The sequence below is a fragment of the Carlito syrichta genome, unplaced genomic scaffold (assembly GCF_000164805.1).
Source record: "Carlito syrichta isolate Samal-C Ts95f unplaced genomic scaffold, Tarsius_syrichta-2.0.1 Scaffold314363, whole genome shotgun sequence".
Classification (NCBI taxonomy): Eukaryota; Metazoa; Chordata; class Mammalia; order Primates; family Tarsiidae; genus Carlito; species Carlito syrichta.
This window is the reverse complement of record NW_007258459.1, coordinates 161,509-305,687: the sequence shown is the minus strand read 5'-3', so window position 1 is coordinate 305,687 and position 144,179 is coordinate 161,509.

Sequence of the window (144,179 nt, the reverse complement as noted above, 5' to 3'; positions counted from 1 at the left end):
CAGCCTGCCTTGAGAGGACAGTAACCTGCCAGTGAGGAAGCCAAACTCAGGTGACCTCCCAGATATTCCTTTTTTTCCTTCTCATCTCCTACCTGCATTCTACTACCCAAGCTCAACCTGAAACCAATAGGGCCAGGGAAACTTGTTGTAGCCCATAGAAGCCAACCTCCTGTAGCAAATAGCAGGGTGGAGCAGAGTGGAGAGTGGCGGGGACAGAAGATATCCAGCCCAGAAGCTTTATAGTGACATAGTTAAAATCTAGTGGGCTGAAGTTGCTGCTGCCAATTATTTTCTAGCTGTAAAATCTTAGAAAAAAACCACCTAATTGCTTTACATCTTCAAGTTTACTCCCCTGTAAAATGAGGATAAGAACAGTATATATGTCATAGAGTTGTCAGAATAAATGAAATCCATATAACGTACTCAATACCGCATCTGGCATACAGTGCTTAGTTATATGCTCAATAAATTTTAGCCATTACTTGAAATATAAGCAGGATGATAACGTGCTTAGATCTGTTTTGAAAAGCTAAGCAGTTTTCCATGTTACAATATAGATTCACAAAGATTGGCATAAAATTACACGTAAATTTTCCATAAAACTTCACGCCTAGGCACACACACTTATCATATGGCCCTGGTGAGTGAATCAATTGGGAGACATACTGGAAAGAGCAGTGGTAAGGACTGATGTGGGGTTGCTGGACTGGATGGGAACACCGTGAACTAAGAGAAAAACATAAGGAGGCTGTTCTTCCCACATCTTTCTTTCATATACTCTTTTTGTGCCCTGGAGACGTATCATTCACCCTGCTTCTCTATCATCTACGTTTGGGTATAACAGCCTCTTTCCCATTCAATTCCTAGATTATCCAACATGAATAAACCAAAAGTGGTTTCTCTTGAGGCTCTCTGTTATTTATAGTCTTTGTTATTGTTGTTTGACTTCTGATTTCTCTGTAAAGGGCCTTTTTTTTTCTTTTTGTTCGGGATTTCTCTGGCATCAAAGGCTCATTAGACTTTTTGTATACCGTGCCTTGTTTATCCCTCATCACAACTTTATAAGGAAGGCAATCTGATCCACATTTTATTCATGAATAAAAAGAGTCCCAGAAAAGTTAATAAGATTAGATGTACCTCTGAATAGATGAGGTGTTCAACTTCATTCACCTAGGTAATAACAGTATAGTTATATAGGTTATGTATCTCATTTGCTATTCTCTCTCATGATTAATTTGTTAAACACTTAAATGCCAGACACTCTGCTAGGTAAAGAGATAACTAAGGCCTTTTCCCTATCCATGATGAGCACACAACTTATACCTGGTGGTGTCATCCCTACTAGAAACAAAAAGTGTGGTGAGAGAAATTAATTTGATCTGAAAATGGGATTAAAATAAAATATATTGTTGCCTTCCCTCCAAATATGAACAGGAAAACCTGCATATTTGACATGCTTCTAACTTCCAAGTATTAAGTATCAACATCTACCAGCAGAGATGTAGGATGAAAAAGTTTGGAGATCCAATGTACAACACGAGGACTAGATAACAAAATTTTACTGTATTAGGAATTTTTGTTAAGTAACGAGTTTTAGCTGCTCTTGTCATGCACAAAAAGTAACCATGTGAGATGGTAGATATGTTAATCTCCTTCACTAAGTAACCGTTTTACTGCCTATATATATCCCATGCCATCATGTTGTAAACTTCAAATATATACAGTATAATTATTTTTTAAAAAATCTCAGTATAGGCCGGGTGCACTGGCTCAAGCCTGTAATCCCAGCACTTTGGGAGGCCGAGGTGAGGGAATTGGCCTGAACCCATAGGCTCAAGAACAGCCTGGGAAACTTGGCAAGACCTCATCTCTACAATAAATCAAAAAATTACCTGAGCTTAGTAACATGCACCTGTGGTTTCGACTACTTGGAAGGCTGAGGTGGAAGGATCGCCTGAGCCCAGCAGGTCGACGCTGGGGTGACTGCGAGTGTGCCACTGCACTCCAGCCTGGGCGATAGAGTGAGACTACAACTCAAAAAAAATCTCAGTATCAACCCCAGACTCAGGATACCCATGGAAGGAGGAGATGCATACACAATTTGGTTGAGCAGCTGCATGATGCTGCTGATCTTGAGTTGTATCACTCAATTTAAGAATTGAGATAGGGATTTTTTTGTTGTTGCAAATGAGGTCTGGAATGAAACAGGTGTCTGAATTTGACTTTCCCATGAATGGATCCACATGACATACGAGGCTAAAACTCACTTCCCACAAAGGGACTTAGCCTCCTTTAATGTTGCCCTTTGGAGTCTGCTGGAGTCGGGAGAAGCTATGGTAAGAATTTTTATTTCAAATGGTATACATTCTGTGTGCATTGTCATTGAGGTTTAAAACCTCTTTCTTTGGTCAGTGGAGGAGCAGGGAGGTCCATGTCTGAAATATTGCATTGCTTTCCTCATCTAATTCATTCGATCCTTTAATTTCTACCTTTTTAGCTTTCCTAGCTGACCCAGTAGTTGCCCAAAGAAACTTGTCATTGCTGCCATTGCAGCTTCTATGAAGAAGGATGTCTCTATGCAACCTAGCTAATGACTCCACTATATACTTAGTGCTACAGGGAATCCATTTAACTTCCTCCACAGAAGGGATGGTCTCTTATGTATAAAATACAGTGTTTTTTTCCTTTAGTTTTGTACACTTGAAAAGGAGGAGTGACCTTCTCCACTTCTTTGCCTAACAAACATCTCTTGTCACTTGAGATGCAGCTCAGAGACAGTACCATCTCTGAGAATTTTTTTTATTCTGTTCATCCTGCAAAGTTTATTTCTGTATTTTTATCTCTTTTTTGTAGCATTGACTTATTATCTATCTGTTTACTTTTCCCCACTGCACTCTCAAGGGCATTTCATTCATTTTTGCATCTCCAAGACATAGCACAGTATTGGTAGTTGGTGGGTATCCAGTAACTGTTTATTGGATGAACTGTTTATTGGATGAATGGTTTCTTCAAACCACTGAGTAGTAGAAAACAGGGAATCATTGCTAGGGAACATTATGACAGTATTCTAAAAAGATAAGCCAAGAAGTGGGATGTAGGATGAATTTGTGAGAGGAAAAGTAGGAATCATGAGAGTCAGATGGAAGGGTTTTTAACTGGGTTAAAAACTGGCAAAACAGTAATAAAGAGATAAAAATGAATAATTTTTTGGAGATACAATTTGAGCGTTCATTTGAAAGGTGAAGTTGAGGTAGCCATCAGTCAGACATTCCAAGCCTGGGCCAATGGAGAAAAGGTGACTCTACTGATAAGACAGGTTAGTTGAGAAGGGAATCTTGGGAGAAAATGTGAATTTGGTTTGATCCATGTTGATTTTGAATTAAAGAACAGGTTTCTGTCTTAATGAGAGGAAGAGGAAATAATGAGTTTGCATACCTACTGGGTATTGCTGCCATTTTTTGTTAACTATTTTGTATGACAGTTATTGTTACCCTCCTTTTGAGGGTGTTCAAAGTCAATTTTGGTGAGATAAAGGTCATAAAAAAACATAATTAAAACTCAGGGCTCCCAGGGTCAAAAACCTGGATTTTTCTATTCTACCACAATATCCTTCTAAGCTGAATCAGTCACTTCCCTGTTCAGTATCCAAACTCTTCCTTTTTTGTTTCCAGTGCTTTTTCTCACATTTTCTCTTATTTAACATTCTTTTCCTTTTTCTTTGAACCTCAATAAACTGCATTTGTCTTTTATAGGCCCTGTGAATTGAAGAAGGCTTTCCATAATTGTTTCTTGCCCTCCCATATTCAACTCTGGACTCCTTCACTGTTTAGTATCTTGATTTATTTAATTTGTTAAGGTGTGGTCATGAATATTATTATTGTAAAGTCTAACATAAGCCCTCCAAACACCCAATATCTGAATAGAATGGAAGCAATCAATGCTAGTAGTGAAAAACGTTCAAATTTGCACATTTGTATTCTTTGTCCAAAGCAGGGGTCTGTCATTTCCTCACAGAAAAAAAAAAAAAAAAAGCTTTGAATGTCCTAGTGGTAGCATAATTACTTTCATCCCTGCTCTCTGCTAATTGCTTTCGAAGATCTCTGTTACATCCTGCATTTCATATCACTGTTGGGTTTTACTGACCTCTATTAGAAAGCTAGCCTGATATATACAATTCTATTACCTTGAGATCTTTGCCTATGCTGCCTCTACACTTTTGGGGGAGGCAGTGATTGACTCCATGAATATGGAGCTGTCTGGAGGACCCTGGAGTTTCATAGTCTATCAAGAAAAGATAAAACCAAGTGACAAACACCAGAACCTTCTGCTCTTGACTCCTTGGTTAAAAGACAAATTATGTGTATGGGTTGCTATGGTGAAGGAGCCATGGACTGTGATAGAATTTGGAAAAAATATTTTGGCATTCAGAACAATAATAAATACTTGGGAAATTTGCTCTCCCCGGTTTTGTGTCTAGATATCAAAAGTCAAACCAGTCTACTCAGTTCTGTGAAGTCACAAATTCTTTGCTGTGTAGTTCTCAACCATGACTCTTGGGGAAAGGATTCTTTGTACTGTGGTACCATGCTGTGATTTGGCCTGCACCTCTGGAATACTGCTGTGTCCGTCGTCTGTGCTGAATAAGCACTGATGGGTTACTACCCCCACTTAATGACATTTGTTTCATGTCCTGTTGCTTGGACAAGTAGACAACAACCCCTTAGCTGTAATGGCTAATGCATCTTTGACTTCTGCAACACCCCCTGCAGACAAACCAAAACAAAAAGCCTGCCATTTATTGGGCATTTGCAGCACACATTTTTAACTTAAAATCTCCCATCAATTCTATGAGTTAGTTACCATTATCATTCCATTTTATCAGTGAGGGCACTCAGACACAAAGAAGTATATGTCCCCAGGAAGGTACAACTAGTGAAGACACAAACACAAAGAAATATATGTCCCCAGGAAGGTACAACTAGTGAAGACCTGAGCCAGGCTGGAACCCAGTTCAACTGACTTCAGAGGTGAGACTTGTGATTGATGTGCCATAAATGCAGAGACTGGCTGAGCACCAGGCAGTATAGACCTCTATATTTTTTATGTGTTATCTTTTCCTTCAGTACTTAGCAATGCTTATTAACCTTTCACTGTGGACTCTTTCTGAAATAAAGCTGACCTTATTTATGTTAGAATACTGCGATCCTAAATTTTTTCCTAAGACTCACACTAATATTTGCTCAATTATTCTAATTTAATTGATTTATTTCTTCAGGACAAAGGGAACACTTGGGATCTTTGTGCCAAGTGTGCAAAGGGTTAGAGTGTTTTTGCTTCTTTGCTTTTTTCTTCCCCGCTGTCTTTTTTTTTTGAATTGGAGTCTCACTCTGTCCCCCATACTGAAGTGCAGTGGCCGCTCCTGGCCACCACAGCCTCGATCTGCTGGGCTCCAGCAATCCTTCCACCTCAGCCTTCCAAGTAGCTGGAACTACAGGCATGCGCTACCACGCCCGGCTGATTTTTGATTTATTGTAGAGATGAGGTCTCGCCAAGTCTTTCATTCTGACTATGGTCCTTCCTTGGTTTCAACTAATGGCAAGTTCACAAAACCTAGCAATGCTTAGTGAAGGAATGGAAATTTCTTGGCAAAATACATCTCTAGTATTAAAATCCACATAGTGACTGGCAAGGATTATTCTCTAAAATGAATTCTGTCTTTAGAACATTTTAGTTTATTTTAAATCACAAACATTAATTAAGTACCTGTTATGCCAAAGGTAATTGCAGTGAGGGATACCAAGCTGAGTGAACTGATCCTTGCCTTGAAGAATGTTTTGGTGCAGTACAGTGGTTCTCAAAACTTATGTGGTTCTTCAAAAACCTAGACGGCTTATAAAACACAGATTGCTAACCCCCATTTCTAGAAGTTTTGATTCGAGGTCTATGAAAGGGTAAACTAAGGCAAGGTAGGCTGGTGCTGTGGGAATAATGTAAGATTGCAACAGAGAGGAAAGTGGAAGGAAGTAAAGTTTATTGTTCACCGTTTACAGGTGGAAAGGGGGCTGGCACTCAGGTGAGTGTGGCGTGGAAGTCTGGAAACTAAGTGTATTCAGGGCCTTTAAAGCAAAGGGGACTTAGACCTGGAAGAGGTCTGGGCCAAAAGGAATGTCCAGAGTTGTATTCTTTGGTTTCCGTAGTAGTCACATGAAGCTTGTATCTTGACCTTGCCAGGCATCAACGTCTCGTGATCTCAGGTGGTAGGCTGGAGGTTGTCACGGTCATATGATAACAGTATACCAATAAACATGCCTCCAGGTGGTGAGCTGGAAGTCATCATGGGCAGACAATAACAAAGTATCAATATGAATGCCTAAAAGATAGATTGTTAGCAAGACTGGACATGCTTAAGGGGTTGTTCTGTGTAATCACCAGTTTCTAAAACTAAAGTATTTTTCTTGTTAATGATTATAGGGTAAAAGAACTTGTGGACCGTGTAAGCTGTGCAGCAAGGGAATGTCAAGGGGTGAAGCAAAATGACTGTGCTGATTCAAAATGGCTGCATTATATCCTAAATTTCTAGGGTTCCCCCATTTCAGTCTATAATTTAAATTTCTAACATGTTATCAGGTGATGCTAATGCTGCTCTTCCCGGACTACATTTTGAGGGCCACTTATCTACTGGGAGAAGTCAATTCTCACATCTGAGCCAGTATGACCAAGAGGCACAGAATGCTAAAGCCATTCTTGAGTGAAAGGATAGTCTTACTAAAAGACTATGGTAGTCATGTGATTCACTTTTGTGAAAATCACTAATAGACTGTAGTTCAAAACTTTTTGAATATCCTTTGAAATATGTTAAGTATGTGTATCAACATGAAAATATATACTACAGGCAATAATATGCCAAAGTATAACATCTACAGAATATTTATGTATTGTACTAGTCTTCCTGGCTTCAAGTGAGGGTTTAAGCCAACTGATCTTTAAATAGTGTGAAAACTTTGTTGACAAATCATGTTCAATATTTTAGGACACATTAAAAATGATCTTGGCTGGTATCTGCCTGAGTTGAAAACTTGATCATTTGAAACAGCCCCAAGTTTTTAATCACTTGAGAATACCTGCCTGTGAAGTATTTTGGACAGAGCCAAACCTATCACGGACAGTAGATTTCAAGGAAAGAAAACTAACGAGCTAGAGCCTGACTGTGTCATGTGGTTCTCCTCAACAATGTCATTTTTCCCCTTATTGCTTTGTTTAAAAGCTTCATTGGTTGAATTTGGACTGATTTCGCTTGTTGTTCAGTATTAATGTTAAACACATGTAAAGCACCTGGACCAATTCTAGCTACATATTTGACATCACACATATGTTCTGTGTCTGAAAGGTGTGAGTTGAAGACCTAAGAGAAGCATATAAGATACATACTTCCATTCTAAGTTTCATTAAAAGCATTCATAATGTTTAAACATTTTTTCCTTGTTTTTGTAAGTCTCTGGTTTCCTGGTACATAATAGTTCATTTTACTTTTCTTTTCCCTAAGAGGGAATAGAAGATTTTTGTTAATCTCAAGTATCTGGTATTCAGTTTTCTTTTATAGTTTTTTTCCTATCTTATCAAAGCTTCTGAACACCTTATGTTAAAATAGACGTCTTATTTTATTTATATATATTTTTTCTTTTTCTTTCTTTTCTTTTTTCTTTTTTTTGAGATGAGGGTCTTGCTATGTTTCCTAGGTTGGTCTTGAACTCCTGGCTATGTTTCCTAGGTTGGTCTTGAACTCAAGTGATCCTCCTGCTTCAGTCTCCCAAAGCACTGGGATTACAGGCATGAGCCACCATGTCTGATCTAAAATAGTTTTATATTTTAATGTTGTTCTCATTAAATTGATGGAGTACTTACACTCACAGCTTAGAACAGAATGGCAGGATAGTTACCTGCATTTGTCTGTATTTTACTGTGGATATCAAGAAAAATAACCTACAAAGGATTTTTTTTTTTTTTGAAAAATTGAATTTCCATTTTTTTCCTACCTTGTCTAAAGAACATAACGAATGAGACCTTCACACTCTTCCTCATTATTGGTTTTGTTACTGCTGAGGAACCTTGAACTTGGGCAAGTAAAAACCACAGTTGAACTCAATCCATTCAACAACAGACGTTGTACTTTGTATGACATTGAGAAACTGTTTCTGGAAGATTTATGTACATCTATCAGAAGGTTCTGCTCTATCACCTTTGCAGCATTGTTAGGAATTGATGAACTGAGAGGGAGAAGGTGAGGGAGAGCCACAGCCTTCTCAAATTAGGAAAACATATATTTACATATTAAAGAAGTAAAGAGAACTTCAAACAGGGTAAGTGTGAAATATATCAAGTCTGTGGGTAAATATCCCTCCTGAACAAACACATACACAATTTAATTACACTGTCATAAATGTAACATAGATTATTTTACAATAATATATTTTAGTTCTTATCACTGTCAGGTTCTTTCTCTGGTATGATGTGAACTTCAGTGCCTTTCCATGGCACAATACCAGTTATTATTTTTGGAATTCTAAACTCATTGATGCATTGAAGTCTTTTAAATGTGTCATTATGCTTCTTGAGTTTGTGTGTCAATTTGATAATGACCCAGTGATTAAACAAAGTCATCATAAAGAGACAAAGATAAGAAACCATTTTCACTAAATGGAAGTATTTATGCCATTACCTCTCTATAAAAGAGATTACAAATAGTAGACAAAGGGGCACACCTGTGAATTATAACATAAAGAATTTCTGTTTTGATAAGTTACATCAGTTGACATTTGTCATCTCTATTTGTCAAGATAGATTTTTAAATTTTTTTGCGTTAAAAACTAGAAGAAAAGCCTTTTGCTGTTTTTGAAGTAATCTGTTCTATTTGTAGACAGCTGCTACTGATTGTTTCTTTGCATGTCCATTGAGTTTTTATTTCATATTGGCTTCAAATTTAGTTTTTTTATAGCAATTTTTCATTTCATTTAGACACATTAAAAAGTGTATGTAGTCTTTTGAATTTTTTATCATTAAATGACATTTGCTTGCTTTGCTTTTTTTTTTTCATATAAAGCCATCTGTTTAGTAAACATGGAAAATTGATTGATATGAAACCCAAAAAGTTCATAATGACAACTAAATAACAGATGACAGATTAGATAAGAACAAGTCATTAAGTTGGCCTATAAAAGGACAGCCATCTGTACCACTGAAACAATCTTTCTATTGATGACAGTAATAATTTTCTGAGTCCATGACAGCTAAGAATTTGTAGAATAAAATGGAAAGCTTATAAATTGAGAAGTGGAACTTAATTTTGGGTAATTAGTGTAACTATTTTCTCCCAGTGTTACATGACAAGTGAATGGAGATTGTAACACAATCCTTTGAGAACAAATAACCATTTATTCTGTGTGTATGTGTGTGTTTCATCTGACACACAAAATGACTAATTTACGAGTATTGTGTTTGGATGAATTTTTTTTTTTTTTTTTTGAGTTGGAATCTCACTCTGTCACCCAGACTGGAATGCAGTGACCGCTCTCGGCCACCGCAGCCTCGACCTGCTGGGCTCTGGCGATCCTTCTGCCTCAGCCTTCCAAGGAGCCGGAAATACAGGTGTGTGCTACCACACCCAGCTAATTTTTTTATTTATTGTAGAGATGAGGTCTCACCAAGTTGCCCAGGTGGGTCTCGAACCTGCGGGCTCAGGCAATCCATTCACCTCAGCCTCCCAAGGCGCAGGATTACAGGCTGATCCATCAAGCCCAGATAGATGAATTTTTAACAAATGTAGAGAGTCTAAATGATTGTGGATTAAAAGGATTTATACTTTCAGATTCTTTAAAGTACTAGTTTACAGATAACTCATTGATAATTAAACATAAATTTATTGGAGACGTTTAAGAATAAACAACTACAGAATCAGTGCTGTCATCAAAGTTGAGTCCAATTTTATGTTCACTAACAAAATACCAAAGAATAGCAAGAATAAAGTGTACAGCTAATTCTCTTAAGATAATGTTATACATTTAGTGGAGTTAAGCAGAATCAGCAAGCAGGTATAAATAGTTGGATCTAGTTAATTTGAGAGAGCCCATATCTTCTGACATTTAAAAACCAGATTGAATTAGTTGGTTTTAATATAGATTGTTTTTCAATCATCTCTCAACAAAGAGCTAATCTTCTCGATAACACTAAATGCTTTGAATCTTTGCTTTTTTAACATGTATAATTATTAGAATTAAATTTGGTAAAAGTACTTAAATGGTATTGAATTCTTGTTCTGATAACTATTCTTTTTTCTTTTTCTTTTTTTGAGTTGGAGTCTCATTCTGTCGCCCAGACTGGAATGGCACACCCTCAGCCACCACAGCCTCAACCTGCTGGGCTCAGGTGATCCTTCCACCTCAGCCTCCCAAGTAGCTGGAACTACAGGTGTATGCCACCACATCCAACTTTTTTTTTTGAGTTGGAGTCTCACTCTGTCACCCAGACTGGAGTGCAGTGGCCGCTCTCAGCCACCGCAACCTCAACCTGTTGGGCTCCGGCGATCCTTCCGCCTCAGCCTTCCACGTAGCTGGAACTACAGGCGCGCGCTACCATGCCTGGCTAATTTTTTGATGTATTGTAGAGATGAGGTCGTTCTCGCCTGCCCAGGCGGGTCTCGAACCCACGGGCTCAGGCAATCCACTCACCTCAGCCTCCCAAAGGTGCGGGATTACAGGCTGAGCCACCGAGTCTGGCCAACTTTTTTTTTTTTATTGTATAGATGAGGTCTCGCCAAGTTACCCAGGCTGTTCTTGAACCCCTAGACTCAGGCAATCCTCTCTTGTCTCCGCCTCCCAAAGTGCTGGGATTACAGGCATGAGCCACCATGCCCAGCCCTTGATAAATATTTTAAATCTGTTTCATCACATCTTATGTGGCAACATTCATGGATGCTTATACTGAAATCAGGTGGGCTAGAGCTTTGTGAAGAAATATCCTATATCAGAACCTGAGAAGATATTAAAACCGAGTCTGTAACTTAACAGGGTATAGGAAGTTTATGCCTTTGATTCTTATGCCTTGGATTTTTATCATTTTTATGGATGTAGCAGGCCACACCTATGTGACTGGGAAAAATTTAGAGCAAGAATACAGAGAAGAAAATTAGCCACAGGTAAGTCTACCTTTGACAGATAATGACTAATACCATTTTAATGCGCATACTCTTTTACTATGCATTTATGTATGCTTTGAACTTAAAATGACAATTGTGTTTAATATTTGGTATCTGCTTCTTTTCTACTTAATATGTTGTAAGCATGTCACGTTTCTATTCATAACATAGTGGTCCATTACTAATTCTTTATTGTGGGGCATTTAGATTTCCAGCCTATCATCAAGGTAGAAAAATCCTAGTACATAAATCTCTGGCCATCTCTCTTTGTTTCCTTAAAGTTCCAAGAAGTAGAATAGCTACCATAAATGTATTAAAATGTATTAAGGCTTTTTCTGCATGTTACTGAATTTTTTTCCAAAAGAGCTATTAGTACACCATTAATGTATGGATGTCCATTTCTTTGTACACTTCTTATGATTTTTTTTAAAAACTGCAATTTCAATAGTAAAATGACATCTCATTTTAATTTTGTTTAGAGAGATTGCCTTTTTAAAATTTTTCAGCCTCTCAAATCTTCTTCTTCCATGAATTGCCCATTTGTTTCTTTGCCCACCTTATTTTTAAAGAGTTGGATTTATTTAATATTATTATTAATTTATAACTTTTTAATAGTAAAGCTCTGTATTTGCATAGCTGTTTACAAAACAAAAAGATCACTTCTTTTTTGTTTGATTAAGACTACTATGCTGAGCAAATATTCACACTTAATATGTTGTGTAAATTGATTAGAAAAAGAAGAGTAATTCAGATTTAGACTCACCAGTACAAGGGGGTATAGGAAACAGAAGCATCTGACACTGATGGTTAGGTTCTATGTGCTCTGAGGGGAGGTAAAAAGTTCTCTTTGGCAATTTTCAGGCTTAAGACATTTCAGTAGACCCTCTACTAGGTCAAGCACTTAACTTACAGTATACTTTGAATAGTTCACAATAATATCCAAGCAGTTAAGCTTTTACTGACCAGGACTGGGCATCTGAAATAAAACGAGAACCAACATCCCAGTTTATTTAATGTTTAGGGGCTAATGGAGAGGGTCAGTAGTGAAGGAGGGTTTGAATTTTCATCATCGTTCAGAAGTACTGGTAAAGTCTCTGAAGAAGGAGTCATAGTGAAAGAATAATAAGAGCATCTTGAAAGTTATTCAGGAAGAATTATTTTGAATTTATCTTGTTAAACTGTTGAAATAAATGGTAAGAACTGGCCTCTAAACAAATCAAAGTTGTTTAACTGAAAATGAAGGCTCTCTGGTGAGCCACCTGTTGTGTTTTATGGAATTAATCTCCAAGAGTGGTGTGAGTGCAGTACTGAATCTCCTTCACCGAAGTTGCAGAGCCATTCTGCTAGGTAAGAACTCCCTTATTTTTCAGCATCTGACAAAACTGGGTAAGTAGGACTCTAAGAAGAAATGCTTTTAGGCTGGGTGCCATGATTTGAGCCTGTAATCCCAGGGACTCTGGAGGCTGAGGTGGGAGGTTCACTTATGACCAGTAGTTCAAGGTTGCAGTGAGCTATGATTGTGACAATGTACTCCAGTCTGGGTAACAGAATGAGACTCTATCTCTACAAAAAAAATTAAAAAACAAAGAAATACTTTTAGAAAAAGCATAGCCCTTTGTATTAAATAAGAGTTAATATGCATATGCTGCTTAAAGCAAGATGTGAAAGAACAAAACATAGTTAAGTGGGTACCTATGATATCTTTTTTGAGTTGGAATCTTACTCTGTCACCCAGGCTGGAGTGCAGTGGCACGCTCACCGCCACCCCAGCATTGACTTGTTGGGCTCACGCAATCTGCTGGGCTCACGCGATCCTTCCACCTCAGCCTTCCTAATAGCCAGAACTACAGGCACATACTACCATGCCCGGCTAATTTTTTGATTTTTTTATTGTAGAGATGAGGTCTCACCAAGTTGCCCAGGCTGTTCTTGAACTGTGGGCTCAGGCAATCTGCTCACCTTGGCCTTCCAAAGTGCTGAGATTCCAGGCTTAAGCCATTGCGCCCAGCCATGGTATTTCTTTCAATTTTGACATATGTTGGATGGTAAATTCTTAATTTTATATTCTTTGTAAATCTTTTACCTTTAAAGACTTTGTTTTAGGCTCACCACTAACAGATTTAGTGTTTTAAATCTCTCAGCATATTTTTTTCCTGCATTATCCAAACTTATTGTTGCCTCATATTTAAGTTGTTTCTCTTAGCTCTTATGCAGCTTCAGGTAACAGAATTTATTTATTTTCTCTTCACTTAGCATTTATTGAATACTTCTATAGGCAAGATACTCTCCTAAGTGCTTAAAATACAAACTGAGAGCCATGATCCTTGATCTCCAATAGCAATTACTCCAGCGGATAAGACAATCACCTAGAGAGGTAATTACAATACAAGGCAAGAAGTCAAATGATAAAAGTTGCACAGGATATTAGGAAGCAATAAGGAGGGACAAATTTATCAAGGAAGGCTCTTTTTAGTTTAATTTTAATTTCAGAGTTGTGGGGTACAAGTGAGGGTTTGCAACATAAGTAGGATGCATGCAGGTGAAGTTTGGGCTACTAGCTGGCCCTCTCTCCCCTGGTGGTGAACCAGGTACCCACTGTGATACCACGTGTCCCCCTCTCCTCTCCCTCCCTCCTCTAGCCATGTCCTGCAACTGCCAATCCCACCCTTGTGCTAAGGTGACTTCTTAGAGTCAGGGCTACCTAGTGAAATCTTAGAGAGCATAGAGGTTAGCCAGATCTAGGTCTGAGAGGTAAAGAAAATGTATGGTTTCTGCAGGGATCTGTAAGTGATTTTGTCATGTTAGGAAATAAAATGTGAGAAGGGAATGACAAAGATGACTGATCAGTTTTCTTGCCAACTGTGGGCACTAGACTATTAGATTCGCTAGATCGTCTAATAACCCAGGAAGAATAGTAAATAGTATGAAGATTAAATGGGAGTGGTCATCTTGCTTTGTTTACCACATCATGTTTTTCTCAGCTTATTATGGCAATATCAATTAGCTCATCCATTGCTTTTATAAGCAGTGATAGCAAATTTTTATGATGTAATTTTGAAGGATCACAGGTGATAAAAATGACTTCTCCATACCCTCTATTTCCCCGATCCTGCCCTTTACTACCTACCCGTATTGCATATACCATTAGACAAAATTCTAAATCGAAGCAGGAAAATGCCACCTTCTTTTCTGCATATACAGTTAGACCAGATCTCTCTTCTACTATGCTCAGCCTCTGCAGAACTCAAAGCATTGCTCTCCTGTGAGATAAGGAGCTTGTATCAAAATGTAATTCAGTGTGTTGCTTCCTTCATTGAGAAAGTATTATGAAAAATAAATGTTACTTGAACTAAACAATGTGCCCAGTAATGTAGTTGATTTGCATTCTGGATCAGGTTCCTTGCATGACTTTCCTATTGCTGTGTAATAAATTACCCCAAATTTAGTGATGTTAAAATAATACACATTTATTATCTCATAGTTTATGTGGGTCAGAAGTTCAGACATGGGTCAAGATGGGTTTTTGTTTCAGAGTCTTACCAAGCTGCAATCCAGCTTTCAGTTGGGACTGTGTTCTCATCAGCAGCTTGACTGGGAAGGGATCTACCTCCAAGCTCCCTCAGGCTGATTATAAAATTTATTTTTTTGTGGCTACAGGTGTCAAAGCCAACAAGGGAGAAAGACTCTAAAGTGAGTTTGCTAGCAATATGAAGTCTTACATAACAAAGTAATCACGGAAGTAACATTCTATTATCTTAGCATATTCTTTTGTTTAGAAGCAAGTCACAGGTCCTGTGTATTCTCAACACGAGGGAATTTTACACAAGGACATAAATACCAGGAGGCAGTATCATGGGGTTACCTGTTCATCACATTTCTTATCTTTTCTCAGGCCAAGAAAAAAAGAAAAAAAAAATATATATATATAAGTTGTGGAGTGGCACTATTCCTCAGTCATACTTTAAGTAGCACTCTTGATAGACTACAGGAGAGAGGAGGAGGAGTTCCTTTTCCTTTCATCTTCCTTGACCAAGAACACAAAGATGACACTAACTTTTGGAGTGCACAGATGCTTAAGTATGTCTTATTTATCCTATATAGTGGTTTTAAAAAAATTGTGACATCATGTAAAATTTTGGAGATAATATTTAGAATTTTCTATCTGTGGTTACATTAAAAAATATATAAAACTAGCAATTTGGGACTCTACCTTTGTACATGGCAAAAATTGACTAGGGCTTAGTAGTTGAACCCTATTTTTTTTGATGGGGCACATGCTTTGCTACCATCTCTACTGCTCAGAAATTAAGTACACACATGCACTGAAACCAGACCTGCTCTGCTCACTGACTATACCTACCCTGACTTCTTTAGGCATCTGACCATTCCCCAGAACTACCTGTTCTCCAGTCCCAACTGACATTATTATTTTTACTGTGGTCTCTGATCCTTTCATCCCTGATGTAGGTATGAGAGTGTGTACTGTAATAATCTATTAATTTTATTTCTACTGAACATAGTCATACAGACCAATTTTCTCCTGCTGTTTTATCAGAATAATGGTTTCTGTGCCTTAATTTTAGCTGTTCCAGACAGGTAGATGAAAGAATGAATCATGGAATTGTAGGTACTTGAGACAATAGCTGTCAAAACCAGGGTCTTACCCTTATAAGGCTGACAGTCTAAGGAGGGATCATGTAACATTCGATATAAACATGACAATAATATCTGATTCGTAGTAAGTTACCTTATGCATTCAGCAGCTAGACTGGCTTCCTAATATTTGTTTTACTTTAAATTTTTTGGAAAATATTGTCCAAGTTGTGATAAAATTTAAACGGAAACATTGATCTTTGAATTGCTTTTTCTTAAGAAAGTGTGTTTGCTGAAGTCTTTAGTTTATTAACAGTTTATTCTAGAAGACATTTATATTTTTGAAGTCTAGTACCCCGCACATAAAGAGTTAGACTTATAATAAATATCTTGGAATGAGGTTGCTTGGAAGTTATATACTTAAAAATAGATATTAAACCCCTTAATTGTAGGAATCGGTCTGTTTTTTTAATCTCTTAAGCATAATGGCAAGCATTCCAGAATATATTTGGAAATCCAAATTGGTTCTATCTGTCCATGTAGTAAGCATTAAGATATTAATTGCTTTTATGTAGTATACTATTTATCTGTCTATCCCACAAAATCTGTAAACAACCTGAGATCATGAAGCCTGATCAGTACCTAGAATAGTTTGGCAATTAATAACTTGTGAGCTGAATTCAGAAATTGGTGTGTTTTGAATTAGCTTCCAACATTTAAAAATTGAGATTTGTGCATACAAGTTTTAATTTGATTTTTTCTCTTTAAATAATAGAAAGTGAATAATGCTTTACTAATTATTTTAGTAAAACACAGCACTAGTTTGTTTATTCCTTATGTACCTGGAGTCTCCTGTGGTCACGTAGGCTGGCCAAGGGATGACATAGGCTGATCTAGGCTGGAATAACTTAGCTCTTTTCCGAATAGTTCTTATCTTCTATCAGGCTATCCCAGGCATGTTCTCATGCTGGTGGCAGAGTGGGAAAGCATGAAGTGAAATACACAAGGGGTTTTTAAGCTTCTTCCCGAGTCCACTTGCTAATATCACATTGGTCAAATCAATTTACATGGCTAAGCCAAGCATCTAAGAGTGAGGCAGAATGCACAGTAGGGAGACACTGCAAAATTACATGATGCCATTTTTGCCGTCTGCCACATATGCTGTAGTCTAGTGCCCATGACTTATTTCCAAGTTCCTGGTATAGTATACTCACATAAGTATGTGTCTTCCTTTGTGTTTTTTAGAATTAGGAAACTAATTCCTTTCAAAGAATGAAAGTGACAGATAACTGGCAGTCCCTTTTCCTTTAGTGGTTTTAATTTTGTTCCATATGTAAACTTTTCTGTGTGGAAAAAAAAGAAAATTCCAACCTGTGTTCCTATGAAATCCTTGGTTTTATATAGACTCTATCAAAAAATTGACACCATTATATGTGAAAAGCTTTCAAAATTATTGGAAATATAATGTATAAAGGTGTTTATTGTTTTGTTGTAAGGTAGAAATACTAGCAAAATAAAATGTATAAAGCAATAGTAATTAACAGCTTAACCTATAGATGCTCCTTGGTTAAGTAATTGTTTTTTTCATTTGTTTATTCATCCATTTATTTGTTGAGCAAACATTTGTCAACCCTTAGGTGTGGTTAAAGAATTATAAATAAGCACAGTTTTTCTTGGTGTGGATGCTGTCCTTGCAGGATTATTCATTTTGCTAATTTACTCTGATTTTCTTTTTTTAAATGAAAGGATAGTTAGGTTTCTGATAAATAACACAAAAGTGTATACAAAAAGACAGTGGTGGTCTGAAAACAGGATTAAATGTTTTCAATTTTGCTTCAAACAGGAAAATCATCTTGGGGCTATAGAATGAATTTTACTTCTTAAGACACGTTTTTCTGTACCTACAGCCGTTTGCATCTACAATAACTGTTGATGTGAAAGTGCTACAGTTTCTGTTTTAGTAAATTGCATGAGTAATCGTCCCCCCAGCACTTGCTAAGTTGATGCCTCCTTTTTTAATGGCTATAATATATTTGTAAACATGTTTTTTAACTTACTTGAAAACATGTTGGTTCCATCTCATTTATTTGCAGACAACTTACTGTCTGTTGAATCTTCGGCTTCTTTTTTTCTAATGACTCCTTTGAAATATTATTTTAATGAACCTATGAAACACATCATTGTATTCCTTATATTGTGGTTGGACTACTAATGAGACTCATCCATTAAGTAAATGGCTTTGTAGGCAATGCAAATGTAATAAATAAAGTTAGTCTGTTCTTCTTTACTACTTTTCTGCTGATGGGCATGCCACATGCTGAGAAGGTAATGTTTCATGACCAAAACAGTTCAGTTGGTAGGCAGATTGGTAATCTTTGCATTAAAAAAAAAAAAAAAGTGAAGAACATCATAAAAATAGATTTCCAACTCTATTTTTTATCAAATCATAAGATAATGTATTTCCAGTACAGACATTATAGTTCCAGATGATATGCCTTATAGGAAAAAATTAAGTATTCATATGATCCATAGGGAAAAAATAATGCTTCTTTGTAAATAAGGGAATAAAGAAAAAGGTCTATTTAAAATAATACGTTTTCTAAGAAAGCAACATCCACAAAATGAATTGCATCAAAAAGCTAAACTCAGGCCCTTTCATTTTGACCTCATTATGGACTTTGATTTTCTGCCATATGAAAAGGAGATATAGGTTTCAAAAATGATCTCACACGTCTTGTTTCTATGGAACTTAGTTGGAACTACCAATTTCACCTTGGAATCTTGTTTCTTCATTGTTTGTGGCAAAATATTTGAAGTGTTTACCCCTCAACATCCAATTGAAAATAGCTATAATTACTATTACTATTATTTTCACTTTTATAATTGAGTGGTTTTATAGGCTTATGATTTCAGATTAAAGAAAACAACAAGACATCCTTACCATGTGGTTATTTCTCCACTGTTATTTTGGGTAGCAAAGCCTGGCTGGACTGGTAGAATTTCTAGGTCTTCACAACTGTAAAGGGCACCGGCCTCTCTAAGAATAAAAATGTTTAATTGATGGACATTTTCTGAGACATTAGAGAAGGAGTCATTGTGGATTTGGGCACAAAGACAAATGTTAGTAGGGAACAGGTTCTGCTTCCCTAGCCAGGACATTCTCCATTGCTTTATACTGAGTGCCCTTGGGATTGATTTGGTATGAAACATAAAAGGAAATATAAAATGAAATGTGAAAGGAAGAAGAGATAAAATCAAGCTTTGTACAGCAACAAAGCTGAAAAACTATTCTCAGTTTTGGGAGTGTTTTTCTTAACAAGAAATTGCCTGTGTACCTTCAAGTAACAAATGTTCACTTTAAAATATAAATTAATAGAATGTATCTGTGTGCATATGTGTATTTTAATATGTGTAAAATAGCATGACGTAGTTTTCAAAAAGGTATATTTTCTTTCTTAAAGGACATAAAATGACGGTAGGCTTTACCATTGGTGTCATTTAAGATTCAATAAATTATTGTAGTTTAGGAATTTACCACTTTGTTCCTATTTAAAGGCCAGTAATAGGGCTGGGTGCAGGGGCTCAACCCTGTCATCCCAGCACTTTGGGAGGCCAAGGTGAGGGGATTGCCTGAGCCCATAATTTTGAGAACAGCCTGGGCAACTTGGTGAGATCTCATCTCTACAATAAATCAAAAAATTATCAGGGTGTGGTAGTACACACCTGTAGTTCCAGCTACTTGGAAGGCTGAGGTGGAAGGATTACCTGAGCCCAATAGGTCAACGCTGGGGTGGCCATGAGTGTGCTCCAGCCTGGGTGATGGAGTGAGACTCCAACTCAAAAAAAAAAAAAAAAAAGTCTGTTATGGAAGGTAAAAATGGTGTTTCTGTCTTGACACAGCAGTCTACTTTTGTGATCTTGATAAAGAAACAATACCCTTTTTTAGTCTCATGCTTGATTTGATAAATCATTCTAGGTTTTTGTTCTAGTCGACAACTGGTTTTCCATCTTCCTTGTGTCACTGAAATTGCATGATTTATTTGTACTCTGTGAGCTTGAAAAGCAAAGAGAGTGTCCACACGAGTCCAAACCACTAAGGATACTTAGTTCTCCTTCTAGTTGAAGAACGTTGTGATTGTATCGATATTTATAAATAGCCAGAACTGGTAAAGAAGCATAGTGTTGGCCATAAGATTCCCTGACAGTAAGCCATGGACCAGGAAGGAGCAGTAGTTCTCATGCCATCTCTAAATGATGAGTTACAACTGTGTGGTATACTCATTGTGAGGCCATGCCCTGCTTCAGCAGGCAAGAGTACCATGATCTTGGGGATAGCTGTCATGAACATAGACCGGATTCTGGTAACAGGAGTATCACATATATTTCTGTTGTACACACTTAGTAATTTGTTCATTGCCAACATGATACAAATAGTTTAAAAATTTTGAAGTATAGGGGAAAAGGATTAGGATATTCTTGAACTTAAATAAAGTATAACATTTTAATAAAGTTTATTTAAATGCAATTTATCATATGCCAAAGGAAATTTCCTAATGACATTGTTTTTAAGTAATGTCTAGATTTTGCTTTGAAATAGTTTTGCAAGTGGTGGTGGAGGTATAAATGATTCATTATATCATTGTCTTTGTATTTGAAAATTGTTATGATAAAAAAATCTTAAAATGGAGAGTTTTTGATATCTTGACTAATAAAATTCTTTGAAGTGGGTGATGGACTGATTTGATATCAGTTTCCAAAGAACATTGGAATGTAGTTTTAATGTGGCTTATTTTTCAATTAGGAAAAAAAAAGTCTTGAAAGGTACTTATAAATCTAACTTTATTAACTTTCCTGACAAATGATAAAAGTCAACACATTTTCTTCTAACAAGTTTAGAGAAATCTCTAAAATCAGGCCTTTTGCTATTTCTGTACTTTCTCCTCACTTTTCCTCCTCCAATATTTGCCTTTTATGGCCTCAAGAAATCACATAACCTGAAATAATTTCTAGCATGCAAACACATTGCCAAAGATATGGACTCATAGAATTTGTTCTCAGTGCTGACACTAGTGACTTTTCTCAATCTGTTTCTGACATGAAGCAAGAATCTTCAGTTGAAATAGGAAGAGAAGAGATGCAAGTTACAAATATTTCTATGCATTAGCTGTTTAATGTTCACTCTTCTGGATTGCTATTCATATTATCTTTGTTGAACACATTTCAGTCTGCTCACTAAGTTTTTGCTAGTTGTCACTAATCAAACAAACAAAAACATCTATGTTGAAAATAGTAAAATTGTAAATGCAGAATAATAGTGAACGGAGAAAGTGCTAGCTGTTTCCAATAAAATGCCTCCCAGAAGTAAAAGACAGAAAATATACTTCACTGAGGACCTCTTCAAAATGATGATTAATTACTTTTTAAAGAAATTATTCTAGAGATATGCTAAGCTGTTCAACAGTAATTTAAAGTTGGCAACCTGTTAACAGTTCCCCGTCTGCTCCACTGAGGTCAGCCAGCTTCTGTTGGATAACTGTAATCGTAGAGTTTGAAAGCAAAATGCAAAATGCCATCCTTAAAATTGGAGCTGTCATATTAAATTATGTCACATTTGATGACAGGTCACAAGAGAAAGTGATACTTGATTTTATAAACACGAGCCACCAAAATTATGCTCAATGGAATTCTGGTTGTCCTCCATTGTTAGGATAGAAATTTTTTCTATCAAAAATTAACTAGAGCATTTATTTATTTATTTATTTTGAGTTGGAGTCTCACTCCGTCACCCAGGCTGGAGTGCAGTGACTTGCTCATGGCCACCCTAGCATTGACCTGCTGGGCTCTGGTGATCCTTCTGCCTCAGCCTTCCAAGTAGCTGGAACTATAGGCATGTGCCACCACACCCAGCTAATTTTTTTTTAATATTGTAGAGTGGAGGTCTCGCCAAGTTTCCTGGGCTGGTCTTGAACCTGCAGGCTCAGGCAATCCACCTGCCTCAGCCTTTCAAAGTACTGGGATTACAGGCTGAGCCACTGAGCCCAGCCCAGTCTAGAGCTTTTAAAGGAGAAGTTAAAACAAAAAAGGAAAGTTTTTCTATTGTTGTGGGTAGTTCTATACACAGTGATTAGAATATGGGTGGGGAAAAGAGGTGTTCTACTATTGCTAATGATATTAGTCTCACTAATTTTAAATTGCAGCCTAGACTAGTACTTAAAAAGTAAAATACTATTAATTGGGCTACAGAGTATTATGACAAAGGGTGGTGAAAAATTTGGGGTGGTATTAGTATTAAGTTTTGGGGAACATGGGGAAATGGTATTGAGAACACAATGCCTTGCCTTTCTCCATGATGCCTCCATAGACTTGTCTCAGGTGAAATTTAATCAAACAATGAAATGAATAGCTATGAGCTGTAGTTATACAGCTGTACCTCTTCCTTTTGACTGCCTACTGCCTCCCTTTAGTTCTAAGTTAGAGACTTTTAGGGGACATTTTAATCAGCCTTATGATGAGATCAGTCCATTGCCTTATTCCTATTCCTCTGCCCTACCCCATCGCAACCCCCATTCTCCATGCTTACAGAATTGCAGGCAACTTTCAGAATCTCAATCGATTCTATTAAGTAAAAATCTCCTCTGAAATACTAGTATTGGTCTACTACGCACCCTCATACCTAACAATTAATGTTGAGTTATTCTGTATTTTTTTCAGTATATTGAGTTACATTTTGAAGGATTGTATAGAAGGTATAATTCATTACACAAACTAGAATATGAAAAAATATAACTTAATTTCTGGAACTTAATTTCTATTTCAAATACCCATTCTATCAGTTTGGTGGGAGGAAATACTAGTGATTTTAGAAATTCCACTTTCCTTTGTCCTGGGATTTGTACATGTTCTAGGCATGGGACAGCATGCCATCTGGTTCACAATGTTATCTGTCCACTATGGCATCCAAGGAGGCTCTCACTGTCCTCCAGGGTCCTTTCTGCAGTCTGTGGCAGTCACTGTGGGTCCACATGTTGCTGCTGTCTATATAGCTTCTGGGTCAGGAGTTCTCTGTCTGTCTGGCACTTGGCTCTTGATCTTGCTTTTGTTGCATGTTGTGGTATCAAGAAGCTTAGGTAGAAAAATGAAATGTATACAATCCTGAAAGGAAAAGCCCAAAGGAAGACCCTTCTCCTAGGGGTCTCCCTGGTGAAAGAAAGAACAGGACTCTGTAATTCTTGGATCTTCAAAACAATCTGAGGTTTTAGCTGTCTTTCTGGCTTGGCCCAGGGGTTGGGGAGGAATGTCTTCATTGTTCCTCCTTCCCCTCTGTGCTTCTGTTTCCAGCTCAGGTTCAGGGAGTGGTTGCAGTAAGAAGAAACTGTGTTCTTCATCACATTTTCTTGTATTTTGTTTTTGTTTTTTTGAAGGAGTAACTAAATTTATTTCCTCGAATCCCAGTTATTGGTACACAAAAGGCAGCTAGACCATTTCGCTTGGCTGTCTGTTTTGTCACATTCCTCTTCAGAGGTAATGAACACAGAGTGGTGCCTTATAAAGGGTGGGAAAAATAAGAATAGAGGAATTCCTGGGGGTAACGACTATCAGTTGTTATTGCAAACAAACCTCAATATCCTGTTATTTTTTATTTAGAGGTGAGGATAGCAGTTTTGTCTTGATGTAAAAAGACAATATAGCAGAGTTTACTCTGCATAAAAGTCTATCAATATGGACTTGAATTTAGGATCTACTAATTATTACTAAGTAATGTAACTTCTATGTCAAATTTAGCTAGTCAATAGAATGATGATAAATTTTTTAGGAAGATTGGAAGAGGGATCTTTTATGACAGAACTTGCTTAAAATGCAAACAAATGTGAGCATACCTCTAATTTTTCCTTGAATACCTTTTAATTTCTAACCACTCTATAATTCTGAACTTTCAATACTTCCAGACTACAAGGTCTGACAGGTTCTTGAATTCATCCTGGAAAAAGTACTACATTCCTCATTGTTGAATATCACTACAGTCACCTTTGAAGTACTCCCCTTGGGACGCTATGCACCAATTCCAGTGCTTAGTTAATATACCAAAGCAATTTTGGAATTCTTTTTCTGGAATGGCCATCAGGGCTGTCGTCGTATTACCCTTGATGTCCTGAATGTCATCAAAATGTCATCCTTCCAATATGTTCTTTATCTTCAGGTAAAGAAAAAAGTCATGGAGTGCCAGATCAGGTGAGTAGGGAGGGTGTTCCAATACAGTTATCTGTTTACTGGTTGAAAACTCCCTCACAGACAGTGCTGTGTGAGCTGGTGCATTATCATGATGCAAGAGCTCCTTCAAGATCATCTTTGCATACATCTTTCTCATGCCAAAATTATCAGTTAAGATTTTCCCATTTCTCTTTCCATGTTTTTTTTGTCTGTTAAGCTTCCCACAGTCAGTCGATGATTTTGACACACAGTTCAACAAATTGTTGCAATGTTTTTGTCAATTCTGCTTGTTACTAGCCATCCTGACCTCTCTTCATCAGTGATGCATTCTCTTTTTTCAGAAAAATATGTCAATTCATTTGTACACTGCCGTTTTCTTCATGACATTATCCTCATTAACTTGGCCTAACATGTCCCTGATTTCACTTCTACTCTTGCCAAGTTTAACAAGAAATTAATGTTTGTTTGTTGCTCTAATTCAAACTCTGACATTCTTGTGACGACAGCTCTGATGGCCATTCCAGAAAAAGAGTTCCAAAATTGTTTTGACAGATGGACTAGGTGCTGGCATTGGTGCATAACTTCCTAAGGGGAATACTTTGAAGATGACTGCAGTGATATTTAGCAATTAGGTATGTAGTACCTTTTCTGGGATGAGTTCACAAACTTAATTGTCAGGTCTTGTATATTTTTCCTTTCTTTGAGTCTTGGTTAAATTTTTGATTCCTCTTTCAAATCCCAACTTATTAGGTTTAATGTTCTCCTCTGACTATATTCTGTGTTGATTTTAGGTCTTAATGCTTTAGAGAAGAGGGCAACTCATAGTTTTATAAAATTATGTAAGTCATCTTGCTGTTGATCAGAAAACAAGAATACTCAATCTGTTTTTTAAAAACTTCACAATAATGTGAATGTATTTAATGCCACAGAACTGTATATTTAAAAAAATGATTAAAATGGTAAATTTTATGTTACATGTGTTTTACCACAACAAATTCTTTAAAAATCAGCATTTTTAAAAATCAGCATTCAGTGTCCAAACACAAATTGTTCATAATCCCAAGAAGAGAATCCCAGGCACTCTGTTATATCTGCCAGATTAAGAGGCCCGGCAGTCTATTCAGTATCTTTCAACTCATTTTTAGTGATCAGCCACCTACTGAGCTATGCAAAGAGCTCTCTCTGCTCTTTTATACTTATGCAGTTGTTCATTCAATAACTGCTATGACCCATGCCTAGGGTACTGACCCAGGTGTTATGAGCATTTACTTGGTAGCCTTACACACAGACTTTGCCTACCTCTCCCTAAAATACCCATGAAGCCACAGGAGAAAAAGAAAAACTCACTGTAACACCCATAATCAAGACGGAAGTCAACCTAACTCTAGAATTTGGGAAATATTGATATTATAAAGCAGAGAAACTGCATGGAGACATCTTCTCAGAGATAAGCACATAGCATTTCCTACTTTCAATCTATGAAAGAGATGTCAAGAGACAAAATGGGAAAAGTAATACATGGTGTGTTCCTTTCAAGGCATAAATCCCAATAGAATATATTAAATAATTTTTTTTTTTTTTTTGAGTTGGAATCTTACTCCATCGCCCAGGGTGGAGTGCAGTGGCATGCTCATGACCACCCCAGCATCGACCTGCTGGGTTCTGGCAATCCTGCCGCCTCAGCCTTCCAAGTAGTCGGAACTACAGGCACGTGCTACCATGCCCAGCTAATTTTTTTTTATTTATTGTAGAGATGAAGTCTCACCAAGTTGCCTGAGCTGGTCTTGAACCCATGGGCTCGGCCAATTCACTCGCTTCAGTCTCCCAAAGTGCTGGGATTACAGGCTTAGTCATCAAGCCTGGCCAAGATTTTTTTTTACAAGTAATTATGATTTATGATAGAAAGTGTTTTTCCATTCAATATTGCCTTTGTCTCTATCAGGGTTCTGCTGAGTTCATGTATCTATGGGGTTAAAATACAGTGCGGCCATTGCTTTACTAAACTCTGGTATGGCGGTGTGCTCTTTGAGCTATGGCTGCCGCCTTGTTTCCTAAGCTTTGGTCCCCCTCTCTACCTTGGGGAAGTAAATAGCCTCTCTCTCTCTTTAATTTACTTTCTAAATAAGCTATATTTTCCAATCTAAAAAAAAAAATACAGTGCTGTATTTAAACAGATTTTGATTTCTCCATTTTAAAACTATACTTTTATTTTGTCTTTTAAAGTGATAAATAAATGCAGCATCTTATTGGCAACAAAACAAAAGGCTTAACATAGAGTTCCCTTAAGACCAAAAGTACTATGTGGACATAACTCGTTTTAAACAACACTCCATGATAGAATAAAAACAAATATAGTCACCTAGCAGTATACTCAGGGGTTTGGTTCCAGGTTCCCTTCATATAATAAAATCCACTCATATTCAAGTCCTGCAGTCAGCTCTGAGTATCCCACAGATATGAAAAGTTAGCTGGCTGTATTTGGGGGGTTTTGCATTTCCCACTACTGTATTTTCTCTTCTTTCTTTTTTTTTTTTTGAGCTGGAGTCTCACTCTGTTGCCCAGACTGGAGTGCAGTGGTCGCTCCCAGCCACCGCAGCCTCGACCTGCTGGGCTCCGGCGATCCTTCCGCCTCAGTCTTCCAAGTAGTCGGAACTACAGGCATGAGCTACCATGCCTGGCTGATTTTTTGATTTATTGTAGAGATGAGGTCTTGCCAAGTTGCCCAGGTGGGTTTTGAACCTGCGGGCTCAGGCAATTCACTCACCTCGGCCTCCCAAAGCGCTGGGATTACCGGCTGAGCCACCGAGCCCAGCCTGTATTTTCAATCCATGTTTGGTTGAAAAAAATTATCATATAAGTGGACCCTAGTGATTCAAACATCTGTTGTTCAAGGGCCAACTGTATACTTTCTCACTAACTGACTTATCATCCTGCAACCTGTCATCTTGCATAATTTGCTTAAAATGTTCTCAAATGATTTCATATTTCATCTTTGTAAACAGGTAGTCAACTATTTGAAGTTATTATCCTCCCCTCCTTGGTTTGTATCTCTTAAAGCAGCTAATAGAGTCTTTTGCATCTAAAGGGCATGGATAGTTGAAGGGCTACAATGGATTACCAGTGTCTAATTTTAATATTTATTTGCTAATTTTAATAGTAAGAACATAATGAATGCTTATTGATTTTTAGAAAGAGTTACCAAGAAAGAAAGCTACATATTCTTCTTCTACCTTTCTGTTTGTATAAATATGCAACTTCACCTGCAACTTCAATTGCAGGTCTCTTCTCACTTGGAATTTATTTCCTAGAGTTGTTAGTAATGATTTAAAATTACTTAAGACTATTAGATTAAAATATAGCAATTATATAACTGTTTCTGTAATAAGATCCCTAGTGCCTTAATTGCTAATGTAAGAACAACTGAGTTCAGAGAACAAAACTTAAAAAAAAATTAAGCACCCCCAAAAAGATTTTGAGACAGAAGAACCTGTGCCAGAGCATAAATTGACATGTTTGCACTGAAAATCAAACCAGAGGTGTCAAAACCCATCTGTTTAGTCAGGGCTTCCTGTGAGTGATTGGCAACTTTCAGAATCTCCTCTTTTGGAAAAAGAAAAAATTATACTTTTTTTTTTTAAGTTTCAAAGCCTTCTATAGTTCAGGGGAACATTAAGAATGAACATGAATAACCACAAGGTAAGAACATGACCTGTGGATGATTTACATGTGGGGCCTGGGAACAACAGGGCTTGAGTCAGTTTCTGTGTGCACATCTGTTCCGAAGCACAATGTAGTTAATTTCAGTCACTCTTGTTTTGATTCACAGCTGTTACAAAGTAGGGATTCCACTTTTGTCGTGTTGGCTACAAATATTTCCTTCTGGCAGATGGGGTTCTTCTTTCTGAGGAAGGAAATAAAATTCAAGAGGGTAAATAAGAGTAAGTAAGAAGCTTGGGTAAACTGATGGTTGTGAGTTCCTCTGACATGTACTTGAGGTCTTGAGAGGCAATTGTCAACAGAAAGGCTGTGTGTGCTGAGCAACTGTGAGCATGGAATTCCAAGAAGTTGCTGGTGCCTGATAAGTTAATTTTCTTATCTTCTATGTGTGTTAGATGAGAATTGGAAATAAACACATTACTTTTAGACATTTCCCTTCGTTTACAGTTATGAATCAGAAATATAGCACATTGGCTCAAAAATGAATCACTCTTTTAAAATAAATAAGTAAATTAATAGATACTAAGATTTGGGGGAGCTAGATTACTTTTGAATCCTTGGATCCAAATCCAGAAAGAAAAATTGACATCCAAAGAAAATATTTGAAAGTCAAAGAGCAGAAATCACTCATGTTGTATATAAACACACATGTACATATACACACTCATATATCATAGCAATATATACATACATCTATCATAATAAAAATATATGAGTACATGTGTTCATAAGCACATATATAACAGAAATAGTAAGTGTGAAGATTGATAAGTGGCCTGCAATGGACTTAGGGTGTAGGAGAATATGTGATCTACATTTTCTTTACAAGCTGTATGCCTGATACTATCTTCTGTTGGTTCTTGCCATTAACCTGTCTGAAAGGCAAGCATTCTTATCTCTTCTGTAGAAACTGAGGTCACCCAGCTAATAAGTAGTGTGCTGAGGTTTGAGGCAGGCCCACACATACCCGACTTTCCCCTTTCTGCTTTCATTCTGAGGGAAGGCTAGCTTTGCCATTGGTGTTTTATGTACCAGTTATGTACTCTAAATAAATAAGCTCATTCCTTATCACAGTGCCACCAATGAGTGTCATGGTTTTCTGTATTTACTGGAGCTGTTGAGATATGTCACATCATGAAGAAGTAGACCCCAGGTGCATATCTTTCCTGGGCACCATCTTAGGGGTCTAGTAATTGGAAATCTTTGTGTAGTTATCTTTGATTTTTAAACTCATTTTTGGAAAGCAGCATGTGATAAAGGAGTTTGCTACTGATTTCAAGTTAAGAAATAATCTGGCATTAATACTTTGGATGTAAAATATTGGGATCTCTAAATATTTTGATGGTTTATAAGATAGAGTTTTTGTGGTATAGACTTTCGTGGAATATCAAGCACATGTGGTTTATCATATAGTCTTATCAGGCAAGTTTTCAGGTTAGTAGCAATTAATGGGAAAGCTATAGTTTTGAAGTGGAAAGTGATGAAATTTGGGCAATTTCCTATGATTAATCTTATTGATACAGAATATATTTATTTCTTTGTGGAAGCTTCTCTAGAAAAGTCATTGTATTCTGCCCCCACTGTATCTCAGGCATGATACTTCTCTTAAGTGTGAAAAAAGTGTGAAAAATAACTGTAATTTGAAAAACTGTCTTACTAATGGAACTCAGATGTTTGATATTTCAGACTGGCGGAAATACCTGCGCTTGACAGTATTGTGTGGTTATGCATTCCGGGCTACACCTCAGTGCCCTTACAAAATACTCCCTGAGTTTGATTGTACTCAATGATCAGCAATGCAAACTGTTTTCTTTATGGAGTCTTCAGACATTCCAGTCTCCCACAGTCCTTTCTCTGACATCTCTGGATTCTTTGGAAATTCCAACTGAGCCTGTATGTCAGTGGTTTCCCATGGAAGCCTTTAGTGTATCTGTCTCATTCCAGTGCTCTCTCTCGGTATCACAAACAGGTTTATCAAAGCAATTTACTGTGGTGGGGATGTGTACAATGTATCACTAGTAACTTGTCCACTAAGAAGGTAGCCTCTGGAGGATATAGCAGTTTGTAGTATTTTTTGGTAGTTTTGTGGTATTGCTATGTAAGTTGTGCTTACTTGTATACGTTATGACAAAATGTTGTGTTCTTTTAGAAGGATGATTGTATCGTTAAGCATTACTTTAGGTTAGAAATTTGTGTACTGCCAGGTGCGGTGGCTCAGTCTGTAATCCCAGCACTTTGGGAGGCCGAGACAAGAGGATTGCCTGAGCCCAGGGATTCGAGACTAGCCTGGGCAACTTGGTGAGACTTCATCTCTGCAATAAATCAAAAAATAAGCCGGGCATGGTTGCGCACGTCTGTGGTTCCAGCTAGTTGAAAGACTGAGGCGGAAGCATTGCCTAAGCCCAGTAGGTTGAAGCTGAAGTGGTCGTGAGTGAGACTCCAACTCAAAAAAACAAAAAAACAAAAAATGTGTCTACCAAGAATTATTCAAGTATTGTCTCATTTAAACCTTGGAGTTGAGGAGACTGAGGCAGAACACGTGCTCACACAAATACAAAGTAGTGAAACCATAAAACCCAGTCTTTCAAATTCCAGAAGGAGGCCTTTAACCACTGATTAACTATTTTAATTTCCTGATATACCTTCATCTCTTCTTAGTAAGTTAAAAAAATAATAAAAATGCACGTGTTGTTATTTTTTCTACTTTTTGATGAAAAAGTACTTGTTTTGTAATGTATAATGGCATAACTTATTACATTAAGAAGAGAACAATTGTCTCAATTGTGAACCTAACACAAGAATAAATGTTGCTGAGCTTAGCTCCATCTTGTAGAGAAGTAAAACTGTAATGCATCAGTAGTGAATTTTTGTCAACATTTTAGTTTATGTATGGTTGTGGCAAGTACAAACCCATATATATAAATGAAATGTCTGTCCACTTGTTTTACTTTCTGTCTGTGTCTCTAAGCATAACAGATGAACTCACCAAAGTGACAATGAAAATTTCCTTTCTGGAAATTTCCTTTCGAATTCTATCTGAATTTCTAACTTATGTATGTTATTTTCTGATTCACCACCATCCAAGAGAACTTTCTGTCGTGAAGGAAATATTCTGCATTGTTCTGTCTATTATACCAGTAGCCCCGTGTGATCTTGGATACCAAGGAACTGAGTTTCTAATTTTAGTTAACTTTAGTTAATTTAAATGTGAGTAACCATGTGTAGCTGGTGGTTACCATGTTGGATAGCACAGATCTAATCGATTTTGACAGCTGAGGTGATTCTTGAGCACCAAATGTTATAAATGGGACCTTGAAAATTGTAAGAAAACTTTAAAAGCTATTTTCAAGTGTGATAGAACAAAGAAGATGTTCTTTAACAGTTGACTTTTAACCAATATTTTCATAGGCGTTCAAGAGACTGACAGCCTTTAATCTCTTTTATAACTAACGAACAGCCAAAATGGTGCTTACCTGTCTGAGAATTCCTCTGGGTCAGGGTTTTGGGCAGGTCGTGAATGATTCATTTGCTTCTGAATCAGCCAAATGTGAGCACTTTGTATTTGCCACATTAAGAGAGAAGTGGCAACGCAGTCAGCCAGGAAATGGCCCAGACTTGGTTCAGCTTTTCAGAGTACATACGAATGCACAGCTTGCTGCTGATGTAAAGCATGTGGGGAAAGCCCATGGAGGATTATTTCTCTTTCATGATTGAATGCGGGTACTTGGTAGTATGTGGAAAAACAGTCTCTTGCTTGTACAGGCCAACAGCTGCTGTTATCTGAAAAGTAATCATTATGATAGAAGGCACATATTTTTCATGTTTTCTGTCAGATCTGTCAGAATATGTTCTGTGTTGCAATATGCATGTTTCATCTGAAAAAAAATGTAATCGGTGGTTTAACATATTGAAAAATAAGTTCTTTGCCAGAACTAGGAGCACACCATCTTTTAAAAAAACTTCCATGGTGGCACTGCCTAATAGAAATATAACATAAGTCAAAATGTAATTATTAAATTTTCTAGTAACCACATTAAAAATATAGAAAGAAACAGGTAAAATTAATTTTAACATGGTTTATTCAGTCCAATATATCTAGTATATTTTGATATGCAGTCAGTATAAAAATGAATGAGCTATTATATGTTTTTTGTTCTCTAATGAGTTTTTAAAATCCAGGAGCTTTCAGCTCACGATTTGGGCTAATCATATATCAAGTGCTCAGTGATGACATGTGGTAGATGGTCGTCACCCTGTTGAACAGCGCACACTCTAGATGCTTATTCAGGGTTTAGTGAACCATGTTTGAACCTATGAGAGTGGTTTGCCAAAGGTAAATGAGGAATTATCAAATTCCCAACAGAGATCATCAGTTTATCCACTGTTGCCTGGTGTCTGAAACATTGATCAAGAGGGAAAACATGGGGCCATTTGTAAGAATATACTTATATCTAAAAATTTCTCTAGACACTTCTGATGTAATTCAAGTTTATTTTACATTGTGACAACATCTGAAGTTGTATTTTAAAATCTAAGTTTTTAGAAGTTTTGCCAGTGTTTTCTCTATTCAAACATATAACCATAAAATTATCTCTTGTGAACTACTTTATTGTTTCCTTTACATAGCAGAGATTCTGTGAATACCTTTGTTTTATTCTTATAAAACAAAACAACTTTAACCCAATTAACTTCAACTAGTACTTTAAATTGTCATTTTAATACAATTTTACTTCATTGTCACATAATTTTGTCCATTAAATCCAGGTTTTAAGACAGGCAGGTTTTGTGTGGGCATACTTCATGGGACTGTTCTCTGTTGCTGATAGAAAAGGAATTTTTAAAAAGATTTCTTTCCTTACATACTGTAACCACACAGTTTCTTGAATGCAGGCAGAAAAAATAATACATACAGGTTCTATCTATGTTAACCACAACCACAAATAGTTGGTTTAATCAATATGTAGTTTTTGTTAGTAAGATAGAGATATGAGTTGATATTCAGGAGGAATTTACTGGCTGTTATGGATTATGTGAACATTTTTACATAAAGTAGGGTCTCTAGAGACTCTATTCTGTTATTAGATATTTGAGTCCCAAATTTGCTCAAATCTCTCTGAACCTTATTTGCCTTGAGTATAAATAATATAACCAACCTTGCACAGAGTGGGGATGCAGTAACTGTTAGTCAGATGGGTGGACGCTGTGACCAAGTCATTGCACACACTCAAAATTGGTTCAGTGTATGTATAATTATACAATTGTATATACAGAATTAGTATGATAGAAAATACTATCTATAGGAATGTATATATTTAAGTACATAATTATATAGAAAATTAAGTATATGTATTACAAGTATTATTATATTTTTTCTTTTAAAATTTTCTATCATTTGGAGAAATTTCATAACAAATACAAAAGCTTTTAACAGTTAAATTGGTTTGAAATAATAGAACCAAAGTTCAAATATACCTCTTAAGGTACAATATCCTAGCTGTTTCAGCAATATTCCGCCTTAAATGTGAAGTTGTCATAGAAATCAACTGTATCCACTTCTTGAGCTCCATTAGAAGCAAGAGATCTATGGTTTCTTTGGGAAATAACTGAATGGTTTCATATTGCAAATGATACCTTTGTTTCCCCCTTGACTCATGGGAGAGCAAAGTACAATTAAATTGATTTTAAATCACATTTAGCATTATGTATTGATTAGATACAAGTGCTTTGAAGCAAATGTCACATTGTTCAGCTCCAAAAAGCATCTGCATTGGATAACAGAAGCAATATAAGCTTTCATTTCTGTTAAGTAATTCAGCCAATGTTATAAGTCATGAGAGTGAGATACACGTGGCTGGTAAATGGCTCCCAAACCTTGTTATTGAAATGCAGCCTTCAATTCAGTTTATTAGCTTGTACTTTGTTCTCATTTATATTTTATTACCTTGAAATACAGTCATAGGATCCTGGAAATGGAGTTTTCTTTAAATAAATTGTTCCTAAAGTTTTTAAAGTCTTTCGTTAAGTGATGTCTAGGAGCAGACACAATGTCGGCCAAGCCAAGTTTTGAGATAAGGGAGGGTCAAAATGTTCCTCTAAGTTGGCTGTGATAGCATCTCTATGTCTCTAACTTTATTTCTGTCATCTCTGTTTCTGGAGAGCAAATTCCTGGCTGTGTTAGGGGTGGGGGGAGTCAAGAGATGGCTTGGAGGTGTAGAAGTTGGATACATGTAAGTCTCGTATTGTTTAAAACAGTTCCCAAAATCATTGCCTTTTCACATCTGGGGATAGAATGATAGCACTGAGAAGGAAAGTCACCCAGTGAGTAACTTGGTCATCACTCCCAGCCTTTTGGGGGTTCACAAAGGCTCTGCTGCGTACATGAGGTTCTGAAGTAGTGTGATTGTTAACAGTGGTTCCCAGCTCCTGCAGCCACCTGGAGGGGAGAACGATCCAGCTGTTGAGCTAGTTGGTCCTTGGCATCTTTATCAGTTTCTGTTAAAATATGTCCATGTAACACCCAGATTATTTTTCATTCATAATCAATTTCTTTCTCAGTTGATACCATGTGCTCAAATCTCCCTCCTTGAAAATACTCTAGTCTCCTTTACTAGGCCAGGGGCTCAGTCATCTTGGGTAGGTTGAAAAGACAGTACTGCTTGGTATTTAGGGCACAGATGTGGCAGCCAGGCTGTCTGAATTAAAATAATGGCTTTACAATTTGGTAGCTTTGAGATTGTAGGCATTTAGTTAGCATTAATTAAAGATATCTGGTGATACTTGTCAAGTTGGCATTCCCCTTGTTGGACCCACCCTACATTTTTTGTGTCCACAGTATATAGAACTGGTGAGGGAGGGACAGGCATTCAGAACAATTATGCCTTAATGATGTGGGAGTATAATGAGATCCAGATCTTAAGGCTTTCTTCCTGAAAGAGCCAGTAGGATATATTTCTATATTAAGGAATTATGAGTGAGAAGAAGCCACCAAGCCCTGCCATCCCAGGGCAGGCATGGGGCCTAGAGTTAGAGATTGCCTAAAATTCGATTCTCTGTCATCTAAAATATGAATAAGCCACAGTTCCTGCCCCCAAGGTGCTTGATGTCTGGTGAATAAGACAGATGTGAAAATAGGCAGTTATAATATAATATAATATAATATAATATAATATAATATAATATAATATAATATAATATAATATAATATAATATAATATAATATAATATGTAAAGACTGGTGACTCACCTGAGCCTCTCCCCACATCCAAACCTAAATGAAATGTAGTACTAAAGAACAGAGAAAGGGAAGGGTACCTGTGTCCATGCATGGCAAGAATGAGATAGAAAGCAGGAAGGAACTCTAAAACACGAAAGACAAGTAGGTGCTAGCTAAGCTGATGTGAGTGAGGAAGCGCATACCAGGCAGAGTGAATGAATGAATGTGCAAAGGCATAGAGATAAGAGCACTTCATGAAATCTGCCATGCCTGGAGCATAGTCTTAGGTGAGGAGAGGAGTGGCAGTAGGTGAGTTGGCTTTAAGATCATACAGGGCCAGCCAGGCACGGTGGCTCATGCCTGTAATCCAGCACTTTGGAAGGCCAAGGAAAGAGGATTGCCTGAGCCCACGGATTCAACTTGGTGAGACCTTGCCAGGCGTGGTGGTACATGCCTGTAGTTCTATCTACTCGGAAGGCTGAGGTGGAAGGATTGCCTGAGCCCAGCAAGTTGAGGCTGTTGTGGCTGTGAGCACGCCACTGCACTCCAGCCTGGGGGACAGAGTGAGACTCTAACAACAACAACAAAAAGATTATAATATAGGGTCTTCAAATACACATTAAGATATTCAGAGGGTTTAGAATGGCAATAGGAAGCCTTGGGAAAGTTTGAAAACAGAGAGTTTGTGGTCACATTTCTAGCTTCTAGTTTCTGCTTTAAAATATGTACAACATTGTCTTTCTGTTTTCCAAGGCACTCAGGACTGTGATGTTCCTTTAGCTTCTTGAGCTTAAAGTCATATATAATCTACTCCTGGCATTAGGTAGCAAGATGTAATTGTAACAGGTGTAAATAAGATTTTGCAATCCAGCTCTGTGGACAACCAAACTGAGATTGATGCGTTTTCAATCTTTTACTTCTGTAAAGAACACAGCAGGGAACAACCTTGTACATACATCTTTTAGGCACTTGTCCAATTATTTCCTTAGGATAAATTTCTAGAAATGGGTTTGGTGTTTTAGGGCTTTTGATGTGTATGGTCCCAGAATGATTTGTATGCCTGCAATCATGGTAGATAAACAGGTGCTAAGTTGTGTGATAGTGCTGAAAGCACAGACGTAGAGATGTAGTGTGCAGTGAGCAGTTGTGTCTTGATGGGCGCACATGCCTAATTTTTCTGTTGGACTTCTTTATGCCTGTGGATGTTTCCTGTGGTTGCAATAAGACTCTACCGGATGAGTACCTAAGACTGACGGGGTGTTTGTCTATAATGACAAGTGCTTGACTGTAGCAGCAAATGATGAGCGGCCCTAGGGAGACATCACCACCCACTTGAGAGAGATCCATGAAGGGTTTATGACCCGTTTGAATCCTGATCGAGCATCGTAGTCTTGACCCTCCGGGAACCAATTGTCTGGAATACTTGCTCTGTCAGTCTGAGTGATGTGCTTAGAATCCTGGGAGCCCGATTGTTTGTAAAACACAGGGTGAATTATCAAGACGACCTAGAGATTGGAAATATTTCATTGCCATATTTCACAACCATGTTCACTAAATGTATTGATGAGATTATCAAAGCCAACATCTAATAGGTTATATTACAACATTCAGCTAGAAGTTATTATTTGAAAATATAGGGCAATAAATTTTTTAATAGTGATGATCCCAAATAAAATGGTTTTGTAAGCCTTTCCCCTATGTCCCATCTACAGTACAGACATTTACTTACCGTATACGATGCAAATATTTTTAAAAGTTCTGTAGAAATATAAATGCACATATAATATGTTGTTTGCTAGTAGTTATAAAGTGCATGTCCGTTTGCTCTTCTGAGTTTCTTAAGCTGTGTGTGGAGATCCTGGGGTTGTCAGAGAAGGTGACACAGAGAAGCAAAGAGAGAAGAGCAAGCAAACAGGGCTGGCCAACTTTGTTCTTGCTCCTCTTTGCTCAGAGTCCTTGATTTATGTTAAGGTCTTTTCCAGGGGCAGTTTTCCCACCCAGGTCACAGTCTTAAAAAGATTTTTTGATCTTAATTGATCAGTGTGCTGGTTGCTCTTTCTGCCACTCTCTCCTACGTCTCTGTTTCTGATCTTTCCTGCTTTACTCTGTGTCCAGTTTCTGCCCTTTTCTGCCCTACAGACTACATTGCTCATGCTCCCTTATAGTTACATTGGATCTAGGGCTGACTAACATAGTGCCTCTGAAGAATATCAGAGGAGTGTAGCAGAAGGAAATTGGGGTTCTCCTTCTTGCTTCTTCCCTGATTGAGTGGGCATTGCAGTTGGCAAGGGTAGTCTCTCTTCCATGCTTTATCCTCACTGAGCTCTGGTATCACCATAGCCTCCCTTGTCCTTTGAGGCCTAGGGATGCCACAGCTTCCTGCCGTTGCTCCTCTCTGAATGCAGGAAAGGTAGGAATGCGGAAGGAATAGCAATAGAATGCCAAGGGTCTGTGCTTTCAACTGCTGATTACTCATTTGAACTCTCTCCATGTCAAAACCCATCTACTATGTTTCAGTTTGTTTCACAGTTAAAAAGAAAGAAAGGCCTGCTTGCTCTGGGTAGCTGGGCTAGGATCATGGTGATAGGTTACAGTAGAGCACTCTTATAGTTAGTGATCAGTATCCTTTTTGCTTTTCTGTTTGCTCATGAAGAAGATCTCGTTGGAATCCTCTAGTGATGGTGCAGATTGCCAAGAGCCTTTAGTGAGGAACAAGGTATTTTCTACATACAAGGGAGGCTGTTCTTGGCTGCTTTTAAAAGCTAATGGCTAGAATTCTCAGCTAGAGAACAGTGGTTACAAAAGCGTCATTAAATGTTAAAATGGTTAGCTAAACTGCAAAAAAGTAGGAAAACTCCTGTTTAAGTAGGTGAGAGGAAATATCAATATTGCTCATTGAACAGTCTATTCTTCTAATTTGAAAAGAACAACTATTTGTCATGGTTCTCGTCCTTGAGCTGGCAGTTACCTAATTAAATGCATATGAAATTCAAAAGGCTTTACTAAGGGACAGTAATTTTCCTGGGTTGTTTTTAAAGTTGCTAGGATGAAAGAATTACGTTGAGCAGATAATGGATGGATTCTTCTATTGTGTATTGAGGTCCTGATTCGACTAATCATGCCATGGTTATTCATCAGTGTGTTACCTTATAATTTGAAATTAAAGGCACCATTTTCATTTATTGCTGACTCCAAGGATAATGGCTGGTTCCAATTTTTGAAGACTGTGACCTAGGTGGGAAAACTGACCCTGGAAAAGACCACAACATAAATCAAGACAGGGTTTGGCTTGGAATAGGACGCTGTTCACAGATGGGCACAAACTGATTATTGGTGGCCCTTTATGTAGACTACTATGTTGGGTGAATGGAATGGGAAGTTTTCATATCTGTACTCAGTAGCCAGGGTAATTTTGTTTTGATCTTAAGTGATCAGTGTGCTGGTTGCTCTGTGTGCCATGCTCACCTGCATCTCTGTCTTTGCTCTTTCCTGCTTTACTCTGTGTCCAGTTTCTGCCGCTTTCTGCCCTATAGACTATGTTGCCCGTGCTTCCTTACAGTTGCATTGGTTCTGGGTTGACTAACATGGTGCCTTGGCAGAAAATCAGGGGAGTGGAGCAGAAGGAAGTTGGGGTTCTCTTTCTTGCCTCTTCCCTGATTGAGTGGGCATTGCAGTTGACAAGGGTAGTCCCTCCTCCACACTCCAGCCCTCACTGAGCTCTGGTATCTCCATAGCCTCCCTCTGTCCTTTGAGGCCTAGGGATGTCATGGCTTCCTACTATTGATCCTCTCTGAATGCTCACACCTCCCTTGTTGTTTCATTCCCCTGACAGCCCATCTGTTAACAATCCTTTTGTTAGAGTGTCTTCATCTGAACCCTCTGAGTTGCATTTGGTTTCCACTGGGTCTCTAATAGAGGTCATTTAGTCAGGACATCAGAGGCTATCCCTAGTCATTCAGGACAAACAGCATGTTCTATTTATCTATTCTGTTTTTAATATCACTTAATACTGTTACTTTAAAATACCTGGTAGTAGCTATCTTTTGTAAGATTCTACTTTGTTCCACAGTGACAATATAAGAGTTGACTGATTTGTGGATATCACATTCATTTATAATCTTAAATATTTATTCAGCATCTGCCATATGCAAGACTTTTCCTAGATCAGGGTTGGCAACTACAGCCCTGGGCCAAATCTTGTCCTCTGGGCAACTTTGGTTAAACAAAAAAAAAGTTTTGTTGGAACACAGCTATGCCCATTTATTTACTTATTTATGTGCATGGCTTCTCTTGCCCCACAATGTCAGAGTTAAGTAGTGGCAGTACAGATTGTATGACCTGCAAAGCCTAAAATATTTACTATCTGACACTTCACTGTAAAAGGTGGCAGGCCCCTGGACTAGATCCAGGAATCTGTTGGTAAATAAAGTGGGCATTGGCCATCATCTACTAGGGACACAGCAGTGAACAAGACACCCTCAAGCCCTTTCTCTTGTGGAGTACATGTTCTTGTAGGAGATAAAGAAGGCAATGAAGAAAATAAGATATAAAACATACATTGTGTTATAGAGGGGCAAATTCTAGAGAGAAAAATCGGGGAGGAGCACAGGAAGTGTTGCAGTTGGATGATGCATTGACAGGTGTGTATGAGATAAAACTCCATGAGGAGGGGACGTGTACTTTCATTTTCCCAGTATTCACTTCCTATGTCTGCCACCTCTTGTCTCCTTTGATTTATATAGTTATCAGTCGCAGGTTCTGCCAAATTTAAGTCTGGAATATAAGAGTGTTATTTTTCGATTACTGGAGTCCACCAGCAATAGAAAGCTGAGGGAACGCATGACCTTGCAAAGCTCTTCCTCCAGAAAGCATTTTTCACATTTCTCTTCTTCCACAAAGGGGAGACATGGGTCGCAGCACAGGAAAACATAATACTCCAACTTCATCCCTCCGTCAATTCTATGGAGGCAGAGTGTTCATCTTTTAAATATTGTACATAGTAATTGCTATGTACTGTAGAATAGGGTGGGGAGGTAGATATGAGTGTGATTAAGACATTGGTGAATTTATTGCTAGCTTATGGTCAAATTTTTATAGGTTTTGTGTTAAGTGATAGGAAGTGTCCTTACTAGATCATATTTTGCATCACTTTCCCCTCTGAATATAAAGTTATTTTATAAGCCTCCCATCACAAGGCTGATGATTACACACATTTGGAAACATTTCAAGAATAATTGTATAGTCCAAAATGTAAGTACATTCAATAAAAATGTAACATAACATGATTATCCTGTAAAGCAAATCTTCTTCCTGGTCCCCTCTGCTAGAGTAAATGCCCTGCTTGCAAAGGAAAGGACATTGATTCAGTTGTATTCTGAAGTGTTCATTGTAGTTTGACTCTGTATTATCAATTCCCTTTTGCCTTGGTTTATTATGTTTGAAATTTTGTTTCTACTTGGTTTGTTATGTTGGAAATTTGACTTCATATCTGCATCTTTATTTAATTCACCCAAATCTATTAGATTCAAAGTAGAAATTATTCCTGGTAACAGATTTCATTGAGAGATGTAAGAGTTAAAAAAGAAAAACCCAACTCTCAAGGCATTTCTATATGCTAGATTATTGCTTGCTAGATTTCATTATTTACATTTCTAAAAAATAAATTTTAAACAAAACACTTTCATTGAAGGAAAAATGTATTTAAGATATTTCAAGTATTAGAGTATGCTTACATATGTGTAAGGAAACTATTTAAAATATATTAAACTACATCTATCCGGGCTTGGTGGCTCAGCCTGTAATCCCGTGCTTTGGGAGACTGAGGTGAGTGGATTGCCCGCGTGGGCAACTTGGCGAGACCTCATCTCTTCAGTAAATAAAAAAATTAGCCAGGCGTGATAGCGCGCACCTGTAGTTCCAGCTACTTGGAAAGCTGAGGCAGAAGGACCACCGGAGGCCAGCAGGTCGAGGCTGTGGTGGCTGGGAGCGACCACTGCACTCCAGTCTGGGTGACAGAGTGAGACTCCAACTCAAAAAAAACAAAAAACAAAACAAAAAACCAAACTACATCTAAATCTTACTGTGGATTATTTAATTTGCCAAAACTTTCTAAACTCAATATGAGGCTTAAGGGGTTTAATAATAACAATTTAATTTGGAATCTTCCTTGCCTTCTAAAAATCCTCTGGCACTTAACAGAATACAATAAAACATAACTGTAAGATATGTAGTATGCCTTTGTATTTCTACATTTGCAGAGTGTGTTTTTCTTCCTTTAATCATCTGTAAAATACATATGTGAATAATATGAAAACACTTCAGTTTGCTACAACACTTTTTTTTCTTGTATGAAGTATTGACCTGTTCTCTGGTAAATATTAAGAATAAATTTAAAGGAAATATTAACAGTGCAAACAGTTAAGTCACCTTTATATGACCTTTAGAGTCAGTTTACAAATGTTTAGAATGCTCATGATCATTGACTGACTTCACTGATGATTTGTATTCTAAGAAATGAAAAAAAAAAAATCCTTTGACCCTCAAAGAAATTTGAATGCATTGAAGGTACCGGCGTAGTAACTATGTTTGCCAAATTTTAAAAAAAGGGTGCACCAAGATATCATTAGGCAAGTAATATGAGAAGAGGGTTAAAAGTTATTACCTTAACGGAAGTGAGAAGCTAAAGAGTAAAATAATGAATCATTCTCAAGTAATTCAATCAAGCCATATAGTGGACACATTTGTTCCTTTTCTGCCTTTTGTTTGTAACTGTTTAGCAGAGTCCCTTTAGGAAGGGAAATGTGACATACTTCAGCTTCTTTATCCCTTTACAAGCAGAGCAGCTCTGTTGTCAGTTGCTGGTGACTGGAATTCTTGAGAGGTAGTCTGGGTAGTCATTAAGAATAGGGGACTCCAGGCTGAGCTCGGTGGCTCAAGCCTGTAATGCCAGCACTTTGGGAGGCCGAGGTGAGGGGATTGCCTGAGTCCACGGGTTCGAGAACTGCCTGGGCAACTTGGTGAGACCTCATCTCCACAAGAAATAAAAAAATTAGCCAGGCACGGTAGCTCATTCCTGTAGTTCTGGCTACTTGGAAAACTGAGGTGGAAGGATTGCCTGAACCCAGCAGGTCAATGCTGGGGTGGCCGTGAGCATGCCACTGCACTCCAGCCTGAGCGGTGGAGTAAGACTCAAACTCAAACAAACAAATGAACAACAACAACAAAAAATAGGGGACTCTGGAGTACAAATCCAGGGCTGTCCCTTTCCAACAGGAGACTTTGGGCAAGTTCCTTAACCTCTCTGTGACTCACAAGTTTGTTATTTCTAAGTGCTGAGTTTACTTGTATCTGAATGCCTGGTATATCCTAATACAACCAGCTATTTATTATCAGCTTTATCATCACTGTTGCTGTTGTTAGTAAGATTTTATTTATTTATCAACAAATGATTCTATGGCTCAAATCAAGATTGAAAAACACTACCCTGTACTGACATTTCTGGTAAGCATGGGAAATTATTCCCTTTCACTTTGTTCAGCCCTTCTCATTAGCCAGGGGGATTTTTAACCACCCTTCTAGCATTTGCTAATCTTCCTTATCAGGCAGGGATCCCTTCCAGCGAGAGTTTAATATCCTTTTGTTTCAAGGTTAATAGGGTTAACTGTCTACCTGTGGCAAGTGATACAGGTTTTCTAGATACGATAGAGATGGAATGTTTCCAATTAAAAAAAAATAATTTAAAGACGAATTGAGCAAATGTAAAGAAAACAGACACCAAGTGATACTGCAGGAGGCACAAGGTTGTAACCAAAACCATGAAGAGGACTGAAGTTGGACAACTGTTTCACATGAGCTCAGTTTCTTCCTGTGAGGTCTGGAAACCTCAGTATGCCCTGGCCTTGCTTCTCGCCTGTAGTGTGATGTCATGTCATACACCAGGTCATGTGATCTCTCTGTGCTTTGTTTTCCAGGTTCTGTTGGATCATTGGTTCACAGTGGTCTCTGTAACAAGATTACATGTGAAAGTGTCTCGCCCTCAGGATGGACTCAGTATTACCCAATAGCAATCTATTAGCTCTAAAATTCTCATTCTCTCTTTATTATCTATGTGGTTAGTAAAGTGAAAATAATGGGAAAAGTTAGTTAAGCAACCAGATGCTTGACATTATGTAGATATGGTCATTTAATATGTACCTTATGAACATAAAACGATTACCAGTGATGTCCTGGGGGCCCTGCGTCCCCGAGGGAGGAGATGCCTTAGGAAAAGTAGGAAAAAGATAAGGAGGCTTAACAACTTAGTTTTAAGACATTTGATATATTTTGACTCTTTGTAAGATTTTGGGTGGGTGTTGGAGGTAGGAGAAAGGGCAGAGGGGAATGTTCTCCTTCTGTCCAAAAAAATGTTAAATCCATACCTAAATATTGACTCTTAAATTTCCTATATGTCTTTGATGCCAGTCTTCTATACAGCTTTTATGTTCCTTTTATCCAATATTTGTTCCTTTTATCCAATATTTGACACGCTTAGGGAGCATTCTAGTTAAACATTTAATTCCTTTCATAATTTAGAAGGTCAGAATTTAGGATTTTTTTCTCTGATCATATTCTGTAGTTGTTGCAGTTCCTGTCTTTCTAGTGTGATAATCAAGGGGACAAAAATAGCACGTCCCGTTTTACCTTCTTCTTTATCAACTATAATGACAATTTCTCAGATTATAGTGTTGTGACTGCCCGTGTGATCATATGATTTTATGTATTAATCTTTTCCTAGTTTAACAGTGCAAGTGCCAGCTTCAAAGAAAGAAAGCTGGCGACAGCCTGGATGGGGTACTAGAAGTGACATATCAGGAACTGTAGAAGCTGAATTCTTGTCCACTTGTTTACTAGTTGAGTGATTTTGTAAAAGTCAGTGCATCTCTCTGGACCTTAGAGTTCTTGTTAATAAAGCAAAATAATTGGGTAATGTAATGTCTGAGTTGCCTTCAAGATCAAAACTTGATGATTCCATTGTGCCTGTTGGTTCAGACTTTAATTGACTGTAATAATCAATCTTTCCCTCTGACCCTTGCTAAGTTAATGTAATGTCACATGTGGTGAAAGCACCTTAACACTGTAGGCATGTGATGTATTTTAACTATTTATGATACTAATGTGATAAACTGTTACTAAAAGTAAACAGAAGTTTCAGCTCTAATACGCCCCAGGATCTCTTGAAATACAAAGACCAGAATGTCCACACATTGAGTGAGCAACATAATTGCCCAAATAAGCATAATTAAAATAAGATATTAGGCCCATAGTATTTCTGTGGGCTATACCTGGACAAATGTGTTTCTGAAAAATGCCATGGGAAATTCTGCTGTGGAATCAGTATTGAGAGGCATGAATGAAACCTAATACCCAACATGATAATATTAAGAGGTGAGGCCTTTTAGGAAGTAAGTTATGAGGGCTCTTCCCTCATGAGTGGAATGAGTGCTCCTATAAAATAGGTTGAAGAGAGCTGCTGTCCTGTGAGGACATAGCAAGAGGGTGCCATCTTGAAACAGAGTGCAAGCTGTCAGCAGACTCTGAAGCTGCTGGCACCTGTTAGACTTCCCAGTCTCCAGAACTGTGAGAAATAGATTTTAATTATTTATGAATCATCCAATTTAAGGTAATTTTTTATAGCAGCCAGAATGGACTGAGACAGAAATCTTTACAGACAGAGAGAGAGAGAGAGAGAGAGAGAGAGAGAGAGAGAAGAGAGAGGTAGGAAGTCCTTGGGTTTCAGTAGTTCTTCTACAGGTTTTGGAGTTCCTCTTTCTCTTATTGGTTCTGTGATCTTGCACAGGCTACATAATCTCTCATGCCTGATTCCTCATCTCTAAAGTGGGGAAAACCTTTCAGGTTACTATAAGAATTAAATGAGATAGTGCCTGTCCTTTGCAAGGTGGGCACCACATAGTAAATGCTATTGTAACTGTTGAGGTTGGGAAAACCTACCCAAAGGAAAGAATGAAGCATTTTGGGGTATCCCTGATCACACAGATAATGAGTTGTTCAGAGAGCTTTTACTATGTTCTTCATTCTTACCAGAATTTGTAGCTCTGTCTTTATTCTGGCTGTATCAATTGGTTTAGTGTATAATTGAACGTGTTTTATTTAATAAATTAGTTAAATGGTGATCATTATGATTTGGGTTTCATTTGAGTCCTTGAGGCAATATTTGCTGATATAAAAATATTGGGTAATTTTAAAGAATTATCAGAAAGATTAAAATATTAATATGTTCTTCTCTTTCAAATTTATATCTCCCTAATTGTAATTATCCATCTTCCCTTTTATGTTACTTGTAATTTTAAACAAATTATAACATAAGTTTTATAGAAATCTTTTTTTTTTTACTTGATTGGATGTTTTTAGGTCAGTAACTTCATCATTTTTAAAAAGATTTATGTGAATGTCTGAAATTGATATCAGGAAGGTAATTGCTACCCAATTTGAATGTAACATTCGGCGAATACAGTCTTTCTCCCATTATAGTGATTGAACAAGGATTAATATTTGAATTTAAAACAGAGTAAAAGACATTATTTTAGGTGATACACCTGTTAAAATGCTTCTTTATTAGCTATAATTTATGACTTAATTAAAATCCTAATTTTTTTTATTCCCTAGTTTGCCATTTTTATCACTTTTTGTTGCATCTTTTGGGTTTACTTATAGCATATAAACCTGATTTTGAGATTTTTGTCCTGAAAATATTTTCTTAATTACCTCTTAGTCATGATAACACTGCCACCATCCTGCCCCACCTCTCTGCCTATTCTCTTAGAATCTTATACAGGAATAAACAAAATTAAAATGAAGAGGAAGCTTAAAGTTGTGATTGTTTTTATCTCTATATAGTAATACATAAGCATGAAAACGCTTGGATGATTTTATGTGAATTTAAAAAGTTTATTTTGAGACTGGGCACGGTGGCTCTAGCCTGTAATCCCCGCACTTTGGGAAGTTGAGGCAAAAGGATTGCCTGAATTCAGGGGTTTGAGACCAGTCTGGGCAACTTGGTGAGACCTTATCTCTACAATAAATAAAAAATTAGCCAGACTCGGTGGCACACACCTAAAGTTCCAGCCACTTGGAAGGCTGAGGTGGAAGAATTGTCTGAGCCCAGCAGGTCAAGGCTGTGGTGGCCATGAGCATGCCTCTGTGTTTCAACCTGGGTGATAGAGTGAGTCTCCAACTCAAAAAAATAAAAATAAAAAGTTTATTTTAAATGGTATAACTTAAAATATGGCCTGGGTGGTTCATACATAAATTCACTTTAGAAGAATTTTGTGTGGGAGAAATTCAGATATAAATTGTCATTCTACGGAGCACTTTAAACTTTTGAGGTAACCCTCAGGGCCCACAGTGACTTGATGTGTGTGTGCGTGAATTGCTATGGTGCACACTCTTAGTGGATTACCAAAAGTAATTCCCTGTTTTACTTCCTAATGGGGTCCTGTCTTGTGTAGGCATCTACCCCGCTACCATGCAATTAAAAAAAGATGATTCCAGGCTGAGAATGGTGGCTCACACCTGTAATCCCAGCACTTTGAGAGGCCAAGGTGGGAGGATTGCTTGAGCCCAGGAGTTTGAGACCAGTCTGGGTAACATAGTGAAACTTCATTTCTGTAAAACAAATAAAATTAGCCAGACATGGTGGTATGCACCTTTAGTCTCAGCTACTTCAGAGGCTGAGGTAGCAGGATCCCTTGAGTCCAGGAGATTGAGGCTGCAGTGAGCCATGATTATGTCACTGCATTCAAGCCTGGGTGACAGAGTGAGACCCCAACTCAAAAAGAAAAAAGAAAGGTGATTACATCCTCAAAATTAGGGGTCCATCCTGGCACGAAAAGACCAAATGTCAGCAACACAAAACAAGTATGGTAATATGGTATTTACGGTGCAATCACTACTAGAGAGAAACAGCTTTCCATTGTATCTCTAGAAGCTTCCACAATGATCGTTTTGTTTATGTGATCTTATTGTGGCTGTGCTGCTGTTTGAGTTGGGCTGTTTGCTTTTCTCGCTGTGGACTTTTATGTGGTTCACAAGACAAATTTCTGTTATCTTCCTGTAAACATAGTTCTGTACATTCCAGAAAATCTGATGCACTTCTTTGGTACCATCTTAATGTTAAGCACCATGTCTGCCTGTTTACTGGCAGCCAGCTATCCTAATCTATATACCGCTCCATCATCTATTCTGCTCAGTGTTTTTTTTTCCCCTTAAAAACATCACCCTGTCAGAATGTATACTCAGTGGCAGCAAAAATCAATTTTACATATTGATCAAAATTTGCCAGCACATCCTTTGAAGGTTTACAACATACCAGTTTGCTCTGCCATACTAGTTAAAAACCCCTGACCAACCGCTGTAGAGTGAAGGTGGTGGGTGGGTAGATGAGTAAATGTGCAAATGAATGAATTAGTTTTACAAAGAAAATTCAAAGAGATTTTGGTAGGCTGAATAATAGCCTCCAAATATGTTCTTGTCATAATTTTTGGAAAATATGAATGTTGCCTTACTTGGCAAAACCGTCTCTGCAGATGTGATTAGGTGAAGGATCTTGAGATGGGGAGATTATTCTGGATTGTTTGAGTGGGCACAGTGTGTTCATAAGGATTTCGTGAGAGAGAGGCAGGAGGAGTCAGAGTCAGAGGGCAGGCCATGTGACAACAGAGGCAGAGACTGGAGTGATGCTCTTTGTAGATGGGATAAGGGACTGCAACCAAAAAAATATAGCTGAAAAAGACATGGAAATGGATTCTCCCTTCAGACCCTCCAGAAAAAAAACAGCCTGGTCAATAGCTTGAATTTAGCTCAGTGAAACTGACTTCAGACTTCTGGCTTCCAGAATTGTAAGACAATACATTCGTTTTATTTTTAGCCACTAATTTTATGGTAACTTGTTACAGCAGCAGTAGGAGACTAATACAGAGATTCAGAAACACTTTAAATGTGAATTAATGAGTGCTGATGTCAAACTCAACTGCAGTTCTGCTGACTCGGAGTCAAATTCTCTTTCCCTCGCATCCCATGGTGAGGATGCCAGTAATTGTGGTCTTGACCCTTCTGATGAAGTTTATGTGCTGTGACAAGGCCCAAAGGAACAGGGACTTGGATAGAATTTGCTTGACCTAGTTCTCTGTTTTCTTTTGTTTTGTTTTGTTTTTAAACAACTGGATTCTCCCTGTAAAGGAGCATTTTTTTTCACCCTCTAGATATTTTCTTTGCAACTTTTCCCATCATTTATTTTCTTTGATTTCTATTTCACTCTTGATTCAGTGTTACTTCTTTCCTAGAAGATAAATAAAGCTATCAGAAATTGAGTTTGACTTTCCTTTTACTAGTTCTTTCTTTTGACTTCCAAAGAAAAAGGCTTATTGTGATTTTTTTGCTCCTTAATGTGATTTTTGTGTGCTTATTTTCAAACTTTCTCATGTCCAGAAAGTCTTACACTTCTTTATCACTGTAGTATTTACGATGGTATGTTGAGTCTTTTTAGATACCCAGAATGGGATATTGGGCTCATACCTCCCAGGGCTAGTGTCGTGTAGCACCTGTGAAGTTTTGACAGACTCTCCTACTTATTAGTTGTCATTGTTACTCTGATTTGTTAATGGTCAGTGTGTGTGCATATATATACAGAGGGTGCCAAAAAATGTATAGAAAGGAAAAAACTGTATTAAAATGGTAATACTCAATATATACCAATAATAAAAGATTAATATAAGCCACATTTGACTTCTGCAATTACAAGTGGTATTCAAAGTGGTTGCAATCAGTGTCCAGACTCTTCCAATTACGGCAAACTAAAAGCAATGCACAGATAACATCTCTTCAAACACGTAACATTTTTTTAAATACCTCCAGGGTATATGTGTGTGTGTGTGTGTGTGTGTGTGTGTGTGTGTGTGTGTGTGTGTGTGTGTGTGTGTGTATTATGTCTATTAGCAGCACTTTCATGAGATTCTACCCAACACAAAAACTGCATGTTAATAACTTTGCTGTAGTTAACTATTGCAATATTTTATGAGATCTGGGGAGTGAATAGTAAGCAGCAGAAAAATTTGATGAGGAGCAGAGGAATTCTAACAGATCATTTGGTCATTTTGATATTTACTTCTGTTCTCATCTATCATTTACAAAGATTGCAATGGTCAGTCCAGGATAAATCGAATCCTCAGGAAAATTTAGTTATGTATGCTTTCCTATAGGGATTAATTTTCAAGTCCTTAACTAGCCTTTATTTTGTGGGTCTTCATACATATCTACAAGAAAAAAAGGACTATAAACTGATACAAGCTGTTTGATTTTTAAAAATATAATTTTGAGTAACAATTTGAACCCGAGAGCCTCCCTGGTGGTCTAGTGGTTAGGATTCGGTGCTCTCTCTCACAGTTTGTGCCTGAGAATGTAAGAATATATATTGTCCACTTAAAATTGACACCCAGCTAGGACGGTATACTTTGCCCTACAATTTGTTATTATTAGATTTCTGTACATCTATGGTTTATACACTTTATCATGAACAAGAATCATTTGGAATTACTTGTAAATATTAGTTCTTGAATCCCTTTCCCCAGAGATTTTGTTTCAATTAAGAACGAACTCCAGAATCGCTTTTTAGCAAGCTCTATGGGTAATTTAAACATCTTCAAGTCACATAACTTTACTGTATATAATTCATCAATAATCAAAATATTGAGTGGATGCTATGAAATTATTTTAGAAAATTCCTTAAAGTCTTTTCAGAAAAATAGTTGTTGGAACCATGGTTTGCCATACATAAAACATGCTGTACTAAGTCACAGAACACTTTTGAAAAAGACTTAATCTGTTTTGAGTGAGCCTATGGCAATTGTAAGGTTCTGGATTTCACTCAAATTTGTTGCAATGCAAATGGCATCCTTTAGATATGGCTGTAATGCATTTAGCTCAATGACAAGGAAACTGGCAGATATTTCCATAAGACATACTGACTGAGAAATAGTGCTTGCTACCAGTAGCTTGATCTGCATGCATTTAGGATTTAATAGTTTGTATTTTTTGCTTATTCACTTGTCCTAAATGCTTAATGAATAGGCTCTAAGGCTTTAATTTTCAACCAATCCTAAGTTTATTACTAAAGTTTATCAAGCAATAAACACACTATTGCACTTATACTGTCATGTTTTTATAAAGCAGTTTATAAAAAGGTGACATCTGGCAAAGAGGCAGATCTATAAAAATCATGCTGGTGGATGTAGTGTCATTTTTTCTGCCATACACCCAGAAAGAGTAATATTATTTTGACACACACATACATCCCACTGTCAAGTTTCTATTTTTATAGTTAGCTTACTGCACATATCCTTAAGCTATACAAAACCTTTGGGCTAATGCAAAAAGTGACATTTCTGCATATTTATTACAATGCTATTTTAGAGGTTGACTTTGCCTGATAGGATTTTTCTAAGAACAATGTCATATGCATGACAGTAGACATTTCTGAGAACAATACTATTGTGCAGTTAGTCAGGAAAGGTCAATAAGCAAGGACAAGTCATAAATAGTTTAATTTAATATGGCATGATTATTCCACAATATTAGCTAGACTTGGGGGAGAAAAAATGGTAACATAGCTCTGATAAGCAATTCTATAAGTAGTCAGGATGTGAACTAAAATTTTACTAAACATGTTCTGCCCTGTGAGCTAGCACCTTCATGCCTATGTTTATAATCAAGAGAAATGAATGCATTTGTCCACCAAAAAGATGTACATGAATATTCATAACAGCTTTATGCATAAAAGCCCCAAGTTGGAAACCCAAATGCCCCATGAATGGCGGAATGGATAATTGTAGTATACTTATAAAATGGAATACTTCACAGCAGTCAAAACATACAATCCACTGCCCTGCACAGCAACAGTAATGACTCACAGACAGAATGTTGAATGGAAGAAACTGGACACTGAAGATTATATATGATATGTTTTCCTACACATGAACTTCAAGAACTGACAAAATGAATCTATGACAGTGGAAGTTAGAATAGTAGTTGCCTATGTGGGTGGAGGTGTGGTGGGGGAAGTCTATTGAGGGTACTCTCTGGAAAGAGGCAGAGGGCGCTTCTGGGGAGATGGAAACGTGTTGTGGTTACGTGTATGCATACATTTGAAAATGCAGAGTGGTACACTTAAGATTAGCCCACTTTACTATATAATCTAGCTGTCTATTGCAGTGTATCAAACCACTGGAAAACAGAAGAGCTGAAAACAGTTTATTGTTATTATTACTATTATTATATCTCCCAGTGTTATGGGTCAGAGAGTCTGACAAGGCATTAGGCTGAGTTGCTTACTGCCATTCATTAACGTCTGGAGCCTCAGCTGCAATGATTCGAAGGCTGGAGGTTAGGTGGGCATCTGTCTCTCTTTCTTTCCACATAGCTGTCTTGGACTTCCACATAACATGGTAGCTTCAGGTGGTCAGGCTTCCTACACTGGCACAATTCAGGCTTTACGAGCTAGCATTTCAAGAGAAATGCCAGTTTCTTAAATCCGGACACAGTAAGTTTTGCTGAATTCTCTTGATGAAACTACTCAGCAGGCCCACCGTACTCAAGCATAAGAAACAGACTCCCCACCTCTCAATGTAAGGAATTTTAAAGATTTTATGGCAGTTTTTATTCTGCCACATCTTATGTATGCTATATCTCAATTTCAGAGTTTTTAAAAGTTCAAATCAACCTCATTACTTTCAAAACTTTCTTCTGTATTGGAGGCTATTGTAAAATTTGAGTCTAGTTCTGAAAAACACAAACAACAAAAGAAACTCTCCATTTGAAATCACAGTTTCTGTCACATCATACTTCTCCATTTCCTTTTGAGGTTAAAAATTCTATGACTTTTTCTTATTTTATTTGAAGTTTCTAGGCTTTGAGTTTTACTTTATCCAGGCTTGGGTGAACTTAGACTTTTATTTAATCATTCACGGCCTAGAGTTAACTGTCAGATCGAAGGCAGATAAGGCTTCTGATACTACTGAAATCCTTGCTCCTTTTGATTTATGGATAATGAATTTGCCCTCTGTAGTCAGAGTCTGAATTTTTTTCAAAAAGAAACTCTATATCTCTTATTAATCATCTATCAGAAATATGTTGCCCAACAGGACTCTGTAAAGATCCTTATTAGGAGACAAGAGCAGGACAACTGTATTTATGCAGTGAGACTTTATATGAGATTGACGGGAAATGTTTATTCAAGCTAAATAAAGTCGGCATGAAAGGCAAGCCTTTTAAACTATTCGGCTTCATTTGAACATGACACTGATGTAGACAGCTTGGGAAAGCAATGTGTGCACACAAAAGCTGCATTATCAAACATATCAAAAGATTTCAATGCCAGTGCACCAAATATCTCTAGCAGAGATAATTACTGCACACTTGCCTGGCATAATTTGGGCCAAGAGCGGCACTTGAGCCTGATCTTTAAACAACATCATACATCTCATTTGAAGAAGTTTCTGGGGCCATATCTCAATTTTGTGCCAGTAACTTCAAAGTCCATTTTTACAGTCAAGATTAGAAAGATCTAACCTCATCCTCTCAGATTTTCTTTTTAATTAATTGCAAAACGCTATCCTTTTGGTCCCCCCAGGAGACCTGAAAGGATTTATGCAGTCATTCCATATCACCATATTTTCAAGACTCTGCTTTCATTTGTCACTTAAAGAGCTTTGCGGTATATAAAGCCGTCAACCCAGCATCACGGCAGTATCACTTCGTCAAAAGAGAGTTGTTTGCACTTTACGTGACAACCTATTTGTATAAAGTGCTGGAGTTTGAACTAAATATACCACATGAAGTCTAAGTTATAGGTGACAGAATCTTGTTGGTAGCTCTAGTTATTTGCTGGCTCACATTCCTCCCCTTTCAGCCTGCTAACTAAGCCTCCATAGTCTGCTAATTTGACTATTTTTAAGAGATTCTTTAATGTAGACAACATAAATGTTGTTGCTTGATCTACTTCAGAAGGCACCTAATTTTAAAGAGCCGGGTTTTGACGTATTAATTTAGTCTTCTGATCCCTGACTCCTGAATACAGAATGTTTATAAAAGGGTAAACCAAGGAAGGTGCTAATGTACGTGTCTGTATATGTATTTATATTACATGTGATGTTTAAAGCGTGTGCATAAGTGTGTGAATGATACACACCTGTGAGTCAATGAGTGTGAGAAAACTATCACTTAGGAATTAATTGGCTGCATTCTAATCAATGTCCTTCCACTCCCAAGCATTATGACTTTGGGGGAAAATAAGCTTATTTGAGTCTGTTTCTTCATCTGTAATTTGGGGGAAATCAATCCAACCTGCACTGGGTTATTGTTATATCCAGGGTCTCATGTGTGTCATCATGAACACCAATAAATCAAAGTGTTCTTATTACTATCACAATTAACACATTTTCTCTGCAATGAATTGAGTGGAGTATTTGTGAAAGGTTTTATTTAGTTATTTTTAAACATTTTCAAGAATTAGTTGTTCATATTCAAATTGTTAGCAAATCAAAATTAAAGTGTGTGTGTGTGGGGGGGTACCTACTCCATGTGGATATTCTTCAGCATAAACTAGGTCTTCCCAGAGGCAGTGTTTTCATCATATGTATCAAAGGTTGGAGGTAGGGCAGCACTAGCAGCTTAGATCTTACCCAACAGCCTTTTCAAAATGCAGAACCCCGGGTCCATCCCAGATGGATTAAATCAGAACCTGCATTCCAATCTTTATTTGTTTTCATGCTAAAGTTTGCAAAGCACTTTTCTGGTGGAATGATCACCGTTTTTTGAGGCAGTTCTAATGGAGTTCTCTAAATAATTTTAACCGCAACATAAATAAGAAATGAATTTTGTGCCATTTTCCAGTATAGGGGAGCATACATACTCCTAAACATGTAATTAAAACAAAAGTTTCCGGCTGGGCTTGGTGGTTCAGCCTGTAATCCCAGTACTTTGGGAGGCCGAGGTGATAGGATTGCCTGAGCCCATGGGTTCGAGAACAGCCCATAGAACTTGATGAGACCTGTCTCTACAATAAATCAAAAATTAGCTGGGCATGATAGCATGTGCCTATAGTTCCAGCTACTTAGAAGGCTGAGGCAGAAGAATCGCCTGAGACCAGCAGGTCGACGCTGGGGTGGCTATGAGCGTGCCACTGCACTCCAGCCTGGGAGACAGAGTAAGACTCCAACTCAAAAAAAAAAAAAGTTTCGCCAAACAGTATTACACTTGCTGTATGCTAAGTACTCAGATATTTTTTATTATATTTCAATTTAAAACCTGCTAGTCATGGCCTACTAAATTGATTTTATAGCACGGTTTCTAAGGAACTGTTGTACCGCGTTACCTTGGGCAAGTCATATTTTCCTTCTTAGGTCTTGATTTTCTCAAATGTAAAAAACCTGTAGGTTGGACCAATCGATTTCAAATGTCTCTCAGCTTGAACAGCCTGAGATGTTCTATGAAATGTGAAAAATCCACCCCTACCACATTGAAGAAAGGGCATGTTTATTGGTTATTGTATGTTTTGTTTTATTGAGAAGGCCTGAAGGAACACATACAAACAATGCCTCACAAACCACAGCTTTTGCAGAATAAAAGCTTACAGTGCTGAGTGGTAGACAACACTGAGTGAGCAATTATGTGTGGGTCCTAATGTGTCATTATTTAAAACAAACAGCTGTAAACTGTTTAAAATGTACGTACTTCGTTAGTATATAACTAAAACATAATGAGCTAAATCCTTTCCTGCCTAATACACAGTCAGAATATTAAGCAGTTTCACATTTGAAAAAAAAAAGTAACTATACAGTGGAGTAACCAGACAACTTCTTGACCAGTAATCAGAATTCACGTCACCAATTATAGGCAAAAGGACATTTATGTGTTTTCTGATGTGACACCCTGAGAGACACAACATGACCAATATGGTACGCAGGTCAGGAATATATCGCATGAATCTAATCTCAAGGATCCATCAGAGAAACCCCAAATGAGAAACAGTTCTATTTTTTTAAAAAAACCAAAACCCACTTATGTGTGTGGGGTAGGTGATGGGGATGTATTATTAGAAAGAACGAAAGAGAAAGACAAAGTAATGTTTGAGATTAAAGGAGACTAAAAAGACATTAACACTAAATACAGTCCTACACTGGATTATATTGGAGGGGGGAAGGTGCCATAAGGGATGTCATTGGGTTAATTGACAAAATTGAGAAACAGAAGACAGTGGTATAGACATATTTTTACCAACCCATCTAATAGTCGGCTGCTTCCCTTGCAACCAAATAGGAGAGGCAGAGAGCTGGGAGAAGAGTTTTATTCTGATACCATGGAATCAGGGAACGAGTAGGAATATACACCCAGAAAACAAGCTTGCTCCCTGATAGTACAACTTAGAATTTATACTCCATATCCCCTCACATACCCCTAAGGCTAAATTAACAAAGGCATGACTCAAGAACTCCTAATCCCTCCACCAACCTCCAAGACTGAATTAACAAGGCTTACAGGCAGCTTCAGCATGACTCAAGATCTAATCGTGATGATAGTTCCTTAAGGGTTGATGGGAAGTTACAACAATCAAAGAAGCTACCTTGATATATTTAGATAAACAACTTCGAACCAGACACGAGGAACTCCCATTCCAAGAGCCTTGGCCTGTAACAATAGTATTGTACCAATGTTACCATGAAGTTGGTAACTGTACTGTAGTATCAATAAAAAGATAATAGCAACTTTTCTTTTCTTTCTTTTTTTTTCCGAGTTGGAGTCTCATTCTGTCTCTTAGGCTGGAGTGCAGTGGCACACTCACGGCAACCCTAGCCTTGACCTGCTGGGTTCCTGAGATCCTACTGCCTCAGCCTTCCAAGTAGCCGGAACTACAGGCGCTGTGCTACCATGCCTGGCCTTAATTTTTTATTTATTGTAGCGACAAGGTCTTGCCAAGTTGCCTGGGCTGGTTTTGAAACAGCGATCTACTTGCCTCAGTCTCCCAAAGTGCTGGGATTACAGACTGAGCCACCAAGCCTGGCTAACTTTTATTTTCAAATGGGGCAGGAAAAAAACCATCTGTATAGAGATAAAGAGCTAGCAAGAGAGTGTGCTAGATGATAATCAAATGGGAAAAATATTAACAATTGATGAATCTGAGGTGTACGCAGATGTTCTTTGTTCTAGTCTAATTCTTGGACCATGCAGATAAATTTGAAATTAATTTCAAAATAAAAATTTTTTAAATGAGCCCTTTTTTCCATTTCTCTTTTCTCATCAGTGTCCTTGTGTGTTTCAGGGACACCTGGGGGTTGTGCCCTGTAAGGATACCCACTACTACTCATTCATGATTGGTTTTTTTGTTTTGTTTTGTTTTTTTTGAGTTGGAGTCTCACTCTGTCTGTCGCCCAGACTGGAGTACAGTGGCCGCTCCCGACCACCACAGCCTCGACCTGCTGGGCTCCGGCGATTCTTCCACCTCAGCCTTCCAAGTAGCTGGAACTACAGGCGTGTGCTACCACGCCTAGCTAATTTATTTATTTATTTATTGTAGAGATGAGGTCTTGCCAAGTTGCCCAGGCGGATCTCGAACCCGCAGGCTCAGGCAATCCACTCACCTCAGCCTCCCAAAGGCGCGGGATTACGGGCTGAGTCACCGAGCCCAGTTCATTCATTCATGATTGTTATAATGTTTGGTTGCTTAGGGTTTCTGCCCTGCATGCACTCACATTCCTTAGAATTATAAGACTGTGGTGACCCTCCCTGTAATAGAACGAGTCACTGACTCCATGGTTGTATTCACAGTTAGCAAAATAGATTGCTATTCATTTTTATGATCAATGGTTAAAGTTAGAAATATAATTATATTAATCTTGTAACCATAACTGGTAAGCTCTCTTGTTTTGTTATACCCATTGGCTAATGATGTATCACAATGAATGTTTTACTTTGTAGTAAGCTCCACTAATTCCTTTGCTTAGAGTTACTGATACATGAAAATTACAGGTTCCTGGTAATGGGTGCCAAAAATATGCAGACAATGAATGTTACATTGATGAAATACAATTATAATTGAAATCTTCTAGAATGCATTGTAAGTCTTGTAGTTTGATATTAATCAATATCAAACCTCAGGGCTTATACTTACATAAATACAGACTACAAAATCTAAGGAGCTGAGCTGGCCTTGGTATCTTTACTGGTTTGTCTCTCTGAATTCTGAATTCTTTCTTCCGAGTTCCCTGCCCCTCGACTCTTTTTTTTTTTTTTTTTTTTTTTGAGTTGGAGTCTCACTCTGTCGCCCAGACTGGAGTGCAGTGGCAGCTCCCGGCCACCGCAGCCTCGACCCGCTGGGCTCTGGCAATCCTTCCACCTCAGCCTTGCGAGTAGCCGGAATTTCAGGCATGCACTACCACGCCCAACTGATTTTTGGTTTATTGTAGAGATGAGGTCTTGCCAAGTTGCCCAGGCGGGTCTCGAACCCGCGTGCTCAGGCAATCCACTCACCTCAGTCTCCCAAAGGCGCGGGATTACAGGCTGAGCCACCGAGCCCGGCTGCCCCTTGACTCTTAGTGGCGTTGCGAGAACAACCGTGTGTTCCACGGACTATTGCATCAGAGCCTCCAATATTCTCCAATAACTCAGATATTCCCCAATAGCCATTAGCTTCCTCAGAAGCTGACAGGAGAGGCCTGGATGTTTACCTTCTGCCCCTGGAGGGGAGTGGCGAGGCAGCGAATTTACGTTTGATTGGCTGGCACTCTGGTTCTGTTTGTTTTTCTCATTTGACCTTAGACTTTCCTTGACTTCCACCCAGTTCTTGTCATGCTTCTTGTCCCAGGTAATTCAACTCTCACTCCTTTTGCCACCAGTGTCTTTGATTCCCTTTTGACCTTGAAGATCACCTAGCATCCTCTGAAAAACACTGTAGGATAGAGATGCAGATATCGCGGATGTTTGGATGTACCAGGGAGTCAAGAGCCTTTAAATAACAGATCTTGGGCTCTGTGAAAACTTGAGATCTATGAAATACCCTTTAAAAAAATGCTTGCTTTGACCTCCATTTCCCAAGGTGGGATGGTGTTGGAGAGGTAAATAAACACTGCTTTTGTTTGTTTGCTTTCTTGCTGGCCTACTCTGCCCCCATGACTGGATTCCAGAGCTGTAGGTGCTCAGTAATTGTTAATTATTTTGCACAGATGTGTCCTTGCCCTCAAGGAATTGCAGTCTTTTTGAGGAAACAAGGCACTTGAATGTGAAACCAAGTGAAAGTGTGTGTGATTAAGTATATTTTTTAAAATTAAGGTAATATATAGTAGGATTGTGGGGAAGCAAGAGACCATTGTGGCTGAAGGCGTGACTTGAGTTAATGGAAGAGGTCGGAGAGCACCGAGGATGTGTCTGCCAGGGTCTATATGAAGAACTACCTAATGGCTCTATATTGAAATAAAAAAACAAAGGAAACAGGAAAAGTAGCAAGCAACTGAGGCACAGAATCTCAGGCGGTTTGTGAAAAATCAGATCTTTAAGTCTGATGAGGGCAGTGGAGAGGAGGAAAGCTAAAACCCTTGTACCTCAGAATTTCACCAAAAGCTTCAATTTAGATTTTGCATATTATTTCCAGTACAGGAGACATACAGAAAAACTTTAATGGGGATGCAAAAAGCCCTCTGTCATACCGCTTGAAAATCTTCCAGCTATGTGCTTTGAATTTTTTAAAAAAATTAGTTCTGTCATTATCTTGTGACTATCATAATTATTCTGCAATTTGTTTTGTAGTGTGTTATGTTAAAATAGACCACACTTTTTGGATCTGTAGTTCTTTCATTCTTTCTTTTAATATGCCAGGAACCTCAAAAGTAGAAATGAAGGACTCATGTCCTCCCAGAGGCTCTGTCCAGTCCCACCCACCCTTGTAAGAACATCTTACAGAGCAATTGATCCATCTGGTGAAGTTGATTCCCCTCTCCCTGCCATCTCCCTCATCCCCCAAGATAAATGGTTCCAAACCTTCCACTGCAAGCAAAGTTGGTGTTTAGTTTATTGGTAATTAATTGCTAGCACTTCCCTGACAGAACATAATGGAACTACAGAGCAATCACTTAGAAAGGGAAACAACTGTCAATTATCACTCTAATGAATCCTGTTTACCAGAGGTGACGGCGCTAAGGCTCCCAGCAGCCTGTCTGGTGCACAACCTTCTGTGCATAGAAAGTGGGTATCTTAAAAACTCAATTTTTGCATTGTGTGTGTGATTTGTGAGATAGTCATTCTCAAGGCCAGGTTTTAAAGTGGCCTCAGCTGTGGGTAACAGTATATAATTTTGGAACTATTCTCATAGCTAGTGACTAACTTCTTTCTGTTAATATTTGAATAGGGATAAATAGAAGTAAACATTCCTAGCATTAAAAAGTTTAAATAGTATAGTTTTGGAGATAAGTTATAGAGATGATTATAGCAGTGATATGATAGGTAACATTTATTGAATCATAGGTAACACTGGTACTATGTTGAAAATGTCATATGCATCAACTCCATTCTCAAAATAATCCTATATTAAAACAGTTTGCAGAAAGGCAAATTAATGCTTTTGTACAAATAAAAATTAAACACCTATCAAGATTTTATTCAACTCATTAATCCATAAGGGATTCAATATGATGTTAGAATCAGTCCCAGAAATGTTTGAGAAGTATATATACATAGGCATGCAAAAAGGATAATGTCCTCCTGGTCCATAACAGCCCGTATTAATTATTCTCTTTTAGAGTTGTAAATTAGACCCTGTAAACAGAAAGTCAAGTCCAACAACAGAAACACTAAAATGAAGGAATACAGTAAGCTCTATTGCCTATTTCCAGGTTTCAGATGACTTTTCTATAAGGTAGTTAGCACTATAATTTACACATGACAAATGGAGGCTTTGTGAGGTAAAGTAACTTACCCAAGGTCACAGTCCGAGATGAAGCTGAAACTGACTAAAGTCTGAATCCTTATACGGTGACACTGTGGTGATGAACAACATGAGCTCAGTAAACATATGGGTTTGTGTTCAAATCCCAAGCATCTTGGGCAAGGTGACTTCTGTCCTTTGTTTTTCTTCATCTGTGAAGTAGTATTGCTAATAGTGTCTACCTCAAAATGGCATTGTGAGGATTCAGTGAGTTGAGACATGAAAGCACTGTGTACAATAATAACCTCATAGTGATCCCTCAGTAAATGTTGGCTACTCTTATCATTATTAGTAATAATCATCATAATACATGTGTGTGCTGAGCCCGCATGTGTCTTGAAAATCGCAGTGCCCCCACCTTCTCTACCTTGGTCATGGTTGCCTTGAGAGTCTGGCACAGACACCATGAGCTCTAGGAATCATCATTGCAGGGGACTAGCTCTGTCCCAATCTTTATCCAGGATCATGACTGGTTTCAGCTGACCCCAGGAATAGATTGGTAGTATAATATTTAAGAAAGTACCTCTATTCCTGGGAATAAAACAAGAACAATGCAATACAGCGCATAAAATATTTACCCTTGCTATTTTATATCCTGCAAGACTTTAAAGATACACAATACATAGATCCATGATACTTGTACCAGGTGTCATTTTCAAAGCATACTGGTAGTCTATATAAGTGTCACACAACACATTGTAGATTTTTTTTGATGGAAAAATTCAAGCACAGTATTCAATCTTTCCTCAAGCTCATGTTCCTCTATATCCACGAGAATGGATATTTAAATGTTCAAGACTTTTTGTGTGGATATTATCTCGCTGTCTTTCTTTGGGCAAATGCAGTATTACAAGCATTTCTATGAATCTTGTCTGTTGGAATTAAGGAGTGCTGAACTACAAAAATCTGGTGAATTTACTGACTTTTCTAATAAGACTTCTCTGTACATGGTAAGCAAGTTTAAAGTTTTTGAGTAGATGCTTTACAAGAGAGACAGTTCTAAACTACCTCCTTATTTGTGAGGCGAGAACCTTCCTGAAGTCAGCATGTCTGCATTTAGTTGCTCAGGTGTATCAACAATTTCTCTTTATGATCTCATCTTTGTTGTGTAGGGAAGAAGGACATATTCATGTTAAAGTGGGTCATAGGTTCTTGATCTGGAAGTCTTAATGACACATAACAATAACTAACTTTGCCTTCACAGGATTTGTGTTAGACCTTTTGCCTAATTACAGAAGAAGTACAGCATACAGGTCTTATTTTTATAGTTAGGGTGAAGGAAAATACTCTCATTAGGTATCCTCCATGATTTTCTTGTCATTATTAATAATACAAACAATATATCTATACTTGTTGAGTGCTGACAAGCACCAAGTATATTTTAAAATGTGCCAAATGTCTTGTTTTCCTTCGACATATTCCCTTAAATTCATAAAATAATGTAATGAGTTTGTTTTTTGTATTATATTTAGAATTATTGCCTCACAAACTCTCTTGCCATACTGCAAACAGCACAAAGAAACTAATTTTAAGTTTTCACATATATTGTTGTGAGGAATGATTGTGGAGATTCACTATCAAAGGGTTGAACTGCTGCTCCTGAAGGAGATGAAGTGAACAGAAAGAAAAAAAATTTGGGAAACTTCTCAATCTAGAAGTTCAACAGGCATACTAATGATATCTTAGTAATTTGTGTCAGGATTCCCCAAAATATTTTACAATTTCTCTCCTTTCTGGAAAGACTACAAGCTGGGTTATAGCCTTGACTCCCTCAAAGCAAATTTATTTTTTATTTTACTTTTAGTTTCCTCAAGCAAAATGGAACTAAGTCATAAGTGAAATACTGTGGAATATATTGACTTAGGGGAGATTTGCTTTTAATTTTAACTTCTTTGGAAGTTCTGTTGATGTAAATATTCTTTATTATAGCTTGCTCAGCTCCATGTACTGTAGTTTTAATCAAAAGTCAAACTAAGTCAAGAGAAGAATCTGGAGTTAATGAAATTCTCCTCCCTATGTGTGTCTGTTCTGCTTCATAATAGTGGTATGTCTTAAACTTTTACATTTTAAAATCTCTCATGAAGATATACCATAGTACTAAATGTAGGTTCTCTTTAGAAAGTAGTAGAATTATGTTTTAATTTTATAGTCATTGACTGAATTTGCTTTTCCAAAAAATTTTAAAATTAGTTGTCATGATCTTTGTAAACATTCAGAATTAAGGTAGACTGTAAGGAAAGCGGTCTCATTAAATTTAATAAAGTTCAATAAAAATTCTAAATTTAAAAACTGTCTTCATAAAACAGTATGTTATCGCCAAAGCATTAAATAGTGCATTGGAGTTTAAAATTATTAAAAATTGCTAAGTATCCATTTAGTATAAGATTTATTTTATGATTGCAGATACCTCCAAAACAAATTGACAGTCTATTGCAATGCATTTTGAGATGTAAAAGCACCATTAATTACTGTTAATGGTACTTCTCTAATGTATGTAAATACATCATCTGTACCAAAGCTCTTGGCAGTTGTTTCTTACTTCTTCCTAGACAGTTTAAAGATCTTAATTTATTAATATTCACAACAAGTAGAAAGATAAACACATTATTTTGAAACACTTGATGAATGGAGATTGGAGACACACAGTGTTTGGGCTGCATCAACAGCTGAGAGTAGATATTAGCTTGTTGGCAATAACTCATTGCCCTACATGAAACAGAACCCGGAAGAGAGAAGAAGAATTTAAAGTAATATTATTGAGAGTCTCTGGAAGTACTTTATTTCAAGGTACCTTAGATTTGAAAATTTTGGTTTTATCCTATACCTATTCCGTGATTCGTCCCCAGCATGTTTAAACTCAGTCTATGCTCTTGCCCTGGGAAGCATTATTTTTGATTCACTTTACTGAAAATGATTGACAAGGGCTTTTTCAGTAATACACTGAGAGAGCAGTGTTTCCTATTTATTATGTCCTTTCATCTCTGCCTGAGCTAGAATAGTCATGCTTCTGTTTTAGCAGGTTCCATGTTGTAACAGTAAAAAAGAGAGAATTATCTGTGTTTTCTTGCAAATGCAAACCCCATCCCAAATCCAAACAAAGTGAAGGTCTTATAGACTCATAGGTGGTAGGATTTTCACCAATTTAGATATAAAAAGTGACAACTGGCAGAATTGATCTATCAACATTTGGATCCTTCTAAAAAAATTCCATAGGCTGGATAGTAGGAAAGAAAAACAAATGTTTGTACTAAAATTATTTTTGATATTTTATTTTTACAGTAGCTAGATTCAGAGATTTTTTTTTTCTTTAACTTTAGCATTCTTTGATGGAGACATGTACAATTAGTTTAGCCTGGTTGCTTAATAAAGTTAAAGATCTTGAGTATTGATGAAAATGTCAGAGCTAGCTTCTAATTTAGCATTGCCCGATTTAGCAAATAATACAAGGGCCCAGCTAAATTTGAGTTTCAGATAAACAGTAAAAATATTTTTAGAATAAGTATGCCCCATGCAATATTTGGCACATACTGATACCAAAAGTTTTTTGTTATTTATCTGAAGTTTAACTGCTCATCCTATGCTTCATCTGAGAAATTCTATTCTATTTTATGATGATAAAAGAGTAATGCTTTTTGTAAATATGTAAACTTATACACTTATCTATAAAATGAGAGTATCAAAGTAGCAGTGATCTCCATGATTGTTGGGAGGATTAAACACATCGATACCAGTAAACCTTCTAGAACAGTTTTTGACATCTGGTAAGTGCTGTGGAAGCATAAACTTTCGTTCCTGAGGTGGTGGCCATTTGTTCCAGTGATATAGATCCTTTTTTTTTTGGCAGGAGTCCTGCTTATACAGATCTGCTAAAAGTAAAGGAATCTTCCTGATGAAATTGGCAGCAATTGTAGATTCATTTGTCAAAATACAGGCTCACTCCAGTGACCCCTTGACTGAAACACTTAAAAATTTAATGTGCTAATGTGTGTTGCAAAACATTGAAAAGAACCACAAAAATTAACTTTTGCTTTTCAGAGGGAGGCATATTTATTAGTATGATGTGATAGTCATGCTCTGGATGTGGAGTGCTTAAAGTAAAGAAGTAGAGGGATAAAGGAGACAGGCAAGAGCCAAAATGCAGGTCACAATGAGTAGTTATCAAAATGAAAGTAAGCTATGTGAGGATACAAGAATTCCCATCACACTAGTTGGAAACTCACCATGATGTTGGTGGGTGTCTTAAAAGTAAGATCAGCCAGTATTTCTGCCCTTAAATCTGCTATCCTCTAAGAAGTGCTAAGTACTGGGCACACCCACCTCCAATCGCTTTCCCAAGAGCTGTGTGTACAAGTCAGAGTAGGCTGGGTTATAATGCAATAACAAGTAATATGAAAATTGCAGTGACTTGACTAATTTTGATCAATTTCTCATTCTTACAAAGCCCACAGTGGTTCCTGGCAATCCTCCCGGGCAGCTCTCCTCCAATGGGTGGTTCAGGATTTTTGTCTATTGTTGTCTTATGGCACCTATATCTCAAGGTTTCAGCATTTGGGATGAGAAGCATGGACAATCATATACGGACTGTGAAGTGGCATTGCCACTGTTCACTGCCTGTGAGTCAGAACTGGTCATGTGGCCCTGTCCAACTGCAAAGAGGCTCTGGAACATAACCTTCCATGTGTCCAGAATGAGAGATGGACCAGAACCATTAGTGAGCGCTGGTTTGTCATACTGGTTTACATTGCTGAGAAACTGTGTTGCTCTCTTCCAAAAAACCCAGAAGCAGCTTCAGAATTTCTCTTCACTGTGCTGCAGGCAGTAGTTGGCAATTAAGGCTGGCAAGAAAACTGAAATCCATTAGCCTTCTCTGAAAACTAAAACCGATTAGCCATCCTGCACCCCTCTTGTAAGCTGGTAAAAATGCCTATGGCATTCCTATGGCAGTAGAAATTTGAATGTTATGCTTAGTGAGTGGTATTTTAGACATGAATGGAAAAAGATTCTTCTGATAAGTCTCTATTACAAACTAATTTTTTTTTTGAAGTTGTCATTACTCCGGGCTCTGTTTGCTTTGGGAGAAGGCAGTTTCCAGGTTTGCCAATTATCAGTCTTGATGACAATATTGTAACAAAGTATCTCCAATTTGCCTGAAATTTAAGTCCTCCCTAGCTTTATGCCTATGGATAAAAATATTAAAGGTTTTTTCTTCTTTTTTTAAAATAACTGTGATGAAGAAGGAAGAAACTTATTAACAAAGCTTGCAATAAATACTGAAAATTGTTTTTTGATCCTAGTGTAAGGCTGATGGCATCAAAGCTGTTTCCACCTCAAGGCAATCTTGTCTGCGATACCTTAAAGTACTACTTGATGAGAATTTCAGATCATCACCCATTTCAGCCTCTCCATTTCAGTTTGGTTTTCAATCAGATGGAATTTTCTGGTGACACTTTCTACCAATTAACTTTGATGAAGGAACTCAGCCTCAGAATATTCTCAAGTCAGGGGTGTGAGTTAGATGTCAGTGAGGATGACTCTTGGAAGACTGGAGAATAGTGAAGAAAACCTTTGAAATGGGAAGTCACATTTCAGAATTCTGCAATGTGGTTGCTCATATTGTTATTGATAAAACAAATTTGTTACTTTATTTTCTTCTGAATAGCTATTTAGTTCAAGACATCTTAGGCACTGTAATGATCACTAAAATTGTAGTAGAGGTATTTTCTAAAATAAAAAGTGAGGCATGAAGAAAGAGAAAATATGGTAACATATATAAACAAGTACTTAGTTGTGTTTTTCAGGATGTTTTCTGAGAACCTAAGACAGGAGAAATCACTCAGGGTTGGAATAGGCCTGTTGAAGGAGAGAGTAAAGAAAAAAATCAGTGAGTTTTCTGTTGATTAAATATGCTAGGAGAAGAGCCAAGAAGAGCATCCCACACTGAAGTTATACACATTTGGTCACAAGCTGTATTTCTTGCTTCTCTAGTAAATACCAAATTTCCTTGAATGCTTAGTGATTAAAAAAAAAAAAAAAAAAGCCGGGCTCGGTGGCTCAGCCTGTAATCCTGCACCTTTGGGAGGCTGAGGTGAGTGAATTGCCTGAGCCCGCGGGTTAGAGACCCGCCTGGGCAGCGAGACCTCATCTCTACAATAAATCAAAAAATCAGCCGGGCGTGGTAGCGCGTGCCTGTAGTTCCAGCTACTCGGAAGGCTGAGGCGGAAGGATCGCCGGAGCCCAGCAGGTCGAGGCTGCGGTGGCTGGGAGCGGCCACTGCACTCCAATCTGGGAGACAGAGTGAGACTCCAACTCAAAAAAAAAAGAAAAAAAAAAAAAGAATGACCAGTACCTTCAAAAAGAAAAACACAAAAACAGCATAATTTAATTCCCAGAGCATATTGATTCAAAGTGGCCTTCAGTTAATTTCTAATTGGAACCTCCTGATACTTCTTTTAAAAAACAATTAAAATAGAGGGAAAAAATATTAGTCTGACATTGAATCATAAACACTTTAAAAACAGTTAGTCAATGTGGGCATTTAATTATCTCCTGAGAGCCAACATTTAAAAAAATAAGATTACTCTTACAGCTTTTAATTGACAGGCTGTATATTTAGCATTTAATGTAAGTTTTTAAAACTACAGAAGTAATATGTGGATGTGTTTTCATTGTTTGAGCATCAAACACTACAGAAAAATAAGAATAATCCATCCCTCTATACCCTGCTTCCTACTTCTTAGTCCTTCTCCTCTAACTAGACGAAATAGCTGTTAAAAGTTAGGTGTGAATCTTTGTTAGCTATCTTATGTGTTTATTTTACTGTATTCAATTAAAGAACATCAGAAAAATACTTAGATTCTAAGGCAAGTTACATATGAGCCTCCTGCAGCAAGGGTGAACACCCTCACCAGGAAGGTTGTAGGGTGTCTCAAAAGGGAGAACTAGGGAAGAAGTACTAGAAGGTTTTGGGAGTGTGAACCATTCACAAAATGACCCTATTAGTAGTAGTTATTGGTCAGAATTTGTCAACTAGGCAGTTTCAGGAACAGAGTTTATGAGTGTGAGCTGAGCACATGAGGCTGAAAGGGCTTGTGATTAAAAAGTCTAGGTTTAGTCAGACATCATAACTTGGTTAGGTACAGCTTATATGTTTCATAAGTCATAGTGCAGGTTTGAAAGTTATGGTTGATATTTCTATTCTCAAGTAATTTGTATGTATGTAAGACTCTGGTGAAACATACTAACTCTACTGTACATTTGCAGTTTTTCTTCTTGTCCTTATAAAGCAATGCCATATGTCACAAAATTATTTTTCTATTTAAAACACTGTTTTATGTGTTGATCATAAAGCTATAGAGTTTCAGATTAATGCTTTTAGATAACATTTTTGTTTTAGAATAAATAAGAGAAAACCACTTCAGTTGTTTGAATGAATGGACAAATGCATTTCCTTAGAAGGGAGAAGTCCAAATGGGATCTAAGAAACTAGCAGACTCTAGAATGGGTTTGGGAGAGATAATTTGGGTACTTGAAAGATGAGCTATCTCATCTCTACAATAAATCAAAAATTAGCCGGGTATGGTATCGTGTGCCTATAGTTCCAGCTACTTGGAAGACTGAGGCGGAAGGATCTCCTGAGCCCAGCAGGTCGACGCTGGGGTGGCCGTGAGCATACCACTGCACTCCAGCCTGGGCGACAGAGTGAGATTTCAACTACAAAAAAAAGAAAGATGATAAGATGATCTAGCTGCTTTCTAGAGAAGAGTTTGGAACCAGGGAAATTTGCGAGACTATTATAATAGAGGTTAGAAAGTAGGGGGGCGGGGGCTGGATCTAGGACTGATGGAGCAAAGTATACACATTTGAGAGTTGTCCATAAGTACAGCAGCAGGACTTTGATACTCTTATTACACTGATGAGGAATGGGGGGAATCAGGTTCCCAAAATGTGTATTTCTAGCTTGTACAAGTGAATCAATAGTAGCTGGAACAATGCCAAAGACCTGGAAATGACTGGGTTTTGTTGGAGTAGGTGGGCAGTAGGCAGGGAGTCCATCATCAGAATGAAATAATATCCTTTTTTAAATTCTATGACTAAAAATGGATAAAACATCATTCTATATTCTATGTCACCTTATACTATCACAACTATGAAAGGGCATCTAGGCAGTATCATTCTCATCTTACAGAAGAAAAAAAAGCCTAACTGAATGCTTAAGTGACTTAGAGTTGCAAGACTGTTAGGTGACAATTCTTCATTAGAACTTGAGGGGTTTTTTTTTTTTGAGATGGAGTCTTACTCTGTCATCCAGGCTGGAGTGCAGTGGCATACTCAAGGCCACAGCAGCCTCAACCTGCTGGGTTCAGGCAATCCTTCTGCCTCAGCCTTCCAAGCAGCTGGAACTACAGGCATGTGCCATCACATCCTGCTAAGAACTTGAGTCTTTTGACTTCAATTCTACCCACATTCTTTCTTCCTTTGCTTCTTCTCAAGCGAAACTGTGATGTTCTCTCATAATTGTTCAGTTATTCTTCTCCTTTGTCTTAAATTCTCTTCTATGATAAAATCTTATGAGATCACAGTGAAAAAAAACCACTTGTTTAAAAACAAAGGTAAAAACCAAGGGACTTCCACTTCTGGGAGGTTGAAATATGCTTAGAAGTAGATTTTGTTCTTTCTCTTTCTCAGGACAATGAAAAATCCTGGATGTTATATATAAGACAAGCCTGAAAAGATTCTGAAAGTTGGAGAGAAGAAGTTCTACCAGCTACAGACCTGGAAACACAAGAAACAATATAATAATGAATTCCTTTGATGCTATTTTTGCCTTAGATATCCTAGCCTTGGAATTAAAGAAGCTGGCAACCTTTGACTGCCAAGGGGCACAGGCAAAAAAAAAAAAGGTTACAGCAAAAAGCCTGCTCGCTGTAGCTGGAGGACTAGGAAAGGGGCAGTCTAGCAGTACAGAAAACTTTTAGATAACATCTCCTCTACTCCAGCCTAACACTGCACACACTCACATCATCAACCTGTGGTCACCCCTAGCAACAAAGGCCAAGTGGAAATCTCAACTTCTACTTTGGATGTAATGAGATACTCCAGCTTCCCTGTCAGGTTAGTATTTAAGAAAGCCAAGTTAGGGACTCAGGACTTTCATATCCATTGGGTGGTAATAAATTCACGTGGAGGCTGCATTTCTACCTTTACTGATAGTAAAGTGTCCTTTTCCTCCTCATAGGGATTATATCAGAAGAGACATATTGGAGAGCCAGGACTTTCTCCACTGCCCAACATTAAGGAGACCAACTTTTCCAGATAGGTGGAAGTGGCACTATATTTTTAAGTACTGAAATAAAAGTATCAACCCAGAATTTTTTGTTTTTTTTTTTTGAAGCAGGTCTCGCTGTCACCCTGTCTGGAGTGCATTGGTACAATCATAGCTCACTGTAACCTCAAATTCCTGAGCTCAAGAGATCCTCCTGCCTCAGCCTCTGGAGTAGCTAGGACTGCAAAGGCTTGCCACCACGCCTGGCTAAACCAAAATTCTATATCTAGTGAAAATGTCCTTCATGAATGAAGAAGAAATCAAGACCTTCTCAGATGAGAAAAGCTATTCATTTATTAATTTTTGAAGCTATACTTTCCAATATCAAAAAGAAAAAAAGAAAACTGTAGACTAGTATCTCTCATAAATATAGATGTCAAAAATTCGTAAGAAAATGTTAGCAGGCTTTGTTAAACTCTGGTGTGTCCACATGGCTCTTTGAGCTATGGATGCCATGTTCCCCAGCTTTGTTCTTCTCCTCTACCTCAGAGAGGTGAATCTTCTCTCTCTCTTGCTCCACAATTTACTTTCTAATAAATTATATTTTCCAGGAGGGAGGGGGAAAATAAATAAATTAAATCTTCCAATCTAACTTCTATGGAATTCTTTGCATCTTTTACGTGGCACCAAATCATACACCCCCACCTGGTCTGACCTAACATTTTGACCCGGATGGGATTCTGGTACCTATTATTTTTTCTCACTCTCTCTTACTCTTCTCTTTTCCAACCCGAGTCTGTCTCTATGGAGAGAGACAAGGTGCTTTGATCCCTTTTCAAGCTTGGCCCAAATAAACTCTCTACTTATATTTAAAAAAAAAAAAGAAAGAAAATGTTAGCAAAGAATTCAGCAATTTATGAAAAGAACTATACACATGACCAAATGGGTCTTATTTGAAAGTCAAACAATTGAATCTACCACGTCAACCTTAAATAATAAGAATCAGATAATATGATTAAGTATAGAGTTTATTCCAGTACAAAGTTTGAGGATAGTCACCTGGAAACATTCCAAATGAATGGAGTCAGCATTCCAAAGTGGAGAAGTCAAGGTTACAAATATACACAGGAACAGAGAGTTCTAGCAGGATTACAACATTTTTCATACAAGACCCGTGTATATGCCACAGTGGTTTAATTGGCTACAGATTGCTACATTCCAAGAAAGGTGACTTTATTACTCTATGAGAAGGGGCAGTGATATGGGAGTGGAGGGTCTTACCTCTAGTTCTACTTGTTCTTTCTAATTGTACGCAGAAAAAAAGGCAGAAGTTGTAGCTGTATGCGTGTGACTCAGGCTGCATGTCCACATTCCTCAAAAACTCAGGATAATTTAACAGCTTGAAGTCTGAATTATTTTAAGTTTGAATGATTTAATTTCACACACGTTAATAGGGTAAGAATGAAAAATCACAAAATCACATCAATTCATGCAGAAAAAGCGTTACACAATATTCAACACCCATTTATGATTTAAAAAAAGAAAACTAGGAAAAGAAGGGAATTTCTTTAACTTGATAGAGACCATCTGCAAAAATCCTACAGGTAACATCATACTTAATGGTGAAACTGAATGCTTACTCATTAAGACTGAGAAAAAAATCAAAGATGTTCACTCTTACCAGGGTATTCAACACAGTGTTGGGAGATCTAATACTTCTGTGATGTATTTGGCCTCTGCTCCTGCTTCTTGTTACACAGCTCCTAAAAGCCTAAAACTCTACGAATCTCCAGAGTGATAAAAGTATCTTTTGTATACTAATGAGTTGACTAGTGGCTGGGGCCCCTGGTAACCTCAAGATGGGAGCTGGCAGCTGAGTGCCATGGGGAACCAACCATGTGGTATGAGGATCTGAACTTTCAAGTTCCTGCCATCCTGACTCTAGGGAAGGGAGGAAGGTTGAAGATCAAGTTGATCATCAATAGCTAATGATGTAATCAATTATTTGTACATAATGAAACCTCCACATACACCCAAAAGTACAGGATTTGGAGACATTCCAGACTGCTGAACACATCAAATGATGGTTCCTGAAGAGTGGTGTACCCAGAGGGAGCTCCTTCCCAGAACGGGAAGTGGTGTGCCCCTTCCCACATACCTAACTCTGCGCATCTCTTCCACCAAGTTGTTAATTTGTATAAGTCAGGTATTTCACTGAGTTCTGAGAGCCACTCTAAGAAATTATCAAACCCAGGAAGGGGGTTGTATGAACGCTGATTTATTGCAGGTCAGTCAGAACCACATATACCCTGGGGTGTACAACTGTAATGTAAAGTGGGGCAGTCTAATGGAACTGAGCCTTTAACCTGTGGAATCTGACAGTATCTCCAGGTAGGTGTCAGAGTTGAATTGAGTTAGAGGATAGCAGTTAGTGTCTGCTGCAGAATCTGGTATCAGAAGTGTTGTGTTGAGTAGTGTGTGAGAGTAAGAAAAATGCTTTGATTTTTCATCCCCCCCCGTATAATTTCTAGTATTTCTAATACTTTCATTATTGATCTTGCCAGCACAATACAGCAAGTCAAAGGAAATAAAAGGCATACAGATTAGAGAGGAAGAAGTAAAACTACCCATATTTGCAGCTATCTTGCTTGCAAGTAATACATAGAAAACTTGAAGGAATTTTTGTGTGTGTGTGTGTGTTGGAGTCTCACTCTGTTGCCCAGACTGGAGTGCAGTGGCATGCTCTCGACCACCGCAGCCTTGACCTGCTGGGCTCCGGCGATCCTTCTGCCTCAGCCTTCCAAGTAGCTGGAACTACAGGCGCGCTATCATGCCCAGCTAATTTTTTTTATTTATTGTAGAGATGAGGTCTCACCAAGTTGCCCAGGCGGGTCACGAACCCGCGGGCTCAGGCGATTCACTCACCTCGGCCTCCCAAAGTGCAGGATTACAGGCTGAGCCACCAAGCCCAGTCCCGAGGAATCTTTAAAAAAAAATCCTAGAAATAGCTGATGTGTTCAGCAAGGCCGCAGGATATAAGATCAGCATGCAGAAATCAACTATATTTCTTTATACTAGCGATGGACACATGGATACCAAATTAAAAACACAGTGCCTTTAGTGAACACTCAAAAAAAAATTATAAGATGTAAATCTATCAAGACACATACGAAACTTGTATGCTGAAAATTACAAAATGCTAATGAAAGGAAGCAAAGGCAATCTAGATAAATGGAGAGAGAGACTGTTTTCACAGGTTGGAAAACTCATCAAAGTACAGATATCAATTCTACCCAAATCAATATCCAGTTTTTATGTAATTCCTATCAAAATACCTGCAAAATTTTTTAAAAAATATAGACAAGATCATTCTTTAAATATAAAATTTAACTTTCTTTAAATATAAAATTTATATTTAAAGGTATAAGAACTACAATAACTGAAACTGTTTTGAAAAAGAGTAAGGTGGTAGGAATCAGTCTATCTAATTGCAAGGCTTATTGTGTACTTATAGTAATTATGACTATGTGTCATTGACAGAGATATAGATACATAGATAAATGCAACAGAATAGAAAACTCAAAAGTAGACCTATACAAATATGCCTAGGTAGCTTTTTAAAACAAAAGTACAAAAAAAGTTCAGTAGAGAAAGAGTAGCCTTTTCAACAAATGGTTCAGTTAGACATTTATAGGAAAAATACGATCTTAACCTAAACCTCATACCTTGCACAAACCTAACTCAAAATGGATCACAGATTTAAATATAAAACTTTAGAACTTTTAGAAAATGATGTAGGGAAAAAGTATTTTGGAATCTATGTCTAGGCAAAGAGTTGTTAGACTTGACATCAAAAGCATGAGCCATAAAAGAAAAAGTTGATGAATTTGAGTTTTTGAAAATCAAAAATTTTTGGTCTGTGAAAGACCCTGTTAAAAGACTAAAAGATCAAACTATAGACTGAAAGAAATTATTTGAAAATTATGTATCCAACAAAGAACTAGCATTTTTAATGAACTCTGAAATAACAACAGAAAAAGACAACCCAGTTAAAAAAAATGAGCAAAAGATATGGACAACCGTTTCACCAAATAAATACATAAAAAAGATGTTCTATATCATTAGCAATAAGGAAAATGCTAATTAAAACCATAATGAAATTTCACTGCACATCTATCAGAATGGCTAATGTACTAATAATGACAACACTAAATGCTGGTGAGGATGTGGGGAAAATGGATCACATGATCCATTTTGAATTGATTTTTGTGCAAGTTGTGAGATTTTGGTAGTTTCTTCTCCTCTTCCTCTTTCTCCTCCCCCTCCCCCTCCTCCTCTCCTCCTTCCTGTGTATTTCCAATTTCTTAGCACCATTCTTTGTAAAAACTATCTTTTTTTACTGAATTGTTTTTGTACCTTTGCTGGTAAGAATGTAAGGTGATAGTCGCTCTGGGAAAAAACTTAGTAGTTTCTTAAAAACTAAACATACAACTGTCATGCAACCTGCTATACTATGGATATTTGTCCCCCCAAACCTCATGTTGAAATTTGATCCCCTGTGTTGGAGGTGGGGCCTAATGGAAGGTTGTCTGGGTCATGAGGGCGGACCCCTCATGAATGGCTTGGTGCTGTCCTGGTGGTAATGCATTTCACTGTATTAGTTCCCACAAACGTTCCACCAAGAGCTGGTGGTAAAAAGAGACTGATGCCCTCTGCCTTTTTCCTGCTGCTTCTCTCGCTGTGTGATCTGTACACACTGGCTTCTCTTTACCTTCCACCAGGAGTGGAAGCTTCCTGAGACTCTCATCAAAAGTAGATGTTGGAGCCGGGCTCGGTGGCTCAGTCTGTAACCCCGCGCGTCTTTGGGAGGCTGAGGTGAGTGGATTGCCTGAGCTCGCGGGTTCGAGACCCGCCTGGGCAGCGAGACCTCATCTCTGCAATAAATCAAAAAATCGGCCGGGCGTGGTAGTGCATGCCTGTAATTTCGGCTACTCGGAAGGCTGAGGCGGAAGGATCGCCGGAGCACAGCAGGTTGAGGCTGCAGTGGCCGGGAGTGGCCACTGCACTCCAGTCTGGGCGACAGAGTGAGACTCCAACTCAAAAAAAAAAAAAAAAAAAAAGTAGATGTTGGCACATTGCTTCTTGTGCAGCCTGCAGAACAGTGATCCAAATGAATTTCTTTTCTTGTAAATTCACCAGCCTCAGGTGTGTATGTGTGTGTGTGTGTGTGTGTGTGTGTGTGTGTGTGTGTGTTTGAGAGATGGAGTCTCACTGTATTGCCTAGACTGGAGTACAGTGGCACAATCGTAGATCACTGCAGCCTTGAACTCCTAGGCTCAAGCAATCCTCCCACTTCAGCCTCATAAGTAGCTGAGACCATAGGCTTGTGATACTGTGCCTGGCTGCTCACATATTCTTTTATAGCATTGCAAATAAACTAAGACACAACCTAGCATTCACAATCATGAGCATTTATCCCAGGAAGATGAAAAATTAGAACTATAAAAGACTCTAAAATGAATGTTCATAGCAGCTTTATTCATAATAATCAAAAATAAGAAGCAACCCAGATGTCCTTCAGTAGCTGAATAGTTAAATGAGCTGTGGTGCATTCATACTATAGAGACTATGAGAATGAACTGTTACTACACACAACTTAAGTCATCTCCAGAGAGTTTTGGTGAGTGAAAAAAAGCCAATTTCAAAAGGTTACATGTTGTATGATTCCATGTATTTAACATTCTTAAATTGACAAAAGTATAGAAATGGAGAACCGATCAGTGGTTGGTAGTGGTTTAGGATGGGTAGGGGAGCTAGGGCAGGGGTGGAAGGGAAATGAGTGTGGCTAGATGGGGCAACATCAGGGATCTGTGTGCTAATAGAAATGTTTTGTATATTGGGGTGAAAACAATTTAACTGAGGCTGTAAGTTCACTTTTGTAATTGTTATTTTAGACATACCATATGATTGTACTCACTGTGCATGCATGCCTGTTAGTGTTTAGAAATTAACAGTGTGGTATAATGAAATGGGATCAGTATTCTGGTCCAAATTCTGCTGCCACCTAACTTGTGACCTTGGTTACCTTCTTCACATTTGCTGAAACTTTGACTCCTCTGGAGGGCTCTTGAATGATTCATCTCAGAGGTCTCTTCCAGCTGTAGAATTTGATGATTTCATGTTTCAATGCATCAAATGCATTTCAGCATCTCAAAAGTACACTTGGACATGCAAGAGCGTGTCTGTTATGTTATTTATCTTATTTCACCAAAATTGTTCTGCATGGTCTATTTTAATGCAGGGAACTTACCAGCATTTCTTTTCAACAGTGATGAAGGCTAAGACTCCAAATTCTTTCCCTTGCGGCTTTTAAAGTATTGTAGATTCCCTTTTGGGCTCCTGAAGAAATGATGTTGTGTTGCTCATGGAAAGGTGTTGAAAAGAACTCATAACAAATCTTGGTTCAAAGGGAATTTATGGTTTCAGAGTAGAACATATTACTGAGATTGCTTTTTAAAATGTAATTTGCAGTACTTTTACCTTCTAGTGACTTCTGTGGCACCTCCTAAGGCATAGTTAACATTCTGAACTAATATTGTTTTTAAGATTTTGGTTTGCCTTCCATGGTAATGGATCTTAGATCAAAATAGGACGTAATTCATGTAAAACTTCATTGGTGTGACTTGGAAGCCCTATTTCTGAACTTTTAAGTACATTTTGTGAACCCTTAAATCCCCCATTATTCTTTATCTAGATTGGTTCTGTTTAGTGAACACTGTTGATTTTCCCTAAATCCTTGGGGGGAACAGACTGAGAGCTACACTTTCTCAAGATTAAACAAGGGATTGCTTCATTTCCTAGTCCAACTAGCAGGTGAATTTTAGTCTCTTCCCCTCTGTCCTACAATATCTGGAAGAAAACATATAGTTAGGTGAGCTTCAGATCTATTCCTGACCTCCTTCCCCATTAACAGACATTTATTAAACATTGCTGTCTGGAAAGGTCGATAAAGTATATGCTTAGTCTCCTTTCATGAGGCCAGTGACTTTTAAGGCATAACTAGAATCTTAATCCTCTTCTCTTCTTGGTTAGCTCCCATGTTTTCTCCTTAGCTTTTATAGTTTGTAAGTTCTGTAATCTTTGACTTGAGCTTTTTTGGTAAAGTGCAAATTAGATATGAGTAATCTGTTACTATGGGTATAGAAACCCCAATCGTCAGAATTTTCAAAGTCAAAATTTCTCTTTTCATCATTAGAATTATGACCTAATATCATAGACAACAGTTTTCTCATACAAATGTAATCTTGGGAAAATAATAACTATAAACTAAGGTGTATATCATGCTATATTTGAACATCATCTCTAGATTACTTATGTTTTCAAAGGCATTTTTATGCTTTGAAAGCTGTGGGTTTAATGTACTATATGTATTGGCATCAAGGGACCCAAAATGAAATATCAGTTTGATTTAGGGTTGCTATGGAGAATGTTTTAGTGTTTCTATTCAATAGTTTATAATATATTTATGCATACTTATACATATATACTTCAGCAGATTTCTAGTTTGGGGAATGTTTTTTAATTGACTATCAGAATTTAATAATAGCCATTTGAAATAGAGTCAATAAACAAAAAATGCACATTTCAATTTCACTTTATGACTATGGAAGTTCTCTTTTAAAAGAGCTGCACACTTTTTTCTTCATAGAAAGCTTTTCTTGATGTTTTCTGATTTGTCTACTGACACCAATCAGCATTCATTCTTTGATTTCCTGTCTTCATTAGTTGGTATTTATAATTGCTCGGGTATGGGGTATCTTGGCCAGCAATTTAATTACATCTAATTATCAAGTCACAGATAAAATAATCTTACTGTTTCACACTGTTTTGTTGTAAGAATGATATGCCCCTATACTGACTTCTAAGGCTTCCTTAGAACAGGATTTACTATACAGATTTGCCTATAAAAGTTAAAAAAAAAAAAAAAGACTTCAAGAGAAGTAGATGGCAACTAGCATCCAAGTTAGGGTAACACTACTGATTTTTTTCTTGGCTCCTTAATTTTTATTCCTGAAGGGAAATTCCCACTTGTTGAAGATCCAGCTTCATGCCTGGCAAGGTGCTAATCAGGAGATGACATTCTACTACAGTGTCATATGCATCTTGGTATATACTTTTTATTTCTAATTAAATGTCTCACATCAACCTTATAGAAGAAATTTTTTTTCACCCATAGGGTTTTTAATATTTTGTTTTGATGGCCACGGTTTTTGTTTTATTGTGTATATTGTAGCTAGTGTTCTCATTGCTAGCAATTTCCACCTGAGTCCTAATTTGATCTAAATAATGGTTCACCTGGCATGGTACCTTCAGGTGATGGCTGTCATGTCTAGCTGAATATTAGTATCACTAGTATCACTGGTGTTTGCATTTGTTTCCTATTTGCTGTAATAAATTTACCACAAACTTGGCTTGAAACAACAGAAATGTATTGTCTCACAGTCCTGGAGGCCAGAAATCTGAAATCAAGGTGTGGGCAGGGCCGACTCTCTCTTAAAGTTCTAGGGGAGAATCTTTCCCTGCCTCATCCAGCTTCTAGTGACTCCTGACATTCCTAGGCTTTTGGCACCCTGGCTCCAGTTTTTGCCTCTGTCTTCACATGACTTTTCCCTGTATGTCTCTTTAAACCTTCTCCTCCTTTGTCTTATAAAAAACACCAGTCAAAAACATAAGGCCTACTCTAAATACAGGTTGATTTCACCCTGAAATCTTTAATTATATCTTCAAAGACCCTAGGATCAAGTAAAAGCTGATTCAAACCAGGAAGCGTGAGATGAGGCCACCTGATTTTCACAGGTGCTTCAGCCCTTATGCTTCTCTCTGCTCCTCCAGTGCCCAACAACCACCTGGACCAGACTGCTAGAAGTCAGGAGTTCTTGGCACAGAAACTTTTGCACAGGGTCCCACCTCTGCATCTACTCTGCCTTTCTCTCTCTGCTTTTGTGTTAGAACTCTGTTTCTATCAGTCATGCTGTTTCATTTCTAATGTGTTCCAACTTCCAAACAGGTCCTTGGAACAGGAGGATGCATTTGGAGACTCAGTGTCTACAGGCTTTGAAACTGGAAAGAGGTGGTTTCATTTCCCTTCCCATACCTTCTCTTGCTAGGTCTGAGACCCAAGGGAGTCATTTGGTGTCTGAAATTGGTGTCTGTGTCTTGTGAAAACTAGAGATACTCTACTTCCAAGCTTCATGTGGCTGTGGGCAGGATTCAGTTCCTCCAGAGTTGTTGGACTGTGGGCCTCAGTCCCTTGCTACATGGGGCTCTCCATAGGGCCACCTGCTTTATCTGATGAAGGCAGCGAGAATAGCCAGAGAGAAAGTGAGGAAGATGGAGAACACAAATCACATTGTTTGTTAAAAGGAAGATCTTGGACCCTTCCCACCCTCACAGAGAGAGAGGATGTGGTGTGAATAGCAGGAGGTGGTGGGCTCATTAGCAGCCATTTTAAAAGCTATCAAGCACAGTACTCTCCCCGCAAACCCATCTCATTATTTTTCTTTGGAGTATCTCCTAGTATGTCTAGCTTGGGGTGTATGCTGATCTTCTGAACACAGGGGGGCCGGATGTCAGATTGCAATACTGAAGCTAGAGAGGTTAAAGAGTTGGCTTGGGAAGCCACACAGAGCATCAGTAACAGTATTGTGATAAGAACCACAATCAGCTGAGATCCTGGTGGGTCATTATATCCTGAATTATTTTGCTACATGATTACACATGAACTATAGAGCTTCAGAAATAAACCACTATAGTAGGCCAGAAGGGAACAATATGAGCAGTCATTTAGAATGTGCTGCTGCAGAGAGAATAGCTAAATGACAGTTCTTTGAAACTGCTTTACTAAACTATAGTTTGTATATCCGCTGTGACTGCTCCTTACAGCAAGCCGTAGCAGCTGTACTCTCATCTCTTCTTCTAAATACCCGGTTCTGAAACCACCATTTCAGGAGGATATTCTTAGGAGAACACGGAACATCATTTCTGGGCATTTCCATTTCTACATAATTAGAATAGAAAGACTTTCAAGTCGGCTTCAGGTTTTAGCTTGTTATATAAATAAGTTCACAGGAATCTCAAATGCTTTACAGAAATCTGACAGCAACTATAAAAGGCTTTTGAACATTTTTGTTGCCAAAGTCCCAGGGATTGCTGGAATCTTAAATAGCCTGTTTTAAGCTCCAATTCAGAAGCTTTTTGTCATGTTTAATAATGTGGTGAATAATTCCTTTTCTGTTAGTCGTTTTCTCTTTTATAATCCACAAGGATCTTTGAGCCATGGAATGGATATTTTCTGGAGCTATAAATTAAAGGTCTTTTCGATCCCAAACTTAAAATGGCCTTTTAATGTACCACTTCTGTAAATCCATTTATCTAGGTCTAAAGATTCATTAAAATACATTTAAATGAAAGTATTATATAGGTATATGTCCAATTCAAAGAGTGATCATTTTGAAATGAGAGAGCCATGGAAGATAGATATTCCTGTGTACAGTAGGAAATTTTGCAGGAAGAAAATTATTTTTTATTGGTAAGGGATATCAAATATTAGCACTATCTTCCCTTTCTTCTTTCTTCCCATTTTTTAAAAAGCATAAGATAAGTAAGAAGTTTTGCCCATTGGGTTATCGATAGTGTTTATAAGAACTGCGAACTTAGAGGAAAAAAAAATTACATCTTACACTATCATCTAAGTAGAATTTAGTCTTTCTTTCAAGTATGAATGTAGGCAAAAGACCACATTACCATTGTCAGACCTTGTTACTTTTCCACCAAATATCCCAAAATATCATTGTGCTTATTTATTTGGTATTTTGGTAGCTATTTAATAACAGTAAAGTAGTATGCCATTGGGTCTCATTATTTACTGCCTTAATGAAGCACATATTAGCACATTACAAATATATTTTAAAGTATTTTGGTGGCTATATTTCAGTATAATTTGTATTCTTATATGATATTACTTTTTTATTAAAAATTATTATACTTAGAAGCAGTACATAGGTTTCCTTTGGTGGCCAAATGTGTCCCAGTAAACATATACACCCCCACACACATTGTGCTAGAACCAAGAGAACATAGAATGATTAAGGATTCCTGGCAGTCATTGAACAAGTACTGGATAACAATCACTTTAAATACATGGTGACATTCAATCGTTCCACCAACACTGTGAGGTAGAGGTCATTATCATTCTCATTTTACAGATGCTGGGTCAGATTTAGAGGGCATGGCAACCAGCCTCTCAGATGGCTTCTAATGATCCTCACCTTTTAATATTCCCCCCCTTGTGAAGTCTCCTCCAACATGGCATTACGTTATCTCTTTGACGTTTTGAGGCAAGGTCTTAAAAGTCTATTTGCACCGGGCTCAGTGGCTCAGCCTGTAATCCCACGCTTTGGGAGGCCGAGGTAAGTGAATTGCCTGAGCCCATGGTTCAAGACCCGCCTGGACAACTTGGCAAGACCTCATCTCTACAATAAATAAAAAAAAAAATTAGCTGGGCATGGTAGTGCACACCTGTAGTTCTAGCTACTTGGAAGGTTGAGACGGAAGGATTGCTGGAGTCCAGCAGGTTGAGGCTGTGGTGGCCATGAGCATACCATTGCACTCTAGCCTGGGTGACAGAGTGAGACTCCAACTCAAAAAAAAAAAAAAAAGCCTATTTACTTTGGGGGAAGCCAGTCACCTTTTGTGAGAACACTTGAGCAGCCCCTTGGAGATCTTCATGTGACAATAAATGAGGTCTTCTTCCAAAAGCCAGCACCAACTTCCCAGCCTTGTAAGTGAACTTGAAGTGGATCCTTCAGGCCCCAGACAAGTCTGCAGATTATTCTTGACCTGATAGCATTTTGACTCCAACTTTCTAGAGAACTTGAGCCAAAACCACTCAGCTAAGCTGCTTCCAAACATCCTGTCCCACAGAACCTGTGTGAGAGAATAATTGTTTATGGTTGTTTTAAGACACTGAGTTTTGCCAGGTGTGCAGGGGGTGGGAGTGTAATTTGATATGTATCCATAGATAACTAACTGATACAGAGGGCTTACATATCTAGTAAATGAAAGAGGCTGCATGGGAACCCAGCTGTTGGTGATGATGTGTGTTTTTTCCCTCAGTTTAGCTGGACAAGGAGAATCTGAGAACCCTGCATTCCTTTTTCTTCCTCCTCCTCTAACTCCTTTTCTCCTCCTTTTTCTTCTCTCTCTTACACACCATATGCATATGGCACTTGACAATTGATGAAGTGGTGGGCCATCTATTTCCTCACTTGATCCTCTTGAATTCTTAAATAAAATAAAGAGTGTAACAAAATATCAGGTAAAATTTATAAAGCACTTAATATGTGTCCTAAACGCTCTTCTAAGTATTAAACGCAATCCTAATAAACAATCAAATGTAATAGTCTCAGCAGCCTAATGCCACAGGGAGTAGATAGAAATTTCATTTGGTCTCCACAATAACCTTGTCAGATAGTAGGGAGGTGACCATTTTACAGATGATTTGACTGAGTTCAGTGTTAAAGGGACTTGCTAAAGCAATGTGGTTTTTCTGTGTCAGGAGCAAAAGTAGGACCTGCTATTTCTGATACCAATTAATCTATCCTGTTGATATAAAAGTATTAAAAGATATAAGAAGAGTCATTAGGCTAATTTGTACAGCCTTATTTTCAGTAATGCGTTTTCTACTTGTGTAAATATGAAAATATCTGAGACCTTAAATTTTTTTTGGAAGAGTATGTGTGAAAGCCATTTTATATTTGAATTTAGACTCCCAAATTGGAGGAAAGCAATGTGCATGGGATGGGAAATTGATCGCTGGATTATCCCTTGACCTTTCAGTAACATTAGAATGAATGAAAACTGTATAAAATGATATATCTCTACAGTGTTCTAAGCCCATTGATATAAAAACATAATTTAAATAGCAAACACTGGCTTTCCCTGTTGCTCTACTGTCTGATTTTTAAATAACAATTTCATTATGGTTGCTACAGTAGACTTGGCTGCTAGTTAGAAGGAAAATTCAGCGTCAACTCATATAAAAATATGTTTCAACTTGTAAATATCACTTTGAGAGAAAAATTGGGTTCTGTAAGAATTAAGAATTATTGTAAACTACTTAACTGATATGCACTAGTATTGAAAATGTCCTTTATAAGTGCTTCATTTAAAAATTCAATTCCACTCAATAAAATTTGCATACTACCAAGGGACTTAGAAAAGAGAAAGATACATTAAAAATAATAACAAAAAATACATTTGAGGAAAAAAATATTTGCAACTCATATTGCATTCATAGAGTTAATTACCCTAATTTATTCAAAGCTTAAAAATAAGAAAGTAATCAGTGATCCAACAGAAAAATAGCCAAAGAATGTTGAGGCATATTATGTTTTCCAAAAAGTGGCCACACCATATTTCAAGTTTCATGTATTATTTCAGAATCTTACCAAGTGCCACCAAGAGGTAGAGTCTATTTTCCCTTTTTTCCTCCTGAACCTGTGTTGAACTTTGTGACTACCTCTATAAACATGCCCACTCCCCCTCCTCCTTCCTTCTTTTCTCTCTTCCTCTTCCCCTCTGGTCACCTTTCCCATCACCTTTCCTCTGCTGGGGTGCTTTTCCTTGGAATCCAATAATCCTGTTGTGAGGGAAGCCTAACCATGTGGAGAGGCTAGCTATGAGGTGTATGAGTTTTAGCTAATAGAAAATAATAATTTTTGGCAAGCCCCTTGGGTCCCCTTCCCCTGTGGGAGCTTTTCTATCCTTTCAATAAAATCCTGCTTTCTAAAAAAACAAAAAAGAAAGAAAATAATAATTTGAATGTTTCTAACATAAAGAAAAGACAGCCAGGCATTGTGGCCCACATCACTAATCCTAGCACTTTCGGAGCTCAAGACAAGAGGATTGTTTGAGACCAGCCTGGGCAGCATAGCAAGACTTCAACTCTACAAAAAGAAAAAAATTAGCCAAGCGTGGTGGCACCCACTTGTAGTTCCAGCAACTCAGGAGGCTGAGGCTGAAGGATTGCCCAAGGCCAGGAGACTGAAGCTGCGGTGAGCCATGACTGTGGCACTACACTCCAACCTGGGTGACAGAGAGACCCTCATTCAAAAAGAAAAGGAAAAAGAAAAGAAAAAACAAAGATGTAAAGTGATGGATGTTGCAATTGCAAATTGTATTATCACATATATCCCCAAAATATGTACATTTATTATGTATTTATATAATTTTTTAAAAAAATCAATTCTAGCTGACAACCCCAGCAAGATCTTGGTTGGCAGCCCGCCCCAATTACAAGACGTTCTCAATCCTATTTTAATACCTTCTAACTGGATAAGTCAAGCCCACCCAAGATAAACTCCTAAAATTAAACTCAGCTGATTCGGGACTTTAAGTACAGCTGCAGAATCTTTTCACAGCAGCATCTAGATAAGTGATTAATTGAATAACTGAGGACTGTAGTTGGGTGTAGGCAAATTGATACATGAAAAATCCATCACAGGCTTTATGAAAATTATGAAAATGTCATAATTTATAAACATGCCTTTCATGATTTTATATATTTCTCTCATTCTATAATGTAACTCAAAAGTATACTTTTAAAAATGGATGACAGACCACTGGAGTTCATAGGGTATAAACCTATTTATGGCATTGTTTGTGATATCTTTCTTGAGTTAATTTCCCTTTAAATATTGGCAAATTTTAGTTTATTTTTCAAAAATCTTACACATGTGCTTGGTGGAGTGAAAATTATTATTTTTCAAAGAGTTAATAACTATAATGAAAAAATATAGAATAAATATGTACCTAGGTTGAATAAGTCTTTAATTTTTAAAAAATGCAACCAGGAACATTTTGGAGATCTGGGTACTTATAGACATTTTGTTTAAAAGGAAATGAAGAGGGAGAATATTTGAATAAGATTACTAAGTTAGATACCAGACTGATAAATACCCACAGGGCAAGAAAACCATACCTTTTATGCTATCTTTTGTTCTAGGCAAATATCCACATGTTACCCAGTAACTTTATAGTAGCTGTACAATAATCAAAGGATACATAGCAAAGTCAAATTTAGTTCTCTAAGAGAATGTACCTACATTCTCTTAGAGAACTAAATAATCCTGGGTGGACTTGTTAGACAATATCCTTGAATAATATTCAAAGGACATACCAACTATACTGCTACCACCACCATCATTGCCTTATTTCCAAGTTTTTGATTTTTTTTCTTAACCAGGGGCTTATTAACTTTGTGTTATAAAAGTTGCCACAGTGAAATTCTTACAAAAGCCCATGTGTTATCTCAGAAACATAATATTTTAAAATCTCTTACAGGAATGTCTCTTAATTCCTTCTTCAAATTACTCTGAAAAATGGGTGTAAAAATAGCAAAGAAAATGAGAAAAATAGGCCAGATGCTGTGGCTCAAGCCTGTAATTCCAGCATTTTGGGAGGCCGAGGTGAGGGAATTGCTTGAGCCCATGAGTTCAAGAACAGCCTGGACAACTTGGCGAGACCTCATCTCTACAATAAATCAAGAAATTAGCTGAATTTAGTAGCACGCGCCTGTAGGTTCAGTTACTTGAAAGGCTGAGGTGGAAGGATTACCTGAGCCCAGCAGGTGGACACTGGAGGGTGACTGTGAGCCTGCTACTGCACTCCAGCCTGGGCAACAGAGTGAGACTCCAACTCAAAAAAAAAAAGAAAAGAAAATGAGAAAAATAAATTATAAAATTTTAGCTATTCATGTAAGTATCAGTACCATAATTTTAAAAATATAATTGCAGTCTCTGAATAGTGAAAACTGATGGTAAATCTAACAGAATTGTAGTTATTTTGTAGATGACTTGCCTTGTAAATACAGTTGTGTGATAGATTCCGGTATTAACCCAATAGAGAAATTTGAAATTAGACCCTGTCTGCTAACAATCTCAATTCTGCTGCTGTCACATATGCATGGAACTGTATTCAGTGAGGATATTCTGGTTTCATTAACATTTGGTCTAATTTCTACCTGAACATCTACTTCTCATTTGTCTTTGCATTTACTATTTGCCAATGTCACTGATTGAATTGTTAAAGTTCTTAAATGTAAGTGACATCCATTTTCAAGAAATAAGTGTTTCGTTCATGAAGGGTATTTTTAGGTTTATGGTAAATTTGTTCTCATTTTTAGTTTGCTCTTCAGAAAAATAGTGTAATATATCCTGTTCTTCTTTATTCTTATAGAATATTTTCTACTAAACCTATCTTTTTATGATTCTGAAATGCCAGCTTCAGTTTTTTTATTAATTCATACTGACCCTGTGCAGAGCTGTCTATCTCAACTTAATGGCTATTTATAATATATGGATGGCATTCCCCTGCCATTAATGTTTAATGAATTGGCTCCTGATCCAATAGAGTCTAATAAAGGTAATCACTGGAATACATTGTCTTCCTGCAGTGCCCTAGAAACTTTTTTATTTTCCCTATTGTATACCTTTGGCCCATAGTCTCCTTTTTTTGTCTCTTCCAGGGCACTCTGCTCAACCTCTTTTTCATTATTTAGTCCAATTGTGTACATTTTTACACTTAATTTTTTCTAGGTCAGGATGACACTCTTCTGGTGAAAACTTTAAAAAGTACCAGCCTACATGATAATGGAAAAAGAAAGAACCTTTTAAATAGTGGCGGCATGGAAACTTATTTACTTGTAAATAGACATTTTTTTTTTTTTAAATCCAGGATTCTTCTCATAAGTCACACTTCTAGCAGATCAGTCCTTTTTTGTACTCTAAATTTGAGATGTGTTAAAAACAAAATTTGGATTCTGGACTTAGTGGTGGTAGATGCCTGACTTTCTGAATACACTAAAAAGCATTGAATTTCACACTTTAAAACATTTTTATGGTTATGTGTAAAAGCATATATCTATTAATATATTAATATGCAGATCTTTTATGATAAATTATATATTAACATATTTTATACAATTTTTATATCATATATATAGCATATACAAAATGTTAGAACTGGATGAGTTGAGAGAGCAAAGCTGAGCATTTCCTGATGCTACCCATACTCATGCACACATATCCATACAAATATTCTCTGTTATTCACTCTCCTAAATCAGTTCTTTCCATACTTCTCATGAATAGAATTTTAGCTTCCTTATGAAATCTGTCTAATTTGTCCACTTCTTTCTTACTGAGGAATATAAACAGAAGCCGGTATTTACACCAGTGTATATGTTCCTAAGTCTTCCTTCATTCAGGATGGCTTGATCCTGAGGGAATGTGGCTCTTGTCATCTATTGCCTCTAAAGAGCCAGCTAGCTACCTTTTAGTCTTTCAAATTCAAACTCTATTCTTGTAACTGCACTTACTTCAAACTGTTTGTTTTATCCATCTTGAACATCTGTATACCTAAAGCCATGGACTATTGATATCTTAGCAGCCATAAGAAACTTTCTAGCTGCCTGAAATAGGGGTTTCTGGGTCCCACCTTCAGAGACCATCTTAAGTAATTTTTTAAAGGTATGCTTTTTAAAATAAAACATTAAAATACTTTACTTTTTAGAACAGTTTTAGATTTTTAGAGAAATTGAGCAGATAGTTAAGATACTTCTCCTATCATTTTTCTTCCCCACTACCTCCCTGTCCCCCACACTTTCTCCTATTATTAACATCTGGCATTAGTGTAATATGTTTATTACTTAATGAACCAATATTGACACATTTTTATTAACTGAAGTTCATAGTTTGCATTAAAGTTCACTTTTCACATTTTACATTTCTATGGATTTTTACAAATGTATATTGTCCTTTATCCACCATTACATATAGAATCATACTATAGGGCATTACATTACCCTAAAAATTCTTGTTGAACTCTTGGTAACCACTGATCTTTTTTATTGTCTCTCTAGTTTTGCATTTTCCAGAATTATATAGTTGGAATCACACAGTATCAAGTTTTTCAGATAGTTTTCTGGAAGTGAAAGAAATGCAATATGCATTTAAGATTCTTCCATTACTTTTTATAGTTCTTTTTAAAAAAATCATGGACTAGTATTTCGTTGTATGAATGTGTCACAGTTTGTCTATACATTCACACATTGACTGACAGTTTATTATATATAAAGTTTCTATAAACTTCCCTGGATAGGTTTTTGTGTGGACATAAATTTTCAACTCAGTTGGGTAAATGTTTAGGAGCTTGATTATTGAATTCTATGGTAAGACTATGTTTAGCTTTATAAGAAACTACAAAACTGTTTTCCAAAGTAGCTATACCATTTTACATTTCCACCAACAATAAATGAGAGCTCCTATCATTCTGCTTCTTTACCGATATTTGGTATTATCATTTTTTTCAATTGAGCCTTCCTAATAGGTGTGTAGTAGTATCTCATTGTTTTAATTTGTAGTTCCCTAATGATAAATGATGAAAAGCATCTTTTCCTATACTTATTTGACATTTGTATGTCTTCTTTGATGAGGTATCTTTTCAGATCTTTTGCCTATTTTTTAACAGGGCTGTTTGTTTTCTTATTGCTGAGTTTTAAGAATTCTTTGTATATTTTGGATATAAAGTTATGTCAGGTTTGTGTACTGTAAATATATTCTAACTCTCTGAAGCTTGTTGTTTCATTCTCTTCACAGTATCTTTTGTAGAACTGAAATTATAAATTTTAATATAATCCAATTTATAAATTTTTTTCATGGATCTTTATTTTTTGGTGTTGTATCTATAAACTCATTGCTAAACTCAAGTCTAGAATTTTTTCTATGCTATGGTCTAGAAGTTTTATGGTTTTGCATTTTAAATTTAGTTCTATGATTTATTTTGAGTTAATTTTTGTGAAAGTTGTAAAGTCTCTGTCTAGATTTTTTCTTGGCATATGGATGGCCAGTGGTTCTTGAATTATTTGTTGAAAAGAATCTTCTTTCTCTATTGAATTGCCTTTGCTCCTTTGTCCAAGATAAATTGCCTACATTGTATTGGTCTATTCTGGATTCCCTCTTCAGTTCCATTGATTTATTGTTCTATTCTGTCACCACTACCATGCTGTCTTGATTACTATAGCTTATAGCAAGTCTTGAAGTTGAGTAATATCACTCCTCCAACTTTGTTTTTCAATATCATGTTGGCTATTCTGGATCTTGTGCCTTTCTATATAAACTTTAGAATCTGCTTATTGATATTCACAGAATAACTTACTGGTATTTTTGCTTAAACTGCATTGAATCTGTAGCAAGTTGGAAAGAACTGACATCTTAACAGTGTTTGGTCTTCCTATCCACGAACATGGACTATCTATTTATCTATTTAGATCTTTTATTTTTTAAGAATTTAAAAATGTTTTTCATATAGGTTGTGAACATTTTGTTATATTTATACCTATGTGTTTTCTTTTTAATGCTAATATAAATAACACTGTATTTTTAATTTCAAGTTTTATTTGCCAATATATTGGAAAGAAATAGACTTTTAAAATATTAGCTTTTATCCTACAACTTTGTTATAATTTCTTATTCTAGAAAATATTTCGTCAATTCTTTGGATTTTCTACATAGTCAGCCATGTCATTTGAGAGCAAAGACAGCTTTCTTCCCAATCTATTAATTTTATTTCCTTTTCTTATCTTACTGCTTAGCTAGGACTTCCAGTACAATGTGAAGAGGAGTGTTAAGAGGGGACAGTCTTGCCTTGCTCCCGGTTTTATTAGTTTCCTGTGGCGGCTATATCAAATTACCACAAACTAGCAGCTTAAAACAGTAAGGAACCTCATCCTAGGTGAACTAACTCAGGAACAGAAAATCAACACCATGTGTTCTCATTTATAAGTGGGTGCTAAACCAAGGATCCACAGATACATAGAGAATTGTTTAATGAACATGGGAGACTTAGAAGAGGGAGGAAGGGAAAGGGGCAGAGGGACAAAAAAATTTCCAGTCAGATACAATGTGCACAGACAGGATGGAGGGTACACGTAAAGCCCAGACCAAAAACTATTTGTACCCCTTAAAACTATTGAAATTGAAAAAGATAGAAAAAAATAAATCTGTTCTTTCACAGTTCTGGAAGCCAGAAGTCCAAAATCAAGGTGTCACCGGGGTCACATTCCTACTGAAGCTGTAGGGGAAAATCCATTTCTTGTCTTTTTGAGCTTCTGGTGACTCCATGCATTTCTTGGATTGTGAATGTGACACTTCAGTCTTGGTCTCCCTTGTCACACTGGCTTCTCTGTGAGTCTGTGTTATTTTCTCATTGTTTCTTTCTTATATTTGTGATGGCATTTTGCACCCATTTAGCTAATCCGGGGTAACCTTATCTCAAAATCCTTAACATAAGTATAACTGCAAAGATCCTTCTTTCAAATAAGGTAACATTTACATGCTTCAAGAGTTGAAACTTGATATCTTTGGGTGGCCATTAGTCAACCTACTACATTAATCTTAAGAAGATAGTTCCTCTCTATTAAGTACAATGTTATATTAACTGTAGTTTTTTTTTTTTAATTAACTTGGAAGTTCCATCTATTTTTAGTTTGCTGAGTGCTTTAAATTATGAATGAGTGTGGGATTTTGTCAAATGCTTTTCTGTATCTGTTGATATATGATTTTTCTTCTCTGGCCAGTTTATATGATGGATTACATTAATTCACTTTTGAACATTCAACTGGCTTGGGGATGGACATGGAATAATTCCTACTCAGTTGTGGTATATAATTAATTTTCTACATTGTTGAATTATATTTGATATTTGTTGAGGATTTTTACACTTGTGTTCATGAGAAATATTATTTTCTAGTTTTCCTTTCTTGTAATGTGTTTTGCAAAGGCCTTCATTCTGGTTTTGGTATAGAATAATGCTGATATCACAGGATGCGTTAGGAAGTGTTCCCTTTGTTTCACTTATCTGAAGTAGACTATAGAGAATTGGTATGGTTTCTTCCTTAAATGTTTGGTAGAATTTATCAGACTATTTGGGTCTGGTGTTTTCTCTTTTGGAAAGTTAGTATTTTTTCATTTAACTTTTAAAATAGATACAGACTTTGATGAGGTCCCACTTGTCTATCTTATCTCTCATGGCATGGGCTTCTGGGATTTTGATCAGGAATTGGTTGCTTATTCCAATTCCTGCGTTTTCTAAGATTCTTACAGTTTTAGGTTTTATGTTTAGATCTTTGATCTATTTAGAGTTGATTTTTGTGTATGGTGATAGGTAGGGATCCTGTTTCATTCTTCTGCAGGTGGTCAGCCAGTTTTTTCAGCACCATTTACCGAATAGGTTCTTCTCTCCCCCCAGGGTTGTTGTTGGAGGCTTTGTCGAAGATGAGTTGGTTGAGAAATCAAGGTTTTGCTTTCGGAATCTCTATCCTGTTCGTTGGTCTATATGCCTGTTCTTGTACCAATATCACACTGTTTTGATTATTGTAGCCTTATAATAAAGTTTAAAGTCATCAAACTGAAAAGCTTCTGTAAAGCAAAAGAAACATTAAGAGAGTGGGGAGGTAGCCTACAGAATGGGAAAAAAATATTTGCCAACAGCATATCTGACAAAGGCCTAACATCCAGAATCTACAAGGAACTCAAATGAGCTGAGAGGAAAAAAAATAACAGAGCTATTAAAATAGTGGGCAAATGATATGAATAGGCACTTCTCAAAAGAAGACAGATACATGAAAAAATGCTCAGCCTCATTAATCATCAAAGAAATGCAAATTAAAAGCACACTGAGATACCACCTCACTCCAGTTGGGATGCCTATCATTAATAACTCAAAAAACAACAGATGCTGAAGAGGATGCAGAGAAAAGAGAATGCTTCCACAGTGTTGGTGGGAGTGTAAATTAGTATGGCCTCTGTGGAAAACAGTGTGGCAATTTCTAAAAGATCTAAAAATTGACCTTCCATATGACCCAGCAATTCCGCTTTGAGGAATATGCCCAAAGGAACTCAAATAATTCTACAAAAAAGATACCTGCACATGCATGTTTGTTGCAGCTCTATTCACAATAGCAAAAACATGGAACCAACTGTGCTGCCCATTGAAAGTGGACTGGAAAAAAATGTGGTACATGTACATGATGGAATTATATGTAGCCATAAAGAAGGTCAAATTATGGACTTTCCAGCAACTTGGATGGATTTAGAGTCTATCATACTCAGTGATCTATCACAGAAACAAAGAACTGAGTATCACATGTTCTCACTCGTAAGTGGATCCTAAACATTTATCATAATACTATAATAAAAGGATTGGCAGCCGAGTACGATGGCTGAGGCCTGTAGCCCCAGCACTTTGGGAGGCTGAGGTGAGAGGATTGCCTGAGCCCAGGGGTTCAAGACCAACTTGGTGAGACCTCTTCTCTACAATGTATTAAAAAAAAAAAATTAACCCAGCATGGTAGCATATGCCTGTAGTTACAGCTACTTGGAAGTCTGAGGTAGCATGAGCCCAGCGGACTGATGCTGGGGTAGCCGTGAGCATGCCACTATACTCCAGCCTGGGCAACAGAGTGAGACTCTGACTCAAAAAAAAAAAAAAAAAAAGGTTGGGGGTGATTAGCAGTAGTGGGACACTGCGCAGTGGGGGATGGGGGTAAGGGCACATAACATCATTAAGGGTACCTGATCCCAAACCAGGTCAAGTGAAGATAAATGGGAGGCCAAAATTTCACCTGTACAATGACCACTTATGTACCTAATCCTGAATTGTACCTTGCATCTTTAAAATTTTTTTTAAAAATAGGCCAGTCTTGGTGGTTCAGCCTGTAATCTCAGCACTTTGGGAGGCCGAGGTGAGTGAACTGCCTGAGCCCCCGGGTTCAAGACCAGCCCGGGCAACTTGACAAAACCTCGTCTCTACAATCAATGAAAAATTAGCCGCGTATGGTAGCGTACACCTGTAGTTCCAGCTACTTGGAAGCCTGAGGCAGAAGGATCGTGGGAGACCAGCAGGTTGAAGCTAGGGTGGCGGTGAACATGCCACTGCACTCCAGCCTGGATGACAGAGTGAGACTACAACTCAAAAAAAAAAAAAAAAAATCAGCCACATGTGGTAGTACACGTCTGTAGTCCCAGCTACTTGAAAGGCTGAGGCAGAAGGATCACTGGAGCCCAGCAGGTTGATGCTAGGGTGACTGTGAGTGTGCTACTGCACTCCACCCTGGGCGACAGAGTGAGACTCCAACTCAAAAAACCAATAGGGCAACTCCTTCATGTCCCCTTCCACTGTGGGAGCTCTTCTGTCCTCTTATTAAATCCTGCTTTCTCACAAAAATACTACTACTACTGCTACTAGTAATAATAATAATAAAATAGATACAGGCTTATTCGGATTACTTATTTCTTTTTGTGTAAGTTTTGATAGCTTGTTTCTTTTAAAAAATTGGTTCAGTTAATCTAAGTTACCAAATTTGAGGTCACAGAGTTGTTCATAATATTTCTTCAATATCTATTTAACGTCCATGAAACCAGTATTGATGACCCGCTCTTTCATTTCTAATATTAGTAATGAATATCATCTCTCTTCTTTTCCAGGTTAGCCTGACTAGAGATGTATCAGTTTTACTGATTGTTTTAAATAATCAGCCTTTGGTTTTGTTAATTTTCTCTGATTGATTTTCTGTTTTCAATTTAATTGATTTCTTCTCTAATCTTTATTACTTCTTCTGATTGCTCTAAGTTTGAGTTTTTCTTTTTTTATCTGGTTTTCAAAGGTTGAAGTTTAGATGATTGGTTTTAAATCTTTCTTCTCTGATGTATGCATTTAATGCATTAAATTTCCTCCTAGGCGTTATTTTCCCTGCATTCCACAAATTTTGATAAGTTCTATTTTTATTTTTATTAAAGATACCTAAAAAATTCTCTTTAAGAAATTTATTTTAGCATGCCTTACTATTTTTTATTCAAAACCAGAAATAATGTCTCAGGTGACAGGAACTGAGATTATTAAGCTTTTGGTATGAGGTTTTGTGTTGATCTAGCTAAGAGCTGGACTGTGTTTAATGCTTGCTGTAGCTATAATTGCCAGATACTTCTATTTCCATGTGTTTTGCTTATTTGTTTGTTTCCTTTGTTGTCTTTGGGCTTCCCTAATAATTCATTCTTAAATAGAGTGTGTGTCTTCCAGCTCTCAATTGTAATCTACTGTTACAGAAAAAAACTCTTTATGTGGTGATGAGGTGATGAGTAGGATAAATATCTTATAATACGATTACACCTCAGTTTTATTAATGCACCTGAGTCCCTGGGCTGTGATTTTCTGAAGTGTTTCTTAACTCTTTTTTTGTTTCCTGACATTGGACAGGAAGGCTAAAGGGAACTTTGACTAATTGTCCTTTGCCCTTTCTCCAAATCAGTCTAGTAAAATAGTTTCCCTAGGAGGGGAGGTATTTCTTATGGCGAGCAATCTGGGAAACTTTCAAAATGATTACTTTTTCCCTCCCCTGAGGGGATTTTTCTTTAACCATCACAATGAGAACATCATGGGCTTCCTGGAAATAAAACACACAAAAGTGTAGATTATCTCTAAGACTGGGTCCCCAAGAGTTTTAACACTCAAGCTAGTCCACACTGAACCTCCAACAATTCGTCAAAATTACCATACATGTGTTTCTATTAGTTACTAGGTTCATTTTCTTTTGCTTCACGTAAATGGATCTTGACTGTGATTCTTTATATTCACCTGTTATTCCAGATTTGGGATAGAGTTGTGACCTCAGTCCTCTGATGGATCTGAGAAAAGTCATTGATTTTTTCAGTTGGTTCCCTTTTTTCTTTTCTTTTTCATTTTTTCAAAAAATTTATTATTAATTTATTTTAGAGGTGTGGGGCACATGTGAGGATTTGCTACATAATTAAATTGTGTCAAAGCAACATTTGGGCTTCTAGTGAGCCCTTTCCCCTCTTAGTAGTAGACATGGTAGCAAAGGGGTGGTTGTGTATCCCTTATCCCCCTTCCCTCCCTTCCTCGTTTATCAGTGCCCTGTGTCTGTTGTTCCTGCCTTTGTGCCCATAGTGCCCACTTATGAATTAGAACATGTGATAGTCAGTTGTTTTGTTTTTGTTTTTGGTGATAGGTCACTTAGAATGATGGTCTCCTGCTGCATTCATGTTATTGCAGAAGACATGATTTTGTTCTTTATGACTACATACTTTTCCATTGTGTATAAGTACCACATTTTATTTATCCATTCCGCTTTTGATGGGCACCTGGTTTGGATCCATGTTTTTTATATTGTGAATTGGGCTGCAATAAACAAATGTGTGGAGGTGTCTTTTTGATAGAGTGATTTATGTTTCTCTGGGTATATTCCCAGTAGTGGAATTGCTGGGTCCCACGGTAGCTAAATTTTTAGTTCTTTGAGAAATCACCACACTGCTTTCCACAAAGGTTGAATAAACTACCTTATATTTCCACCAACAATGTAGAAATGTCCCGTCTTCTCTGCAGCCTTGTTCTTTGCCCACTTTTTAATGGGTGTCGTATTTTTTTTTTTCTCCTTGTCAACTGATTTGAGTTCCTTATAGATCCTTGATGTTAGGCCTTTGTCAAATGCAGAACTTGAAAATATTTTCCCCCATTCTGTAGGCTGCCTTTTTCTTTTCTTTCTTTTTTTTTTTTTCCTTAGAAACTGATGTTTATTTTCTGCCAAGCTTATCTCCATGTTGCTTAAGAGCCTGTGGAAGAACAGTCTTTATTTTCTTTATGGTTTCCTTTGCGGTGCAAAAACTTTTTTGCTTGATAAAGTAACCCCTGTCAATTTTAATTTTTGCTACATTTGCTTGTGAGAACTTGGCCATGAATCAATTGTCTACTCTAGTGTCCAGGAGGGTGTTCCCTGTTTTCTTCTAGGATTCTTATAGTTTGAATTTCCTCATTTAAGTTCTTGATCCATTTTGAGTTAATTTTTGTGTATGGTGATAGGTAGGGATCCAGTTTCATTCTTCTCCATGTGATTAGCCAGTTTTTCCTTTACCATTTGCTAAATATTGTTTCCTTCCTCCAATGTTTGTTTTTGTCAGCTTTGCTGAAGAAAAGTTGATTGACAGTCCATGGTTTTATTTCCACATTCTCTGTCCTGTTCAATTGGTCTATGCATCTCTTTTTGTACCAGTACCATGCTGTCTTGATTACTGCAGCCTTGTAGTCAACTTTAAAGTCTAGAGTGTGGATACTTCCAGCTTTTTTCTTTTTGCTGAGGGTTGCTTTAGCTATCTGGGCTATTTTTGAATCCCATATGAACTTGAATATTGTCTTTTCTACCTCTGTGAAAAATGATGACTGTAGTTTGTTGGGGATTGAGTTGAAGCTGTTGCTTGCTTTGGATAGAATGACCGTATTGACAGTATTCGTTCTTGTAATTCATGACCATGGGATATTCTTCCATTTGGTTGTCTTGAATTTATTTTAGCAGTGTTTGTGGTTCTCATTGTAAAGATCTTTCACCTATTTGATTAGATGAATGCTGCAGTATTTTATTAACTTTCTTGTGGCAACTGAGAATGAGACTGTTTTTTATTTGGCTCTCAATTCTTGTTGTTGGTGTATAGAAATGCAACTGATTTTTGAACACTGATTTTGAATCCCAAGATTTTACCAAAGTTGTTTACCAGTTCAAGGAGGTTTATGACAGACTCTCTAGGGGTTTCTAAGTATAGAATTATATCATCTGTAAAGAGGAATAATTTAACTTTCTCTTTTCCTATTTGAAAACCACTAATTTATTTATCCTGCCCGAATGCATGGCTAGAACTTCTAGTACTATGTTAAATAGAAGGATGAGGATGGGCATCATGTCTTGTTCCAGTTCTTAGTGGGAATGCTTCCAGCTTTTTCCTGTTAAGTATGATGTTGACTGCAGGTTTGTCATAGATAGCTCTTACTATTTTGAAGAATGTTCCTTCTATTCCTGAGTATTTGAGGGTTTTTAACAAAAAAAGATGTAGGATTTCATCAAATCTTTACATAATTATGTGGTTCTTGGTTTTACACCTATTTATGTATTATATTACATTTATTAATTTGCCTGTTTTGAACAAGACTTGCATCTTGGGGATGAAGCCCACCTGGCCATGATGGATGGCTTTTGTAATGTGCAGTTGGATGCCATTTGCTAAAATCTTGTTACAATTTTTGGCTCTATACTCATCAGGGATATTGGCCTGAAGTTTTCTTTCTTGGTGGGTTTTTGTCATTTTGTAATATTGGGATGATATCAGCTTCGTAGAATGAGTTAGGGGGAATTCCTTCCTTCTTGATTGTTTGGAATACTTTCAAAAGGATTGGTATCAACTCTTCCTTGTACATCTTATAGAAATCATCTGGCCCAGGGCTTTTTTTGATGGGGAGATTTCTTACAACTACGTCAATTTCTTGACTTATTATTGGTCTGTTTAGAGTTTCTATTTCTTCCTTTTTTGATTCTGGGAGGGGATGCTGGGAATCTAGAGGAATTCATTTCCTCTAGATTTTCTAGCTTACCCACATACAGATGTTCATACTAATCTCTAATAATTTTTTGTATTTCTTCACAGTCAGTTGTAACAATGCCTTTTTCATTTCTAATTGTGTTTATTCGAATTTTACCTCACTCCCTTTTTTTTGTTAATCTGACCAGGGTTCTGTTAACCTTATTTATCCTTTCAAAGAATCAGCTTTTCATCTTGTTGATCCTCTGTATGATGTTTTTGGTTTTTTTTTGGTTCTCTATTTCATTTAGCTATGTTTTATTTGGATGATTTCTACTGTTCTGTTTATTCTGGAATTGGATTGCTTTTGTTTTTGTAGCTCTTTTATATGCAACGTTAGACTGTTTACTTGAGATCTCTCTGTTTTCTTGATATGTGCATGCATATCTCTCAGCATCATTTTCATGTTATTCCAGAGGTTTTGGTATGTTGTGTCTTAGTTTTTTTTTTTTTGGTCCTAGGAATCTTTTCAATTCTGTCTTGATTTCTGTATTAACCCAAAAGTCATTCAGAAACATGTTGTTTATTTTCCATGCATTTGCATGTTTTGAGGAGTTCTTGTTGGTAATGATGTTTATATTCTACTGTGTTCTGAAAAGATGCTTCATATGATTTTGATTTTTTGAAATTTGTTCATGCTTGATTTATGTCTGAGTATGTGGTCTATCTTGGAGTATGTTCCATAAGCAAATAAGCAGAATGTGTATTCTGTGGCTGTTGAGTGAAGCATTCTGTGATGTCTATAGGTCCAACTGGTCAAATGTTGAGTTAAAGTTCTGGATTTCCTTGTTAGTTTTTTGCCTTGATGATCTGTCTAAGGCTGTCAGTGGAGTATTAAAGTCTGCAACCATAATTGTATGGCCGTCACCTAGGGGTAGTTGGGAAGCAGCTGTCTCATTAGTGGGGAGTTGGCATTGTTTTCCTCAGTCCCCAGGTGGGTGGGGCTGCAGCCAAAGCTGTGCTGTGGGCAGAGGTGTCCCATCTCTTAGTTCCTGCCCTGCTTTGTGGGAAGGCTATTTCAATGATGCCTCCCTGAGGGCAGGTCATGTCTGCAACTCTTATCTAGTGCCACACAGATGCTGGAACCAGAGAAACATTGCCAAAGTGGGTGTGTCACCCTTGCTGGGTGCCATAGATGGAGGGAGGGGGAAGCACCCACATGGCACCGACTACCGCCACAGAGTGCTTCCTCCACAGCCCCTTCATGGGGGATGGTTGGCATTTGCTGCTCTAGGGCTTTCTGGGAACTGAGGTTCCCTGGGTCCACATGGATTCCACTGCTGCCTCTGTCCTTATTCAGGGCAGCTCTCTGTGCCTGATTGATGCACAAGGGCTATGGGGGGAGGGCCTGGGCTGCCCTGTCTCTTGGCTGGGACTTGCCAGAAGGGTGTAGGGAAAAAAAAGCTGAAAAAACTGGTGCTTTCACTCACCCCTTCCTTCTCCAAGTGTGCTCTCCCAGTCTTGTAACGAGATGGCTTCTAGGGGTGTCATGGGCTTGTAACTGTCTGTCCTCCACATCCCCAAATGACTGTCCAATAAACCTCAGTTTGGGTTTTCAGGCTGACCCTCAAAGCCCTAATTCTCCTCCACGTAGGTTTCTTTGTTGTGAGTGGTGATTATGCGATGTCTTTAGTTGGCTACCTTGGCTTCCCCTCAACTTTTTTTCTTATTTTTGTGAACTTTTATCTTGCTGTGAGTGATAGCTTCCACCTTTTATATATATATGTCCATCCCTAAGAAATGTTTATGCAAGTGGTTGATAGTGAAAACCTGATTCAGAAATTGAGACAATATAAAAATTAACATTTAAAAATTTTCTCACTACTTTCTTCTGTACTACCAGGACTTCAGCAGGTAATTAATGTCACTAAGTTTTTTGTTTTTTTTAAAGTAAACAAAAATGCTAGTGGTGTACCTTTGAAATAGGAATTTAAAAAATATTTTGTGATTCACCTGTTCAGTTGTTCCATAAACACTGTTGAGATATCTCCAGTGCCCAAGGCAGGTTTTTCTCACCAGTTTTATGTTGTAGACTCTCAAATGTGGATGGGTTCTGAATAAGTAACCTGATACTTTTTGCACCTTCAGTTTCCTTTCAGCTTTGAGAAAAATACTTGTGTGAATGCCTGGTCTTTTCACAAAATAAGCGAAGTCTTTTAGACTTCATCTGCTCAACTTCTTTCATTTCTAAAAGAGGACATTGGAGTAAAAAAAAAAAAAACTATTATTGAACCTACTGCTTAAACCTACCCTGTTGGTCAGCTGGGAGGAGAGCAATAATTACTACATTGTTCATTAATTTGTAGAAACTGACTTAATTTTATACTCATAAAATGATGTCTAATTTCAAAACTGTAGATTTCAGGGTCTTGTTTATGATAACCTTAGTGCTGATGTTGAGAGACCATATGAGAAGATAGGATGTCAGTTTAGTTTTGATAACTGATTGTCCTTCATATGCACCTTGACTTTCTGTAATCCTATAGGACAAACTCAATCTTCTTTTCCTAAGTATGCATTTATTGATTACACATTATGTGCCAACAACTATTTGACAGTGACCAAAACAACATCTGTGAATGCAAAGAGGTTTCTGTTTAATTGACACAAGATGAGTGTTGACTGTCAACTTACCACAAGATCACCAGGAAAACCTGTGATCAAACAAAGCTACATTTTTAGACCTACTACAATGAGGGAATATACCACTATCCTACATTGACAGAATCTGAGTTGTTTCTCAAAATGAAGAAATTAGGAAAGCACATTTCTGGAGTTTAGGCTTGGTCTGGGTGACTTTAAGGTGAGTGCTGCAAGAGAACTGATTAGAATTGGGTAAAAGTTTAAGACAAAGTAGCCTTGTGTTGGTGGCACAGAGAAGTGAGGATTTTAAAATAAGTCCTGATGAATAAACTGATCACTCTGTTAAGTAAACTATTTTAGTTGATTCGTAGATTTTTTTGTTCCAGAAGAAAGTATTTCCCAGAGTAGGTAGCTAAGGTATTTTTGCTTGCTGTCAGTAATAATGAACATAGCAATAAAGATATGCCTAGTTCAGAATTTTTACAAAGGCACAAAAATTTGTTTTAGTTATCACAGGTAAATGAACTTGAATTCTTAAAGCATAGCCATAAAGAGGATTTACATGAAAGTCAAAAATCCTTACCCTATTAAATGAAGGAAAAGGAACTTTGTCTTCCTTGCTAGTGTCTTTTTAAAATATATATATTTATATAAATGTGGAGATTTTTCTTTTGTTATTTTAACATAATTCTGTTTGAGAATGCAAATTAAAATGGAATCTTTTCCTAAAGCAAAGTTATAGAACTTCCTGTTGCAGTTGGAATTATTAGGGCTAACTTTGCTGACGTGAGTGTTTTCACTGAAATCTTCAGTACATAGGTTGTGCTGTTCCAAACTGAGCCATCCCTACTGCCTGGGCACAAAGGCCATGGCTGTCTCTTAAAGAGTTGTTTGTAGTGGACCTAAACAGACTAAAATTTCTATACTCGTTCTAGTGGACTCCAAGAGACTGTCTGTTCTTTATTTTTTAATGAATTTGTCTTTTCTCATTTTCTTTGCAATAGCTGTGCTACTGCCTTGAATTTGGAAACTTGTCTTGTTGTTGTCATTGTTGTCATGGAATTTTTTTTGTTATAGATATATTTTTGTCATTATACCATTGTAAGCATAGCTTATGACCAATATTCTTAAATGTGCAAAGGGAAATGTAACATTTAAATTGATATATCCACATAATAAATGTGAACCTTTCATCCCATATATAAGATACATTTTTAGGCAAGTACTCTTCATTTCTCAAATATTTGTGGAGTAACTGATATGTAGATGGTGATATATATTCCAGGTACTAGGGTTTTGGCGTTGGGTATTTAGTGGTAAACGGAATTGAACTAATGCCTGTCTTCAAGAAGTTTATGATCTTAGTGAGATAGAGAGATGTTAAACCAGAATGAGACACATAAGTTTAGTATTAGAACTCTGGTAAGTGATATGAAAGAGAGTTATCCGGTGTTTTAAAATCATATAGCCATTTATAAAGAGATGAATTGAGAGAAGAAGGAAGGAGAGTGGAGGGCGCAGAAGGTAACAAGACAGAGTGGTCTAAGTAGAGAAAACAGGTGTCTGAGAACTCTATGAAGGAACTAGAGTTTAAAAACTTACCAGTACTACCAAAATGTAATTTGCCATAAATTGTGTTCTTTAAATTGTCTTTTTAAAATATTGCTTATTTTAATAAAGGTTAGATACATGCTCTTAGTATTTAATCTATACAAGGATTAAATACTTTGGTTAATTTTTTATTATGTTTTAGATCATTACTCTTTTCCTGATTATAAATCTTTGTGAAATCTCTTTCAGCATGTCCTTCAGCAAGACGAGCTCTCATTTACATACTTGCCAACAGAAATAGTGCTTTCACATTAAATAAGCAAACCTAAAACTTAGGAAGTACCATTATTTTAATTGCTGACTATTTACTGTCATTTTGTTTATTGACAGTGACTAGAATCACACCAGCGGTATAATCATCATAAAGAATAGTGGGGCTTTTCTTTTAAACAGAAGAATTACACTTCTTATTTAATGAAATTTCTTCTAAAAGAGAATTGGATATTAATTCAGAGAAATATGAAGTGTTTATTTTCCCCTGTGCTTATACAGAACATTAGAGAAATCCCTAAATCTCTAAATCTTCATTTTCCAACTAACTGAAAGACAGTGATAAAATTACCTGTCTAAGCAAATTATTTCTTACCATAGATGTTCTCTTTACATAAATCTCGCGTTTTGAGTATAATGTTATAAGAAACCAAGTCTGATATGTGCAGTTTTTACTTAATTGATTGTTTATCTTGTTAGAGAAATAGTGAGCAGATTAGTGTCTGAATTCAGATGGAATTGTTAGCCACAGGTTAATTTGATAGTACCTCCAAGGCCCAATTCAAGGGGGTCACTTGATTTACTATTGTTGTCTGTCCTCTGCTTTTGTTAGTGGCAGATGAATGGAGCTATAGAATTTCATTCTCAAAATCACTGTATCTATTTGTGTAGGATTGTTGTGAGGATTTAAGGAAACAATACACATAAAGTATTTAGTGCTACAACTGGAGTTTGGTAACTGCTCAGAAAATGTTAACAATTACTGTGGACAGCAATTCAGAATGTGTATGGAACCTACATATTACTGTCTGCTCTTTTATACACTCACAGATTTGTTTGAGTATCAGCTCTGTACTAGGCATTATGCTGTGTTGAGACAGCACAAATGAATGATAAATATCTTCATAACATGGAAAAGAAGGATCAATACCTGCAACAAAATGCCTAGTGTAGGGCTCTTATGATGTGGTGAAGTAAATGTCATTGTAATAGGGAGCAGATGCAACTGTAAAATGAGTACCATTTGATCTTGATATTTACTGAGCATTAGATAATGCATAGGGACCTGCATTCTTTGTGTGTGTGTGTTGGAGTCTCACTCCGTGGCCCAGGCAGTGGCACACTCATGGCCACCCAGCATCGACATGCTGGGCTCCGGCAATTCTTTTACCTCAGCCTTCCAAGTAGCCGGAACTACAGGCATGTGCTACCATGCCCAGCTAATTGTTGTAAAGATGAGGTCTCGCCAAGTTGCCTAGGCTGGTCTCAAATCTGCAGGCTCAGGGAATCCACTCGCCTTGGCCTCCCAAAGTGCTGAGATTATAGGCTGAGCCCGGCCTGGATTCTTTTTTAATTGAGGTAAAATTTGCATATATAATTTACAATCTTTACAACATTTAAGTATACAGTTAAGTGGCAATAACTACACATGTATTCTTCTTTTTTCACCTTAGGAACTTGGATTCTAACGTCAAGAAGTGAAATTATTTTTAGTTTATTTCTGATTTCCAGTTCAGGTAATTTCTAACTTCTTAGTGAACAAGTTCATCATCAGAGAGGCAAATAGGGAATAATATAAACTAAAATTTTACTTTCTTGTCTTTCTTTTCATCTGTGCTAATAAGCTGTCAGTGACCTCAAAGGTAGGCAGCAGAAAGTAGCCCCGAACAGCAAAAGGCTACTATTATCATTCTATAGATTCTTGGTAATAAATAACCGGAAGAAAATCTCTCAGGTCAAGCCTAAGTCCTGTTTTGCTGATTTGGGTAGAAGGCTCAGCTTTGTTTAGTTTGAGGCTTTTGAAAGTTGCTTTTCAATGCCCTTTCTATGTCCTATTGAAAGAAGATCATCATTAGTATAGTCTACTGTGTACCATGGCTTAATGGCAAGATTTGAATTTCTCTGGAAGGATAAAATCCTTTCCAGTGTTTCTCTGCTTGGTTCTTTGTGGATTCTGTCTGTTTCCACCATTACCTTCTTCTTTCCTATCTCTCTTCCACACTTGGAAATGGCCAAAGCTGAACTAATCTCTGAAGTTGAATATAGAGCTCTGCTTTGAATCATGGCCCATTTTAATTTGAGGGTTTTTTCTACCTCATTTTTGCTGGAAAATCCTTCCATTTGGCTTTTAATAGGGGTCATTCTGTGAACAATATTTCATAACCAGTTACAGACTTCAAAGTGTCGCATTTGAATGATAATTTATAGTTCAATTGCTTTTATACTTTCACATCCATTATGAATTCTGCTGCCTGTTCCCTGAAAGAGAAACTACTTCCCTATCCCCATATTGCAGGTGAGGTCACTGAGGCAAATGCCTAGGCTAGCAAACATGTGGAATCTGTTTCAAGAAGATAGATCCATCTCACTGCACAAGTAACAGAAACTCAAAGTCACTTTAATCAAATAGGGATTTTATATTAAGGATGCAGGTCTGTCTCACTGCAACAGAAAACACTGTGCACAGCAGGACCTCACAAGGAAAGGCAGGCAAGGACTACAGCTGTGGTCCAAGTCTTTGCTTTGTTCTCCTTTTTCTCTATTTGCAGGCTTCTCTTCTGGGGCCACACGTACCTGTGCAGTATGTCTCCTAGACCACTGAGTCTCTATCACCTGAGCCCACTGCATCAACAGAGGCAAATTCATCACTTGAATTCTAATTCCAAGTTGTCTAGACTGAGAGAATCTGATTGGCTGGCCCAATTTGGGGTTGCATGCACACCCTTGATCATTTCAGTTCTGGGTGTGTATAGGGCCTGGTCATTTTCAGTGAAGGGTGTGGGCCCGAATAGTCATTTAAAAGAATCTTTTAACCAACCCATACATTTATAACTTATTACAAGATCAGAGCATATTCATCCATAAATGTGTGATACCTCATTTTTTATGACTTGGAATAACAATTTTTAAATATATTAGTCATTTTCCCCCTCAAAGTTCCCATAATGCTTTGTGGATTTCCTTCTTAAACTCTTATTTTGTTTTAATGTTTCTGCCTGTTTCTTTGACTAGACTATGAACTTCATGAGGACAATGACCCTGTGTTATTCGGTCTTCAGATTCTTAATGCTTGGCACAGTGTTAGTATGTTTTAAGTGCTTGATGAGTACTGGTTGAATGGAGAGATAGATAAAAGATTGTCTGTATAAAAAGATATTTCTTTGTGCTACCATATTTGTAAAATCTGTATTTAAACCTACATTTAAGTTTAAAACTAAAAGGTAACTTAGATAAAAATATCTGCCTAAAGTGATAAGCACAAGCACTTTCATACTGTCAGAAAGCACTAACCCATAATGCAGTCATAACTCAGTAGGAAAACTCCAAAATTTTTCACAAGAAAAGCCAGCAGGTGATTCCAAGGGAGTGTAGCTTCTGACCAGTAGAAGAAAACATTTTCAAATGGAAAGAAATTCTAGATTTCAGATAAATGGACAGTGAGATATCAGTGGATGAATACATCAACTGAAAGTTTCAGATAAGTTGAAGAAGTAGAAAACTGAAAATACCTTGAATGCTCATACTTATTCTCTTAAGTGTTCTTTTTTAGTTCTTATTTTTTATTTTGAACGTTTTTGATTTATCATTTACTTTATTAGTTCTCTGTTGCTGCCATTACAGATTACTGTAAACTTAGTGGCTTAAAACAATAAAAATAAATTATTTAACAGTTCTAGAGGTCAGAAGTCTTAAAGGATCTCACTGGGCTAAAATCAAGGTGTCAGCAGAGCTGTGTTCCTTTCAGGAAGTCTAGTAAAGAATCTATTTCTTTATCTTTTCCAGCTTCTCATGGCCCTTTCCTCTGTCTTCAGAATCAGCAAGGGTAGGTCAAGTCCTTCTCACTTTTCATGATTGTGACCTTCCCTTCAGCCTCCCTCTTCCATCTTTTAAGGACCTTTGTGATTACATTGGGCCCAACTAGATAATGTGGGATAATCTTCCTACCTTAAGGTTCAGCTGACTAACAGCCTTCATTTAATCTGCAGCCTTAATGCCCCTTTGCCCTGTAAGCATTTTCAAAGGTTCTGGTATTAGGACATAGACATCTTTAGGCAGCCATTATTCTGTCTATCATGCTTACACCTACTGTGGACATGGGTACTGTGGAGGACATGAAGGTAAACAATTATATAATTATTACAATCAAGGAAATTTACTGACTAATGAAAAAGTCAACTTCAGATAATCTAAATCACACATGATGGCAAATTCTCTGTCTCCAAAGTTCCTTTACCACGTACTCAGTAAATATTCAGCCTCTCGGTCTCTGATTGTGCCAGTCCCAAGCCATGTTTCTTAGCCATAATTTTAGTGTTGCAACTATTGAGCACCTTTGTGTTAAGACTAAACTCAGCATACTCAAGTAAATAACTATGAACAAGACATCACTTTTTAAGTAGACAAATGGTTATATCACCATAAAGTCATTTTACCCCAAACTGTTAGCAACCTGATATGAGATTAGAAGTGAAAATTGCAAATTATCCCAGAGTTACATCCTCAGTCTGAATGTTATAGGAGATACAGATTCTTAAGCATAAGAATATTATGCTAAAAACTTTGAAGTTTGTACTCATTTTCAAAGAGTTAAAGGAATAGGATACTAATGGCAGAAAAGCTATTTTTAGTTACCTTGTTTGCCCATTTAGACTTCAATGACAAGCTTGAGGTTCTATGAATGATATCCATAGTTTGCATTTAAATTTGAAGGTTATTTATTAAGTGGCATTTTCTGTGAGATACAAAACCTGCCTCTTGGTTAGTGGTTGTGTGAAGTCATTTTTAGTATGTGTGAGAGAGCAGTGAATCAGAATATTTATAGTTTTAAAATGTCCTTCAAGTGATGTGTGCATTTGATAGCTTAAGACTGTCAAGTCCAAGTTTTACAGGACTTAGGCTAAATATCACACAGCTTCAATAAATGGATTTGTACTTATATGTTTACAGTGTTTGACAATCTAGAAAAAACATAATGCCAGAAAAGTAATTTGTTAAGAGCAGTCCTACACCAGGTGTTTTTATTTGACCTGAATTGATCATTAGTAAACTCTTAAATACTTACTGATTGAATTAATGATTTTTTTAAAAAAGGCAGAAAATGCTACATGTGGAAAAATGTAGTTAAGCCCCTGTGCTTCTCAAACTGGGATTTTATAGGGATAATTGCTGCTGTTTTCAGAGTCCCATGGAGACCTAAGGATAAACATGGGGCATCTTCTTAGGAATTTTGCTTAGATATTTGAGGAAACAAAGTTAAATATATTACCTGATGAGTAATTTAAAATATTTTTATCACTGTGATAAAAATCTTTATATTTAATAAGAACACAATTTGCATAGCACTTTTATAATAACATTATTTTTCCATCTAGTTTTTATCAAGTATTTGAAAGTTTTTATTGCATTATGCAGTTTGCAAACATTTCCCATTGATGGGGTGTGTTTGTGTGTGAAATAAAATAGCTCTAAAATGTTTGTTATTTAAGCAAAACTCCTACAATATCCCTCCTCTCTCTTTCTTACTCTCTACCCCATTTTTAATGGATTATTTTGGTGAACTCCATATCTGTAAATAATGCATACTGTAATTTTTCCCCCTTTTTAAAAAAATTTAAGCCTTTTTTCTCTTGATTTTTCCACTTGGAGGCAGAGGACTTAACTATCCTTTTTTGTTTCACTTATTGCCCACATTTTCCTTCCATCCCTTCTTCATCTCAATATACTTTTACTGTAAATTGGATGAAACCAGTATTAAATATTTATATTATTAGTACACCATTTAAATGTCATCTAAAGCAAACCATGGAGTAAACTATCATCATAATTCCTATCCTGCCTGACATTTGATTTCTCTGGATGTCATAATTATTTTGTTTTTAATTAATTTGGTTTTGTAAATTGTTATCGCTGTCTCAATTCCAGAGTCTTCACCAGTTGTTTAAATGCCTTCTCTAGATGTTCATACGCTTCAGGTAGTCTATCAGTTTTGTCTTCCTAGAGAAGTCTCCTGAAGCTTTGCTCTCAACCATTGCGGTTGAAATCTTTGTTTGGAGACCTTCAATAGAAACAAAGTTAGTCTTTGGCCAGAGTATAGGCGTGGTAGTTTCCTGGCTATAAGGTTGGAGAGAGGGGCCGAGGATCTGACTGATTCTTTTTTTCTTTTTCCATCTTTATTGAGCTACAATAAATCTAACATACCATCACCCATTTAAAGTGTACAATTCAGTAGTTTTTAGTATATTCACAAAATTATGCAGCCGTCACCAATTTTAGACCATTTTATTACCACAAAAAGAGACCCCATATTCATTAGTAATCACTCCTTATGTCTCATGAAATCCCCTCCCCAGCCCTAGGCATCACTATTTTACTTTCTGTTTCTATATATTGGCCTATTCTGAACATTTCATGTAGATGGAATCATACAATATGTAGTCTCCTGTGATTGACTTCTTTCACTGAGAATAATGTTGTCAAGGTTCATGCATGTTATAGTATGTATCAGTACTTCATCTCTTTTTATTGCTAATAATCCGACATTGATGGGTGTGCCACATTTTATTTATCTTTTAATCAGCTGATGGAAATTTGGGGTATTTCTGCCTTTTGTCACTTTTGAATGATGATGTTATAAACATTTCATGTACAAGTTTTTGTGTGGAAATGCCTTCATTTTTCTTGGGTCTAGAACTAGGAGTGGAATTGCTCAAATTTAATTTTTTAAAGAACTGCCAGAATGTTTTTCAAAGTGGAGGCACCATTTTACATTATCACCCACATCTTATGAGGGTTCTAATTTCTTCTTATCATTACTAATACTTGTTATAAACTGTGTTTTTAGTTATAGCCATCTTTGTGAGTGTGAAGTGTCCTCTCATGGCAGTTTTAATTTGCATTTCTCTAATGGCTGATAATGTTGAGCATCTTTTCATGTGCTTTTTGGTCATTTGTATATCTCATTTGGAGAAATACCTATTTATTTCTTTTACTTATTTTAAAAAATTGGGTTATTTATTATTGAGCACTAAGAATTCTTTATATAATCTAGATACAAATCTCCTCTCAGACATATAATTTACATGTATTTTATTCTGTTCTTTTGATTGTCTTTTCACTTTCTTGATATTTTTTGAAGCACAAACTTTAAAAATTTTGCTGAAGTCCAACTTATGTATTTTTTCTTTGTTGTTGCTTGTCATTTTTGTGTCACATCTAAGAAACCATTGTCTGAGCCATGCTCATGAAGATTTACACCTATGTTTTCTTCTAAGTTTGAGATCTTGGGTCTTTAATCTACTTTGAATAATTTCATTCAAAATAGATTAAACTTCATTCTTTTGCTTGTGGATATTTGCTTGTCCCAGGATCATTTATTTAAAAGACTGTTAGTTTCCTATTTACTTAATATTTTAAGATATCAGAGCTCAAATACATTTCCTGTTTGCTGAATATGCCTGTATGTGTTTTGAACTCTCAGAATGTATGTTCCTTATTTACTATACTATATGCATCAGTAGAATGATTTGGAAATAATTGGCATAAAAGAAAAAAAAAAAAAAAACTTTAATACATCCCAACCAAGAAGGGTCTGGGAAGTGGACTTCTTTGAAGTCTAAGCCATTGATGATATGCAAGAGAGGCACATTTTAAGCTAGAGGTCAGCATCAAGTCATGTGTTCTCAGTAGGGATGATATCGTCCCCACACAGGTGAAAATTAGTTCTTGGGAACAATAAAAATCTTAGTCTTTCATGTATAAAGTACAGATGTACGCACAGTAAACACAAATATATAAAGGAATCCTATGGTATTAAAATTTCAGGGATGCAATTAGAAGAAAAGAAAAAATATATATATATTTATATATATCAAAAAGTTTCCTTAGGGGCGTGATAATGAAGGAAAAAGATTGAGACACAATAAACTAGATAAAAATCACACTTCTTCAGAATTTCCAAGGAAAATTCTTAAGTGGCTCATGGTGTTTACTTGGTTTTCATATATTGATATGCACTTGAACCACCCAAATAAAAGGCAGAAATAAAGGGAATTCCATATCTGACTAACTGGGTTTTGAAGTCATACTAATAGAGACTTTGCAAGGACTTCTAAGTGGTTCACCTGCAGTATTTACTCCTTTGTGCGTCTATATTAACTCTCTAGTAACTTTATATCTGTTAGCAGATTTGTTGTTAGTATTATTAGGATTAAATAAGATAGTGGAGCCTGTATTTTATAGTGGTAAGGTATAGTGTGTGCTGGGGAGGTTTTCAAATCTTTGCTTAAACTGGATATTCCTTATTATAATCCTCTACTTTTTTTTTTGTTTAAGCTATAACTTCTCTGGCCATTGGTCTTATTATGTGTAATGTGGGCAATTTATTGGTAGAAAGACTATCAGTGACTGTATGGCTAAATGTATTCAAAATCCTTTAATGACTTGAATCTGTCTATCTGTGGTTTTGATTTTTGCTGCTTTATCATGTCTGTACTTGAAAGTATTATATTTGCCTATTAGGGTGCCACTGCCTACAGAATAGTCTTCAGAGACTATTCTGTCCCCAAGAATTTGAGTAATGAAAGCAAGGCTGAATGGAGGCTTTGGTGAAAGGCTTTCTCTTTGGATCCATCTCTAATATTTTTCTCCTCCACTTTTGTGAATACAATGGAAGCTGATAACACATATTTTGTTGATGGTATTCTTAGCCAGCCACCTCAGGACATATGTTTAAATTCAACAAATCAAATTATTCAGAAGAAAAATATTTAAGATAATTGGTAAACTTCTGAACGTAAACCTAAAATGTCTCCAATTTAAAAAAAAATTCACTTTCTCTAGACCAGCTTCCTGGGAGGGTACAAATTATTCTAATGTGATATGCTAGATTGTAAATAATGGCAAGTTAAAAGATGCATTTAAGCTAACAACATTATTTCATAGTTTTTATTTTTAAACTTCATTTATATAGGACAGGATACACATTTTAAGTATACCATGCTTTGAATTTTGTTGAATGTATACACCGTGCAACCTCACAAGCTATAGAATAATCAAAAAAGTTTTCAGGCCAGACATGGTGGCTCATGCCTATAATCACAGCATTTTGAGAGGTAGGACAAGAGGATAAGTTGAGGCCAGGAGTTCAAGAGCAGTTTAGGCAGCATAGCAAGGCCTCAAATCTACAAAAAAAAAGGGGGGAAAAAGTTAGCTGGGTACGGTGGTATGCACCTGTGGTCTCAATGACTTGGCAGACTGAAAGGGAAGGATCCTCTGAGCTGAGGTGATCAAGGCTCTGGTGAGCCTTAATCGTGCCACTGCACTCTAGCCTGGGCAACAGAGTGAGATCCCAACACACACACACACACACACACACACACACACACACACACACACACACACACAAAGGAAAGATGTTTTCACATTCTTTTGTATTCAGCTCCTTCCTAACACCCCTGACCTCAGGCATCCTCTGATCTGCTTTCTGTCACTATGAACTAGGTTTGGCTTTTTAAGAATTTTGTATACATGAAATCATGCAGTATGTATATTTTTGAGTCTGGCTTTTTTTCTCATTTTTGTTATTGCATGTATCAGCAGTCCATTCCTTTTCATTTGAGTAGTAGTGTTATGATTATACCACAATTTGTTAGTTATCTGGTAATGAACATTTAGGTTTCGTCTATTTTATGGCTATTATGAAGAAAGCTGTAATGATTTTTGTATGTCTTTTGAAGAATATATTTGCATTTCTCTTGAGTATATACAAGTGGAATTATTGAGTCACGTGATATATTTATAATTACTTTTGTAAGATATTATCAACTGTTTTCCAAGTGGTTTTATCAAGTTAACTCTACCATCAACAAATGAAAGATCCAATTGCCGCCTATCCTTGGCAACACTTGATATTCTCAGTCTTTTAAATTTTAGCCATTCTGCTGGTTGTATAGCAGTATCCGATTTGGGTTTTAATTTGCATTTCCCTAGTGACTAATGATAAACAGTTTTTCCTGTGCTTGCGTCTGCTTTTGTACAATGTCATTTTAGTTTTCTGCCCATATTTAGTTGGGTTGACTCTGTTACTATTGAGCTGTAAGAGTTATTTATTATTCTGGATATAAGTTCGTTATTGTGTATTTGCATTATACTAATATTTTATTCTTGCCTGCCTTGCCTTTTGAATTTTTTTTTTTTTTTTTTGAGTTGATGGCTCATTCCATCGCCCAGGCTGGAATGCAGTGGCACACTCACGGCCACCCTAGTGTCAACTTGCTGGGCTCTGGCAATCCTTCTGCTTCAGCCTTTCAAGTAGCCGAAACTTGAAAGGTGCATGCTACCATGCCTGGCTAATTTTTTATTTATTGTAGAGGTGAGGTCTTGCCAAGTTGCCCAGGCTGGTCTTGAACCCTCAGGCTCAGGCATTCTACTCACCTTGGTCTCCCAAAGTGCTTGAATTATAGGCTGAGCCACCGAGCCTGGCCCTTTTGATTTTCTTAACTATGCCTTTCAAAGAGCTAAAGTTTTAAATTTTCTTCAAATGCAAGTCATTTTTTTCTATTTTGATTTATATTTTATATGTACTAAGAAATTGTTGCTTAAGAATTATTGCCTAGCCCAAGGTTGTGACATTTTCTCCTGTAGTTTTATAAAAGATTTACATTTTTAGCATTTTTATCTTATATCTATAATTAATTTTGAGTTATCTTCGGTACATACAGTGAAATAATGATTGAGGTTATTTCTTTCCCTTAAGGATAGCCACATATACTAGGACCATTTGCAGAAAAACAACAACAGCAACAACAACTGTACTTTACCCATTAAATTACCTTGCCATCTGTGTTGAAATTATTAACCATGAATGTATGGGTCTATTTCTGGATTCTCTATTATGTTTTATTGAGTTATCTGTCTGTCCTCACAACAAGAACTATACAGTCTTGACTACTGTAGCTTTTTATTAAGTTATTAAGAAAAATTAATTGGGAGGTCATTAGACTGAAGTGGCTCCATCAGTCTGGATTCTTCCATCAGGAAACTAAAATCCAACTCAGTGTAAGTAGTCTATTCTATATCATCAAAAACTGCCACCCACAGACTGGGAAAAAATATTTGACAACTTCATTTCTGACAAAGGCCTAACATCTAGGAGCTACAATGAACTCAAACGTGCTAAAAAGAAAAAAACAACCCCATTATAAAGTGGGCAAAAGATACGAATAGATAGTTCTCAAATGAAGACATACGAGCAGCCAACAGATAAATGAAAAAATGTTCAGCCTCACTAGTCATCAAGGAGATGCAAATTAAAACTACACTGAGATACCACCTAACTCCAGTCAGAATGGCCATCATCAAAACTCAAAAAATAACCGATGCTGGAGAGGATATGGCAAAAAGGGAACAATTCTACATTGTTAGTGGGAGTGCAAACTAGTACAGCCTCTGTGGAAAACAGTTTGGGGATTCCTAAAAGTTCTAAAAATCGACCTTCCATATGACCCCACAATCCTCCTACTGGGAATATACCTGGAAGAACTCAAATCACTCTATAAAAAAGATATCTGCACATGTATGTTTATCACAGCATTGTTCACAGTAGAACATGGAACCAACCGTGCTGCCCATCAAAAGAGGACTGGATTAAAAAATGTGGTACATATACACGATGGAATATTACACAGCTATAGAAAACAAAATCATGAACTTCGCAGCAACCTGGATGGAAGTGGAGTCTGTAATACTGAGTGATCTTTCACAGAAACAAAGAACTGTGTATCACATGTTCTCACTCATAAGTGGACCTTGAACAACTATCATAATACTATAAGAAAAGGATTGACTATAGAAGGAAATTGCAGAGGAGAGAGGGGGTGGAGAGGTAGGATTGACAGTAGTGGAAATCTGCCTGGGGAAGAGGGGGGCACACCTCATCAACAAGGGTATCTGCACAGTGAATATTTGTATAACTAACCCTGAAATGTACCCCACAATTTTAAAATAAAAAAAATTTCAATGTTAAAGGCGGAAGGATCACCGGAGCCCAGCAAGTCGAGGCTGCAGTGGCCGGGAGCGGCCACTGCACTCCAGTCCATGCAATAGAGTGAGACTCCAACTCAAAAAAAAAAAAAAGAAAGAAAAAACTGTCAAAAGCTTCTAACTAAAGACTTTCCACTGGAATGATGTGAATTAGGCTATTATATATTATAGTACTCCACTTTACTGATCAAATATTTTCTTTCTTTTTTTGAGTTGGAGTCTCACTGTCTTGCCCAGGCTGGAGTGCAGTGGCATGCTCATGGCCACCGAATAAATATTTTCTTTAACTTATAAAATCTTTCCCCTCATTCCCCTTATGTGGAGTCCTGGAGAGCTTGCAGTCTGATGCTACTCAATTCATAAATCTCTGTCTACTCATATACACTCTAATATTTTAATGGGCCTCAGTTTATTGTTTAACATTATAAAATGATATAGTGTAAACCTATACTGTAATCTTTGTTCTTTTTCCAGATTGTGTTGGCTATTTTAAATCCTTTGTGGTTTGATATAAATTTTTATAGTTGGTCAGTTTTTACAACTCAGTACAAGAAATATTAGTAGAGATAAGAAGGTCATTTCACAATGATAAAGGAACCTACTCATCAAGAAGACCTAACAATCCTAAACTTCAGGTGGAAGATTTCACAGTTGGGATTGTTTTGCAATCAGAGAATGTTTTAGACGGTCAGCTGAACAGAAAATATTTATTTCAGTGTCTGGCTAGTTTCATAGTTACAAAGAGTTCTGATCTTACCTAATCACTCTTGAGTGGAGAATGGAAAATTGGCCAGAGGTGAAAGGAGCTGGATATCTTTCTGGCCTTGTCACAGGTGAACCAAAAAGAGCAGTTTGTACGTCTTATGGAAATTATGAGAGAGTAAGAACAGTCTTATCTAAGTCATTTGGGGAAGGGTGATTCTTTTCAGTCAGTCATTTCCCAGAATCTGAAAGAGTGGGAAGGTTTTGCCTTCACTTTTAAAAAAGTTTGGGGGAGGAGGCGTTCTTAAACATTACTCTTTTCTGTGTGCATGAAGGCTCAGGTAAAGTTCAACATCATCAGAGTCTGTTAGTACTTGGACTCTTTAATTCTCTTTGACTCTAGTATTACCATCTTACTGGTTTCCTCATTAATAAATTAATTTTGACACGTTTGCTTTATATTTGTATAAAATGAATGTTCTTAATTTAAAAAATACTAAGTTTGATACACTTTGGATCTTGGTTTATGCTATAGGGAAGAAAAGATTTCTCATCCATCACTGTTAATGGCTGAGGCACCTATGACAAAAGACAGATTAACAAGAGGAAAGCATACAACTTTACTTAATACAAGTTTTATGTGACAGGAGCATTTAGAAGTGAAGACCCAAAGAAATGGGAAAACCTGAATATTTTTATGCTTAGTTTGATGAAGTGGATATTTGTGGAGAAATATGATTTAACAACAGGTTATGATCAGTGGTAATAAACTGGGGTGACCTAGGAAGGTCTGTTTGTTCAGATTCTTTTCTCTGTCCTTGTGTCTTCAGAGATTAAGATGTTCCTTTACTTCAGGTATAAGGAAAGCATCTCCCAAGTAAAGGTCTTATAACCTACTGCAGAGGTCAGAGAATTCTTTTATGGTCTGTCTGCTTCAGGCAGGAGGAAGGTCAGAGAGAACTTCTTGCTTATTCTGTTTCCTCAAATTTCAAGGTGCCATATTTGGGGATATTGTGTCCTGAAATTCATTCACACCATACATATTAGTCAGGAAGGCACATTTACAAAGCTAAACTTAGTCATTAAATATTTTCTCAAATTAATTTATCATGAGAGTGGTCTTATGCTGAAGAACATCTTATATTAGGCTGACTTCCTTTCATTATTTCTTGAAGTTTGTCTTGCTTGACTCCTGAAAGTCAGTCAGTTTTCTTACATATAAATAGGACACCATACCACAAACTTCTGCATTTTAGACAGTGAAACAACTTCTTCATCAACAGGACTCATGAGTGTAATCATTATATCTCATTGATTATTTCTATTTTTCATATTTATAATTTATGAAATTAATATATTCCTCGCAATCAGTGGCATCTTAAGATTTGTTGAAATATGGTGTATATGTCTTTTGTTTTCCTCCTCTCCTCTGTAATGGTCATAAGAAAAAAAGTAGTATAATAAGTTTTATTAGAATTTAATAAGTTTCTAGAAGCATTTATTTGCAAAACATTCTGCTAAATCTAAAGCCCTACCAACCATTTTCTTTTTCGTTTGGTAGTTTATTCATTTGTTAAAAGTTTTCAGACTTCTAAATAATAGTTACTACACCAAGTTTCTTCACATTCTCATGTTGGAGGAAGAAAAATAACTTCTGTAATTTATGCTTTGTCTCTCCTGACACCACATTTTACTTTTGAAGGTGAGGGAGAGGAAATTCTCCTATAGTGGCAATAATCCAGTAACCAAGGTTTTAAATATCTCACTGTGTTACCCACTAGTTTGCAGTAGTCATCATATTTAATTGGCACACCCTGAAGTGTGAACCAACCTCCCACACTCTCAAAGGTCCTTAGAGCTGGTAGAATGTTTTTACTAGGTCTTTCCTAAGAATTGTATTTTTTTTCTCATGTAACTTGTGGAAGTTAGATACACATAATTCAGACTTGAATATTAACTGGTGTTTAAAGATATTTTGAAATAATACCTTACCTTAAAGCAAATTCTTTCTGACTTTGTAGTTATTGAAGAATACAAGACTGTAGTTATAGTCTACTCTATTCTCATACATTTTGATACTCTGGAGGGGACCCAGTACTTAGTCCCCAGAGTACAGGGGTATACTGCTAGGTCTCAGCCTCTTGCTTTGCCTCCTCTTGAAGTCTTTCCTTGCCTTCCCATTACCAGAGTGAAGTTCAGACTCCCTGACTTGGCATGGGTGTTCTGACCCCCTGTTTACTTTTTCTCCTCCTCCTCACTCCAGATTCCAATTTACATTGGATACCCTTTCTAGAAAACCCATAGCAATAGCACTTGAGGGGCATTATTGCAGCATGATTTTGAGTTGGGCTGCCTAGCTACTTACATCTACAAGACCCTGAACAAGTTAATTAACCTTTCTGAGGTGGTGTTGCTTTTTATGTTAAGTGTGGATAATAATAGTACTTAGCTCCTGGAGTTACTATAAGAGTTTAGTGAGGTAATGAATGTAAATTACTTAGCCTAGTGCCTGCATATTTTAAGGTATTCCTTAAAAGCTAATGCAAGCCATTGCTATTTGCAGTTCCCATAACTTAAGGTCTTTCCGTCCTATGATCAGAATGTTTTGATGTTTTGTAGCAGCACTGAAGATCTCTCCATATCCCATACTCATCTTTATCCTTTCAACCTTATCTTTGGTTTGAATTTCAAAGCTTTAATTAAGATTCCTTAGCTTTCCCTTGAACAGATTGTATATCCACTATCCAACCCTTCATCTGCTAAGCTTAGCAACATTTATTGAAAGAAGAATGAATGAAAACTAGTATCCATTTCCAGCAGTTTAAGTTTTCAGATATTTTAAGGGTGACAGAAAGGGTCTCTGCCCACTTCTTCCTGAAATATGTTGTTTCAGTGACTGTGACCTTGGTAGTCACTTTTAGATGGGAATGGGTAAAAAAAAAAGTCAGAACCACATCAGGGTTTAATTTTTTTGTACTGATGAGGTTCAGGGCATACTACTTCAAAACATGGCACCTTGGTACTTGAGATAATAGCAGAAGCGGGAAAGTATCTTTTACCTTTCCCTTTTCCTTCTCCTCTGAAGCAGGTCATAAGACCCTCATTTAAGACATACCCTCCCCATACCCAGAGAGAAGGAACATCCTTATCTCTGAAGATATAGAGACACAAAAATCTGAACAAACAGGCCTTCTGAAGTCCCTCCCAGTTGATTACCATTATTAGATCATACCTTTTTTTAATCCAGTAATACTTCTCCATAACTATCCACATTTCCATCAAAACTAGCATAAAAAATACACAATATTTTTGGGGGGGTCTTTATTTTCTTATGAAGACTCCACTGTCAAATAAAGCTAATTAAATAAGTGTGTATGCTTTTCTCTTTGTTGACAAAAAACCAAACTCTGTAAAATATGTAAAGAGCTTTATTCTGAGCCAAATATAAGTGACTATAGCCCAGGGTACAGTCTGAGGTCCTGAAAATATGTGCCCAAGGTGGTTGGGTTACATGCTTTGTTTTATACATTTTAGGGGGACAGAAATTACAGGCAAGGATATAAATCAATACATGTAAGGTATACATTAGTTTGGCTCAGAAAAGTGGGACATCTCAAAGTGGGGGCTTACAGGTCATAGGTGGAGTCAAAGATTTTCTGACTGGCAGTTGGTTGAGAGTGTTAAGCTCTGTCTAAAAAATTTGAAGTCAGTAGAAAGAAGTTCTTGAGTTAAGATAAGGGGGGCTTGTTATGTAAATGAGCCCAAGTAGCAGGCTTTAGGGAGAATAGGTGGTAAGTGTCTTAAATGGTATCAGACTCTAGGGAGGGAGAATCTCTACAGATACAAATTTCCCCTAAGAGATGGTTTGCAGAGCCATTCTAAAATATGCTGAGGAATTTACTTTGGGGTAAAATATTTGTATTTCTTTTAGGGCCTACTATCTGTCTTGTGATGCTATATCAGAGTCAGGTTGGAACTTGGTATTTTATAGCCACAAAGTCTATTTTGTCACCCTTCTGATCTCCATTTTAACATTACTGTTAGTTAGTTGTGCCTAAACTCTACAAGGGAAGGGATATAATGAGGCATACCCAACCTCCTTTCCTGTCATAGCCAGAAATAAGTTGTTCAGGTTTCTCTTGGCCCAGAGAGGGTCCATTCAGTTGGTTGGGGGACTTGGAACTTTATTTTTGGTTTACATCTTGTTAATCTGTGTTTTGTTGTAGGTGCCTCAGCCATGAACTTAGTGATGGGTGAGAAATATATATTTCCCCTGCACTACTATTATAATTTAATATTTCGCAGTAATAATCTTGAGAAGTACCACATAAAATCTTGGGTTCTTCAAAATGGGGTGTACACTTACACATGTCATGTGTCAAAGACATAATGCCCTCGATAATTAAGGAGATGATTTTATTCGGGCTATTATTATAGCGAGAACATCTTTAAAAAATATCTTTTAAAAAAAGGAAGGGGGCATGGAATTTTAGAGAGAAGGTAAACAAGGAAATCCTGATGAAGTATAGAAGTGGAATCTTACTAAAAGGGTGGAGAATTTCTTAATCACCCCTGTTTTCTGGTAGTACAGGGCTCAGGTAAAATTCAACATTGTCATATAGTATTCTGTGGATACCAAGCCACAGGTTAGATAAGTCACCTTCCTGGAAGATCAATTTTGCTGTAATATTTGGAGATGGAGATATAATTTTTTACAAAGCCCATGTTGATATATTGTAGAGTGGTTATAAAATCTGTATACATTTTTAAGATAAAACATGAGTCTTGAAATAAATTTCTGCTTGTAGGAGTCCACTTTACTTCCTCCGTTCCTCTCTTCCTTCCCTTCTCCTACCCTAGTGAAACAAATGTGAAAACCCCCATGGAAAAGTTTGAGAAGCAAGTGCTTAATGTATTCACAGCAGCTATTTATGTTTAACACTATGAAAAGTCACATTTCAGGTGAAAGGATTAGTACCAGCAAAGGAAGAGAAGTGGGAGAGTGAAATATGTATCTGGCACCCACAGAGTTTCTTTGTCATTTATGTAGGATATGAATGGGCAAGCACTGTAATATATGACTGACAGAGAAGAGTAGATTATACTGTTAGTTTTGAAATCCAGGGTGAGGTCTCGGGACTTAATTCATTTGATAAACTGGTATCCAATGAATGTTTTTGAGCAAGGACCTGTTAGGAGCTAAACAAGAGAATTTTCAACAATAGGTGAAGTCATGACTTTCATTCTTACAGATGTAAGAATAACCTGTGTCAGAGATTTTATATAATTCATAAGAAAAACTGCAGATGATATAATTGGTTTAAAAGAGAATCCAAACAACATTCACATTTATAGAATAGTAATATTGAAATGAATGTGCAAATCGAGGCAAAGCTGTTTTTTCCTTCAGGAGGAAAAAAGGGAGGAAGTCAATTAAGTCTCTATTAAACAGGAAGTAATTTGCATACTTAATATTTTGCATTACTATTACTTACCTGTGATTTAAGAGTTGTAAAATACCTAAAAAAACAGTGAACAGGCTAGGACATTGCATATGTTCCCACTAAAACACATTTTCCCCCTAAAGAGCATGATAAGAACTGGCTAATAGTAAGATCATACGAGTGTAAAAATTTGAATTGCAGAGAAAGAAACTGGAGGCACTAAGAAAAGTTAGGAGACTATTGCACCTGATCAAAGGAAGAAATCCTGAAGTGTATGATTAGGGTGATGGTGCTGGGATGGAACAGAGGTGTAGATGCAAATTACTAAACCAAGGTAGGATATACCAAAGCTATCAATTGATGAGATGTGGTAGATAAGAAAGAAGCCCTTGGTGGCTAATACTTGACTGGTATTTGGATCTTGGATCTTCCTAGTTGTGTAACCTGGGTCAAACTACCTGACCTCTCTCAGCCTTAGTTTGCTCATCTACAAAATGGCATAACAATAGGATCCATCTTCTAGTAGTGTGAGAATTAAACAAGATAATACATTGTATCAGTCAATTTGGGCTTCTATAACAAAATACCTTAGCCTGAGTTATTTATCAACAATAGTAATTTGTTGCTCACAATTCTAGAATCTGAAAATCTTCAGGAAAAGATTTGCAAAAGACAGGTAAATTTAGTGAGAGCAGGGAAATTTGGGGAGCTTGGTGTTGATGATTAAAGACATGAGGAGATGAGATATCCAATGCTGCAGGGAAATCAGAGCATATGAAGGCCAAGAAAAGACACCAGTCTTATAATTTGCTAATTTCAGTTACTAACGACTTTTCAAGAGACATGACTGTTACTAGAGAGGTAAGAATAGGCACTATGAGTAATGTAAGAGTGTGTCAAGAAGAGAGAAGTATCCAGTTCACCTTTGGTGGACATCTGGGTTGGTTCCATGTTTTTGCTATTGTGAATAGTGCTGCAATAAATATATGTAAGTGTTTTTTGGTAAAGCAATTTGTGTCCCTTTGAAGATATTTTGTAGCAAATTCTCACATGTACCCCATGATTCTAAAATAAATTAAAAAAGAAAGAAAGTCAGAGCTAATGGAGCACGAGTAAGCTCGATGGAGGTTACAGAGCTCAAGATCATCTCACATAGGTATAAAGATGAGAACTCATTCAATTTTCACTCATGAGAATTCATTCAGGTTTCACCATCATTCATTTTTGAAAGCCAGGCATGAAAGTAGATCTAGTTTACTAATTTAGTGTTTCACTTAGGGACTGAGTTCCCTCTTAAGAACAAGGCATGGAAGAAGTCACAGTACTAACCATGAACACCAACTATAGACCCCAATTCAAATTTGCAGACTAATGTCTCATGGTCACCTAGAGGTCACAGACTGTTTTCTTTGGTCTTTGTGTCTTTTTTTTTTTCTTTTAAGAAAATATAAAACAGCTACCAACACTTTAATTGGGAGACTTCAAATACAAAAGGTAGATTTGGGGCTTCTTTTGCCAACTAAGTTAGTCTGACTGCATAGGGCCTGCCTTCCATGCCTGAAAACAGTTGGAGAGAGGCCTAGTCGTGTTGCTCCTGGGTAATGCTTGCTCTGTCCAGTTTGTTGCAGTTCCACTACTCCTTGTTGTCCTCAGAGCAAGTCTACTTTACTCGTTTTTGTTACCTGCCCAACCCCTATAGACATCTGTCTTTGCAACCCCTGATCCATCCATCCTACACAGTTATTGCCAAAGGTTTGGAGACATTTCTGCATGGTTTGATGCTTAAATCCTGGAAAATCTCTTTACCCTAGGTAGAGAGTATTGAAATGTATTCCCACATCTCATTATTATCATCTAAGGTGAGATAGAGTTGTTTACACCTCAATGAGGAAAACAAATATATGATATCTATTAAATGCATTAACTTTATAGAAAAAGTTAGGCAGGAGAAGAATTCTCATGACACTTTATTCTTAACCTAAATCATAAGGAAAAGTTATTATAATTCTGCCATCTGTTCAAGTTTTTAAAGCCATTTTGGTAAACTTAATGCTAATGCAAAATACATGCCTTAGCACTAATTAACCAAAAAATCTGTTTCATTCTTTTCAGATAATGAAAAAATATGTCAAGGACATGATTTCTTAAAGAAGATCTAATTTATGGCACTCAGTTAGGCCTTTAAACCACCCTTGTGATATGCTCATGAACACATAAGAATAACAAAAAGTCACATCAAATATTCCCATTAGGAAAATCCCCAGACTACAAGCTTTAGTCATTTACAATTGTAATTTAGATTCCTATTTCCACTTAGAGATTACTCTCCTTTCTGACTGATATAAGGTTTTTGTATTGATTTTGGGGGAGGGGAGTGGATTGGCGTAGAGGCCTGAAGAACAGGGGGAGTATCTGTAAGACCAGTATTGATTTAATGTCCAAATTCAAATACCACATTACTCCTCTAGAAACATAATTAATTGAAATATATGCTATTTCAGTATGTTCATATCAAATATCGTTGGCCGATGACTTTTCAAACCCCTTTAGTTGCATCTTGTTATAGAAAATACAGTTCCATTATATTCTTATTTTTTTAAATTTATTTTTGAGTCAGAGTCTTACTTTGTCACCCAGGCTGGAGTACAGTGGCATGCTTACAGTCACCACAACTTTGATCTACTGGACTCGGGTGATCCTTCTGCCTCAGCCTTACAAGTAGTTGGAACTACTACAGGTGCACACCGTGATGTCTGGCTAATTTTTTTGATTTATTGTAGAGATGAGGTCTTACCAAGTTGCCCAGGTTGATCTCGAACCCCAGGGGTCAGGCAGTCCTCTCGCCTCTGCCTCCCAAAGTGCTGGGATTTTAGGCTCCTGGCCTCGTTATATGTTAAATTTATGCTCTGGGTATTTTTTTTTTTTTGAGTTGGAGTCTCACTCTGTCACCCAGATTGGAGTGCAGTGGCCGCTCCTGGCCACCGCAGCCTCGACCTGCTGGGCTCTAGTGATCCTTCTGCCTCAGCCTTCTGAGTAGCCAGAACTACAGGCTTGCGCTACCATACCCGGCTGATTTTTTGATTTATTGTAGAGATTAGGTCTCGCTGCCTGGGCAGGTCTCGAACCCACGGGCTCAGGCAATTCACTCACCTCAGCCTCCCAAAGGCGCGGGATTATAGGCTGAGCTACCAAGCCCAGCTAGTTCTGGGTATTTTAAACGTGCCTAAATGATTTTCCTGCTACCATTCTGTTGTTTCTGCTGTGCCTTTGGTGTATCATCTCTAAATCATCTTTGCAAAATACCTTTTTTATCTGGTCACAAGCTTGCTAAAAAATCCTCAGCAGTTCTTCATTTTCTATTAGATAAAATCTAGACTTATTAGGGTCTTTACCACCTGTCTTTCCACCTGTCTTTTCACCTGTCTTCACTTCTGGGAAATAATTTCACTGAAGATACTGTATTTACCAAGGGTTAGAGCTCACTCTATTCTACAGTGGGTGACATGATTTTTCATCTTGTTTTCTAGAATACTCAAACCATCCTGCTCTAAGAAGCGGTTGGACAAATGATGTTGATAGCAGCTCACTCTCTTTCTCTCTCTGTCTCTCTGTCTCTCTCTCTCTCTCTCTCTCTCTGTGTGTGTGTGTGTGTGTGTGTGTGTGTGTATGTGAGTAAAGAGAGAAAATAGATATGGCAAAACATTAGCAATTGATGAAGAGTATACAGGTATTAATTGTACTATCTTGCAATTTACCATGGGTTTGTATTATTCCAAAATTTAAAATGAACAGTTGAGTTGAGATCAGATAAACCACTCACAAGTAAATTCTGTTCAGTTTGATGATATATACCAAACATATATATTTAATTATTGGTTAATATTAATAGATTTTCTATGCATTTTTGAGAATGATATTACACTTTTTCCTGGTCTTTTATTTCACTAATTTTTTCATTGCTTTTCCTTCCCGGAGAACATATTGGTTGATAAGAAGGTTGATTTAGTACTATATTAATTTTCAGGATGAAATTGTACTTTTTTTCCTTTCTTGTTTCTATAGTTAACAGTCACATATTGAGTGTTGGACAATGGACTTTGTCTAGAAGTCCAATGATGAACATTATGCATTATGTCTGCCCTGGGAAGTTCACAGTATTGGAGAAGACAAATGATAAAGTCAGTGATTGCAAAACTGAGAGAAAGGTGTAGTGATTACAGTATATTTCACTCTTACTTATATTTTTTTCTATGTCGTTTGCAATTTTGACTCTCTGCAGACATTTGATATGGTATCATTATTGCCATGTTGTTGTAGATTGTTGCCAACTAATCACACTGAATATAATGAGTAATATCCTTTGTCTCATTTCACATCTTCCCAAATTGCTGTTCAAAACAGTTGTTCTTAACAACTGGAAACAAAACAGAATACTTTTCATCTGCATATTTTCTCCTTTTCACAATATCAATTCAGAGTATCATGCATGGCGGATCTTCCTTTTCTGACATTAATAGATTTTATACTAATGATAGCCTTCATTGTAAGTAAAAATTGTGTTAATTATGAAAAGCCTGCTTTGGCAATAAATATTGACTTGCTAACTTGAATATAGAAAGGAAATAAAAACTTTAAAATGTAGTAAATTATGAACACTTCAACATTCTGTGCTTCTTTAATGGCACACTATAGTAGAGACTCCATTAGACTACAGTCTCTTTTATTCATTTACTTGTAGAATAACTGCTGTTTGCTATGTCTCAGGTACGGTACTAGCTACTAGAATAAAGATGTCTACTACCACCCAGAATGCTTTTTGAGCACGTTACTATTTCTTTTCTTCTATTTTTTAAAATCCCCAACATGAAGCACTTCCATTGCTTTGAACTTTTTAAATTTTTTTATGTTAAGGTCTCACTCTGTCACACAGGCTGGAGTGTAATGGCACAATCACGGCTCACTGCAGCCTCAACCAACTGGGCTCAGGCAATCCTTCTGCCTCAACCTCCCGAGTAGCTGGGACTACAGGTGTGTAACACCATGCCGGGCTAATTTTTCTATTTTTTGTAGAGACGAGGTCTCACTGTGTTGCCTAGGCTTCTCTTCAACTCCTAGGCTCAAGCAATCCTCTCACCTTGGCCTCCCAAAGTATAGGATTACAAGCATGAGTCACTGTGCCTGGCTTGCCTTGAACATTTGCACAGACTTCATTTCCTCTGGTCTAATAAATCTTTGTGTTGGTTATATTAAGTGTCTAACACGGCACCTTAAACAATGTAGCTGTTTTGAAAATATTTCTGAATGAATACCTTAATGTGCTTGTATTCAAATTTTTTCATATAGCTGATGATTAAATTAGATACATAAGGAAATAATTGGCACAGGTCTAGTACTTGTGAAATGAATTTGTTTTCCTTTATTCTAGTTGGTTGGACTAGAATTGGTTGGAATTTTGGCTGTTTTGGAAGTGTATTGGAATGCCTTCATAAACTAAAACACTATGATCTGCCTTGTATTATTATGGGTATATAGCAAAGGGGCTACATCTGTCTCACTTGTTACTGTGTTTATCATGTCTTTTACATAATTAGCACTTGATAAATACTTATGGAATGAAGAAATAGCAGGACTTGAAATATAAGCAAGATTTCTCTAGGTAAATACAGGGAAGAAATGGCATGAGCAGTAGCCTAGAGGCTGGACAAGGATGAGATCAATTGAAAAATTAACTAGAAATGCCTGGACTAGGTCAAGGATGTTTTAGATGCACATGAAACATACAGGAAGTATATCTTCTTATGAGTCAGAAACTGGCATAACTACTTCCACAGATGTGTTTCAACGCTTGAAGTGTGAATTGAAATGTAAACTTTGGAATTGGAGAGATGAGGATTGCAATTTTAGTTCTTTCACTCATGAGCTGGAAGATCATAGGCCAAACAAGTAACTCTTTTACTTGTTTATCTTTTTTTTCACATGGAACTATTAATATCTTTTTCTTGGGGGTGGTTGGGTGCTTGCATGGCAAATCCTTATGCCATGATGGTTGATAATTGTAGGTGTCATCATCATCACTCCTTCTGTACTTCCTCTACAGAGAGAGCCAAGACATTCCATAAAATCAACACAACCTATTATAGCTTCTCTTAGGACTATATATAGTCAAGTTTTATTGACCTAAAATGTAAAGGCCTCTGGCTGTCTTTTATGGATACGGTGTACTTTGTTGCCAGAAGTAAATGCAATTGGAATAGCTTAATCTAGTGAAAGCTCTTTCTTCTCTACTGCATAAGGCTCAAAAGGTATGTCTTCATAAAATCTGTATGGGTGAGGCATTTGTAAAGCCCACAAGCAAGTAATAGGATTTGCTTGCACATCTCCCGGGGGCTACTTAAAAACTCTACCACTTGAGTAGAGGATGATGGGCAATCATAATGTCAGCTGTTTTCGTTTTGATCATCCACTCAGACAGTAATTTTCTGGGAGGATCTGGTTTTGGTGAGAGGGTGGGAGCTTAAAGAATTTTGTTGAAGCAACTCATTTTGAGGCTGCTGTACACATCAAAATTCATCACTCAGCAGGCAGCAAAATCTAGTCTTAGCTTCAGTTGAAACTCGGGTTGCCTTTTTTTTTCCCCCCTCAAAAGGAAGGTGCCTTGGAGTAGTGGATAATTGCAAAGCCTCAAGAAGAAAAGTATAATAAAAATGAAAAGAAGAAAATTACTTAATTACAACATAGTTACTCCAGAAATCTTGAAGATGAACAGAAAAATTTAGCAGAGCTCTTAAATGTCACTGTAATTTAGCCCCATGCCCCAGAAATTCTAAATTGTAATTGACCCTAATTATATAAATACCCACTGGTGAGAAAAGATCTGTTTTTTAGGAGGTTTTACTGCTGTTGAACTTCGCTAACAAGTCACTCATGACTTCAACAGATGTTTTGTACTTTTCTGGCCGAGGGGTCTTTAGAAGCTAACTTTCCTCTTCATTCGGCAGCAAATGATGCAATCATGCTCTTTGAGTGTTAGGATATGAGGTAAAAAATGTGTTCCTTTAGTCATTGCTCAGACTATTTTTATCTTGTCTGTTAGTATGTTAGGATAATTTCACTAGTAAGCTACAAAAAATATAGCCCATTCTAGCTTAAATAGACAGTGGAATTTATTGGCTTGAATAATCGAAAAGTATCTTGCTTCACTTTAGGCGTGACTTTATCTGGTGTATGTTTCTCTCTCTCTCTCTCTCTCTCTCTCTCTCTCTCCCTCCCTCTCTCTCTCCCTCTCTTTCTCTACCTTTATCTTTCTTCCTTGATATTGGGCCCAATCTCCAGTAAATGCTCAAATCTTGGTTCTAGCATGGCCACTTGCAGCTCTGGGTCTTTTTCATTTGTCTATTCCTGTCCAATGAGAAAAAGGGGGAAATCTCTTCTTATAAATGTTTAACGAAAATCCTTCACTCTGATTGGTCCATCTTTAATCTTTTGGCCATCCCTGAGCCAATAAAATGGCTGGGGGATGGGATGTTGCTCAGTTGTCCTAGCCAAAACTGTGGCTTATTCCTACAGCCCAAGTGATAGAGTCAGCCTCCCACAGAGTAGGTGGGTTTGTTGGGGAGGAGAAGATGCTATTTTCAAGAGAAGAGAAAATGGACACTTAGTGTGTTAAATGAGAAAACCATACAGATTTTTGTCTTCCAAGTTTTTTTAGTAATAGTTCTTTCCCTTAACTTTTTGTTACAAAAATTGTCAAGCATATGGAAAATTTTAAGAATAGGAAAATGAACACCTTGTAGGGAAGGCAAAACTTCTACCCCTACCTTTTTAGAATTTTTTGCCTGGGCCTGAGAATTAAACTGAAATGAAACAGATTAACATAAGAAAAATATATACATTTATTGAATATAAGTTTTATGTGACATAGGAGCCCTCTTAAGGAAATGAAGATGCAAAGAAGTGTCAAAACCTAGATGCTTTTATAGTTGGTTGAACAAGGAGACAATTTTGGAACAGCAACTGAACTATGTAGGGAAGCTAAATGAAGATAAGAATTATTTTAACAAGGTCTGTTTATGCAGAATTCTCTAGGTCTCTACTTCCTGTCTTTGATGATAAGAATGCGACTTTCCTTCTGGTATAGGGAGGATACCTTCCATATGGGGGTTTTAATCTCCTGCTTTCAGGAAGAAAAAGGGGAGGGTCAGAGAGCCCTTCTTGCACATGCTGTTTTTTTAAGTGTCTTTAGCTCAAAATCATCCTTATGCTAAAGTGGCAGATGCATGGGTGGCATCTTCTGCCACCCTTCAACCTGAGCATCGAGCATTTAGACTGAACAATTGTTTATATTTTTGGCACCCTATCTTAAGTGGCAGGCTATATCATTTTTCATATTGCCTCTTGACAAATTTCTCAATTTCTTCAAATGAAGATTTTAAAAGTTCAATACTTTAGAATTCAAGTGGAAATTAAATGTCATTTCCATGGTGCTGTGTCCTTTACCTGCCTTCTCTCTTTTGTTCTCTTTCTGAATGCAGCCAAGAATCATTCCATTTTCCAACAAGCTGTCTTGTACGCCCTGAAGGGAATATTATACAATTGAATGCAGAGTAGCATTCCCCTAGCAAGGTAAATGCTTCTTATTACAGAGATCCCCAACTGAACTCTTAAATGTAATTCCCTGACAATAGGAAACTTCTGAATTATTTATTATTTTATATTAGATCAGGAATATTATTTCTGAAAATAAATTTGTTATCATTGGCAAATCAGCTTTTGAAAGTTTTTCGTATGAAAGAATAAACCAAGGAGTAAATTTGAACTCTTTGAAGGAAAAACGAAAATTATTTTGAGTTCTTTAAAAAATCTTTTTATAGCTAGGTGGCTTCAAATGCAGATGAAGTAATGTGCCAAAGAATGACAATTTCTAAATATGGTTCTAAGTAATCCTCTAGCCCAGTAAAATTCTATACTGAAGTAATACATCCCAAACCTTGCATATTCATCCTTAAATAAATGAATGGGGTTTTTGTTGTTGTTGTTGTTTTTAGTTGGAGTCTCACTCTGTCTCCCAGACTGGAATGCGGTGGCATGCTCCTGGCCACTGCAGCCTCTACCTGCTGGACTCTGGCGATCCTTCCGCCTCAGCCTTCCAAGTAGCTGGAACTACAGGTGTATGCTAATTTTTGATTATTGTAGAGATGAGGTCTCACCAAGTTGCCCAGGTGGGTCTCGAACCCGCGGGCTCAGGCAGTCCACTCACTTTGGCCTCCCAAAGTGCTGGGATTACAGGCTAAGCCACCAGGCCTGGACAAATAAATGAATGTTTTATCCTTGATCACACTGTGATATTGGTAAAAAAAAATAATTGCTTGCATTTTCTTTTGAAATTAAGTATGGTTAATAGTAACAAAAGGAATTAACATTTCTTGAGTCCATACTGTGTGCCAAGCACTTTACTGAGCCCCTAACTTCTTTATTTTCCCAACTCAGTGAAGAAGATAATGTTCTTTCTGTCTTGAAGCAGATACCATGATTTCTCCCATTTTAGAGATAAGAAAACAGGTACAGAATGTTATGGGACTTGCCTAAAATCAAGCAACTGGTAAGTTATGGATAGGACTTGGTCATGAACTAATGTTACTATGAAATACTGTTGATTCAATGCATAAAAATTTGCCTAAATATGACAGAGCTATATATTTGACAACTAGAGGCTGGACATAAATGATTATTGTCAACTTCAAGATGAGACTACTGCACTTTTTGAAAAACAAAGCCAAGTGTTTGATTTTGCCAAGACCTTTCATGACAGAAAAGCTTTAAAAAACTATGTGTCTATGTATGTGTTCCTTTATTTTTTTATTTAAGATTTTTGTTTTATTTTTCTTCCTCTCCTTTCTTTCCCCTTTTTTATAGATGGGATCTTGCTATATTGCTCAGGTTGCTTCAAACTCCTGGGCTGAAATGATCCTCCTGCCTCAGCCTTCTGAGTAGCTAGAATGGCAAGTACACCACTGTGCCCAGCTATGAGTATTTTTTAAGAGGCTTTATTTTGTAGAACACATTTAGATTCATAGCAAAATTGAGCAGAAGGTACAGAGATATCCAATATACCATCCCCACTGTCCACATATGTATAGCAATACCCTCAGCAGTGTTACATGTGTTACAATTGATGAATATACCTTGACACATTATTGTCACTGAAAGTCCATAGTTGACATTTGGGTTCACTCTTGGTGGTGTATGTCCTATGGGTTTGGGCAAACGTATACTGGCATGTAATCTACCATGATAGTATCATACAGAATAGTTTAGATACACTGAAAATCCTCTGCATTTCACTTATATAAGTCTTTTTGTGCCATATATTAAGTCATTCTAACTTCTTAATACTTATTCAGCTGTTTAGAAAAATCATTTTGAAAACCCAATAAAGGAAGCAGGACCATCTTGACAGGTCAAGAATTTGCTTCAACTACACAGAGGTAGACTGTGTAGACTATATAAAGAATGTCAGTAATTTATAATTGATAAATCCCAACCAAAATTGAAGAGCAAATCAATTCACATTAAATAGGAGTAAACGTAATTCAGCAAACCTGAACATGGAGCTTGAACCCCACTCTAGCTCCACTCCAGCTGAAAACAGTTACTCTCGCCCTTAAAATGTGTTCCATAGGTCAGGTCTGTGAATTTTGGCACTGGCAAGAGCTATGTGGCTAATATTCAACTTGTGGCTCTCAGCCACCTGCTCTGCCTAATTAAAGACTCCCATTTTCTGCTCTACTGGCCCCATAATTTGCAAATAAAATCCACAGGACATTTGATATGAATGTTAAAAATCTGTGAATATTTACATCTATAGTTTGTTGAATAAAAGAGAGACCCTTCTTCTTCTTTCCCCCTTTTCTCTCCTGCCACTTTTGGAGGAAAATTTTCCCTTTATTGTGGAAATAAAGGAACACTATTGAAATTCTTTTTCCTTATATAATATATAGGAAATTATTTTTATCTATTTTAGAGCGAGGTGAGCACAAGTTCAAGTTAAAAAATTATCTTTTAATTTTTATGTCTTTTGATCTTCATTGTATAAAAATAAATCTATGCTGCATTTAGTGTCCAGCAATTTGCTTTTTTTGTCACATAGAATAGACTACATACAGATATTTTTTCCCAGTTCTTCTTAATGGCCATATAATAATCCATTGTATAATTACCATAATTTCTGAATTGATTCCCACTATTGATGTGTGTGTGTGTGTGTGTGTGTGTGTGTGTGTGTGTGTGTGTGTACATTTCATTTTTTGGCTAATTTTTTTATTTTCTTAGAGATGGGGTCTTGCTGTATTGCCCAGGCTTCCTGTAAACTCCTTACCTCAAGTGATCCTTCTGCCTTAGCCTCTCAAAGTACTGGGATTACAGGCATGAGCCATGATGCCTGGCCAGCATTTATAATTTAAAACATTTTTTGATATTAAAAACATTTCTGCAATAAAGATTTTCATATATAAAGTGTTGCCCACATGTGTCACATTTCAGAAGAAAATGGACTAAAATTGTAAATTCTGGATCAAGTACTAGAAACATAATACATATTGCTTAATTATCTCCACAAATGACCATATCATCTTCATCACCACAAGTTTCTTTTTTCAATTAACAGAGTTTTTTGTAATAAAGTAGGTGAAAAATAATTTCTCCATGAAATTGTAATGTTTAAATAGTCAATTGTTGGTGAGGATTTATTTTGTGCATTTGTAGGTCATTTTTTATTTCTCCAGGATATAGGGTAATTGTGAGCAAGCATGTTGAATAGTGAACCCTGAAGTTCAGAATTTTGAAGGGATCAACTGGTTTTAAGAACTTTTTGAGTCTCCTTATATGCTGAGTTTAGGCTATGGGTACCCTGATAAAAGTTGTATGCATTGATAGTTAGCAATATGTACATTAAATTTTTTGCTGCATTGGCATGTAAAATTATTAGCCACAGGAAATTAAAAGTGAGGCAACATTCAGATAATTTTTGATGTAAAATATGTTTCAGTACTGATTTATTGTGGTTATTTTCATTATATTCATTAAATGAAGCGCATGACTCCTTGAATTTATATCCATATTCTCTGTCCTAGGGGATCTCACTACTGATATAGGCTGTATTTCTGTCAACCATAGTGGATTAGTTGCAGTTTTTACCTTTTAATTAAACAGCTGCTGCTGCTAAACACAATTTTGAATTATTTAATAGTCCATATTACTTTAGTCAGTGCATGCTGATGGAATTTGTTTATTATATGAAGCTATGCATTTTTTATGATATAGCTTTCCTAAAAATTAATTGACAGTAATAATTTGTTCCTTTCAGATGTTGGAATTATTTTAACATATTTTAAAATAATTATTGTTAAACTTAAAAGTCAAGCTGACCAAATATAGAATCTTTTGCTTTAAAAAAAAAAGCGAAATATCTAGACTGTTAAATGAAAGTCCCATTCAAGTTGTCCTTTGTAGGCGCTGTCTCATTAACAAGCAACACGTGGTAAAATACTGTAGTGCACAATTCAGAATACTGGATGATGCTAAAAAATTAAACTTTTCATTGAGTCTCATTTAAAAAATGCATTGCTTTACAATTTTGTAACTTGGCAACAAAATTTGTTTAGATGATGCCATGCAGAAACAGAAATCAATCAGTAGGTCCAAACGTTAATCAGCATGAATTTATGTGAGGGCTCATGATTATCTTGGTATGTTATTCTGAGTTACATTCATAGGTATTACTTAAATTTCTGGGTTTAATAAGCTTAAATGAATAATGCAGTACAAACTTGAAGATTATGAAGATTATGAAGATCCTGGGAAATTATTTTTAGAAAGTGACAATTGTGTGACCTTTTTTTCCTTGTCCTTTTTAAAAAAAAGATGGAAAGCCCATCCCCCTCTCTATATACATATGTGTGTATGTGTCTCTCTGTGTGTGTGTATTCTATAGACCACTTCTCCTCCTTGCTATTTTATAGGGAAAAAATAAAGTATAATAATTGGAGTATTGAACATTAGAATGAATTGTTGAAAATATGTCAGATTGTATTTTTAGGTCCATCACTATACTTAAACTACTTGAGAATTGCTGTGATCAGAAAAGCCACTTTCAATATACTGACTTGACGGGAAGTGGTATCTTTAACTTTAGCCTTTGATTGAATTTCTGCAAGTGGTGGAAGTGAGAGAGAGTGGTGTAAGACCTGTCTGAGTTTTTCAACTATGCAAACTGTTTAACAGAGTATAGATGATGGTAACATCAGGATTCCTAGAATACATTATTTCTGTTCTACCTGCTTACTCCTGTAGAACACTATTTAGAGAGTACATCTGGTCCTGTGTGTCTGTTCTGTGTTGACATCTCATTGATTCTTTATCTCCTTTCCTGGCTTTAAAAAACATGAAAGTTAAAGTTTATCATAGAACCAGGTGGTGGAATAATACTGTAAAACAACGCAGAGTATCACCTGCCACGATTGTACAGATTATATCTTCAAAGTTTAAGAAGGTGGTTATCATTCCTCGTGGTTATAGATATTACCCTGTTTAAGATAACAGTCTCTGCCATTGAACTGGTGTTTATAGATTAAATAAGAGATGCTGCCTCTATCTTCTGAAGGGGTTTAGTAGCTTAAAACATCACGTGGAATTTAGTCAGAAGACATAACCAATTATTGAGCTTAAAGTCATGATTTTAACCTCAATCTATACAGGGTATGCAAGCACAGGTCAAGTTCTTCTTGCTTCCCCCTAGGAAGTAGTTCTTGACCATACTAATTTATTTGTCAGTATTGTCAAATTTTTTGAAGAAAACAATTTACTGTTGATTTTTTTTTTGTGGTTGTTATTTGTTTCTTGGTTTGCACCATTAGAATGATAGTTTTATGAGTACAGGGATCATGTCCATTTTGTTCAGATGTTAAATGAATGACTGTAACATTCATTGAGGGTTATTCTTTCCACTGTCAATGGATACCAGGTAGTCATCCAAGTGGGCAACATAAGTTTGCCTAGAGGTAACCCCAAGTTTCTGTTTGAATGATAGCAAATGTCTGACTACAGATTGTATTCCCCCACCCCCCAAAAAGCAAAGAATCCATTTGTTTTATATGTATTGCTAAATGTGAGTGCCCTAAATCTAATTTTTTTAAATTTTTGTTTTGAATATTGACACCACAGTGATAGCATAAGAAGCTGATTCAAGGCCATTGTGGTTCACTTGAAAACATGCCTATGAATTCGAATAAAGACCTAGTGGCTTAGAGAGAAGATTAACACCTGCTTCTCCTGATGTGTGCTGATATGTTGACAAAAAAGAAGGAGATGGGGTTTGGGGAGTTATGTTTCTTTGTGTGCATGTGTTTGGGGCGGGGCGGGGGGTGTCCATGTGCAAATGTATATGTGTGCATACACACATATAATTAGAGTGTGTGTGTGTGTGTGTGTGTGTGTGTGTGTGTGTGTGTGTGTGTGTTGCGAGGAGAAGGAATTGAATGCAGTGCTGTTTAATAGAAGTTTCAGCCATTATGACCACATTCTGGCCAGAAGAAAGAAGAAAAGAGAGAAGGGGCAGAAACAGTCAATGTGAGATTGGAAGATGTGGTCTTTATTTCAGCAATCCATGTGCCCAGCTAAAGATTAAGAATACGGTTACTGAGGGGAAGAAATAAAGAGATATTGGAATTATCTAAGCAGCCAACTTTGCCACAAGTGCCTACTCTCTGCCAAGCATTGTTCTAGGTATTGAAGTTATAGATAGCAGTGAGGGAAGCAATGCATTTTTTCTCATGAAACTTTACATGGGCTGGGGAGAGGCAAGCAAACACACACATGAATATAAAATATACCTGGTAATAATATGCACTTGCAGAAAAATAAACACTGGGTTTTCTGAAAATAGCATGTAAGTATGTGCTGAAAAATGATTTAGGAGTGAAATACATAGAATTTGAAACCAACATAAGGTATTTTAGGATTTTAAGACATTTACTCTCAAAATAAATGAAATGACAATTGTATTTGAAGTGTCCGACAACAGGAAAGAAAAATCTACCATGTGTTGCTATGAGGTTTTTTTTTGTTGTTGTTATCATCCTCTTGTATACATTCTTGTTCATGTCAGGGAAGCTGGGGAGAAATAAAATGTGAAATGTGTACAAGTTTACCTTTTTAGTTGTTCCAACTGTTGATAAGAGTCTAATATTCAATGAAGACTTAGTATAATTACATACATACTCTGTTTTTATAATGACTGCATTGTGATATTTTCATTTTCCTAACCAATAAATTGGTGACTTGTTTGACTTTGATTGTTACCAAAATTCTTTTTTACCAAGAAGCTAATGAACATATTGAAAGCCTTTGGAAATTTAGATCAATAACAATAATGAATTATAAATTACTGGAGGTAATGGTGATCAAGAGAATAATAAAATGTAATTATAGTGAACTCTACTTCTTCCTCCTTTGTAGCCATCCCTTTTGTTCTTAGAATAAAATTAAAAAACAAAAACAAGAAAACCTAACTCCTACTTAGCCATGAATGTTTTTCGCTAATCTCTTCCCTCTTCGTGTGTAGTAATAGGGATTGGGTCAGTGGAGTCAGCATCATTAACTCTGTCCAGGCAATTCCCTGACATTTGAGAACTTGTTTCTCTACCATCTACCTCTTTTTGCTTCAACACCCACCTGTAATCTGTTGCATCCCTCTCTCTTTCAACCTTTGTGGAAAAGGTAGAAAAAAACATTAAAAGAAAGATGGTACCTGGCAATAGAAATACTTTCTGGGTCTATTGTAGTAAATGCATGTAAAGAAGTATATTTGTTTACATATTTATTATCCTACTTATTACTGGAAAATTATGGGAACAGTACTTAAAATTCCTGGAAAATTCAAGATTTTTAATTAAAATGTAACTAAAAACATGGGGGAGAAGGAATGATCTTTAGAATGGGTCTGCACGTCCAGTCTTATCATTTGATACATTTCTAATGTCTGTAAGCCCTTGACATCTTATAAAGAATAAGAATCCCATTGGACACAATGGAATATTATGCAGCCACAAAGGACAAACATATGGACTTTGCAGCAACTTGGATGGATTTAGAGTCTATCATATTCAGTGATCTAGCACAGAAACAGAACAGAGTACCATACGTTCTCACTCATAAGCAGACCTTGAACAATTATCATAATACTATAAGAAAGGGATTGGTAGTAGTGGGAAACTGCCAGGGTAGTGGGGGTGGGATTGGCAGTTGAGGGAAATTGCTAGGGGAGGAAGGGGCACACCTTATCAACAAGGGTGCCTTCATAATCAATGTTTGTATATCTAACCCTGAATTATACCCCATATCTTTTAAAAAAATAATAATAAATAAATAAAAGAATTCCACTGGTATTACCTTGGGGAATGATGTCAGAATTTAGAAAGAAGTTTCAGGGAAGTCTTTTAAGAAACAGGATCCATAGAGAAGTAAATATGCATTTAAACTTCTTTGATGAAGTGACTCCCTATTTCACCCCCATTTCCTTAAAAAATGTTGCAGGTGCATCCCTAGCTTTAAAAAGCACTCACTGTGATGAGTTTGTCAAAGGAATATTTCCTTCTAAATTTTTACAAATAAATCTGCTTTGTAGTAAGAGTTCCTTCCAAGTCCTGAAATAGTTTCCTGAATTCCTCCTGTGTGAGAAAACCCTGGCATATTTTAATCACTTTAAACTATTTTTTCCCTCCAGAAGAAATGATTTATTTCCTATTTCCCCATTTATTTCAAAGAAGATATAGCTCCTGGATCTGAGGGTTGCTAATAGGTTTTGCTATGAATTGCAAAGGCATCATCATCCTACTTCCTGGTGTCTGCCAGCTGTTTGGGACTTTGTTTCCACAAACAAAGGAGTGCAGTTTGAACTCTCCCTTCCCATCTCAATTATTGCAGAATGGGCTTCTCTCCCAAGCACTCTGCATTGGTCTTTCCTGTTCCATCTCTTTCTTTTGTTCTGTGGTATTTGAATTGTATAAAAATGGGATTATGCTTGAACCAAGGCAAAGTACTCTTTTATGAGATAGTTTATTTGTGCTTCCATGATGTTTTCTCTCGTTATGTGTTAGCTCTAACGGCAGAACACATTCCTATTGCGATTAAAGGTCATAATCCTGATATTGAAGTCTTCATTAACTGTTTTGCATCCTGTGTAGCATATGTTGTAGTCTGATCTTCTGATGGAATTTTAAGGATTTAGTTATCAGTCAGTTTATTTATTTTAAACTGCTAACTGTAGCTTAATAGCTTCATAACTAGCTCTTAATAGGTATCAGGAACAGAAATATAAATTTGAAGCAAAGACTTTTTTTTCCATTCTCTTCTACTAATGTTCAGATTTTCTATTGGAAGAATCAGAAAGCAGTAAAATGGCTTCTGTTGACTGGAATCCATTTTATAGTTTCCAGTAACTGTTGATGTCCTGCTGTGGTCATTAAATACATATTAATATTGAAAATCTAACTTTGTGAACGAGAACTAATCATTATAATGCCATTTGCTTGTTTGCATTGTATTATGTAATTTTCAGAGTCTTTTCATTATTGTTGTTTTATTTAATCAGTTTGATAGCAGTCCTATGAATTGGCTGTATCATTTGCTGCTATTCCTATTTTGCCTGTGAGAAACTGAGGCTGACTGAACAGCTTGTAGTCATAAGACCAATAAGAGGAAGAAAGGAATAGAGAGCCAAGACCTCAGCTTCTTATATGTGTTTATAGATTTGACTTTTCTTCTCGGGTCTAAACTAAAATGAATTTATCAAAGACTACCTTGTAGACTTTGATTTTCTGAAATATTTAGTCTTCTTATTTAACGGGAATTGGACAAGGGTGAACTTTGTGAATCATTTTACTTTAAATATAGTTAAATCTGCATATATGTATCTATGCTTTGAAGAGACTTTTGCTCACTAGAAATTCAGTGGAGACTTTAAAGCCTTTTCACTTATTTGTCATTTCCAAAACAAAAAGATCACCACCCGCCTTTTTTTTTTTTTGAGTGTAGATCTTACTCTGTTGCCCAGGTAGGAGTACAGTGGTGTCATCATGACTCACTGCAACCTCAAACTCCCGGCCTCAAGCAATCATCTCAACTCCTAAGTAGCTAGGACTACAGGCAAGCACCATCACACAGGGCTTAGTTTTCTTAAATTTTGTTTTTTAATTTTGTTTTTAGAGATGGGGTCTCTTGCTGTGTTTCCCAGGCTGGTCTCTAACTCCTGGGCCCAAGTGATCCTGCCTCCACCTACTGAGTTTCTAGCAATACAAACATGAACCACCATGCCTGCCCAAATGGATCCTTTTAAAATGAAGTTGCATATTCGGCTACCAAATTTACATGAAGCAGAAACAAGTATATAGTTTCCCTCTTTTTAGATCTTCCCATTTCAAAATATAAATATGTATAAAAGAAATATGAAGGGTAGAAACTCTGGAAACAGAGGCTTTGCAAAAATATCTTTCAAGTTAATTTGACCTTTTGCTCACAAATACTCATGCCTGGAATGGCTGTTGAGTACAACAGATCTGCACTAAGTATATACATTCTTAGAAAAATGCCAGGGATGTTCCTAAATGTTTTCTTCAATTATCTATGGAGCTCCTTGAACCATGTTTTAGAAAACGGTTTTAATTTTCTTTGAGGGATTATCATAATTGAAAAGGTCACAGGAATCAGCTCCATTCCTAATGCATTTGTACTTGCCAAAGCTCAGTCATGGGAATCTTTTTGGTTTTCATATTCAATACTTTTCTTTTTGCTTTGTTGTATGATAAGGGAGAAAAAAAATGGGTTGGCATGAAGGGGAAGTGAATCTGGTGCCAACTTTTTTTGTTGTTCCCCGGCTCTGATCTTTGCCTTTCCTGGGCCTTGTCATCTGTCAGGAAAAGGAAGAGTGCTACTACATTAAGGGTTTTAAAAATCAGTCGATCATTCTATACTCAGAAAACATATTCAGTAATCTTTAAAGTACCGTTCTCATGTAGGCGATAGCTTCAAGGTTCCAGCATAACATATGCATAGTGAAATGTTTTAACCTTTTATTTTATGCTTTTTCAAAATTTGGAAAGCATTTTTTCTGTTCATTTTTCATGGTGCTAAAATGCGCCTTTTTTTATTTATTTTTTTTTACCAAGAAGAACTAGTTGAATAGGATATACTTCTTAAGATAATAAAACTGTGGGTTTATTTATTTCATTTCATTTCTGTCTAAGATAGAATTTCTAAGTATTTAATATTATTAAAGATCACTAAGGTATATAGTAAGTGCAATAGCCATTCATCTGTACTTTACACTAATCCTTATGGACTTTATTCTGTGACATTTCATGGCTTGGATGTTGCTTCTGGAGAAAAATCTGAAACACTCATTTTTTAATAAGAGAGGGGTTGTCCAATGGAGTTTGTATTTTGCTGCTAGTACATATATTCTTCACTTCTACCAGCCTCTGGCCAGCTGTTGCTCCTATTTATTTTTAAATTCAAAGTGTTTTCAAGGCAAGAATTTTTGCTAAATTAAAGGTGGAGACATCTCCATGTTTGATATGGGTAATAGTGTTAGGAAGCAGGATCTAAGGCACCAAGAAACAACAACAATGGAAAGTTTTAAACTAAATGTAAGTACGGTGCAATTTCCTATTTCTGGGACTTTTGATAAGTTGGGTTGCCAGCCTAGTTTGGTCATCTGTAAAACAAGGCTAAAAGTTACTATCTCATAGGATGCTAAGGGAATGAAACAAGGTAGTTTTTATGAAAGCACTCATCAGAATCTCTCCTCTCCTGATTGTTAAATATTAATTGAATGTAAATTCATGTTTATGTTACTGGGATGCGATCTGAAAGGAGCTGAATAGGAGCCTTTTAATATCTATGTGGTATGTTTCATTTGAACCAGTGTGCCCATCACAGCATACCATAGTGGGTAGGAATATAGGTTTTTTCACACTGGTTAAGTCATGTAGGGAATTGTTGGTATCATCAGATTTACTATAAAAATAAAATTTGAATAATAAAGACTTATTATTCACTGTTTGTGAGGATGTGGAGAAACAGTCCCATACTCTGGTAAACTTGTTTATACATACCCATCAGTCTAGTAATTCGGTCTTCAGGTATTTACTTGTGAGAAATACTGGCACTTTTTCCTAAGGAGACATGGTCAGGGATTTGTAAGAGTGAGAAACAGAAAACCAATACCTTTTAATGAATATGGATATGATTAATAAACTGGTATATACAAAGTATGGAATGCTAGTACTTAAAAAGTATGAGGGATGTTTCTGATCTGGGACTATTTCTGAGACATACTCCTAATTGAAAGAAATTTATAAAATCATACTATTCCACATATGCGCAAGACTGCCACCCAAAAAAATGTATACATATGTATATAGCTAAATACATAGAAGAAAGTCTGAAACTGATCATGAAGTTTGCCTCCAAAGAGAGAAGTAGATTAGGAGGAGTGATGAGGGAGAGCTTTCAAGTTTTTTTTAGTGGTTTGAATTTTTTACAGTGAGAATATTTTCACATATTACTGTATAACTAGAAAAATAAATAAGGAAATAAAACACTCAATTGCCTTGCAAAACAAGACAGTAGCTTCTAACAGATGAATACACGAACATCTCCATTCATAAAGAAAGGCAACTGGCGATTAAAAAGTACCTAAGTATGAACCACTGCTTAAAGAAGCCATAGTGATACATTATTCAGTAGATAACCCATTGCACTACTGCACTTTAACAACTTTTGATGATTATTAACTTGTAATTTTAACATTTAAGACTGAAAATAAAATAGAAAATAAGAATAAGGTAGAATAAGAGGTAGCAGTAGGGACTGGAAGCAAACTGAGAGTTTACATTGCTGTTGGCTCACTTCGTTCATTCTTTCTTTTATTCTTTCTTAGTTTTTTTATTCACATTATCTGAGAAGCAGGGCTCTGGGAACACAGACCCAAATGAAATGCCATCTTTGTCTTCAAGGTCCTTACCTAATAGGTGTGACAAACATGCAGAACACCAATTACAATTTGTCAAAATCACAACAATTAAAGCATGAGCCCACCGAGGTCAAATCACTTAGAAGGATGGGATTGACTTTTGAAGGAAGTTGTATCCAGATTGGATTTTGAAAGGTAAGGAAGAAGCATTTGGGCAGACAGCAAACTCATGGGCCAAAGAAGTAAGAACTATGTGCAGTAGAAGAGTATGTTTGGGGAATTATAAACAGACTGAGATATCTGGAGGCAAAATGCAAGAGGTCCTCTGGGTTTTCTAGCAAAAGGAGTTCTAGCCTAGCAATACTCTGAGCACAGGAGCAAATTGAGAGCACTAGTGATGGATTAGCCTTTTAAAATTTTTTTTAAAAATTAAATCACTGGGAAGATATGTGTAGTGAGTTTTGCTGTTTGCTTTATTTATTGTACCTTCCTATGAAAACCAGTCTATTGATGAAACATACTATACCCTCTTTGGTCAGAGTAAGAAATGACAGCTTCCTGTTGTGATGTGTCTCAGGCTTTCCTTCATAGAGCGGCATCAGACTGGGCTACCGCTGCCATTTAAAGCATTTGATTATATAGACTATCAAAGGTGTTGCTGTGTATGTTAACACTGAGGTATATATGAGTCTGTATACATACGATATTATCTTCTTGAGCTTCTTGAATATCTGTGAAGGAAAAAAGTATTTAATAGCATATAAATTTAAAAACCATAAAAACTCCTTAACAGAGAAGGGTCTTGACTATTGTTTAAAGATGTAAGTATGCCACGTTTTAGTTGTTTTGGGAGAGAGGAAGATGGGTAAAAGGGCCTTTGAAGCTTGCTTAATGATCAGGGTCAAGTTTAGTCTGGTTTAAGGAAAAATGGATGGATTTGAAATGCTGTGTCTTCCTTTTGTTATGGTTCCTGCTTCATTAGGAGTTACTAGTGAGAAAACCAAATTGTTTTAAATGTAGTTTGAGTGGATTTGAATATGCTTTTGAATCTTTCCTCCATTTCTTCTTGGTCTAACAGTAAGAAATTACACCTTGTTCAATCCTACTCTTGATGTTCTTGGGTCACCTACATTGCCCCAGAATACTTGGGAAGGTAGGTATATTACAATTACAAATATGCATTATGACCAGAAGCGGTGACCCATGCTTGTAATTCTAGCACTTTGGGAGGCTGAGGTAATAGTATTATTTGAGACCAGGAGTTTGAGACCAGTCTGGGCAACAAAGTGAGTTCCTGTCTCTACAATAAAAAAAATTAATCTGTTGTGGTGGCACATACTTATAGTCCTAGTTACTCAGGAGACTAAGGCAGGAGAATCACTTGAACCCAGGAGTTCAAGGCTGCAGTGAGCCATGATCGTGCCACAGCACTCCAGCCTGGGTGACAGAATGAGACCTTGTCTCTAAAAAAATAAAGCTTTATATATACCTAATAATGAAATGCAGTATCTTTAAATGTGATACTAAACCATTATTAAAACAACGTTTCAAAGAGGGGTTAAAACCTACCAGTGAGTGTCCTATCACTACTATTTTTGTGTTTCTCCAGAGATACATAATGAAGCAAGCTCTGAAGGTGACATCCGAACAAAGGCCAGGGAATGTAAGCTCAGCTTGGATCTTTAAGATTAAGACGAGCTATCTCTTCTTCACAGCCTTATAGGTCAATGGGAAAAATCTTCAAAATCAATTCTTTCAGCAGCCAGGAACATCTGAAAGGAAATCAAAAGTTGCTTATTATGCTGACATGGTTTAACACCAGCAAAGAATCTTAGAAATGAATTTTAAAGTCTGAGGTCTGGCAATAATACATTTAGCAAAATCTCTTGCCAGAGATGTAGCAATCATAAACTGTCATATTCTTTGTAAATAAACCAATAATAATCTTATCATATGTTTGACATCAGAATAATGATTGTGTGTGCGTGTGTGTGTATACATATACTGTAAATGGGCATATTGAATGTAATTCAGAGGGAACCCACAGGTATTAATTATTGTGTTAATATATGGAAGTATTTAATTATTTATCATTAATACTACAGATATGTACATGACAGGATGATTTAACTTTCCAAGACATAAGCTGTTATTATTTTTTTGATGTCCTTGTGCCTTGTAAGCAGCCTTAATCATCTGGTCTAATAGAGCATTCATTTCATTAGAATCCTATTTTATGCTAGGCACTGTTGTAGGCACAGGAAGTATGTGGAAGTATTAAGTAAACTAGACAGACATGATCTCAGTTATGTCAGAGCATTTATTTTAGTGTAGGGGAGATTCCAACAATAAGTGACTTATTTTTGGAAAGGACTTATTCAAGAAATAAGATAATTTCAAAAGGTAATGAGATTTATGAAGAAAATAAAGGAAATGATAGGAAACAGGAGGATGAGTAAGAAGCGTGCAGAGGAGTGGTGGACAGGAAGAGTGCAGGGAGGGAAGAGGTCTTTAGGTAGCATGGTCAAGGAGGCCCTCTTTGAGGAGTGATATTGAAGTGGACACCTGAAGGAGAAGGAACCAGCCACGAGCACATCTGGAGGAGCAGCCCTTTAGGCTGAGAAGAGCCTGTCTGAAGGCCCCAAGTGGCAAAGAACTTGGTATGCTGAAGACACGGGACAGCCGTTGATGCTGTTTGGCAGTTAATGGGCAAAGCTGGGTGCTGTCTGAAATTAAAGAGCAGTGGGCAAAAGTCAGACCATAAAAGTCCTTTTTGATACATACAACTTTTTGTAATTTTGATCTAAGTGCAGTCAGGAGCCATTGGGGATTTTATAACTTTTTATTTTCAAAATTAAAAATTTCAATAGAAACATGTAATGGCTCCCAATGTACACATTACCCAGTTTCAATAATTACCATCTCATCGTCAATCTGCATTATTTGAAGCAGGCATGTGTCATTTGTCAAATTTTACAATAGATCTCTAGAACATCAGAGCTCTTTTGAAAAACATAGCTGTATTACTTGTCATCACATCTAAAACTTCACAATCACTTTTTAGTATCATCAAATATGCAGTCTCATTTGGACGTTTAAGCAGGAGAGTAAATTATCTAATTTACAGTGTAAAAAAGAGCTCTTTGTTGTATGTAGCAGGGCTTGTGGAGGACCAGGAGTAGAGCTAGGAATCACCTAGGGTCTCCTTGTCTGGGCTTGGCAATCAGTTGTTTATGTTGGAGATGGAGAGAAGAGGTCAGCTTTGAGCACACCTGGAAGCAGAACTGACTTGACTGATTACTACTAAGATTTTGGTGTAAGAAACTAAGTGCGCACAGAAGACTAATAATCGAGGTGGAGAAGACTTGAGAAGGGACAGGATTGGAAGGGGAAAGTAGGATTTCATTTAATTTTCACTTAATTTCACCCCTGAAAATGGAAAATGATTTTTTAAAATTAGCCTTAAATAGGAAAAGAGAAAACAAATGGTAGCATGCATCCATGCATATTGAAACTGACTATCAATCCTGTTCAATGATATATGTTAAGGGGGATATGATAATAGTAGTTCCTGTTAAAAATCTCATGAGTTTCCTTGAGGACTATTCACATCCACTCAGGAGAAGTCTTTCACTAAGATTGCTTTGAAAGATAACTAAGTCTGGAAAGTATAGCTGTCCAGAAACACCTCTACCAGCCTGCCATAAACACAGTGACCTTAGTTTACAGACCTGAAATCTGATCCAGGATTTGAAAAAAATGAGAATGTTCTTACAGGGGCAGTATACATGAATATATGACATCAGGGCTGACTTGAAAAACAACCATGGT